We start from the raw sequence: 144,179 nt of genomic DNA on the forward strand, positions 1-144,179 counted from the left end.
CTCGGTTTTTGACAGACTTCCTTTCCATATACTTGCATAATATATTTCGGCCATCATGTACCCCTTCTGACCTCATATATTAGGGGGCATCTGTTATAGCTCCAAATCTCACTCTCATGGTTTGTGATGCTGTATTCATGGCCTAGGGCAACCCCTCCTTCCAGACCTGGTCCTAATTGCGTGTATACGCAGGTATGTGTATAGCCAACCTGAGTGTATGTATTAAAACACTTAAAAAAATATAACACTCCTTATTTTTGGGCGGAGATCGCGGGTTTTACCTGCTGATCACCTGTTAGTGCCCGTGGCCCAACTGTTCCCAACCAACTCCTAACTAAAATACTACTTTGGAGATGGTATAAAAAGACCTCAAAGGGAAGGCCTAAAGGAGGAGAGAAGAGAGAGAAAGGTTATGCTGAGATTTTTCCCTTGACCAGGTCTGAAGTCCCTTGTGCCTTCTGCACTTTCCCCATTTTGTACAGGAAACCTTTGTTTCCTTGTGTGTTGATGTTCATCCACCATTTATGAATCATGGAGAAAGTCATGGAAGGAGTTTGTTAGAGGCTTGAGGCTGGAATGGATCCGGAAGGAAGCTTTGCTTGGAGCCTGCTGAAGGTGACTTAGGTGAAAATATTCCTTTTTATGTACTTTATTTGTCTATAATAAAAGAAACACATGTCTTGGTTCCTGAAATGAATCTTCTTTATGTTAATGATATTCATGTTTAGAATTCATATATAAAAGGTTGTTTGGATTTCATAACTAACTACCTTTCTTTGTAACATGAAGATGGTTTCTTTATAAGTTTTTGTCCATATACTACCGTGTTCTTTGAATTGGTTGTTTTGCAGGACAAAAGAGAAGAAGCGAACTCCAAGAAGGGTTTGGACCCTAAAGGCCTTCTCGAACGTAGGACCAAAGGTACATCCCCTTATCGTAGAATTTGCTTATAATAGCATAATGGCTGTATGAATGCATGTTTCTTTGAATAGATAACTTTCAGTCTGCTAGGGTTTCAACCCAAAAATCCCTAGGGGAGTAATTCCCTCTATCAGTATGCACTAGTATAAGATTGTAAACCAATTTTCTTATTATTAAAAAAAAGGATAGAGATGACAACAGTAGGTGGTTTTCCCCCACATTAGGTTTCCACCTTAAATCTTTGTGTTCATGTGAGTTTCTTATGTGTTATGATTTATTATGCTTTTACTACACTTTCTAATAAGTTACTGATGTACCGGTTTAAGATCAACACATGATAAATTGTCTAAATCAAAAGTTCTTTGGATATATGCTGGTTTCTCTAATCAGAGTTGCGTGTACACTTTAGTTCACTTCATTGAAGTAGCATATATAAATATGTTTGGGAAATAAAATTATTGATCTGATAATACTGATTCACCCCCCTGGTGACACAGGTAAGTTCCCTCTGCGGATAGAGGCCACCCCTCTAGCCCTAGAGTGGGTCTAGTAATTGCAAAGAAAATACCAAAGCAAATTTCCTTATAAAGTAGGGGTTATGAAGGTTTACCTTCAGATCATCATTTGATGAGGTCCTCATCGTGTTGCTCTAGCTCTTGTTCTTCTAGTCACTTATACCTGAAAACAACATGTAGAGAAACACCACAAACGTAATAGAAAACAACCAAACAATCTACTTGAAGAGTAAAGGAACCTCAAGCTATCGACATGCAATTCAACATATGATATAGTAAATAAGTTTGAATTAATATAAATCAAAGTAAAACTTACAACTGAGCCTTGACGTCGTAAGTCTCCTCAAAGGGTCCTGTCGGCATGTCTCCATAAGCATTAATTTGTGAACCATCTCCCAAGGGAACAAATGACTCTCTCTTTCGTCCAAAAGGTTGATGCTAGAAACTTTTCAAGCCAACTCTACTCAAACATCTCTCAAGCCAAATACATGTGAGGCTACTTCTACACACCAATAACACTCTCTACCTCTACTCCTCTTTTAGAAACCTGAAGTTACAAAATTACATCTAGCTATCATCAAGTTACATCCAAGCTAGCTGATCTCATTCATGGAGGAGATATTTATAGGAGGGAGAGGTTCCATAAGGAATGGGAGAAGGAGCTCATCCCTTAGGGAGGTTGCACAAAAGGTGGAACAACTATCCCAAAGGAGAGAGGCAAGCTCAATTGACCCAACAACCAACCCTAGGACCGCCCATGAAGCAGTTTCATCTCGAAGCTTCGACGAGTTGTTAAAAAACTTGCCAAATTTAGCTCGTCGTGGGTGCAACACAAGGACAAAGCAAAGACTTCGCTAGGGCTAGTGCAAATTGGACAATCTTCATGGGTGGGACAACTTCTGACCCGTGATGACCCAGAAACTTAGGTAGAAAAGGGTTTTCTTCAAGGATAAGGATCTGAGACATTCTTCCTAAGATCATAAGGAAGGTATTGACACATAATTGGCAACATGACACAGAATAGATGTCAGTAACATGGACCAATAGTGTCCGGGATCAGGGAATGCAAGGTTGGTGAAAAATTACTGTGCAATAGATGCCCCCTAAAGCATGAAGGCCGAGAGAGTGGGAGGGGTGAAATTCTTTACGAATCCATAACCGAAAAAAAACATCCTCACAGAGAACCTGCCAACGTAAGTACAACTTATATCGCTGATACATGAGTACATAGTGAATGGAAATACATGTGTATAAGGCATGGGTGCAACCATCCAGAAGATAAACAAAAATGGTCTGTGGTATGGACGTAGCCATCCAATCAGAAAGACCATGAAAGAGACTTAGGTATGGTTATAGCCATCCAATCAAAAGAGTCATGTATAAATCAATCCACGCAACCTGGACTTGTGTAATCTGAGCCCAGGGTCTCGATTCCCAACCCGATCATGGTACAAATTATAATATGCGAATAGATGTGCTGAAGTCAAGCATACTAGAAAATCACTTGATTACTGGCCAATGATGTAAACCATTAACAAGCACGAGAGAGACCACCAGTAATGTTAATGGTTCTCAAGGTACTGCTAGTACAATCCACAAAGTGTGAAGAATGATATGAAGTCGAACACTTGTGAAATCATTTGATTGAAGACCAATGATGCAAGCCTGTCATCGAATGGAAGAACTTGGCATTGAGGCATGCAAGCTCTAAGGTACCAGAAAAGAGTCTCTAGATCAACTTCCCGAATAATGAGCTGAAGTCGACAAGAAGCGACCGGTTGAAGGAGGGCCATAATGTTTCCCACATCATCGATGCAAGACAAAGGAAAAATATGCAAGTGGATGAGATGGAGTATTTGAGGAAGGCGTGTAAGGTTACAAACTGTAGAAGGATTAAGCTCTTGGACATATCGGTGACACGACTCCGGAATTTGGCAGCAATTTTGGTACCAAGGGATAAAACGTCATGATGATGCAACAAGGATCAGATGGAATGAGGCAAAATGGATAACCCAAAACCCAGAAGGCTAACGATTGAATGAGGATATCCCAACCCGACACGAAGCAGAAAGAGTGTTGATGTCCAAGAGTGACAAGTTTCGTAATAACTAATACAACCAACAGAATGTTTCCAAATTTTCTCTCACCATTTCTGGCGAGTACCCCAATTATTTTTGAAACACAAGCTTGAAGGGGATACCATATGCTTGTAATGTAAGTTTGTCCTTTGGACAAATCCAACCTAGTCAGTTTTTAACGACCCCTAGAAAGGAGAAGCTCGGTCTTGTCATGGTGATGAGTCCAATGTCGTCAGGGTTTAATGAGTTCGACATAGGTAAAACTTAGAGTTTTTTTCATGTTTAGAGAGTTTGAAAAAGACACGGAAAAGAAAACTCCAAAGGTCCCTTTTCGTAAATTTGTCCCTCGAATCCGAAAATGTAGAAAACAATATCCAAATGAACCTATTGACCACGATAGATCAACGTATACCTTTCTTGTAAGTAATCTATCCTAGCCTGAAAAAGGGGGTAAACTTATACTGTGTAGATGATGCTTCACAACCTTTAATGAGTTCAAAAAGACAAGAGATCGACGATATTTCATGTTTAAAGGGTCAGAAAAAGGCTGAAAGAAGACCTCCCATTTTTATTCTCTTTAACAAGTCAAAAAGAGAAAAATAATCCACAAGCTTTTCATTTTTTACAAGTCAGAAAAGAGCTCAAAGGTGACTTGTCCTGGAGGAACGAGTGGTATAAAGGGTAGCAACTAGTTCTAGCAATGGAGGAACTTCTCAAAACACATGGCGTTCAAGAGGATGGGTAACAAACCACTCATCACTGCAGTCCCTCAGGAAAGGAAACACAACTAAGTGAAAGAATATGATTGGCCAAAGAGATGGTGGCGATGGAATGAAATAACCAAGGCTAATCTACTAGAAATTAGTTGATAAAATGGCAATCACGAGATGTAAATTGGGTATGGGTTCAGTTTTACACAAGATTGAACCATGGAGAACTCTGCTTGGATTTGGTTTCATGTTTACACAAGCTTGAAACGAAAAACTATGCTTGCTATAAGTTCGCATGCCCCCAACATAATGACTCAAATCGCGGTACATGCCCCCCAAGCTTCATTTCATTCAACTAGGTGGACGAAATGAAGGTTCACTTTTGAGATCTTGAAAAGATTCGACTGGGATTTTACAAGATCGTAATTAAAGAATCGATTTGGAAAAGGGAGTTGTTTCATTTTTTAATGAGGTTGAAATAGTAAAAGAATTATCCTCAGAACTCCTTGTTTCATTTTTTAACGAGCTTGACACAAGACAAAGAACTATGATCACACCCTTCGTTTCATTTTTTAATGAGGTTGACACGAGAAAAGAACTATCCTCATCGAAATTGTTCATGGACCATACGAGAACATGGCTCCCAAGAGTCCTTCACTAGGTGGAAGGACCACACTCCAAGAGGAATACATGTCATTGAGTACCAACGATAGATCGGGTTCCAATGCCCCCAGTACATGATGTACGAGACCATCTGCGTGATTATCAGTAGATGTAGAAATGGAACGGGTAGCCACATAATTGACCTATGGCGAGGAAGGTACTGCTTGCAAATAAGAGCCGATAAGGGACGATGGTTGTAAAGGAGGTGCTTGGTGACCAATGAACGACAATTGATCAATAGTCACAATGCTTCCTTCATGAAGAAAAAAACCACATTGAAAAGCGAAGAAACAAGAGCTCCCATGACATAAAATAGTCATGTCCAAGGAGAAGATTTAAATCTAAGGAACCTTGGACGACCATCACGTCTATATAGACGGTCTTCCCTCCCAAAGTAATAGGGAACTTCGGAAGGATCCCTAAGGGTTGACTGGTTCCTCCGTTAAAAGCCAACAAATTTTGAGTGACAGGCACAAGTTCTGGGGAACCCAAAGCTTGCCAAGTAGTGGAAGACATGATGCTAATAGACGCACCTTCATGTAATAGAGTGCCAGGTACTACCATATTATAGGATTGTACTGTAAGCTATAAAGGTACATAAGACGGGAGGTGGAAAGAAGTCAAGTGACTCCAATCGAAAGAAATGACATAACTACTTGGCGGGGGTATCATATGATTGCCCCCATGCTCTTCAAGAATAGAAGAAGGACTTTCCTGAATAGCTGGGATGGGATGGTCACTCTTAGATTCAAGAGAATCTGAGGAGATGAGAAGAACATGAGTAGTATGATCACTAATCTCCTCCGGAATAGAGTGAGCAATTGGTGGCGAAGCTAAGTCGACACTCTTTTCGACCAATGGTTCGTCGGGAACAGACGCAAGAGAGTTAGGCCCAGGAAGAGCAAGATGGGTAAGAGATGAATTCAAGTCCATCTCTTTACCAATCAGGGAAGGGAAAAAAGAAAGCCCCTGATAACCAACAGGAAGTTGTGGTTGAGGATCTGCAAGGTTTTCCAAAACTTTGGAAGCTTTATCCATAAGAGGACAAAGTTGAAGAAGATTCTCTCCTTCACATAACCTACAGGGAAACCTAATCTCCGTTTATTCTTACCATCGCTAGCCAAGGGTGCATCATCGACATGATCCCCAGAGGTCGATGGGGATGGTCGATCCAGATTTTAAGACCATACTTCTAAGACTTTGGGAATGCCAGGGTAGTCTCGGAGGAGATGGTCACCCTTACACAACCTGCAAGGGAATCTGACCTTCTGTGGAGGATCAAAAGGTTTGCTGATAGGAGGTGTCTTCGGATTAACATCCGCATCGTCGGTGCCTCGCTTGGTTGACTTCTTCTTCTTCTTCGTCTTCTTATTCTTCTTCTTAGCCTCTTGGTTACTAGATTTGAAACTTTCACCAGGCGAAGTAGAAGAGGAAGGTGAAGAAACAGGGGAAGAAGGCGAGGGGTCAACCTTAGAATCATCATGCCATGATTCGAATGAAGGAGATGGCGGGGTAGGAGTTGGGACATTCTGGATTACTGAGGTCGAAAATAACCATATAGGTAAACCAATGGTTAACCCAGGGAGGGAGAATGTTGCAATATAAGGAGCACCAACATTTCCAAAGGAAGGAAACGGACCAGGATTCCCTTCTGAGGGGAACCCTTGACTAGTAGATCCTAAAAATGTTGCCATTGGAATCGAATCTAAAGAATTACTAAGGAAGTCAACTTCTACCAGGAATATTTCATGGGAAGTTAATTTTAGGACACTGAAACAAAACTTTGCCTTTTCACGTTTTAAGAGTTAAGAAAAGGACAAAAGGTGACATTATCACTTTCGATTGGAAATGAGCTTGAAAGGATAAGCGCTCGGATGATCCTTTTACTTTTAAAGAGTCGAAAAAAATGAAAGTGACTGCTATGGAATTATAGGAAAAAGGTTTACCAGACAAATCGTAAAACTGCATATACACCTTGGTAATAAAATGAAAGAGAAATGACCAAGGACTTCCCATATGGTAGTCAATCTTCCCAAACACTATGTTCAGTGTGTTACGATTCATAAGGTGGTAGATTCGCCTTCCTATGGATAATGGGATGATAACCTAGTGGGGCCTCCCAACGTATACTTGACGGTACAAGGAGCACAAATTCGTACTAGTATCTATTGAATCACAAAAGGAGGAATCACCCAACCTTAGTGAAAATAATAGCAACTAGGTTTAACTACACTGGAACACGTATCTAGCCTAGACTTATAGATATGTGAGCATTAGGTTCCAATGCTTCCTTAGGTTAATTCAATAAATTTTAACAATTAATCTTGGATTAAGTCTTGTTTTTAAGGCCTTATCGAATGTATCTTTAAAACTCCTATAATGCAACTAAATGAGCAAAAAGACCATTCTCGTTGGATGAACAACTAGCTAAGGAAGAGTGAGAGGTTCAATGCACAACAACTGAATGGAAAGAAAGAAAACCAATCAAGGAAAAAGGAATACTTCTACCATTTACTCAAACTTGCAAGCAATCTAAACAAGAAAATGGAAAACACACTTTTTGCTTTTCAATGTCTTAATCTCAAGAATCTACTAATGCAAAAAATCGTCTTTCAAATCTTAATACAAAATGAATGAATTTTTTTTATTTTTCAAATAAATGATAAGAAACTACATGCAAAATGAATCAAAGACTCAAAACTAAGGATATATTTCTTTTTGCAAATTTGGAAAGCTATCTCATTGACTGGGAAGAAATGTGATCTATGCCGAGTGAAGGAAGGACACCGAACGAACAAGAAATGAAAGTTGGGTAACCAAACGTCACATACCAATCAAGAAGATGACAAACAGTGAATAGGAAGAAGCCTCGAATAAAGTCATAGATTATGCCAAGTAGAGCTTAAAGATCTCAATGAATGAGCGACCCAAGTAAACCAATCATTCAAGAAACCCTAAGGTATTTAGGTCACACAGTTCAAGATGAAAGATTTAAAAAGACTTGAAACCCGAAATCAAAAATCTTAACAACCAACAATTTTGACACAATAAAGAGGAAAAAACAAGCTTAGAGGGTAGAACACACTTGTTGGGCATCGGATCCCCCCACATCATGTTTTGGGGCTCAAAGCCTAGGTTTTGGTCAAATGTATTGTAAAACTCCACGAATTGCGGGTGCAGAGCGTGACGTATAGGTTGAGTCACGGCATAGGAAAATAGAAATCCATGAGTATCTAAGGAACAATGGTTGGAGCACTACTTGTATACGGAAATCCACAAAATTTGCTTTACATCCTTTCCTTCTGAGCTGTATGAGTGGATCGCGAAGCTAGCAGATAGTCAGGGAAGGTGCAGGCTCAACAAACCAATTGTGTGGACTTTGGAATTAGTGCACAGACTAGAAGATTAAAGAGAAAATATCGCGTGAGCTGTGGTCCATTGGCTTGACTAAATTATAAGAGGATTTATCACTAAGTTCGCGGTAGAAACGACCGTTAGCTACAGTGAGGCGGAGCAACGTTTCCTCAAGGGACCACGAGGTAAGTATATTAAATATTTGAACACTTAGATTAAGATGTTAATGTGTGAAAAGTGGGTTATGAGAATAAATTAATGTTTGGGACTATGTGAAGTGGTAAGGTATATAGAAGAGGAAGCATTGAAGAATTGGAAATCAGTCCCTTAATTTCCCCATCGCGGGAAAGTGAGGAAGACCTCACGAATGTTTCTCCGAGAAGTGCAGTTAGTCTGATAAGGCAGTGAATTCTACACTTACCACCTCCACCTACACTGCCACCCATATAATCCTCCTCACCCACATCTCCACCCACCCCACCTCCGCCACTACCACAGTTCAATATGGCGAGTGTGATCAAACTATTGGTATTAAGAGGAGTAGGGAATGAAGTTCTGGACCAATTCTAGTTCGTGGTAAGAGTAGTATGGGAAGCACAAGGAGTCATGGATGACAATATCAAGAAGGCTATGCTGGTGAGCACATTTCAGGATTGCGCATTAACATGGTACATCAAGCATTTGAATGACCATCCAAAAGCAAGAATCGTAGAAATCCAGATTGAGCTGAACAGGGAATTTAGCAGGCCAAAGTCGGAAACACAATCAATCATCAAGGTTTAAGGAGATAGCGATGCTCCCGAGTGAGACCCCCTAGGATTTGGACCAAAGACTGAAGGGTATGATTCACGAAGCCAACATGATGTTGACGGATGGACAACACCACGCATGGTTTGTAGCATCACTAACACCACACTTAAGGATGGCATTGTCACAGCAAAAACTTTCCACCCAGACCGAAGCTTTGGAGATGGCGATGAGATTGCATGAGACCCCTATACAAGACCCTGGTTTGGGAGTCTAACAAATCCACGTGAAAATGTAAAATCTGTGTTTGGAGATGCAGAGTTTGAAATAGGAAAGGACACCTCGGCCAGAGGCATGTGAGGAGGTATGGTGCATAAAATGCAAAGGCCAAGGGCATGACAAGGACCACTGTCTAGTGTTCGCGAATTACTTGGCAGGAGGAGGGCCGATGCCCTTAATACCTGAAGCACAGGCAGGATCAAGAATGACGCCTGCATTATGGTGTGCGATCTGTCAGATAGGAGGAAAACACACTACGAATAACTATCATCTATTGCAGAAGTATACGTAGACGTCCCAACAATTGTTTTGTAATTTCTCCAGGTCAATAGGCCATGATGAACACACCTGCAGAAGCTACGAACTAATGATGGATCATACTCTTGCCTATAGGGTGGAGACCAAAACGTGAGCCCTTGACTCAAATGTAGGAATGGCATGCACTAGATTTCAGGGGCACGGTTGAGGTCAAGGTGGAATGGGACCAGGAAGGGGTCGCAGATAATTAATTTGTTACAATTGCAGAGGGCCAAGACACTATACCCACAATTGTACAAACTCAAAAACGACATCATGTTTATACTACACTTAGTTTGATCACGAGGTAGAAGACTGCCCTATATTGATAGCGAGACTGTGCGAAAAAGGGGTACTTCAGCCCCCTCCAACTTAGAATTTGCAAATGATGAGGTTTGAGCCGTGCGAAGAAGACCCAAATGTAAACATGATGCTCAAAAGCGGTATGGCCACTGGCGATGATAAAGGGAAGTAGTCAAAAGGAAGTGCGTGGGTTCGAAAATCTCCTACAAATTAACCCAAATTTGATTTAGAACGTGTGAAGGAGACATTCATGGAACCTAATAAGTGTTGAGAATGCAACAAGATGATGGAGCTTAGTGGAGAGAAGTCACCTTCACTAAGTGGGCCCGCAGGCTATTTTTGGCACAAAGTCTATTTTTAGACATATGGATCATGGTATATGAGTTTCAAGATGCTATTTGTGGATGATTGGTCATGTTGGTAAAAATAGGTGGACTTCTATTTTTAGACATATGGGCAGTTTCTATTTTTAGACTTCCAGGCTAAAAATAGAACAATCGAATATTATTAGCTCATAATAATATTTGGACTATAAAAATTATCTTATCCTCTTGGAGCACTTCAGTTTGAGCTACAGATGTGGCACATGCCATTGTCAGAAGGAAATATGCTTTTCTTATGATTCAGTTGAGCTATTGCATGGTGGACTTTAGTTAGAACTCAAGTGAATCAGTTTGGTGGAGTTGATTGAGGAGTTGATGGAGTTGTGTTCAGTTTGACTTGGTTGAACTAGTTGTATATTAGTTTAACTGCAAATATACTAGTGATGAGTGATGTGAATTAATTGTTAATTAATTCACTAATTATTAACTCATAAAGCAACTAAAGAATACATCAGTTAACTCAGTGCATGGACAGTTCATTGGAGACAGGTGTTAGAGGTTGAGATTGCTATCAGTTGTGACTATAGTTGTGCATGATATTTGCACATGCATTGATGGAGATTTCCAATGAGGATTGCGCAGTACAAAGCAAGTAAAAACGAACTTGGAAAGTAATCATACTCACTTTGGATTGTGCAGTGGAGGCAGGAAAACAATGGAGGAGATTTGAGGCATCAGATCTGAGCTAGTTTGTGTGTAACAGGTGGAGATAGTGCTGAGTACTTGAGAGGAGTATTGTACTATGTGTTGTTACATGTTCTCTATCATTATAATATACAGATAGTTTGGGGTTTTCAGCTGTATGCTTTCCCCGGGTTACATACTATGTTAATGTGCGCATGCGATTGATGTTTCATTGTTTTTAATACTGAAAAATTGATGATCAATGTAGAGGAGGTTATGTATTATGCATGCATTCCACAACAGTGTATAATCAGGATAATCTCTGTGAATAAGTGTTTATTATTCAAAATTTCTACATGGTATTAGAGCAGAGTTGATCATCAGATCTATTATTCAGAAAGTGATTACATTTTATTTCTTCAGGTAGAATCTGTAATCAGGCCAGGTAGCCTCTGGATTCATCCTTCTTTTGGAAGGTGAGATATCCAGTAAAAGCCCATATAGTCAATCTCTATACGAGAAGTAATTTGTTCTCACGAATTTTAAATCAGAAGCGATGAGTTTTGAGCTGGTGGAATTCGAATTTGCAGCAGTGTTTTCTTGGTGTCAAAGTTGAAATGTCTTTCAACGGATTGCGATTGGAGTATGCTCTTGAGGGCAGCTCAAATTATATTGCATGGAAGGACAGGATGGAGGTGGTGTTAGATGATAATGGGTTGAAGGAGTTCATAGAGGATAAGGTCCCAAAGCCTACTGATACTGGTCAAGTTGAAGCTTGGCAAAAGAAGACAACAAAGTGTCGAAGGATTCCGTTGGAGGGCGTGAAGGATCACATTGTGTCCAACTTGCATGGAAAAGCTTCTCCATACTTGATGTGGAAAGCATTGACAGATCTATTCCAAAGCGAGAGTGACCAGAGGAAGTTGGCACTCAAGGATAAACTCAGAAACATTAAGTGTGAGAAAGGAGACAATATGCCCATGTATCTCACGAAGTTCACTCAATGCAGGGATGAGCTGGGAAGTGTGGGGGTGACTATCGATGATGAGGACTTGGTGAGCTTGGCTCTACTCAGTCTTCCGAAGAGTTGGCATTCCTATCAGGACTTTGTCAATGGTTGAGAGAAATTGGCAGGATGGGAGAGACTTTGGTCAGATCTTGTGCAGGAGGAGATCAGGTGGACTACCAGGGACAGATCTTCATCAAAGGCAACTGATGAAGAAAATTACACTTTGGCTGCCAAAGCAAAGAAGAGGAAGAACAAGAAAGTTTCTCATTCCGGTGTGAAAGGCAAGAAGTAGCACATGTCCAAGGTGAAGTGCTTTCACTGTCACCAGCATGGACATTATGCCCCAAATTGTCCGCAGAAGAAGAAAAATAAGCAAGCTGCTGGATCGGCAGCAGGAGAGGCCTTAGCCTCGCAGTTTGAGCTTGATTTTTCATTGATCGCATGCTTGGTATCAAGTGTGATGGGACCGGTATGGTTCTTGGACAGTGGTGCGTCTTTTCACATGACAAGAGATCAAGATTTGTTTTCTGATCTGGAGGAGAAAGATCTTGGGGTGCACATCGAGATGGGCGATGATGGTAGATACAGTGCAACCGATATCAGTACCATTTCCTTTGAGAGGGAGTCTGGTAAACCCTTCGTATTGAAGGAAGTGATGCATGTTCCAGGATTGAAGAAGAATCTTATCTCTATGGCGATGTTAGAAGACAAGGGATATGATGTTGTTTTCAGCGAGGGAAAGGCTTTCTTGCGCAGTAAGACAACTGGAGAAACTCGGAGGATAGGGGTTTGAGTCAGGAACCTTTATCAGTTGCATGTAGATGGCTACGCAACAATGGCATGCAAGGTGGAAGGATTGGTGAGCCGGGATGATAGCGAGCTGTGGCATAGGAGATTAGGCCACCTTCACCATGGAGCCTTGAAGATACTACATCAGATTACTACTGGGCTTCCTAAAGGCACTCTTGCGTAGTCAGATCAGTGCAAGGGGTGTACTTTGGGAAAATTTGTGAAAGCCACCTTTCACAAGAAGGATAGTCATGCCACGACGATCCTTGAGAGAATTCACACAGACGCTTGTGGACCTTTCTCAGTAGCTTCGACAGCAAAGCATAGATACTATGTGATATTTATTGATGATTTCTCTCGAAAGTGTTGGATCTTCTTCATGCAGAAGAAGAGTGAGACATACTCAAAGTTCTGTGAGTTCAAAGCACTGGACGAGAAGGAATCAAGGAAGAAGGTGAAGGCTCTTAGGAGCGACAATGGTCGTGAATTCATCTCTGGTGAGTTCAAGGACTTCTGCAGTGTAGAAGGGATTCGAAGAGAGCTCATAGCTCCCCATAACCCACAACAGAATGGGGTTGCTGAGAGGAAGAATAGAATGATCGTGGGTGCTGCACGGGCGATGTTGCATGATCAGGGCCTACCCCTTCACTTGTGGGCGGAAGCATGCAATACTGCAGTATATGTGCAGAACCGTTGTCTTCACAGGATACTTGGAATGAGTACACCCGAGGAGGCTTATTCTGGTAAGGGGCCTGATATTTCTCATTTAAGGAATTTTGGTTCTAACGTTTACATGCATGTGACGAAGCATGCCAGAAAGAAGCTGGAGTCGACTGCAGAGGTTGGGATATTTGTGGGGTATATTGATACGCCCCACAACTATCGTGTGTATTTTCCAGACAGTCGCAAGGCTGTTGTGTGATGGGATATAAAATTTCAAGAGGAGAAAGCCATGAAGTGTTCACTTGAGAGGGAGCCACACCTGCATGCAGATGAGGAGCTATTAGTTCCTAAGGATGAGCTTTAGAATGTGGATAAGCCACAGGACGAAGTTCATGGAGTGGAAGAGACCACTCATGCAGCGCCAACCATCAGAGGGCGAAAGTGCATTACAGAGGCTGAGCGACTGGCTCAAGATGTAGAGAAGGTTGTAGGACAACCTACAACTCAATGTAGACAGAGACAGTCACCTGATCGGTACACTAGATACATGGCTCTTGTGAGAAAATGTGTCGTGACTGAGCCATCCTCTTTTGAGGAATCTGTGGAGGACCCCGCATGGGTAGATGCCATGGTGGAAGAGTATGATTCGATTGTCATAAACAATGCATGGGAGATTGTCCCAAGGCCAGAAGGGAAACCAATGGTGGGTTCGAGATGGATCTACAAAGTGAAGTAGGTAGCTAATGGGAGTGTGGAGAAGTACAAGGAAATTTTTTTTGCTCGAGGCTTTTCACAAATAGAGGGGATCGATTATGAGGGGACCTTTGCACCTGTCGCAAGGTATTCTTCCATACGGACGATTCTTTCTCTCTCAGCGCAGATGGGGTGGCACATTCATTAGATGGATGTGAAAACTGCATTCCTCAATGGAGTCATTGAGGAGGAGGTGTACATAGAGTAGCCCGAAGGTTTCGAGATCTTCAGCAGTGAGTCGCATGTGTGCAGGCTCAAGAGAGTGCTGTATGGGTTGAAATAAGCACCACGTGCTTGGTACACATGGATAGACAATTATTTCACTGCACTTGGATTCTCCAAGAGTGAGGCGGATCCTAACCTATACTAGATTGTGGTGGAGGGTAAGTTGCTTATCATTGTACTTTATGTAGATTATTTGATTCTGACAGGTGATGAGTTGTTGATACTTTCATGCAAGGATGATCTTGCTAGGGAGTTTGAGATGAAGGACTTGGGCCTCCTTCATTATTTCCTGGGATTGGAAATTTGGCAGCGCAGTCATGGACTATTTGTTTCTCAGGGTAAGTATGCTCGGGAGATACTGGAGAAGTTCATCATGCATGGCTGCAAGCCTGTTGATACTCCTCTTCCTAGAGGTTGGAGGAAGGAGGATGCTACTTCAACAGAGGTAGTGGATGCCACTTTTTATTGACAGTTGGTGGGGTCGATTATGTATCTGGTCAATACACGACCCGATATATGCTATGTTGTTAACCAGCTTTCACAAGCTATGGTTAAGCCAACCAAGCTCTTTTGGAAGGCAGGCAAGCATGTATTGCATTATCTCAGAGGCACATCGGGATATGGATTGTGTTACAGACAGGCTGATGAGGTGAAGCTATGTGGCTTCATGGATGCAGATTGGGCAGGGAGCCCAACCTACAGAAAGAGAACATCTGGAGGGGTCTTCAGTATCAGATCGACAACAGTTTCTTGGTACACCAGGAAGCAGAGATCCGTGGCACTCAGTTCAGCAGAGGCCGAGTATATGGCAGCAAGATTGGCTGCATGAGAGGCTATATGGATGAGGAAGATCCTGGTCGGGTTGTTCGGTTCTCACTTGGAGCCTACAATGATTTATTGTGATAACCATAGTTGCATTAAACTCTCGTCTAATCTAGTATTTCATGATAGATCTAAGCACATTGACATCAGGTACTATCATATCAGAGATTGTGTGCAGCAGAGAGTCATGTTACTTTCATACATTCCAATGGAGGATCAGGATGCTGATATCTTGACGAAGGTGCTCACAAGGATCAAATTCGAATACCACCAAGGCAGGATAGGGGTTGATGATAATACATATCTTGTTGAGAGGGAGTGTTGAGAATGCAACAAGATGATGGAGCTTAGTGGAAAGAAGTCGCCTTCACTAAGTGGGCCCACAGGCTATTTTTGGCGCAAAGTCTATTTTTTAGACTATGTCTATTTTTAGACATATGGATCATGGTCTATGAGTTGCAGGATGCTATTTGTGGATGATTGGTCATGTTGGTAAAAATAGATGGAATTCTATTTTTAGACATATGGGCGGTTTCTATTTTTAGACTGCTAGGCTGAAAATAGAATAGTCGAACATTATTATCTCATAATAATATTTGGACTATAAACATTATCTTATCCTCTTGGAGCACTTCAGTTTGAGCTACAGATGTGGCACATGCAGCTGTCAGAAGGAAATACGCTTTTCTTATGAGTCAGTTGAGCTTTTGCATGGTGGACTTTAGTTAGAACTCAAGTGATTGAGTTTGGTGGAGTTGATGGAGTTGTGTTCAGTTTGACTTGGTTGAACTAGTTGTATATTAGTTTAACTGCAAATACACTAGTGATGAGTGATGTGAATTAATTTTTAATTAATTCACTAATTATTAACTCATAAAGCAACTAAAGAATACATCAGTTAACTCAGTGCATGGACAGTTCAGTAGAGACAGGTGTTAGAGGTTGAGATTGCTATCAGTTGTGACTATAGTTGTGCATGAGATTTGCACATGCATTGATGGAGATTTCCAATGATGATTGTGCAGTACAAACCAAGTAAAAACAAGCTTGGAAAGTAATCATACTCACTTTGGATTGCACAGTGGAGGCAGGCAAACAGTGGAGGAGATTTGAGGCGTCAGATCTGAGCTAGTTTGTGTGTAACAGGTGGATATAGTTCTGAGTACTTGAGTGGAGTATTGTACTATGTATTGTTACATGTTCTCTATCATTATAATATACAGATAGTGTGGGGTTTTTAGTTGTATGCTTTCCCCGGTTACATACTGTGTTAATGTGCACATGCAATTGATGTTTCATTGTTTTTAATACTTCAAAATTGATGATCAACATAGAGGAGGTTATGTATTATGCATGCATTCCACAATAATGTATAATCAGGATAATCTATGTGAATAAGTGTTTATTATTCAAAATTTCTACAATAAGAGCTTCATGGAGGCCTCCACTTCAGGTAGTAAGGATCAACTAGAACCATGGTTGGATCCTTCAATGCTCACTACCTTTCTGGAGACATGCATGAAACTACTACGCGACAACAAGGCAGTAAAAGGACTATAGGAACTTATAAATAGGTGCGCGGGGTCAGGATAACCGCGTGTGGTCCAGATACTTGGAAAGCATGCATTGAAAACAGGAAGGGAAATGAGGTTGACTGCGCAAATCAGTGAGTATGAAATGGATCAGGTAATCCTGGATATCGGATCGGATGCGAATGTACTGCCAAAACAAACGTGGGAACGCATGGGCAGACCCATGCTACAGTTGTCCCCTATTCAGTTATGAATGGTGAACCAAAAAAATATCTTGCCCATGGGAAGATTGCAAGGGGTAACAATAGATATTGAAGGTGCAAGCGCGCAGGCAGATTTTGAAGTGATAGGGATTATTGATGACAGTAATTGGTGGAAGGGAAAGTACCCCTAGGATCCTTTGGGCTAAGACTCTACCAGACTGAAAATTGCTTATTCAAAGAAACACACACACAGCCATCATTTTTACTTTTAAGCAAATTCTAATGTTTAGGGTACGTACCTAAGGTCCTACGTTCGAGAAGGCCTTTAGGGTCCAAACCCTTCTTGGATTTCCCTTCTTCTTCCTTCGATCTGCAAGTCAAACAAATCAAGGAACACAACAGTACATGTACAGATATTTATGTATAAACCATCTTTATGCTATAAAGTTAGTTATAAAAATCTTTAAGTAACCACTTGCATAAGAATTCAAGACAAGAATCTCATAAGCATAAAGAAAGATTGTTTCGGGAACAAAGACGCGTTTCTTTATATATAAAGGCAAATAAAGTACATATATCGGAAAGATATCACCTGAACACCTAGAGCAGGCTCCAAGCAAAGCTTCCTCCCGGATTCGTTCCAGCCTCAAGCCTCCAACAAGAGCTCCTTCCAAGTCCTACTCCAATGATGATATCAAGGATGAATGATCACCAAGACACATGGAAACAAGGGTTTCCTATGCAAAATGGGGGAAGTGCAGAAAGCACCAAGGACTTCAGACCTGGTCTAAGGGAAAAATCTCAGCATAATAATCTTGCTCTCTTCTCTCTCCCCTTGGCCTTCCCTTTGATGTCTTTTTATACCCTCTCCAAAGTAGTTTTTTAGTTAGGAGTTAGTTGGGAACAGTTGGGCCACGGGCAATAACAGGTGATCCAGCGGGTAAAACCCGCAATCTCCGCCCAAAAAAGAGGAATTTATTATTTTTTAAGTGTTTTAATAGATACACACGGGTTGGGTATAACAGACCCATGTGTACACGTGTTTAACTCAGGGCAATGTCGCGTATAGGGAATAAAACACTGTTTTTTAAATTTTTGGACCAGGTCTGGAAGGAGGGGTTGCCCTAGGCCATGAGTGCAGCATCACAAACCATAAGAGTGAGATTTGGAGCTATAACAGATGCCCCCTAATGTATGAGGTCAGAAGGGGAACATGATGGCCGAAATATATTAAGTAAGTACAAGGAAAGGAACTCTGCCGAAAAACCGAGGAGGACTTCACCAGAATTCAGCCTGCCAAGCCACCAAAAGGAGATCAGAAAGAAACACTGTCTGAGGCGGGCATACCCATGCTCAGGAAAATTAAAGCATGTCCGCATATCAAGTACAAGCGGATCCACTAAGTATAAAAGTATAACTGACTGGAAAATACATAATGGATCATTTGATCATAATGAGAAAGTACATGTCTGAATATCACATATAAGACTGTCAATGATGCTGAAAGATGCAACGGATCACTGAAATCAAAGACTGATCCCATAAGGTACCAACTGAACATGATGGAATAGGATGGTACTACACTGCAAACTCAGGTGCCAGCATATAGAATGTCGCCATGACTGACTGCAACATATAAGGTGGAGTGGTATCAACTAGTAGCAACAGGAGCAACTGTCAAGTGAACCAATGAATGCTGATACAACCTGAGGTCTTCACCGACCGCCGTGGTACATTTCTACATCATGGGAATAAATGATCTGAAGTCGACCATGTGAGAAATCGTTTGATTACCGGTCATTGATGTATACCGTTAACAAATGCGAGACTACTCACCGATAATGATAATGAGCGTCAAGGTACCCAGTACAATCTAACAAGTGTGAATAGATGAGCTGAAGTCGAACACCTGTAAGAATCTATCAATCAGGAGACAATGATGGTTTCCCACTGTCGATAGCGAGGAATCTGCCACTAATGACTGCAAACCCCAAGGTACTGCCAAATGGACTCTAGATCTTTGCCCCAGAGCAATGAGTCGGAGTCGATAGGGAAAGATCCGCTAGAAGGAAGGCATTAAGGCATCCTTCATCAATCTAGCGCGAGTGTAACCCGTAGGCCAATAATGTGGAAGGAATCAGACGAAAAAGATGTAGTAACCCAACCGAAGTACGTTTCCGGCGTACACAAGATGTGGCTAGCGCACGGCAGAAACCCTCTGAACCAACCAATAATGAAAGCCGACATAGAGGCGAGGTATCCACCAATAGGGTCAAATGGAAACCAAGGTACTAGGAATAGACGGGCCACCGATATGAACGGAGTCATAAATCTGAAGAAGCACAAAATTATCTTTGAGAAAAGCCACTACGCATAGTAGTACCACTAGATCCAGCCAAAGGAGCATGATACACTAAACCAGTGCGGGACGGCGATAGTGATGATGATCTCGAATGTATTTACAAGATAATCATGTGAGAAGAGGATTGGTTGAATTCGACTATGGATGGAAGGATTTCATGGGAGTGTGAAAGCTCCTGCACTTCGGATTCAGACGAAGATATAGAGCGATGGCAGAATCGATTGCACGAAGTAACAACGCTTAATTGCAACATGATGGTTAGATCACTACGCCACGTGACAACAGAGGCAAGGGATTTGCCTACATATGATGGGTTGACAGTGGTGGATAAATTCCTGAAAAATTTGAAAGCACAGTGCCAGAATATCAACATTTCAATGCGCTGAAGTGGACACTAAGCGCAACACCCGCACGATGGTGGGGTACACATCAAGGAAGTTTTGAGGATTGGCATAGATGCAGAAGGATGATGCTCCTATGCTTTGGAAAACCCCAGCTCAGAATGAGAGCCAGTTAGCAAGGGTAGAACAAATTACGCACCCACCTTCCCTAATGGGTACGAACATATGTTGTACAACCCGCACAAGAGCACACCACTCCCAGAATAGAGAATCGGAACAAACTATAGCAGCAGGAAAGGCGACGCGCACTACCAACTATCCATGTAGAAGCATCTGATAGGGTGTGTGAAATACTAAAAAGGGTTCACTAGAAAAGACGCACTGATTGGGACCTATGCGTACTAGCGTTCGATGGGCCTATAGGACCATGTGCAAAACCCTGACCACAGAAATGATTCCAAAGGTGCGAAACACAGTAGAGACCATAATTTTTGAAGAGAATGCAAAGAGCAATCCACACGTAATAGCTCTCGTAGATGTTATAGTGCGTGAAGACTAGGATGAAGAAATCACATAGCTACAAGAGGTCGAACACATAAGGATTCAGGAATCCATTCAACAAGGGAACCTTAGACTTCACAAATTCGAAAAAGACTGGGTAATATTAAGGAAGAAAAGCATTTTGATGAACGCCAAGGTCAAGAGGCTGGAAAACGAGATCAAGCAAGCATGTCTCGCCGATAAACCAAGGATGACAAGGAAAGGTGTGGATGATCATACCACTGAATTAGAAAACTATCACCATGATTTTATGACTCTTCTGCCATTGCTAGGACCGCATCTCATCAAATGCGGTAACCATTGAAGTGCACTACATATGATAGAACATTTGGCGCCAGCTGTCGCGAGGGAAATTGGGGATTTTCCGTGGACTATTCTGGAAGGAAAGTTGAAGCCTCGCATAGGTGGTGATACCACCTCAATAGCCATAGGAAGCATAGTCTCAGTGCTCCATGCAGTTGAAAGAGAGCGCGGGACTATAAAGAGTCTATTTGGGAGTCGCACGATAAGGGAGGTGCATGGCGCACGATAAGGGAGGTGCATGGCGAATCAGCATGTCACAAGGTTCACGCACATGAATGGAGGGTGAGAAACTATGTGGGTAGGCTGGGAAGTGACCATTGGTGTCACTGTTCATGAAGGGATGTCCGATTTAAGGACAAATGGAGTGGGCAGCGAGCATTTAAGACGTGAATTAAGGGCAAGATTTTGGACAATCTGCCGCCAAGAAAGCATTGATGGCCAAGAATTGGGGGGAATGATCAAATTTGAATTCATAAGGCACCATGAAACTCCAGGGGGTAGCCACAATACAAAACTTGTTCAATTGAGACTTGAGCAGTTGATTAGAGCACAAAGTGTTGAGCGCCGAGCGATATTTGAGCCCCGAAGTTCGCGAACGACCACAGATAGTTCAAACAAGATGGCAGCTACTAGGAGAGGTTTGGGCTTTGCAAAAGGAACCTCCGATGAGGCCGTGTAGAACCCCACGGTACACAATGTTCCCAAAGGTGCTGAGGTTGCACTGGAAATCCCAAAATTACCTCGGACACCGAGACCGAAAAAATATAGGTAGGCAGCGGGACCAGTTTGCATGTCCACGAGGAATCCACAGTTCAGTAAGCTCTGAATGGAAGAAAAGGGCAAGGTTGTCACCATTGAGTTAGATGACGAGGAGGAGGACCTACAGGCTTTCATTATTGAGGTAGAGGAAGCAGAAGACATGGAAGAGGATATCCAGCCAATGTGCTCTACAGTGAAATTGCTCGAGTACGTCCCTCTGCGAAAAGGGAAAAACAAGATACCAAAGGATCCAGATGCCACAAAGAGTAGACTCCATACCCTGCTCCTCCCTGATGGAATTGTGTTTGAGGGCTCACACCTGGGCCGCATGCCCAAAATGAAGTTCGAAGATTGGGACCTCGTGGACAGCGAGAAGTTCCCACATTTAGAGATGGAGAGCTTCATGAAGCAGAGCACGGAGGGGCCAGTTATAACACTAGAGCCATGAAAATGGCTGCGTGGTGTGGAGAAGGCTAGATTGCTTCATCTATTGTGGATACCACACTTTCACCATGCGCCCATCACTATTTTCGTCATCAGGCAGCTGCTTTTCCTGGTGCATGATGGGTACTTATGGCTGGAGGAGCCTATTCCCATCACGGCGAATCTCATCCACAGAATTTCTTGGCTTCCCTGTAAGGGAAAGGACCCCGCGACGATAGTAGGAAAAAGTGGTGATTTGGCTCTCGCAGAAGCCATGAAGAAGAAATATAAGCTCGAGAAGAAAAGGAGGGGTTACGCCATCAACAGTATCAAGGATAAAGTGGTGCACGTAGCTACCCAACTCCTGGCCGGGAAGGTAATGATAAAATGCCACGACGATGAAGTACCAGTGCCAGTAGTTGCGTTGGCTGAAAAATGTGTAGAGGGGTTCCAATTCAACTGGGTCGAGTTCCTCTGCGAGGAATTCTTGATCAACTGCAAGGAAGCACAAGAGCAGGGTAAGACCTTCCACTGCGCGTGGTTTCTCTTATCCATTTTTCTGGTAGCGGGAGAACTGCCGGAGGACATTCAGTTCCTGAGCATTGAGCATGAATTAACAGAGGCCACAAAGTATGCGTCGCTCTGGGCTACCAAGGATGCAATACGAAGATATTCAGGGTGCTCATGGAGGCGAGCATTTAGATGTGGATTAATAGGAGGCCGCGCCGGTCCCCCAAAGTGCACAACAGTTTGCAGATCTTTGCAGACTTTAAGGTGGACATGCACAATATTTACATCAAGGCATGAAGGATCAAACATAGCAGTGGACCAAGCTCCCATTCATCGCCACTGATGATGCAATTTTTACAGTGTTAGAATCATGGCCTCAAGAGTGGCGTGCCCTGGATTTGGCAGAGTTGGATAGTAGCACAGAAAATAAAGGATGAGGCCAATATATGCATCATGTAGTTGGTCGAGAAGAGGCGTAATGAAAAAGCGGCAGCAGAGGTAAGGGTAGTCTAGGAGGCAGCATAGGCAGCTGCGGAGCAGGCAAAGGGCGTTGAAGTAGTAGCAGCAGCGCAGACAACAGGGGCCAAAACAACGCAGGCAGAGGAGGGCTAGGAATTTTCGACAGGACAGAAGGCAGAGGACACAGATATTGTAGAAGAATACGTGGACCCAGGCACAAATTCCACCCAACTCAAAAGGTCGCGCGCCACAGAGAGATCAAGTCCACAGAAAAAGGTCAAGGCCTCCAAATTGGCCATCAACCTAATCACGTGAACGAAAGGTGACCTCTACGACATCGGTGACACAGTTTGCGAGGTCACCAAGGAAGCACTCGAAGAAGCCATGTCGGAGTAGCAGACTGTGTTGGGGGCCTTAAGGGTGCAGCTGTAGGAACTACAGTTGTGACCCCCACAGGAAGGAACCATAGCCACCTACGCCACAACAGGCACATTAGCAGTAGAGCAGATTCTTCGCGCTAGGATGGCCAATACCATAGTGCTACCGGAAGGGGCGCTAGCAACAGAGAATGAGATTGACTAAGCCATCGTTGGCAGGATCAAGGGACTTGGCCTTAATTTGGCTGCCCTTCCGTGAGACACACTATACCAACTGCAGGATGGAATAACAGTAGAGTTCCCCGCCAGGGAGGGCTGTACGATTCAGGTGATGAGTGAGAAAAAGATCAACATTGAACAACTCAGCCCGTAGCATGATGAACTGGTGTCACAAAACCAATAGTTAGTACAGATAGTTGATGAACCATTCTGGCGTGTCCCAGAGTTTTCCATCGCCATGGACCTTCCAATAGAAGGGTGGATCCACTATTTGGTAAGTGGAGTCTGAAATGCACATGAGGAAACAACGCAAGTGCAGCTGGAGATGAATCTCTAGATTGTCGAGCTGCGGCTAAAGGGGCAGCCTTACACTCCTCTAGAAGTTAGAGAGCAGCACATTAGCGCTATCCAAATAGGGTTGGAAGAAATTGGACGAGCAGTGCAGGATTGTATCGGTATGTTGGACCAACCCTTTGGAGTCCTCACATCCTTGTAGGAGGACCCAAACATACAATGCCTGGAAACAGACCCGCGTGATCTTCAGGAGCAGTATGAAAATGTAAGGGGAACTGCGAAGATAGTCTTCCTCACTCAATGGCTCACAAAGATGCAATAGGCAAGGGTACTGAAAGAGCAGGTGGATGCCACAAGACAGAAAGATGCACTTCTCAAAGCACGTGTCTAGCCATGGATTGACGAGGCCTTCTCCATTACGGCAGATATCGAGGGCAAGCTCACACAGATGCAAGGGCTCTATGCACTAAGGTAGGGAATTGATCCTCACAAAGAAGCATCGGAAGAGCGCATGCTACAGGTCCAGCAAACTGTAGAATAGTGCGTTGCGGACCTCCGAGCAGTGCGGGACCAGTTGGAGGGACTCCGCACCAAGATCGTCGTGCCAATTGAGTGACTTGGGGACGAGTCATGATGATTGTGTTGGGGGCCTGTTGGGCATCGGATCCCCCCATAGCATGTTTTGGGGCTCAAAGCCCAGGTTTTGGTCAAATTTATTGTAAAACTCCGCGAATTGCGGGCGCAGAGCGTGAAGTATAGGTTGAGTCATAGGGTTGTTTTCCCTAAGTATTTTAATGCAATGTAATGTCATGTTAGCCTACCCATGGTCCACAGACTATGGGATTGTATAAATAGAGCGAGGCTCTAAGTTGTAAATACAACTAATTAGCAAAGAGCAGAGATAGAGGAATACAAATGGTTGGAGCATAGAGTAAGAGTTTAAGTGTATTGGGCCATAGTAGTGGAAGAGGCTTTGTAGCTGAGTGTGCAGAGGCCTAATAGAGTACGCACCTGAGTGCGTGGACCCCCGTAGCTAAGTGCACAGGGCGGTGTCGAGTTTGTAACCTTGAACGAAGAATAATAAAGAGAAGTTGATTCCAATTTCTGTGCATCTACTAGTATATTGCATTCTTTACATTTAAACTATTTTGTTTATTGCGCACACTTATATGATTGCTTGGATATACTGTTAATTATCACTAGCCTTACACAGATAAGATAAGTAATTAGGTATAACAAGTTAAATAGTAAGGAACTTGGGTATAATACGGATCGCGCCCCGAGTAGGGATATGTGAAGGCAACGTCACAGGTTGCGAGGGACTAATAGATGCCTGTATCGACGTGCGCGTAGGGACAAAACGCAGACCACCAGAAGCTCATCAGACATCCTCGAGGTGTGGAAACCTAGTTCTAGCACCCTCCCATACTACTTCGGGTGAGTCCTTAGTCTGCGCTCCGCAGACTGTTGCCAAAAGGGCTAGTAGTACCAAGATTTTTATGGCTAAATGACCTTTGAACCTAGGTTAGGCCCATACAAACTAACAACACTAGCCAACCAACCAACAAACTTCAATATTTGAAACTTACAGGAATCGTGATGAGTAAAAAATTAAAAACATGCCCTGATAATAAATTATCGCACCCCTCTAACTAAGCACTTTGCGACGTCGTCTCGAAAGTACACCAGCTAGATGCATCGGGACGATTTCAGGACTGGTCACGACTATTAGGCAATTTAACCATGCCAGACAGTAAAAGGCACAACCCAGGAAACAACGTAGATGCAACTACTTCGCGATTGTTAGAAAATAAATAGCGAGGACCTCAGATCAAAAACAAAAAATGAAAGTTTGGCTGGAGTAAGGCCAGATCTATCACTCATGAGAGTGAGAAGACTACAGGAGTAGTTTAAAAACTTCCAGAATAGAGAATTCTACCAAAACAATAAGGTAGACAACAAATAAACAAAACCAATCAAAACAAAAGACAAAAGAAAAATCCCCAGCGGAGTCGCCAACTAGTTATATAGGCAAGTTCCCTCTGCGGATAGAGGCAACCCCTGTAGCCCTAGAGTGGGTCTAGTCACCGCAAAGACAATACCAAAGAAAAATTCCTTAGAAAGTTGGGGTCTAGTCTGCTCGAAGGGTCCTGTCGGCATGTCTCCATAAGCATTCACTTGTGAACCATCTCCCATGGGAACAAATGTCTCTCTCTTTTGTCCAAAAGGTTGATGCTAGAAAATTCTCAAGCCAAATCTACTCAAATATCTTTCAAGCTAAATAGATGTGAGGCTACTTCCACACTTCAATAACACTTTCTACCTCTAATCCTCTCTTAAAAACCTGAAGCTACCAAATTACATCTAGCTATCATCAAGTTACATCCAAGCTAGCTAATCTCATTCATGGAGGAGATATTGATAGGAGGGAGAGGTTCCATAAGAAATGGGAGGAAGAGCTCATCTCATAGGGAGGTTGTACAAAAGGTGGAACAACTATCCCAAAGGAGAGAGGTGAGCTCAACTGACCCAACAACCAGCCCTAGGACCGCCCATGAAGCAGTTTCATCTCGAAGCTTCGATGAGTTGTTAAAAAAATTTCCAAATCTAGCTCGTCATAGGTGCAACACAAGGACAAAGCGAAGACTTCACTAGGGCTAGTGCAAACTGGACAATCTTCGTGGGACAACTTCTAATCAGCGACGACCCAGAAACTTTGGCAAAAAAGTGTTTTCTTTAGAGATAATGATTGAGACATTCTTCCTGAGATCATAAGGAAGGTATTGACACATAATTGGCAACATGACATAGAATAGATGTCAGTAACATGGACTATCAGTGTTCATGATCAGGGAATGCAGGGTCGGTGACAAATTACTGTGTAAATGATGCCCAGTAAAGCATGAAGGCTGAGAGAGTGGGAGGGGTGAAATTCTTTATGAATCCATAACCGAAACAACACATCCTCATGGAGAACCAGCCAATGTAAGTACAACTGATATCGCTGATACAGGAGTACATAGTGAATGGAAATACATGTGAATAAGGCATGGGTGCATCCATCTAGAAGATAAAAAAAAAATGGTCTGCGGTATGGATGCAACCATCCAATCAAAAAGACCACAAACGAGACTCAGGTATGGTCGCAACCATCCAATCAAAAGAGTCATGTATAAATCAATCCACACAACCTGAACTTGTGTAATATGAGCCTAGGGTCTTGATTCCCAAACCAATCATGGTACAAATTCTAATATGCAAATAGACATGCTGAAGTTGAGCATACTAGAAAATCACTTGATTATCAACCAATGATGTAAACCATTAACAAGCATGAGAGAGACCACCGGTAATGTCAATGGTTCTTAAGCTACTACCAGTGCAATCCACAAAGTGTGAAGAATCATATGAAGTAGAACACTTGTGAAATCACTCGATCGAAGACCAATGATGAAAGCCTGTTGTTGAATGCGAAGAACTTGCCATTGAGGCATGAAAGCTCTAAGGTACCAGAAAAGAGTCTCTAGATCAACTTCCTGGATAATGAGCTGAAGTCGACAGGAAGCGACTGATCGAAGGCGGGCCATAATGTTTCCCACATCATTGACGTGAGACAAAGGAACAATATGAATTTAGATGTCAGGGAGAATCTGAGAAAGGCGTGTAAGGCTACAAACTGCAGAAGGATTAAGCTCTTGAACATATCGATGACACGACTCCGGAATTTGGCAGCATTTTGGTACCAAGGGATCAAAGATCATGATGATGCAGCAAGGATCAGATGGAATGAGGAAAAATGAATAACCCAAAACCCAAAAGGCCAACGATAGAATGAGGATATCCCAACCCGACACGAAGTAGAAAGAGTGTTGATGTCCAAGAGCAACAAGCTGCTAGAATAACTAATACAACCAACACAATGTTTCCAAATTCCCCCCAGCATTTCTGGAGAGTACCCCAGTTATTTTTGAAACACAAGCTTGAAGGGAATAGCGTATGCTTGTAATGTAAGTTCGTCCTTCGGACATTTCCAACCTAGTCAGTTTTTAACAAGCCCTAGGAAGGAGAAGCTCAGTTTCGTCATGGTCATGAGTCCAATGTCATCAGGGTTTAACAAGTCCAACATAGGTAAAACTTCGAATATTTTTCATGTTTAGAGAGTTTGAAAATGACACGGAAAAGAAAACTTCAAAGGTCCCTTTTAGTAAATTTGTCCCTCGAATCTGAAAAGGTAGAAAACAATATCCAAGGGAACCTATTGACCATGATAGATCAACGTATACCTTTCTCGTAAGTAATCTATCCCATCCTGAAAAAGGGGGTAAAATTATATTGGGTAGATGATGCTTTGCAGCCTTTAACGAGTTCAAAGCGACAAGAGCTCGACGATCTTTTCATGTTTAAAGGGTCAGAAAAGTGCTGAAAGCAAACCTCCCATTTTTATTCTCTTTAACGAGTCAAAAAGAGAACAATACTTAGCAAGCTTTTCATTTTTTATGAGTTAGAAAAGAGCTCAAAGGTGACTCGTCCTGAAGGAATGAGTGGTATAAAGGGCAGCAACTGGTTCTAGCAATGGAGGAATTGCTCAAAACACATGACGTTCAAGAGGTTGGCTAACAAAACCACTCATCGTTGCGGTCCCTCAAGCAAGGAAGCACAACCAAGTGAAAGCATATGATCAGCCAAAGAGATGGTGGCGATGGAATGAAACAACCAAGGCTCATCTAGCAGAAATTAGTTGATAAAAACGACAATCAGGAGATGTAAATCGGGTATGGGTTCATTTTTACAAAATATTGAACCATGGGGAACTCTGCTTGGATTTGGTTTCATGTTTACACAAGCTTGAAATGAAAAACTATGCTTGCTATAAGTTCGCATGCCCCCAACATATTGACTCAAATCGAGGTACATGCCCCCCACGCTTCATTTCATTCAACTAGGTGGATGGAATGTAGGTTCACTTTCGAGATCTTGAAAAGACTCGACTGGGATTTTATGAGATTGTAATCAAAGACTCAATTTGGAAAAGCGAGTTGTTTCATTTTTTAATGAGGTTGACATAGTAAAAGAACTATCCTCAGAACTCCTTGTTTCATTTTTTAATGAGCTTGACACAAGACAAAGAACTATGTTCACACCCTTTGTTTCATTTTTTAACGAGGTTTACACAAGAAAATAACTATCCTCATCGAAACTGTTCATGAACCATATGAGAACATGGCTTCCAAGAAGTCTTCACTAGATGAAAGGACCATGCTCTGGGAGGAATACATGTCATTGATTACCAACGACAGATTAGGTTCCAATGCCCCCAGTACATGATGTACGAGACCATCTGTGTGATCATCAGCGTATGCGGAGATGGAACGAGTAGCCACATAATTGACCTATTTCGGGGAAGGTACTTCTTGCAAACAAGAGCTGATAGGGGACGATGGTTGCAAAGGAGGTGCCTGGTGACCAATGAATGACAATTGATCAATAGTCACAATGCTTCCTTCATGCGAAAAATAAACCACATAGAAAAGTGAAGAAGCAAGAGATCCCATGACATAAACATAGTCGTTTCCAAGGAGAATATTGAAATATAACAAACCTTGGACGACCATCATGTCTATATAGATGGTCTTCCCTCCCAAAGTAATAGGGAACTTTAGAAGGATCCCTAAGGGTTGACTGATTCCTCTGTCGAAAGCCAACAGATTCTGCGTCACAAGCACAAGCTGTGGGGACCATAAAACATGCCAAGTAGTGGAAGACATGATGCTAACATACACACCTTCATCTAATAGAGTGCAAGGTACTACCATATTATAGTACTATAATCTGGAAAGGTACATAAGATGGGAGGCGGAAAGCAGTCAAGTGACTCCAATCGAAAGAAACGACAGAACTACCTGGTGGGGGTATCATATTATTGCCCCCATGCTCTTAAGGAATAGAAGAAGGACTCTCCTGAACAACTGAGATGGGAGGCTCACTCTTCAATTCATGAGAATCTGGGGAGACGAGAAGAACAAGAGTAGTATGATCACTACTCTCCTCTGGAATAGAGTGGGAAACTAGTGGCGAAGCCAAGTTGACACTCTTTTCGATCAATGGTTGGTCAGGAATAGACGCGAGAGATTCAGGCCCATGAAGAGCAAGATGGGTAAGAGACGAATCCAAGTCAATCCCTTTACCAATCGAGGGAGGGCCAAAAGAAAGCTTCCGATAACCAACAAGAAGTTGGGGTTGAGGAGCTGCAAGGTTTTCAAAAAATTTGGAAGCTTGATCCATAAGAGGATAAAGGTGAAGAAGATGCTCTCCTTCAGATAACCTATAGGGAAACCTAATCTTCCCTTTCTTCTTACCATCTCTAGCCAAGAGTGCAACATCGACATGATCTCCAAATGTCGATGGGGATGGTCGATCCAGATTTTGAGACCATGCCTCTAAGAATTTGGGAATGCTAGGGCAGTCTCAGAGGAGATTGTCACCCTTACACAACCTGCAAGGGAATCTAACCTTCCGTGGAGGATCAGAAGGTTTGATGATAGGAGGTGTATTTGGAGTAACATCTGCATGGTCGGCCCCTCACTTAGTTGACTTCTTCTTCTTTGTCTTCTTATTCTTTTTTGTAGCCTCCTAGAAAGTAAAAGGTACAACCCAGGAAATAGCGCAGACGCGAGTACTTCGTGACTGTCAGAAAATAAATTGCGACGACCTTAGATCAAAGGCAAAAATTGAAAGTTTGGCTAGAGCAAGGCTAGATCTATCACTCATGAGAGTGGGAAGACTACAGGAGTAGTCTAACAACTTCTAGAATAGAGGATGCTACCCAAACAATAAGGGAGACAACAAACAAACAAAACCAATCAAAACAGAAGACAAAAGACAAATCCCCAGCGGAGTCGCAAACTCATGACACAGGCAAGTTCCCTCTGCGGATAGAGGCAACCCCTCTATCCCTAGAGTGGGTCTAGTCACCACAAATACAATACCAAAGAAAATTTCCTTAGAAAGTTGGGGTTATGAAGGCTTACCTTAAGATAATCATTTGATGAATTCCTCGTCGTGTTGCTCCTGTTACACAGTAATTTCTCACTGTCTCCCTGTCAGTCACCCTACTGTGTCAGGAGTTCACAATAATCAAGTTCATGCCCTCTACACTGGCTAAAAACCCATTTTTCCAAAGTTTTCATCATCAGCGCGACTGTTATTAAAATATCTGCGTTGACTGGCGCTTCATAATAGACCTCATGCGCTGCCAGCGCGGAAGCACACGACTTTTTCGCGCTAGTCGAATTTCATGACCAGCGCAGCCTCTGTTTGTATTAACCCACGCTGACATAGGCCTGTCCGTTATTGCTTTGCGATGTCAGCACACCAGTCCAGTTATGCACCCGCTCTGATCCAGTTTGGGCGAATTTGTTCCAACAGCCAGCCTTCCAGATACCTACAGGCTTGGTTGTTGGCCTTGTGAGTATTGCCTCCCTTATATGGCATGTTTGTTCGACCATTTGGAACCATCTCCCTTGAAGATAAGCTCATCCTTCCACCATTCAAGGAGACTCCTTCTCCTATTTAAACCTCTACCATTGCCATGAGCAGCTAGTTTTTTTGGATAGATCTTAGTTTGGATTGTGTGGAGTTTATAGTGCTCAGATTGCTGCTACTGTAGGTAGTTGGTGTGATAAGTGTGGAATAGCTAGATAGCTTAAGGGAGGTTGTGGAGTTTTGCTTGTGAGAGAGAGAGTTCTTGTCTTGGGAGATCTATCTCTAAGGGTGAATGCTTGAGAGACTTGCTGGCTGGACCCTCTTGAGAAGGATATCGACGTCAGAACATTTGGTTGTACTCTTCTCTGTTATTGATTAATAATAGATGACTACTATTATGGTCCCATTCTCATTTGTCTCTGCAATGGTTAATGTGAATTACATCCTTTCTGACTGATGTATAATTGCTTTTATTAGATTTCACGTTTTTGTTTGTCTTTCTCTTCGTGTTTGCAGGTATCTATTTGCGGAGATCGCGGAGGATCGTGACCGGCTAGAGCGAAGGAGCGAGAGCGGCATCTCTTCATCAAACAATAGCGTTGGAATCCAAGTAGGTGTTCATTGCCTATCTTTAATTGCAATTAGGAACTTGCATAGTAGCATTGACTGATTGTTGCTAGACCCGTTCTGGGCTAGTAGGGATCGCCTCTATCCGTAGAGGGGATTTACCTCTCCAAAAAATTTGGCGACTCTGCTGGGGACCTGGCCTTTGTCTCTTTTTGTTCATTCTTGTTCTTGAGTTTGATTGTTTCTCTCTATTCAACAATTGGGGATTAGTCCTCTACTTTTAGACTTCCTGGTTCAGTCTGGGAGGTGTATTAATTGTTTAAAAGAGTTCTGGCCTTGGTTTGGGAGTTTTTGGCTTGATTCTGCCTGTTTTTTAGCCTCAGCGCGGTTTATATCAAAACAGTCGTGCTGACAGCGCATAGCTGTTTCTTTGACTTCGGGGTCATCGCGTAATTACGCCTAACAGTCGTGACGATCCTGGAAATCGGATCAGCACGGAAAAGACGTGTACAGTCGCGATGTCAGTGCCACTTGGTATGCTTTTTACCCGCGCTGACCTTGGATTGGTAGCTTAATTCCCGCGACGACTCCTGAAATCGGATCAGCGCGGGTGGTCTGTGTAAAAGTTGCGCTGACATCTCGGGTGGTCTGTGTAAAAATTGCGCTGACATTGTGATCACATTGTGATCATCTCGGGTGGTCTATGTAAAAATTGCGCTGATTCCTGAAAAGTTGTTTTTATAACTTTATCTCCTGAATTCATCAATCTTTCTTATCCCCTGTTGTTTCTTGTCTCTCATTAGATTGTTTTGATTGCTTTTGGTTAAGGGACGCTCTCTCTTTGATTTCATTCGAGTGAGTCTTGTGTTTTTTAGACCATGTGACCTAGCCCTTTAGAAGGTTCATCGAGAAACCACTTGCTTGGGTTACTTGTCTATTCAAGGTTCATCCACAACCCTCTTATTGATTTGCTCGAGGCTTTTTCACTACTTGTTGCTGGTTGATTTTTAGTGTCGATTATTGAACCAATTTTTTTATGTTGATTCGATTTCTTCACTACCAAGCATAGATCACAATTGTTTGGATCGATCAGTTCACACTTGCTTGTTTGTCTTCTTGAATTCACAATTTTTTTTTTTTTGCATTCATTTAGCATACGAAAGTGAAAGTGCATTTGCATTACGAATTTTCATGTTTGAGAAATTGAAAAGCAAAATTTAAATCTTTCATTAGTAGTATCGATGCATCGTGAGATTAGTGTATTGGTGCATTGTGCCATTGGAAAAGAAATCAAACTAATATCTTTTGCATTCAATAGTTAATGGGAAAAAGAGCATTTCGTTGATTTCTGTTCTCAAAAGAAAAAGTTTAATTTCTTTGCCATTAGTTGCATTAGATTGTTTGATTGATTGAGTTCATTTTGTTTGGTCGAAAACTCTTAACCCTCTCATAGTTAGAATTCATCGAACAAAATGATATTCTTTGACATGTAGTTTGCATCTAGGTAATTGTGAGAGATCACACGGTAAGGCCTGAAACCGAAACTTAATTCAAGATCAACCATAAAATAAACTGAATAAACCTAAAAACGCATTGGAACTTAATGCAAACATCTAGAGGTCTAGGCTAGAGACGTGTTCCGACGTGTTTAAACATAGTCACTATTGTTTCACATTATGGTTGGGTGATTCCTCCTTCTGTGACTCGATAGTGGTCTAACACGGACTGTGCTCCCACGTACCGTCGCGTATATAGGGAGACCCCACTAGGCTTTTATCCTTGATCCATAGGAATCTGAGTCTGCCGCCTTGTGAGCCGTAACGCACCGAACACAGCATTCGGGAAGATTGACTGCAGTACGGAAAGTCCTTGGTTCTCATGCGATTGCCAAGGTGTATAAGCAGTTTTACGGATTGCTTGGTAAACCCTTTGCCTAGAGTCTCTAGAGTAGTCACTTTTGATCCTTTTCGGACTCCTTAAAAGAAAAGGTGCCAGTGAGCGTCTTGTCACTTCGTGCTCATTAAACATTCGAAGGAGACTAGAGTCATCTTTTCGTCCTTTTCTCGACTCTTGAAACATGAAAAGGTCAAGTTTAGTTCCTGCGTCTTAAAATTTATTTGGCCACGATTAACGTTACCTGGTTAGATCTTGTGTGCGTTAGCTTGAGTAGGTTTCTTTTTGTTTGCCATGGCAACTTTTCCGGGGTTCACCAACCCCAGTTCCCCTCCTGACGGGAATCCTGGTCATTTCCCTCCTCTCGGGAATGTTGGTGCTCCTTATATGGCAACGTTATCCCTTTCAGGGTTAACTGTCGGGTTGCCTGTTTGGTTGTTTTCAACCTCTTTGGTCCCTACCGTGTCGGTTGTTAGTCCATCAGTCCCTCCACCTGAACAACATCATGTTGATCCTAAGGTGGACCTCTCCCCTTCGACGCCTACTTCTACGTCCTCATCTTCTACTTCGCCTAGTGAAGGCCTCGTTTCGAGTAACTAGGTGGCTAAGAAGAAGAAGAAGAAGAAGAAGAAGACCAAGAAGAAGAAGTCTCCTAAGAGGGAGGCTACAAGTATAATTGTTACTCCCTCGAGTACACCTGAGGTTGGGCCCCTTTCTGATCCTCCGCAGAAGGTTAAGTTTCCTTGTCGATTATGCAAGGAGGCCCATCTTCTTCGCGATTGTCCTGGCATTCCCAGGGTATTAGAAATATGGTCTCGCGATCCGACCCACCCCTCATCGTCCTCTGGAGATCATGGCGATGCTACCTTATTAGTTGGGAATGGTAAGGGAAAAGGGAAGATTCGAATCCCTTGTAGACTTTGTGAGGGCAATCATCCCCTTCACCTTTGTCCACTCATGGATAAAGCCTCCAGTGTCTTGGAAAGTCTCCCAGCTCCCTCACCCCAACTTCCCGTTGGATATCAACGTCTTTCTGCAGTTGCAGATCATCCACCTCCCGACAATGAGATTGGTTCACATTCTTCTCTTGTCCAGGCCCCTCTTCCCGAACCCGGCTCTGCCCAGCCTGTTCCAGACCAACCATTGGTCAGAAAGAGTGTCGACTCGAGTCCACCGCTCGCTCACTCTATTTCGGAAGAGAATCATGCTCACGTTCTCCTCGTCTCTTCAGATTCCCCGGAGTCCCGAAATGACTCTCCTAACCCAGCTGCTCCCAAAGGTTCTCCTTCGTTCCCTTTAGCACCTGGGGGCAATCATACGATTCCCCCACCAAGTAGTCTGGTCGCTTCCTTTGTTTGGAATCGCCTGGTCGTCGGTCGCCTTCCATCCCATGTGCCTTTCTAGATTACAGTACTTGCCTGTGATAAGGCAGTACCTGGCACTGTTCTGGATGAAGGTGCGTCGGTCAGTCTTATGCCGTACACTACTTGGCAAGCTTTAGGTTCCCCGCAGCTCGGGCCGGTCACGCAGAATCTGTTGGCCTTCGACGGAGGAGCCTGTCCATCTCTAGGAGTTCTCCCGAAGTTCCCTATTACTTTGGGAGGAAAAACCGTCTATATAGACGTTTTGGTTACCCAAGGTGTTTTAGACTTTAGTCTTCTCCTTGGTCGCGACTATGTTTACGCCATGGGGGCACTTGTTTCTTCGCTTTTTCGTGTGGTCTGCTTTCCACACGATGGAAGAATTGTGACTGTCGATCAATTGTCGTTCGTTAGTCCCCCAATGCCTCCTGCACAGTTGTCGCCCCCTCCTGGTTTTTATCCACCAGTTGTATCTGCCCCACCGCAGATCAACTACGTGGCCACCTACCCTGTGCCTGTATCCAGTGATGACACTGTCGTGCATAGTGTCCTGGGGGCATTGGGCCCGGACTTCCAAGATGTTTCCCTTCCATCGGGAGTGGTAATCTTGGAAGCCCCGACTTCGTATTCGTTATGCTGAAGTTCGGGCGGAGCATAGTTCATTTTCCTATGTCAAGCTCCCTAAAAAATGAAATTGGGTCTGGTTGGAGCATAGTTCCTTTCCGGTGTCAAGCTCCTTAAAAAATGAAACTAGGTTTGGTTGGAGCATAGTTCTTTCCTTGTGTCAAGCTCCTTAAAAAATGAAACTAGATCTGGCTGAGGATAGTTTTGATCTTGTGGCGACCTCGTTAAAAAACGAAACAAGGTGTTGGAGCATAGTTCCTTTCCGGTGTCAAGCTCCTTAAAAAATGAAACTCGGTTTGATCGAGCATAGTTCCTTATCTTGTGTCAAGCTCGTTAAAAAATGAAACAAGGGTTACAAAGCATAGTTCCTGATCTGGTGTCAAGCTCGTTAAAAAAATGAAACAAGGGTTATGAGGATAGTTATTTTACTGTGTCAACCTCATTAAAAAAAATGAAACAACTCTTCCTTTTCCAAATCGAGTCTTTGATTAAGATCTCGTGAAATCCAAGTCGAGTCTTTCCACGATCTCGAAAGTGAACCTTCCTTCCATCCACTGTGTTGAATGCAATGAAGCTTGGGGGGCATGTACCTCGTTTTGCGTCATTATGCTGGGGGCATGCGGACTTATAACAAGCATAGTTTTTCGTTTCAAGCTTGTGTAAACATGAAACAAAATCCAAGCAAATTTCTCCATGGTTCAAGCTTGTGTAAAAATGAACCCATACCCGATTTACATCTCGTGATTGCCATGTTTATCCGCTAAATTCTGCTAGATGAGCCTTGGTTGTTTCATTCCATTGCTACCATCTCTTTGGCCGATCATATGCTCTCACTTGGTTGTTTATCCTTTCCTGAGGAACCACAGCGATGAGTGGTTTTGTTAGCCAGCCTCTTGACCATTACATGTTTTGAGCAGTTCCACCATTGCCGGAACTAGTTGCTACCCTTTATACCACTCGTTCCTCTAGGACGAGTTGCCTTTAAGCTCTTTTCTGACTCGTAAAATATGAAAAGATTGCCGAGTATTTTTTCCTTTTTTGACTTGTTAAAGAGAATAAAAATGGACATCGTCTTTAGGCTCTTTTTCGACGTGAAATAAGAAAAGATCGCCGAGTCCCCCTCTCAGCTCGTTAAAAGGAATGAGAGGTGGTCGCCTTTAAAGCTCTTTTTTCGACCGTTTAAACTAAAAAGATCACCGGGTGTTTGTCGTTTCGCACTCGTTATCGGCCCCAAAACGACGTACTTCTGACCACTTTTTTACTTTTTCGGGTCGAAGTCACTATTCGCGAAAAGTACTCCCCGATCATACTGGTCGGGCGGTTCTTTCGAGCATTGTTTTATACTTTTTTGGGCTCGAGAGACACAACTTTACGAAAAAAACCCCCCTGGAGTTTTCTTTTCCGCTGTCTTTTCAGACTCTCTAAACAAGAAAAGACACCGAGTTTTCCTTTGTCAGGCTCGTTAAAACTTCATGACATCGGGCATAGTCGAAATGACACTCTCCAAGCATATGCTATCCCCATCAAGATTGTCATCCAAAAATAATCGGGGTACCTGCCAGAAATGGTGGGGAAAATGGAACTGTAATAATGGTCGTGTCGGCAGTATGTCGCTCTTGAACATGGCACTCGTCCGTATTCATGTCTGGGTGGGGATTACTCATCTTGTTTCACACTAGCCTCCGTGGGTTTGGGTTATCCTGTTTTGGCCTCTCATCTACTCATTGCCTTGTCACCATGACCTCTGCTCATTTGATGTCAAATACTGCCAAATCCGCTGTCGTGCCGTCGATATGTTCAAGAGAAGTTGACCTCTGCAAGCTTACCACCTCCCTCTGATGTCTCACACAAAATATTTTTATCCTTCTCTGTCTCGTGTCGATGATGTGGGAAACATCATGGCCCACCTTCGATCAAGGTTACTTCCTGTCGACTTCAGCTCATTATCCAGGAAAGTGACCTAGAGACTCCCTTCAGGTGCCTTAGAGCCTGCATGCCTCAATGGCAGGTTCTTCGTGTTCGACGTGAGGTTTTCATCATTGGCCTCCGATCGAATGATTCTGCGGGTGTTCGACACCAGCTCATTGATTCACACGCTGCGGATTGTACCTATGAGTACCTTGAGGACCATTGTCATTATTGGTGGTACCTCTCGTGTCTGATAACAACTTTCATCATTGACTGGTAATCAGACGATGTTCATGCATGTTCGACTTCAGCTCATGTATTCACATGCTTGGACTTGTACTTTGTTTGATCCAGGTGGATATTGGTGGCCACCTGCCAAGTCCACCTGGACCCCCACCATTGTCTTTCTCAGCATTTTCAGTTTCCTTAATTGTAGCACAACTTACTATTTTTAGCAGTTTTTCGGGTCCTGAACTTCCGGAGCCGTTTTGAGGCCCTAAACGACGTTTTTTGGGAAATCTACCCAGCGATTTTTCTGATAAAAATCATCTTTTCCGTCGTAGTCCTCGGAGAGATATTTCCAACGGGCTATCATGCACGTCAAACGGAGATAGTATGACCAATTCGCGACCCCGGGAAGTTGATGTACCAACTTACCCAAAAACGGGGCCCACAATTTGGCGTTTCATCTTCTAGGGTTAGGTTTTGGAATTTGAAGGGTTTTCTATTGTTTCTCAACAATAAATAGGCCTCCGAGCCTCATTGTAAGACAGTTCAGAGGCATGTAGCCATCACATCTCTTCTCAGAGATAAGCTACCATCGCCCTAGCTAGTTTATTTCCATTTCTGTTGTAAGCATATTTGAGTATTTTCCATTAATGAAATGAAGTATTATTTCCGCTGCATCTTTGTGTATATGGTTATATCTGTAATTTGTTGCGTTCCTGTTTAAATCCGGATCAGTGGTATCAGAGCGGTCTGCTTTTTCTCTGTTTTTCTTTGCATGTCCCCAACAAGGTCGGGATATAAGGAGTTAGGGCTTGAACTGGTTGAACCTTTGCAAGACCAGCCTCGCAAATCCCGACGGCCTCCCATGGCGGACGAGAAGAAAGACGAGGGGGCAGGAGATCCCATCAAAATCTTGCTCGAAGAAGCCCTCGAGCGACAACGGAACGCGATGATGGACAGTTTTGCCCAGATCCTTCAGCGGCTACCGAGAAGCAACGCATCGGCTTCCAGCAGCTACTCTGGAAACGCCACACCCTTTAAGGTACAAGTTAATTTTGAAATCCCCATATTCGAAGGTCAGATAGACGCAGATGCCGTAGATAAATGGTTAAATCTGCTAGAGGGTTACTTTTCTGTTCATGAATTTTCGAGTCGGGAAAAGATTGTTTTTGCTCTCCTCAAAGCAGCCCCCCACGTCAAGGACTGGTGGGAAACCTACTGCGAGCAGAAGGATGAAAGTACTGGCTCACTATTTTCAGCCGCACCCACCTGGGATTCGTTCCGGGATGCTATCAAGGAGCAGTACTACCCTGTCGGGAGCTATGAGGATGAATACATAAAATGGACCACGCTGCGGCAGGGAAGGGACCAAGACGTGCCGGAGTTCACCAATCTTTTCCATACCCTTCGCACAAAGTTGGGTATCAAGGACTCAGAGCAACATTTGATACTCAAATACCGTGGCTGCCTACACAAGTACATCCAGGAAGAAATACAATTCCTAAACATCCCCTCGCTCGGCGCAGCATACCGGTATGCCGTCAAGGTCGAGCAGAAGTTTAAACAAAAGAAGCGAGACTTTGGATCTGCGAATCCAAAGCAGGGGAAAGGTGCCCCTAAGCCACAGAACAAAGGACAAATCCAAGGCGGGACAGCCCAAGACAACCAGCCGAAGCTGCAAGCAAAGAACAACGCCGCGAAGCCGAGAAAGGACACTGGAAAATGGTGCGAGTTCCATAAGAGCTCCACTCACAACACAAGTGAGTGTCGGGCCAAGCAGTCACTGGTGGCTGAGCTAAAGGTTTCAGAATCAGATGCATGTTCCGACACAGAGTCAGAACCCGATAAGGGGTATGAAAAAGGGAAGCAGATCATTGATGCGGACCCCAGCGCCACTGTTGCTACCGCAAAGATCCAGAAAAATGAACCCGAAGATCCAGAGGAGGAGGAGCGTCTCTTCCACTCCCAGATGTGGGTAAAGGGCTGCCCGATACAGTTCATTGTTGATAGCGGGAGTCAAAAGAACCTCATTTCGGCAGAGGTCGTGAAGCGGTTGGGCTTACCGACCACATCACATCCACAACCATACACCATTGGGTGGCTTCACCAAGGACGAGATCTTCGCGTGAGCCAGCAGTGTCGCCTTCCATACAACATCAAGCCCTTCACGGATGAGGTATTGTGTGACATTGCTCCCCTTGAAGTTTGTGATGTATTACTAGGACAACCATACTTGTGGAAGCGACATGCTGTGTATGAATCGAGGCCCCGTGCAGTTATTATTACATTGGGAAATAAGTTGTTCAGGATACCAGAGGTAGCACCACCTGCCGCCCTCTCTTTGATTACTGCAAAACAATGCAGTAAGATCATTTCCAAAACCAGGAAATTTGTTTTCCTGATGATACGCCCTCAAGGAAAGAAGAAGACAGTGGCCGCGGCCTCCAAACGGGGCCCCTCTGCACGACAACTACAGATGGACAAGATTGTGGAGGAGTACGAGGACATCTTCACCTCCCCGGCAGGGGTTCCTCTGCACTGTCAAGTCAAGCACTCCATCGATCTGACCCCAGGTGCACCGCTACCCAATGGACCAATTTATCGGCGCTCCGTTCTGGAGAACGATGAAATCAAGAGGCAGATTCAGGAGCTCCTGCAGAAAGGTCACATCCGTCCGAGTTCATCGCCCTGTGGGAGCCCGATCGTGTTGGTACAGAAGAAGGATGGGACGTGGAGACTCTGTATTGACTATCGGGCGCTGAACAAGATCACTGTCCGTAATAGGTACCCGATCCCACGGATTGATGACCTCCTAGACCAACTAAAGGGGGCGAAATATTTCAGCAAGATCGATCTGAAGTCAGGATATCACCAGGTACCAATCGAACCCTCAGATGTGTGGAAGACTGCCTTCAAATCCAAGGAGGGCCTCTTCGAATGGTTGGTCATGCCTTTCGGATTGACGAATGCTCCTGCAACCTTTATGAGGCTAATGGATGACATCTTGCGGCCATTCACCAACTCCTTTGTAGTAGTATACTTGGATGACATTCTGATCTTCAGCCAGAGTTGGGAAGAGCACCTCCACCACATCCGACAGGTTCTCCAAACACTGCGGCAACACAAGCTATGTGCCAATTTGGAGAAATGCACTTTTGGCATGACCGAGGTTCAGTATCTGGGATACATCATTGATGAACAGGGGGTGCATGTCGATCCAGCCAAGGTCCAAGTCATTCGGGATTGGCCCTCTCCAACCACTCTAACAGAGCTACGCAGCTTTCTAGGTCTTGCCAACTTCTACCGCAGGTTTGTGTTGGGGTTTTCTCATATTTCTTGGCCCTTGAGTCAAGTCACCAAGGGCGGTGTGAAAGCAAAATTCTTTTGGTCTGAATCTCAACAGAAGGCATTCAGGGAGTTGAAGGATCGCCTCTGCACGGCACCAGTGCTCGCGTTACCAGATTTACAACAACCATTTGAGGTCGAGACAGATGCCTCTGACTATGCTATTGGGGCAGTCCTTACTCAACATGGACATCCAGTGGCATATCACAGTGAAACACTTTCAGACACAGTCCGGAAGTACCCCACTTATGATAAAGAGATGTATTCCATTGTACAGGCCTGCCGACAATGGAAGCATTACATTTTGGGGAAGGAAACGGTCATCCACACAGACCACCGACCTCTGCAGTTCATACAGACCCAAGGGAAATTGCAAAATGATCGCCATCAGAAGTGGTCTACATACCTGCAACAGTTTCACTTGAATATCAAGTACAAAAAGGGCAGCACCAATAATGTTGCAGATTGCCTCAGTCGACCACCGATCATGGCGCTAACCACCGTGCTCAACTCCTGCGGGCACGAGACTTCTGATTGGCCACTTCTCTACAAAAGCGACCCAGAATTCGGCCACACATACCAGACACTCTTGGAGGGTCGGCAGGTTGCAGATTTTCACCTCCAGGATGCCCTATTATGCCACCTCGGTCACCTTTGTGTTCCTTCAAGTGAGCGTGCCAAGATGATTTGGGAAGCACACTACAGTCGGGCTGCTGGGCATTTCGGGGTCGAGAAAACAGTGGCAGTACTGCAAAATTATTTCTATTGGCCGAATCTTCGACAGGATGTTGGGAAGTACATCCGATCATGTACTGCCTGTGCCATTGCCAAACCGACCATTAAGAAGCAAGGCCTCTACACCCCGTTGCCTACCCCTAGTCGACCTTGGGAATCCATCTCCATGGATTACATGTCAGGCCTTCCTTCCACTAAGCATGGAAATGACTGTGTTTTTGTGGTCGTCGACAGGTTCTCAAAGATGGCCATTATGATGGCCTGCAAGAAGAATATCACAGCAGAAGCCACTGCTAAACTCTTCTTTGAACGAGTGTGGGTGCACTTTGGGATCCCACAGTCTATCATCTCAGATCGGGACAGTCGGTTTCTCAGCACATTTTGGTCCAGTCTCTGGTCAATGATGGACACCAAACTCACGAAGTCCACAGCCTTCCATCCTCAAACTGATGGCCAGACAGAGGTTGTCAATAGGATGATTGTGCACATTCTGCGCATGTATAACTCAAAGCATCCACGCACATGGGACGAGAGCCTCCCCTATGTTCAGCATAGCTACAACCGAGCTCTTCACAGCTCCACTGGCCATAGCCCTTTTCAGGTGGGTTTGGGATTCCAGCCACTATGCCCCATTGATGTGGCCATGCCACTTGCAGCTACTCACATGAATTCAGCTCATGTCCAGTCCGAAACAAATAAGGCCACCAGCTTCATTGAGCGCATCCAACATATTCGCCAGCAGGTCCATGAAATTCTTGAGAAATCAAATGCCAAGTACAAGCAGCGACATGATCAACATCGGGTGCCACACAAGTTTCAGGTGGGCGACAAAGTCTGGTTGCATTTGCAAAAGGAACGCCTTACTGGAGCCTATCGGAAATTGAGACCACTCCGATATGGTCCTTACACCATTACTAAGGCTATGGGAGACAATGCATTTGAGCTCAGCATTCCCCCATTCCTTGGCCTGCACCCAGTGTTCAATGTGGACCGCCTTCGGCCATACTTTCCACCATTGCTAGACACATCCGACATTGCAGAACAGCTCAAACCCACAGAATTAAATCCAGATTGCATGGAACAAGCTGCAACTGATTGGATCATGGACACACAGATCAAGAACACTCGCCAACAGAATATCCACCTGTATCGAGTTGTCAAAGCAGGCCAACTCCTTCAGCAGGGCAAGTGGCTCACCAGGGAACAAGTTCAGCAGAAGTTTCCTCATCTCATGGAGGATCTCAACGCAATGGGGACCATTGCTTCCTAAGGGGGGAGGAATGATCCAGGTGGATATTGGTGGCCACCTGCCAAGTCCACCTGGACCCCCACCATTGTCTTTCTCAGCATTTTCAGTTTCCTTAATTGTAGCACAACTTACTATTTTTAGCAGTTTTTCGGGTCCTGAACTTCCGGAGCCGTTTTGAGGCCCTAAACGACGTTTTTTGGGAAATCTACCGCCGCGATTTTTTTGATAAAAATCGTCTTTTCCGTCGTAGTCCTCGGAGAGATCTTTCCAACGGGCTATCATGCACGTCAAACGGAGATAGTATGACCAATTCGCGACCCCGGGAAGTTGATGTACCAACTTACCCAAAAACGGGGCCCACAATTTGGCGTTTCATCTTCTAGGGTTAGGTTTTGGAATTTGAAGGGTTTTCTATTGTTTCTCAACAATAAATAGGCCTCCGAGCCTCATTGTAAGACAGTTCAGAGGCATGTAGCCATCACATCTCTTCTCAGAGATAAGCTACCATCGCCCTAGCTAGTTTATTTCCATTTCTGTTGTAAGCATATTTGAGTATTTTCCATTAATGAAATGAAGTATTATTTCCGCTGCATCTTTGTGTATATGGTTATATCTGTAATTTGTTGCGTTCCTGTTTAAATCCGGATCATTGTTTGGGTCGGGACGGAGCGCAAAACCCTGGATCCCTGTCTGTTATGGTCCAGGCTACGATTTTGTGGATGATCATTACATGACTCATTGATGGATGGCTGCGCCCATACCTGAGTCTTCATGGATGGCTGCGACCATACCTTATCATTACTATGGTCTCTTTAGCTGGGTGGCTGCGTCCATTCCACAGACCTTTCGCATGTCTTTTGGATGGCTGTGCCCATGCCCAGACTGCATGTACTTGATTATCAGAGATATTCGGTCCTTCCTGGTGGTATTCCAGTTCGGCAAGTTTTGTAAAGCATTTCACCCCTCCCACTCTCTCAGTCTTCATGCTTTAGGGGGCATCTGTTACACAGTAATTTCTCACTGTCTCCCTGTCAGTCACCCTACTGTGTCAGGAGTTCACAATAATCAAGTTCATGCCCTCTGCATTGGCTAAAAACCCATTTTTCCAAAGTTTTCATCATCAGCGCGACTGTTATTAAAATATCTGCGCTGACTGGCGCTTCATAATAGACCTCATGCGCTGCCAGCGCGGAAGCACACGACTTTCCCGCGCTGGTCGAATTTCATGACCAGCGCAGCCTCTGTTTGTATTAACCCGCGCTGACATAGGCCTGTCCGTTATTTCTTTGCGATGTCAGCGCTCCAGTCCAGTTATGCACCCGCGCTGATCCAGTTTGGGCGAATTTGTTCCAACAGCCAGCCTTCCAGATAACTACAGGCTTGGTTGTTGGCCTTGTGAGTATCGCCTCCCTTATATGGCATGTCTGTTCGACCATTTGGAACCATCTCCCTTGAAGATAAGCTCATCCTTCCACCATTCAAGGAGACTCCTTCTCCTATTTAAACCTCTACCATTGCCATGAGCATCTAGTTTTTTGGATAGTTCTTAGTTTGGATTGTGTGGAGTTTATAGTGCTCAGATTGCTGCTACTGTAGGTAGTTGGTGTGATAAGTGTGGAATAGCTAGATAGCTTAAGGGAGGTTGTGGAGTTTTGCTTGTGAGAGAGAGAGTTCTTGTCTTGGGAGATCTATCTCTAAGGGTGAATGCTTGAGAGACTTGCTGGCTGGACCCTCTTGAGAAGGATATCGACGTCAGAACATTTGGTTGTACTCTTCTCTGTTATTGATTAATAATAGATGACTACTATTATGGTCCCATTCTCATTTGTCTCTGCAATGGTTAATGTTAATTACATCCTTTCTGACTGATGTATAATTGCTTTGATTAGATTTCACGTTTGTGTTTGTCTTTCTCTTCGTGTTTGCAGGTATCTATTCGCAGAGATCGCGGAGGATCGTGACCGGCTAGAGCGAAGGAGCGAGAGCGGCATCTCTTCATCAAACAATAGCGTTGGAATCCAAGTAGGTGTTCATTGCCTATCTTTAATTGCAATTAGGAACTTGCATAGTAGCATTGACTGATTGTTGCTAGACCAGTTCTGGGCTAGTAGGGATCGCCTCTATCCGTAGAGGGGATTTACCTCTCCAACAGCTCCAGTTTTTGTTCTTTTAGTCACTTATACCTAAAAACAAATGTAGAGAAACACCACAAATGCAATAGAAAATGACCAAACAATCTGCTTGAAGAGTCAAGAAACCTCAAGCTATCAACATACAATTCAACAAACAATATAGGAAACAAGATATTGATTTGTATTAATGTAAATCAAAGTAAAACTTACAACCGACCCTTGACATTGTAAGTCTACTTGAAGGGTCCTGTCAGCATGTCTCCGTAAGCATTCACTTGTGAACCATCTCCCAACGGAACAAATGACTCTCTCTTTCGTCCAAAACGTTGATGCTAGAAAATTATCAAGCCAACTCTACTCAAAAATCTCTTAAGCCAAATACATGTGAGGCTACTTCCACACTTCAATAACACTCTCTACCTCTACTCCTCTCTTAGAAACCTGAAGCTACCAAATTACATCTAGCTATCATCAAGTTACATCCAAGCTAGCTGATATCATTCATGGAGGAGACATTTATAGGAGGGAGAGCTTCCATAAGAAATGGGAGGAGAAGCTCATCCCTTAGGGAGGTTGCACAAAAGGTGGAACAACTATCCCAAAGGAGAGAGGCGAGCTCAACTTACCCAACATCCAGCCCTAGGAGCACCCATGAAGCAGGTTCATCTCGAAGCTTCGACGAGTTATTAAAAAAATTGCTAAATCTAGCTCGTCGCGGGTGCAACACAAGGACAGAGCAAAGACTTCACTAGGGCTAGTATAAACTAGACAATCTTCGTGCGTGGGACAACTTCTGACCCGCGACGACCCAAAAACTTAGGTAAAAAAGGTTTTTCTTTAGGGATAATGATCTGATGCGTTCTTCCTAAGATCATAAGGAAGGTATTGACACATAATTGGCAACATGACACAGAATAGACGTCAGTAACATGGACCGACAGTGTCTGGGATCAGGGAATGTAGACTCGGTGAAAAATTACTGTGTAACAGATGCCCCCTAAAGCATGAAGGCTGGGAGAGTTGGAGGGGTGAAATGCTTCATGAATCCATAATCAAAACAGAACATCCTCGCTAAGAACTTGCCAACATAAGTACAACTAATATTGCTGATACATGAGTACATAGTGAATGGAAATACATGTGTATAAGGCATGGGCGCAGCCATCCAGAAGATAAACAAAAATGCTCTGTGGTATGGACACAACCATCCAATCAAAAATACCACAAAAGAGACTCAAGTATGGTCGTAGCCATCCAATCAAAAGAGTCATGTATAAATCAATCCACGCAACATGGACTTGTGTAATATGAGCCCAGGGTCTTTATTCCCAACCCAATCATGTTACAAATTCTAATATGCGAATAGATGTGCTGAAGTCGAGCATACTAGAAAATCACTTGATTACCAGCCAATGATGTAGATTGTTAACAAGCACGAGAGAGACCACCAATAATGTCAATGGTTCTCAAGGTACTGCTAGTACAATCCACAAAGTGTGAAGAATGATATGAATTCGAACACTTGTGAAATCACTCGATTGAAGACCAATGATGAAAACCTGTCGTCGAATGTGAAGAACTTGGCATTGAGGCATGCAAGCTCTAAGGTACCAGAAAAGAGTCTGTAGATCAACTTCCCGGATAATGAGTTGAAGTCGACACGGAGCGACCAGTCGAAGGAGGGCCATAATGTTTCCCACATCATCGACGTGAGACAAAGGAACAAGATGAATATGGATGAGATGGATAATTTGAGGAAGGAATGTAAGGCTACAAACTGTAGAAGGATTAAGCTCTTGAACATATCGACGACACGACTCTGGAATTTGGCAACATTTTGGTACCAAGGGATCAAAGGTCATGATGATGCAACAAGGATCAGATGGAATGAGGCAAAATAAATAACCCAAAACCTGGAAGGCCAACGATAGAATGAGGATATCCCAACCCAACACAAAGCAGAAAGAGTGTTAATGTCCAAGAGTGATAAGCTGTCGTAATAACTAATACAACCAATAGAATGTTTCCAAATTTTCCCCCACCATTTCTGGTGAGTACCCCAATTATTTTTGAAACACAAGTTTGAAGGGGATAGCATATGTTTGTAATGTAAGTTCATCGTTCGGACAAATCTGACCTAGTCAGTTTTTAACGAGCCCTAGGAAGGAGAAGCTCGGTCTTGTCATGGTGATGAGTCCAATGTCGTCAGGGTTTAATGAGTCCGACATGTCTAAAACTCGAAGTATTTTTCATGTTTAGAGAGTTTAAAAAAGACACGGAGAAGAAAAATCCAAAGGTCCCTTTTCGTAAATTTGTCCCTTGAATCTGAAAAGGTAGAAAAAAATATCCAAGGGAACCTATTGACCATGATATATCAACGTATACCTTTCTCGTAAGTAATCTATCCCAGCCCGAAAAAGGGGGTAAACTTATACTGGGTAGATGACGCTGCGCAACCTTTAACGAGTTCAAAGTGACAAGAGCTTGGCAATATTTTCATGTTTAAAGGGTTAGAAAAGAGATGAAAGCAGACCTCCCATTTTTATTCTCTTTAACGAGTCAAAAAGTGAAAAATACTCGGCAAGCTTTTCATTTTTTACGAGTCGGAAAAGAGGTCAAAGGTGACTTGTCCTGGAGGAACGAGTGGTATAAAGGGCAAAAACTGGTTTTGGCAATGGAGGAACTACTCAAAACACATGGCGTTCAAGAGGCTGGATAACAAAACCACTCATCACTGTAGTCCCTCGGGAAATGAGATGCAACCAAGTGAAAGCATATGATCAGCCAAAGAGATGGTCGCGATGGAATGAAACAACCAAGGCTCATCTAGCAGAAATTAGTTGATAAAAATGGCAATCACGATATGTAAATTGGGTATGGGTTCATTTTTACACAATATTGAACCATGGGGAACTCTGCTTGGATTTGGTTTCATGTTTACACAATCTTGCAATGAAAAACTATGCTTGCTTTAAGTTCGCATGCCCCCAACATAATGACTAAAATCGAGGTACATGCCCCCCATGCTTCATTTCATTCAACTAGGTGGATGGAATGTAGGTTCACTTTCGAGATCTTGAAAAGACTCGACTGGGATTTTATGAGATCGTGATCAAAGACCCGATTTGGAAAAGCGAGTTGTTTCATTTTTTAATGAGGTTGACACATTAAAAGAACTGTCCTCGAAACTCCTTGTTTCATTTTTTAATGAGCTTGACACAAGACAAAGAACTATGTTCACACCCGTTGTTTCATTTTTTAACGAGGTTTACACAAGAAAATAACTATCCTCATCGAAACTGTTCATGGACCATATGAGAACATGGCTTCCAAGAGGTCTTCACTAGATGGAAGGACCATGCTCCAGGAGGAATACATGTCATTGAGTAACAATGACAGATTAGGTTCCAATGCCCCTAGTACATGATGAATAAGACCATATGCGTGATCATTAGCATATGTAGAGATGGAACGAGTAGCCACATAATTAACCTATGGCGGGGAGGTACTTCTTGCAAACAAGAGCTGATAGGGGACGATGGTTACAAAGGTGGTGCCTGGTGACCAATGAATGACAATTGATCAATAGTCACAATGCTTCCTTCATGCTAAAAAGAAACCACACAGAAAAGTGAATAAGGAAGAGATCCCATGACATAAACATAGTCACGTCCAAGGAGAGGATTGAAATCTAACAAACCTTGGATGACCATCACGTCTATATAGATGGTCTTCCCTCCCAAAGTAATAGGGAACTTCGGAAGGATCCCTAAGGATTGACTAGTTCCTCCGTCGAAAGCCAACAGATTCTGAGTGACAAGCACAAGCTATGGGCAGCCCAAAGCTTGCCAAGTAGTGGAAGACATGATGCTAATAGATGCACCTTCATCTAATAGAGTGCAAGGTACTACCATATTATAGGATTGTACTGTAATCTTGAAAGGTGCATAAGATGGGAGGCAGAAAGCAGTCAAGTGACTCCAATCGAATGAAACGACAGAACTACTTGGTGGGGGTATCATATGATTTCCCCCATGCTCTTCAAGAATAGAAGGACTCTCCTGAATAGCCAGGATGGGAGGGTAACTCTTTGATTTATGATAATATGAGAAGATGAGAAGAACATGAGCAGTATGATCACTACTCTCCTCCAAAATAGAGTGAGCAACTGGTGGCGAAGCCAAGTCGACACTCTTTTCAAACAATGGTTGGTCGGGAACAAACGCAAGAGAGTTAGACCCAGGAAGAGTAGGATGGGTAAGAGATGAATCTAAGTCAATCTCTTTACCAATCGGGGGAGGGCCAGAAGAAAGCCTCTGATAACCAACAAGAAGTTGGGGTTGAGGAGCTGCAAGGTTTTCCAAAAATTTGGAAGCTTTATCCATAAGACGACAAAGGTGAAGAAGATGTTCTCCTTCACATAACCTACAGGGAAACCTAATATTCCCTTTCTTCTTACCATCGCTATCCAAGAGTGCAACATCGACATGATCTCCAGAGGTCGATGGGGATGGTCGATCCAGATTTTGAGACCATACCTCTAAGACTTTGGGAATGCCAGGGTAGTCATGGAGGAGACGGTCACCCTTACACAACTTGCGAGGGAATATGACCTTTCGTGGAGGATCAGAAGTTTTTCTGGATAGGAGGTGTATTTGGAGTAACATCCGCATGGTCAGCCCCTCGCTTAGTTGACTTCTTCTTCTTCTTATTCTTAGCCTCCTGGTTACTAGATTTGAAACTTTCAAGAATCTACTAATGCAAAAAATTGTCTTTCAAATCTTAATATAAGATGTATGCAATTTTTTATTTTTTCAAATAAATGATAAGAAACTACATGCAAAATGAATCAAAGACTCAAAACTAAGGAGATATTTCTTTTTGCAAAGCTGTCTCATTGACTGGGAAGCAATGTGATCTATGCCGAGTGAAGGAAGGAGACCAAACGAACAAGACATGAAAGTTGGGTAACCAAACGTCACATACCAATCAAGAAGATGACAAATAATGAATAGGAAGAAGCCCAAACAAAGTCAGATATTATGCCAATTAGAGCCTAAAGATCTCAATGAATGAGAGACCCAAGCAAACCAATCATTCAAGAAACACTAGGTGATCCAGGTGGATGTTGGGGGCCACCCACCTATCCCATTTGGACCCCCACAACTGTCTCTTTCAGTTTTTCAGCTTCCATAATTGTAGCACAATTTACTATTTTGAGCAGTTCTTCGGGTCCTGAACTTCCGAATCCATTTTGAGGCCCTAAACGACATTTTTTGGGAAAGCTGGGAGCAACATGGGTCCATGGACCGATATTGCTCTTCCCAAAGTTGTAGTGCTCAGATAGATATTTCTAACAAGTTATTGTATGCGTCAAATGAAGATTGGGTGCCAAAGTTACTATCCCGAGAAGTTGATGTACCAACTTACCCAAAACGGGGCCCACAATTTGGAATTTCATCTTCTATGGTTAGGTTTTGGGATGTTAAGGGTTTTCCATTGTTTCTCAACAATAAATAGGCCTTTGAGCCTCATTGTAACACAGTTAAGAGGCATGTAGCCGCCACATCTCTTCTTAGAGATAAGCTACCATTGCCCTAGCTGGTCTATTTCCATTTCTATTTGTAAGCATATTTCAGTATTTTACATTAATGAAATGAAGTATTATTTCCGCTGCATCACTGTGTTTATGGCTATCTCTGTAATTTGTTGCGTTCCTGTCTAAATATGGATCACTAGTGTATTTAGGTCACACGGCTCAAGAGGAAGGATTTCAAAAGACTTGAAACCCGGAATTGAAAATCTTAAGAACCAACACTTTTGACGCAATAAAGAGGCAAAAAACAAGCTCAGAGGGTAGAACACACTGGCTAACCATCCAACAAAATTCAATATTTGAAACTTACAAGAATCTTTGCGAGTACAAAATCAACAACATGCGCCGAAAATAAATCGTCGCACACCTCTGACTAAGCACTTTGCGACGTTGTCGTGAAAGTAAACTAGTTAGATGCACCGAGTTGATTTCAGGACTTGTCGCGACTGTTAGGAAATTTAACTGCGCTAGACAGTAAAAGGCGCAACCTAGAAAACAACACAGATGCGACTACTTTGCGACTGTCAGAAAATAAACAACGACGACCTCAAATCAAAGACAAAAAATGAAAGTTTGGCTAGAGCAAGGCCTAAATCTATCACTCATGAGAGTGGGAAGAATACAGGAGTAGTCTAGCAACTTACAGAATAGAGGATTCTACCCAAACAATAAAGGAGACAACAAACCAAAAAAACCAATCAAAACAAAAGACAAAAGACAAATCCCCAGCGGAGTCGCCAACACGTGACATAGGTAAGTTCCCTCCACGGACATAGGCAACCCCTCTAGCCCTAGAGTGGGTTTAGTCACCACAAATACAATACCAAAGCAAATTTCCTTAGAAAGTTGGGGTTATGAAGGCTTACCTTCAGATCATCATTCGATGAAGTCCTCGTCATGTTTCTTCAGCTCTTGTTCTTCTAGTCACTTATACCTGAAAACAACATAGAGACAAACACCACAAACGCAACAAAAAATGATGAAACAATCTAGTTGAAGAGTCAAGGAACCTCAAGCCATCGACATACAATTCAACATACGATATAGGAAACAAGTTATTGATTTTATTAATATAAATCAAAGTAAAGCTTACAACCGAGCCTTGATGTCGTAAGTCTCCTCGAAGGGTCCCATCGTCATGTTTCCATAAGTATTCATTTTTGAACCATCTCTCAAGGGAACAAATGACTCTCTCTTTCATCCAAAAGGTTGATGCTATAAAATTCTCAAGCCAACTCTACTCAAACATCTCTCAAGACAAATACATGTGAGGCTACTTCCACACTTCAATAACACTCTCTACCTCTACTCCTCTCTTAGAAACCTGAAGTTACCAAATTACATCTAGCTATCATAAAGTTACATCCAAGCTAGCTTATCTCATTCATGGAGGAGACATTTATAGGAGGGAGAGGTGCCATAAGAAATGGGGGGAGGATCTCATCCCTTAGGTAGGTTGCACAAAATGTGGAACAACTACCCCAAAGGAGAGAGGTGAGCTCAACTGACCCAACAACTAGCCCTAGGACCGCCCATGAAGAAGTTTCATCTCAAAGCTTCGATGAGTTGTTAAAAAACTTTCCAAATTTAGATTGTCGTGGGTGCAATAGAAGGACAACGAGAAGACTTTGCTAGGGCTATTGCAAACTGGACAATCTTCATGGGTGGGACAACTTTTGACCCGTGACGATCCAAAAACTTAGGGAAAAAGGGGTTTTCTTAAGGGATAATGATCTGAGACATTCTTCTTGAGATCATAAGGAAGGTATTGACACATAATTGGAAACATGACATAGAATAGATGTCAGTAACATGGACCGACAGTGTCTGAGATCAGGGAATGCAGGGTCGGTGACAAATTACTGTGTAACACCCCCTCTCAGTATTATTTCCAACAATTGGTATCAGAGCAGGTCCTTCAGAAGAAGCTTGATCGCTTGAAGGAAGATCTTTCAAGATGAATAATCAAGAAGGCACGGGATCCCTCAGACCACCAATCTTCAATGGGAGCAACTTATTATATTTGAAAATAAGAACTAGAGCCTATCTACAACCGCTTGGAACTGATGTTTGGGAAATTGTGGAAGGACGATATCAGTTTCTAGCAGAAATTCCTACTGACTCTGCAGGTAAGAATTTATACGAAACTAATGCCAAAGCTGTCAATACATTACTGGTAAGTCTGTCAGAATTAGAATTTTTGAAGGTCATGAAACTCAAGAGAACCAAAGAAATATGGGACAAAATCATTCAGAGCTATGAAGGAGACTCTCAGGTAAAACATGCTAAGCTTCAAACTCTCAGAATTCAATATGAAACTCTTAAGATGCATAATGATGAGAGTGTAGCCAGTTACTTTTTATGTATAGATGATATTGATAATTGTATGAAGAATCTGAGTGAAGAAATAAAGGAAGTTACTTTAGTTGAGAAAATTTTGAGATCTTTGTCTTCTAAATTTGAGTCAAAAGTGTCTGCCATAGAAGAAAAACAGGATCTTCAAACTATCACTGTAACTCAACTTCATGGAATCCTAACTGCCTTTGAAATGAGAAAAGAAGGTCCATCATATATGAGAGAAGCCGCATTTAAAGCATCAGGAAAGGGAAAAGAAAAGGAAGAGAAAATTGAATCAGGACACATTTCTGAGAAGAAGATGAGGTAAATTTTTTCAAGAAGCTTCAACAGGGTTCTAGAAGGTTTAGAGGTAAGCTACCTTTCAAATGCATTTCTTATGGTAGAGTCGGTCATTATGCTACCAAATGTCCTCATAAAGATAAATATGAAAAAGTAAGGAATATGGAAAATGCAATAAGAAACATGTTGTGAATAGAAGGAGTTACTATAAGCATGAAGATAGTGATGGTTTATCTAATAGTGATGAAGATGAAACTGAACAAGATTATAGACTTCTCATGGCCTATGACAATGATGATTTTTTGGATGCATTAGAAGAGGAAGACTTTCATGAAGAAATCACTAAACTCAAAATCTATTTAGAAGAAAAGAATATGATCATATATACATTAACACACCAACTTGTTGAAAGAGAAAAACACAATGAAAATGTAGAATGTGAAATTGTGGGTCTAAGAAAAGATCCTGAGGAGACAAAATCTCTCAATATTAGATTTGCTAAAGGATCAGAAAATTTAAATGAAATTATCACAATTCAACGTTCTCCTTTGATAAAGACAGGTCTTGGATATACTGAAGAATCATCTCAATCACAGAAGCCGTCAACCTCCACCAGAAGCTATCTTGATGCAACAAAGACCAGTGAATAGTATGTCAATCATCAGCAAAGGCCTAAACCCCATTATCAGGTAAATCATACTCAATTTACTCCAAGTATGAATATCAATAGAAGCCGCAATAAAAATGTAAGCAATGTCAAAAGATTCGATGGTCACAAAAACTTCTTTAATGGGCAATGTTTTTCATTTCATAACATTGGGAACAAGGCTGCTCAATGCGTTGCTTATGTTAGGTTCCTATACCAATAGGAGTCATAATTTTTGAATGATTGTTATTAAAAATTGTAATATGTACATACCTTTTCTTTCGGAAAATGTTTTCCATATTGATAAATTAAAAAATGTAAAGAGGGTATGTCCTAAAAAGAATAATCAAAGGAAAAAAAGAATAAAAAGGTCAAAAAAGATGAAAAATATGAACCCTAAGAAAGGAAAAATACCATGAAAGTGAGCAAGCCAAAATTCCACTACTATTTACTTTTTGTGTAGAATAAATGATTATGTTTAGCTTGTAATCCTTTCCACAATCCATGATGGCCAAAATGTTTAAACATGACTATTTCATGTTTTCAATCTCATGTCTATAGATAGAGAATACAAATCTGGCCAAACAATGTAACCTTGGCAGATCAGTAGATAGGTAGAGTAAATAAAAGGAGCTCAACTATTTAATATGAGCCCTTGGATGTAAGAAGGTTAGATTTAGTTAGTTTACTATTGTAAAGAGAAAATAAAAATGTTTGATAAGGGTTTGATAGCTCAAATGCACCCTAATAAAGAGAAGAAAAAATGGTAGGATGAGTAGATGGGTAAGTAGAAGAAAGGTTGCATAAGTATGATGATTGGTTAGACAAAAAGCATATTTATCATTCTCATCATAAAAGTTCCATATATGAATGAACAATCAACCATGCAAATGATTTACAAGTCAATTAGTTAACTTCCCCCATTCATTTCACCCCTTTACTTTACTAATTTCCCATAAATAAAGTTCAAAGTACTCAAAAACCCTTAAGTCAAAGAGGGTCAGAGCATTTCTATGACTTTTAGGGGGACCGAACACTCAGCTCAATGACTTATGGATGTTAAGTACTAAATTCCTATCACAAAAGTTCATCACCCCTCTAGTTCATTAATTTTCCTAAATAATGTTCCTTTCACAAGGATAAAACACTTGTGCCTAGGAAAAACATTCCCCCCCCCACACATAAAGCATTTTCATATCAAAAACCCACCAAAACATATTACCCTAAGTAGTAATGTTAAATATGTGAAAACATCAAATTCACAAAAAGAGAATTTAATGATTGATTTTTCCCTTTTCGCTCATCTTTCATATTAATTATTAATTTTATTATATTAATTCCCAATGAAAAACCCATTTCCCTATCTATATATATATATATATATATATATATATATATATATATATATATATATATATATATATATATATATATATATATATATATAGCTCCTACATATTAATTAACCCTACCCCTTAGTTTAAATACAAACTATAACATATAGTCACCCTATCCAAAACCTCTAATTGATCGATCTGTGATCGAAATAAATAAAGAACCATTTTAAAATCCTTCGTTAATCACCTCAACGACATAATCCCGCATTAATCTGTCTTTAACCCGATACCACTGCACTTAGGTGCCTGCCAGGCCCCCCACTAGCCTCTATGCAGTTTCCCCACCCAATCACCATGCGATCGCTTCCCTCCACATCTGATGACAATTATTCATATAAGGCCAACCCAGTTGCCAAACAATACTTGCCCGATAAAGTGGTTTAGCCATTAGCCCCAAACGCTACATGTCAGCCGATGAGTGGCATCAGGCGACCACTCCCAAATACCACCAAGCACCCAAAAGCGGTGTGATAGAAACCGTTTACCATCCACCCGCTACACGAAAAATGGACCATTGTTCACCCCATACCCACCAAAATTGGCTTTTGTGCATAAAGCCAAAAAAAGCCCCATATCATTTTCTTTCATTAGAATTTAAACTGTAAACCTCTGAAACACATGCACGCACCTGCGAATGTCGAAGCCACCAACCCATGTCCAATTTGACTCCAAAGACGCCACAGAGCACCCAGTTAGGTTTCCAGTCTACACAGAGCCCTTTCGACCATTTGCAGTTTCCAACCGCCCTGTTTAGAGTCATTTTTCCTCAACTCCAGGTATTTAAGCCACAATTCACCGAAAAACCCTATCAATTTCAAAACTAGTTATTGAGTATTCTTAGTTAAGATAAAAATTAATTGAAGAAAATCAAAGAAATCAAACCTACTCGGTGCTAAACCACCATTTCCCTAAAAAAATTGAAAATTACCTCCCCCATTCTCAAATCGACAAAAAATGAGAATGGCTGCCCCAATTGCCATGAATGTAAGACCTGTCACCACTCCCCATCTAGACCTAGCCCAACTTCCCTTAACTGATAAGGATTTCCAGATAAAGGACACTTCTTTCCTAGAATCCCTGCTCAAAGTACACTGTCGAAGTAGGGATAGATACTTGAACCATGCTGATGAAATTGGTCTTTAGGAGTCCAATTTGCCCAAGTACCAGTTCCCAGAAATCCACATTTTCCCAGAAATTGTCCACTACTGTCATGCCAATTATATTCCTAGTCAAAGAGCAGTCATGTCCCCAAGCCAAACCATACTATTCACCATTACTGATGAGTCTATAAATGAAATGTTACACTCCAACCATGGCAATACCTGACTCCTCTTTCAATTGGAAGCTTATTAGACAAGTTCCCCAAACTTACCACTGCAAAATTGGCTGAGATGTTCCAAACCTTCATCAGAGAAGAAAGACATATCCCAAAGGATCCTCCTCCATATGTAACTGCCATTTTCCCCCATTTGGTCAGGACATTGTAGCCATGATATCTAGTGTCCTAGTTTATACCACTAGTGAATATATTGATGAAATTATCCTAGATTTCATGTCCATCTACACTCCAGGGTAGCCTCCTGTTGTTATCTATGAATATGCCAAATTTATAGCTGATAGGATGCATGACTAGTTTCTCAGGAAGAGCAATGAGAGAGTCTTCAAATAATCCTCTATTTTGTACCACCTTTTTCCATATTTTCAGTCAGACAAGTTTCCCTTCACCCTGCAGAAGCTTGATACAAAAGGTCAACCCAGATCAATCATTTTCTGGACTCCATTGGTCCACAAATATCACTCCCCAAATTCACATGCTAACTTTATTGACCTATTTGTGCATAGAATTGTGACAATATTGATAGGAAGCCCTCCTCCAAGAATCCGTTCAGACATAAAAAGTGTCCTGCAATTGTCAAAACAGTCAAAGGTGGGTGATTGGTACTTGTACCAAAACCATACCGACATTAGAATCTATGGTTGCATGCTGGCACCATACAAACTCCCCAAATACCTCCCAATGAGGTTATTTTCTTTAGAGTAATATAGGAAGATTATCAATGCAGATGAAACAAACTTTGTCAATGCCAAGAATAAGGCTAACTTCAAAATAAAGGACCAACTAGGCCCCTTCATATGTAACTCTAGGGAAGTAGGTCGAGAAGCAGATTTAATATTGCATAGCATGAAATTCCAAAGAAGTTTTGTTTGGAGATATGACATTTGGAATTCATTTCCAAGAAGAGACAAAGGGTCAAGCTAGGGCCTCATCCACCATCCCATACCTATGAAAGAAGCTTATGCCAACCAATCAGAGTGGGTGGAAGGGACATTAGTTGATCAGGACAACACTAGGGTAGATATAGAGAATGCTCTAATAGATCTGGAAAAACAACTTGATGAAGGTTCTTTCCTGCAGGTGCCAGGGGAATCAAGCAGGCCAGACCAATCAGACATACTAGGGGAATCAAGCAGGCTAGACCAATCAGACATACCAGGGGAATCAAGCAGGCCAGACAAATTAGACAGACCAGAGACAACCATGAGTACCCCTCCAGTTATACAGACTCCTCTAAATGAGGAGAAAGGCCTAAAGAGAAATAGGGAAGGGGCCACCACTTCAGCAAGGGAAACTTCACAAACTTATGTAGAAACAAGCCAAACCAAAAGACAGAGAGTGAATCCTGTCTCTGAACAAGAATACACAGAGGAGACAGCAGAGGTCACTAGTACAGAAGGAAATAGGAGCAGGCCTGCTACTCCATCTGGAGGCATGCCAGAGCCTTCCACATCACAAACTCAGATGTTGGAAAGGCAAAAAAGTATTGAGGTATCTTCCTTTAGGATACTTGCAGATAAGGACCAAGACATTAAGGAAAGATACAAAGAAATCAAGGCTAGGAATGAAAGGCTTAAGGCCCAAACATATGCACAGTATCTGAAGATGACCCCTACCAATCAAACAAGGCTAATGTTAGCCTTTGATGTTAAAGAGGGGAAAATGCAGATGACTTTCATCAAGCCAACCACTCAGCAACCAAGAACAACATCAGATTTTAAGAAAGTGGACTTTGAAGTACTGGCAAGGGATATTCATCCCATTGACCAGATTGAACTACACAAGCAAATAGGGAAGATGATTTACTCCACATAAATATGGAAGGCCATTGCTGCCCACCAATTACAAAACTCGCTGAATAATATATCAACCCAATTTCAGTTGGAGAAGGCTTCCTCACAGGCTAAAGATAATAGAATCAAGTCCTTAGAGGACTTAGTGATTGAGTTGGGACACAATCCCAAAGATGTAAAAGATGCAGAACAACTGATTAAGAAGAAAAATGATGACATTGATGCAATCAAGAAGTAGCGAAAGATACCCCAACTGCATCACCCACAAACACATGAATTCCTAGAGGCACAACAAGGACACAAAGAGTTCATGGACTTGGTCCTGAAGCTAAATGATAAACTCAAGGAGACATAGAAGGAGTTGGACACTTTAATTCAGTAGAAGCAAGGTGACTTGGCCAAAACTTCTAGAACTGTCATCTCCACAATATCTACAACATTCCTTCCACACTAGCAGCATCATTGGCACCCACAGCTCCACCTGTCACAACATTTCCAGTAACTGTAGAAACTACTACAACAACAAGTACATCAACAGATAAAGCAGTAGAACTTGTGAAAGCTATGGACGATATGTCTATCCAAGCTATAGAGATAAAGAGGTTAAAGGAAAAAGTGGTAGGTCCTAAAATTGACTGCAAACTTGCCCAAATCCGGCAAAAAGAAGAAACACAGAAGGCCCAAAGAATGGGTGAAAGAATCAAAATCCTAGAGAAGGATTTAACATTACAAAAACCTTTAGGACAAACCAAATAAATGCTTTGTGCCAATATCATTAACTTTTTCAATGATATTTGGCCATCAATTCAGGTTATATTTGAGCAGACAGAATTAGTGAAAATAGCCACTAAAGCTATCGAAAAAGTGAAGGAAGAATTGGGAGATAAACCAAAGGATGCAAATCGACTCATCCACTTCCTAAAAAACAAGAACAAACATGAGCTCTAAGAGCTTAACATAGAAGATAGGATTGAAGCCATTCTAGAGATTAGAAAGGTTCGTTCCAAAAGAAACCTCATGCATAACTTAGAAGAGAAGTGCCATAACATGCAGGTAGCCATTGACAGGTTCATGGCTAAGTTTGAGATTTTAAGGGACAAAGGTCTTCCCAGTCCTATGCTCATCAATGACAAACTCATGAACCAATTGGACTTAGTGATATACTCAAGAGATTGGCCAAGGAACAAGCCATTTCTTCGGCTATTAAAGCTTTCCCAACAGGCAAAGTATTATATGATACTTTTGAGAACTTGTTTTTCATAGAGAATGAGGTGAAACATTTGTTTCTCACCAAACCAAATTTTGAAAAATACACAGAGGCAGATGAAATCTATAGAAGGATGGTAAAAATAAAGTTACCTGATGCAGAATGGTGGGAAAAAATTACAGATTTACTATGATAAATATACATCAGATAGTCATTGCATAGTAAATCTGAAGACACCCAGTGAAACAGGTAAAAGCATAACAGCGGGGTCAAAGAGTATTAGTTGAAAGATAAAAGTAAAGAAGATTCCAGCATAGAAATGCTACAAATATCAGCCAGCTTAAAGGGCTACAATTCAATAGAAATAGCCAGCAACACCATAATAAAAAGGACAACATGAAGCAGTTTAACATCTGCCTCTATCTTCATGCAAGAATATATTCTTATTCCCTAGATTAAGTCTCAAGTTGTTTTGAGATATTTTGTAAATATTTTTGTATAAATACTTCACATTTCGAAGTATGTAGGGTGGATCCCAAGACATTTATATAGAATTTTTCTCCCAAATCAAAATTCTATTGTATCAATGACTAGATTGGATTGCTGGATCAAGGAATAAAGATCAGATATTTTACAGGATTCTTGTGTAAAGTGAGATACAAATAAGTATTCTCCCATGTTCAATTTTGTTTTTCCTTATGTTTTTTCCATAATCTTTTGTGTAGATTTCTAAAATCTAAATGTATAACAAGGAATGATATTTTAGAAATTGCTTGAAGGCACTTTGCCTTGACTATTTTACATTTTGAATGTTTTCTTCTAAACTGTCTTAGCTAGGGAATTCTTAACTGCTCCTGAGCTTCCGTAGTTTCTTCTCTGGTCTATAGCAAAGAATTCTTAATTTCCCTTTTTTCATGATCATTTTTTGTTCTTCATTTTGATCCCGGTCCAAGGATTCTTAAGTGCCCTTTCACCCTGGTTATAATTACTTCACCCATCAGGCCTAAACACTTGCAGTTTTCTTTGCTAGCCTGCCATGTGAACATTCCCTTTAATGATCTGATCCAGTTATGCTATCCATTTGTTGACTCCATCCAATGGCTTGAAGACCTATCTCTATCCATCTGCTCCAATAATTCCACCACCCAAACTTCAATTCAAAATCAAAACCCCAAGGAACATTAAGAACTAGCTTGAAATCCCATAAAAACAAAGTTAAATCATAAAGAGAGAGCCCTCTCTGGACTTAGGTTGGCTAGAGCCTAAGCCTAAAATATTGGTTTGTGGTTACCTCAGTTGCTTCCTTCTTCTGATAACTTCTAAGGAAAATACTAAGTGATAACAACTTACAAAACCATCATGACGAGAGAAGCACGAAATCCAAGGAGTGTAACACGAATCAAGAAAAGTTCCTATAATAACTTTTCTCCTCTTGAAAATGAAATATAATGCTCGATTTGTAACAACTTTGGTCATGAAGAATCTAAATGTAGGAGAAAATTTTAGCAAACACTTCAAAAGGAGAAAAAACCATTAAATCCCAAGATATGGAGAAGGAAGGAATCTCAATCAGAAATATGTGGTATAGTCTTGTATGCAGAAGGACAAGAAAATTAGTGATACATCGATAGTGGATGCTCCAAACACATGACAGGTGATAAAGAGAAACTTCACTCATATAATGCTTTATAAAAAGAAAAGAATGTCTCATTTGGAAATGACACTCCAACTGTCATTAAAGGTAAGGGTTATGTTTTCTTGAAGGAAAAGGTTAAAGTTGGAAATGTTATGTATGTAGATGATTTAAAGCATAATATGTTGAGTGTGAGTCAAAAGTGTGATCAAGGAAATGAAGTGGTGTTTCGATTAAATGGATGTGTTGTTCCTGAGCTTGATACCGGAAAGACCGTGATTAAAGGTACAAGAACTCCAAACAACTTATACATACTCAAAGGAGGACAATAACAATGATATCTAAGCAAAACAGGTGAAAACTGGCTGTGGCATAGAAGATTGGGACATCTAAGCTTTTCTCAAATAAGAAAAGCATGCAGGCTCAAGGCAGTTCGTGATTTTCCAGATATAAGCATTCTAGAAAATACCATATGAAAACCATGTCAAATCAGTAAGGAAACTAGAGTTCACTTCATTGAAAAGGAAGGTTCAACAAGTAAGCCTCTTGAACTTATCCATACTGATTTATGTGGACCAACAAGGAAAAAGTCACCTCGTGGAGAAGAATACTTTATTTTGTTTATTGATGATTTTTCCAAAATGTGTTGGATAGGTCATCTAAAGCATAAAGATGAAGCATTTGAAAAGTTTAAATCCTTCAAAGCTTTGGTTGAAAATGAATTAGATCGAAAAATCAAATTTCTTAGATTTGATCGAGGGGGAGAATTCATATCAAATGAATTTTTTGAATTTTGTGAGCAACATGGAATAAAAAGGCAATTCTCCATTGCGAGAACTCCTCCGCAAAATGGCGTGGTAGAAAGGATGAACAGAATAATTCAACAAATGGCTCGAGCTATGCTAGATAATCTCGAACTCCTGCAACCTTTTGGGGTGAAGTTGCATTTGTTGCCGTGGCTATTCTCAACAAAGAAAATCTTCGAGTAAATAGCACTCAAACTCCACATGAACTTCGGTATGGTAAGCCTCCTACTGTAAAATACTTTAAAGTTTTTGGAAGAAAATGTTTTATCAAAATGATTGATGAAAAACTTGGCAAGTTTGAACCCAGAGCAAACAAAGGTATTCTTCTTCGTTATTCTTCCAGAAGTAAAGGATACAAATGTTATAATAAAAGAATTCAGAAAATTGTTGAAAGCATTGATTTTGTAGTTGATGAGGCATGCAAAAATCCAGAAAAGATGAAATCAACAAAGGAATATGACAGTGAGGAAGATGGGGATTTCTTTCCCTCATGAAATCAAAATGATATTGAAGAAGAAACTAATGGAGCACCAGAAGAAGATACAATAGATAGGGAAAAGACTCCATCTAGGTATGTTCAGAAGAATCATCCAGAATCTCAAATTGTAGGAGAAAATGGGTCTGGAGTACAGACAAGAAGAAATCTTACAGTAATATCAAGTTATCTAGCATAACTATCCTCCACAGAACCTTAGAATGTAAATGAAGCTTGCAAAGATGAATGTTGGGTCAGGTCCATGGATGAATAATTAGATCAAATTGAAAAGAATGATACTTGGGAGTTAGTTCCTAGACCTCTTGATAAAAATATTATAGGAACAAAATGGATATTTAAGAATAAACTGAATGAAAATGGAGAAGTTATTAGAAACAAGGCAAGACCTGTTTGCAAAGGGTATGCCCAACAAGAAGGTATAGATTTTGAAGAAACCTTTGCACCTATTGCTAGACTTGAAGCCATAAGGATGTTTCTTTCTCTTTCTAGTTTTCGAAAATTCAAAGTATATCAAATGGATGTAAAATAATCCTTTCTTAATGGAGATTTAGAAGAAGAAGTTTATATTGAACAGCCAGAAGGATTCATTCTTGGAAATGATGCAAATCTTGTATGAAGACTCAAAAAGGCTCTCTATGGTCTGAAATAGGTTCCAAGGGCTTGGTATTACCACCTTGACAAATATCTACAACAACAAGGCTTTACAAAAGGTTCTGCAGATAGCAATTTATACACAAAGATTGAAAATGATAAATTGCTAATTATTGTTGTTTATGTTGATGATATCATTTTTGGTAGCAATGAAGAATCCATGAGTCAGAATTTTTCTTCAGTAATGCAACAAGAATTTGAAATGTCATTACTTGGTGAACTTACTTATTTTCTTGGTCTACAAGTTTAGCAAACAAAAGATGGTATCTTTATCTCACAAACCAAATATCTCAAGAAGATCTTGAAAAAGTACGGAATGGAAGATTCTAAACCAGTATGTACTCCAATGGTAACAGGATGCAGTCTGAGCTCTAATGATGAATCACCAGTAGTAAACCAACCAACTTACAGATCTATGATTGGAAGTATCCTTTATCTAATAGGTAACAAGGTTCCAAGCAAATCCAAAGGAATCACATCTCTAGGCAGTCAAAAGAGTTTTCAAATATCTTCAAGGAACTTAGGACTTTGGACTATGGTATCCTAAAGATATAGACCTTACTCTTCATGCATATATAGATTCTGATTGGGCATGAAGTGTTGATGATCGAAAGAGCACTAGTAGTGGTGCATTCTATATGGGTTCCCGGTTAGTATCTTGGTTCATCAAGAAAAAAAGTTCAATTGCTTTATCTACAACTAAAGTAGAATATGTGGCTGCTGCATCATCTTTCTGCACACAACTGCTTTGGATGATGCAAACTTCACAAGACATTCAGATCACATATACTCCACCCATCTCCATTCTATGTGATAATACAAGTGCCATCAGTGCTTCAAAAAATCTAGTCATGCACTCCAAGACCAAGCACATACCCATCAAGTATCATTTTCTACAAGAACAAGTGCTTGAACAAAAGGTCAAATTGGAGCATGTTCCCTCCAAAGAATAGGTTGCTGATATATTCACTAAACCACTGCCTAGAGAAACATTTGTATATCTCAGACAAAAGCTGGGAGTAGTTGTTGCATCATCCTGATGTTAAATCCAGTTTTTCAGAGGAAGGTTATTATATGGGGGTTTCATGAAGTATAGTCCCGTATACCCGTGACTTTTTGTGGCTGAAGAAGAGTATATGTTTTTCTGACAGGAAAAATAGTGGGTCAGACTCTGATATGGGTGCTCTATCTGATGTTGATGATTAAATTCTAATGATATGCTTTGTTCATTATTATCTAATTGACAAAGATGCCTTGATTAATGACTTGTTAACAATGCACAGGTAGCATAGGTTCAGGGGGAGCATTAGCCTTCACACGCATTCTACATTGTTGGCATTATGGTTGTTGATTCTAGCTATGGCTTCAGATATTTATACCATTTGTTGCTTAAGTCATGTAAAAGTCTAGGGTGTGATATGACTTCTCATACATTTGAATGAGTCCTATTGGACTAATGATGTAATTTGTATCCCCACTTTGCATGGGATGGATGATGTAATATTTACTGTATTTCTATCATGTATAAACAATTGGTATATCCCCACTTGATTGGGAGATTGATGTATGTATGAGTCATTGGTGATAGGAAGTTTTGTTGACATGGCTAATGTGCGCTATGCCAAAAAGGGGAAATAACCTGATCACAAGCCCCAATTAGACCTACTTTTGTTTGGAATGGCTAGCTCCGACAGGTTTTAAGGGACCCCGTAAACTATTTGAACATGTCGAGAGATTGCTTCCGGGAGGAAGACTTCAATTAAATCAACAAAAAAAAACTACTAACCTCTATGTATTAAATCCTATCTATACTACTTTTAACTACTCTAATCTAGTCTTAGCTATCCTATTCTATCCTGCAGAAGCATAATACAGAGGTTTAAACATCATATATATGTTCAACAGGAGCGTGATAAAGAAGATTAAACATCTGTATAGATTCAAGTCCAAATGAATCAATCACTGAATTCACAGCTGGAAAAGACTGTATTAAAGCTAAATTGCAATCCAATCACTCATATAGGAATCCACATTCTTCTATGGAATTAAAACTTGCAATTGATGTTTAACTTAGTTTCAAATCAGATACCATTCACAAGTTAACAATGAAACTAAATCACATTCAATTTAACAAGACTAATAGTGAAATGTAAGTCATCAATATGCATAAATAAAAATGACATTTACATTCATGCCAGTAACAACACTCTAATCCAAAACAATACAATGAGTCTGAAACTGTGGCTCCTTGAACCAAACAGTCCCCTTTATTCACAATAAATCAAAACTGTTCTTCTCCAAGCCAAAAAGCCCTTCTCCTTTCTTCGGAGGTAATACTTATGCGACCTTGAATGACCCTCGGACTTACATGACCTTTTAGTTCCCTCTTATCGTTAGTTCCCTCTTATCGTTACACAGATCAGTATGTACAGATGCGAGAGGTTGGTGAAACTGCCAACAAGCTGAGGTCACCCTTAGTGGAGCGTTCTCCTTCCTGGGGAAATAGATGGATCTCCTCGGAAAAAGGGAGGAATGTGTATCATTTCTTAACACCTGTGAGGAGAGGCTATCATTCTCTATCTTTTCTTTGAATGAAACTGAAGATGCTCCCATCATCCCCACATATGGCATGCTTTGTAATGTATTTCGTGATGATGACATCTTGGTGGATTAGTGTTGTCCTGAATGCTTCCATTGAATTGCAGGAGCTCCTTCATTATGCACTATGGCGGTCCGCCTCCCCTTTATCAGAGTGTGTTTTTCAATACCGACATTGGTGGCATAGAGGTGTCATCCTGACATACAGTGCCTTCATCTGCAGATGGATCCTCTCAACTTGCCTGCAGATATAATTCGTGTTAGCTTTGATTATAAAATATGATAGAAACACTCAAGAACAGCTCTCGCCATTATTGAAACTTGAAAAAAGATAAGGTGCTGTGAAATCAAAAGGATCTATCGTGAAAGAAAATGGCTGCTGGTTTAGCCAAAAATCGTATCGCGAACGAGTTGCAATGGCACACCTCGATGGCACATTATATGCAACGTCACCCCTATCGGATTTCCTTTGAAAAAGCCCCACCCTTAATATCTTTAAAAAACAAAGAAATACACAGAAAAAATCGAGTTCGGCCGTCAAGGCGGACTTGAAACATTATATGCCCAGATTCACGATTGTCGGTGGGTTTGGTAGACAGAGGCACGCTATATATATAAGTTTTGGGACAAGGTCGATAGCGATGAGCGATATAGCCTCGGATCCAAACATATATGAAATATAATTGATAATACCGTCAGGTCTGGAAGATCGCGATGCATATGTGCATAAGACCCGGGCTCTCGCCGATATGTGATATGCAATGGGGATGCAGACCTGAAACACATCTATGTTAAGGTTCATAAATCACTTCGGGTCCACAATGTTACCCTTCCCTTTGGAAAACCCTGACTTCAATGTTTTTTCGGAAACACAAGGATTTAAGTGAAAAACCTGAGTGTACAGCCATAAGGCTGGACTTGAAAATTAATGCACCTGGTTTTATAATCATTAGGTGGTTATGGTGCGCCATATACATGGATTTCTGACCCCAACGATAATGATGAGAAATGGGTCCCTGAACCGAAACATAATATACCTTTGTTAATATGGTCGTTGAGTCTAGAATATTTATGCACCCTTTATATATAGCTTTGGGGCTTGGCCGATTAGTGATTTGCGATGTGGTGGAGGACTTATCTGCATCGCTCTTATTCATTCATTATAAACCAACCTTCACCCTTTGATCAAGGTGAAGTGCGATGAACGAAAATGGATGATTCATGTATGCTTTGTGAAGCACTTCATCCATAAAGAGTTATGAAGGCAAATGAGGTGTGATAAAGTTTTTTGTGCGTTAAGTGCATGAATGGCCATGGTAAGGGTAGAAGCAATTATATATGCGGTCCTATTTTTCCAGAGACACTTATGAGGATTGAGAAAGGTCCGATGAGGGAACAAGAGTGCAGGTTATAAATGAATCATGCTGCAGGGATATTTTCAAGGGGAGGTATTGACAATTAAGAATTGAAGGGTTAACCCGACATGGAGTTAGAGTTGTTGAGATGAAAGCAGATCATTCGAGGAAGTGAAAAATCCAGCTTCAAGGGAACCCATTTAAAATTTGCTATAAGATCATGTTTTAATGGGGTGATAGTTGTGGCCACAACAAATGGCGATCCGCTGGGCGAACCAGTTATCTCTATTTCCAAATAACCTTTAGATCAATAAAACATTAGGATGTTAAGATAAACTTGAAATGAAAACTATATAGATGGTCACACATGGGTTCCACTTAAACATTAACTGCTTTAGGAGGGATAGAGACAAATAGCTTCTACTTACTGATATGATTTTGATAGGCATTCTCCAATGGCAGCATTATGGGGTTTATTGACCTTCCTTTACCTATTTCCCACTTTCAAAATCCATTTGGGGCCATCACTGGTTTGTCCATACCTGTTTAGGTGGGTACCTCATCTTTTTATTGCTCATCAAGCCTGATGTAGACATGTTTATCTTGCATTTTATATAATAATTTTAGTGCTATATTTTCATTGATTGAATGGGGCGCAGTCATGGATCATGCCATATTTTTAAACTGCTTAAGCAAGGTTGGGCTTGCTGTGTCAACCGGTACTTTGAGCCCAGCAACAATCCTTACTCTAACTTGCTTCCCAAACAACTTGTCCTTCCATATTGGCACAAGGACTTGACATTTTATTTCTTTTTAGATAAGTCCTTCTAGTTTCAGGCACAAGGACTAGAGCACAATTAGACTTGCCACAAGGTATGAGACAATGAGCTTAGCCCATGAAAGGAGGTTTACTTGTGAGTAACATGTATTGGACCATTTAGTGGGGTGGATGGGACCAATGGAGAATGAACATAAACCTTACAAGCAAGTATAGGCTAGGTCTGAGTGGTATTTATTCAAAATGCAACTTTCCTCCACGCCAGTCCAGCTATAGTTACACATTTTTAGTTTTATAGAGATTCCCCTACATGCTCTAGATATCCAAGTTATCAACAGATCTCGCATAGTTCCCAACAGATGCCAATGAAAGGTTTCAGTTTGCATTCCTCTGTTGATTCTCAAGTGCTCATGGGCTGATAGAAAGTTTGTTTGATTCGCGAGGAAATGATGGCTTCAGGAACAATAGAATCATCAACAAGTTAATGAGGAAGGGAAAGACTGAGAGTAGTGAATGAGGGAAAATATGAAAGGTAGAACGAGATTGGAGGACTACAATCAGCTGGCTGAAAAGGAATGTAATTCAAAACAGCAGGAAAATAGACTTGGCGGAAAACAAAATAAAGGAAAGAGATACAACTAAAATAACAACAAAATGAAATGAACTCTAACCTACTCAGGAGGTAAGCACCATGTGGTGGCTACTGGAAGTATCTCTTGAGATGTTGTCCATTAACAGGGAGTTTTTCAGTTTCTCCCTGTAAGGTTTTCAATTTGTAAATTCCATGACCACTTTTCTCCACAACTTGGAATGGGCTCAGCGATGAGTGTTGTAATTTTGTGTGCTTACATGTTGGCTCACTCATGAGAGATGAAAAGTAAATAAATTTCTCAATGAAGGATATCACCTCTTCTTCACTTCCGTTTATAAGTTTCTCATGCTCCTTTTTGTTAATGGTTGTGTTTCTGAGTGTTCTTTTGCAATGCAGGAACTCAAGGATTTGATTATCACCTTCGAACACCTACCAATTTGAGATGTTATCAGTTACGGATGATCTAAAAATCAATTCAACATAAAATTTATTCTTTTTTAATCTAAGATTAGGCAAAACTTTCACAGCGATAGTAGCCATCAGATTGGCATTGTGGTTATACTTTCGAGGTATGTATGTGACATTGAAAGAATCAAAATTGTCAATTAAACTCCATACCTTATGTTGGTACCTGTTGATTTACGAAATGGGTATGTATTTACTATTAATTTCATTATCGCTTTCCTTAATTCTTATCTTTTTCCTATCTTAATGCGCTGATATATTGAGGAATTATGGTAAGAAACATATGAATTATTTGCAGTTACGATTTAGCTAACTTTTACCCTTCTTTATGCAGGAAAGTGATAAAAGGAACAATTGTTGTTCCCTAACGATAGAACAGCAAAATTCGACAAAGAAAGGAAGGAATGTGTCGGTTGTGGACAAGGCTGAGGGAAAATTAGAGGGATTAGTGTGAAATAGGAAAGGTGTCTGAAGTTAGAAATCGGTTACGAATCCCTCAGGATCGGGAGATCCTGAGGGATCACATTTACCATTTACCCTTTACCCCTTTCTGATTATAAAAGAAAGCGATTGTAGGAAGAAAGGGGAGGAATCTCTGTTATTTTTCAAATTGTAATTTTAATTACAGACTTGCGCTGTTGGAGAACACGACGATATTGTAACGATACTTAAGTTAGATGATTAATATATAATTGAAGTTGTTGTTTCCTCGCATTATCTGAAGTAGCTCAACAGTGTTCGCTGACAGCTAAGGGCTCAGCCTCTGGCCGATCTAACTGCTTTCTTGTGTTATATTTATGATTATCATAAAGTTTGGTTGGTTTGATAATTTTCCTATTTCTGTGAGTTTACTTTATTCAATTTTTATCACTTCCCTATATTGAAGTAGTGTTTGTTCTTTATACACTTTACAACGTTGTCATTTGATTCAAATTATGTTTATTACAGAGTAAATTATTTAGACAGTGAATCACATTGATTTAATCAGATGTAAGAGTTTGATTATTGCTATTGGACTCTCAGAATTGATATCATTTCTACTTTGATTGCTTTATAGAGATTGAGTATAGTTTAGATTGAATCAGCTAAGAAGAGGTGAGTTATTGTTACTATGCTCTCGGCTGATGCTGTTTTTACTTGAATTGCTGTAAGATTTGATTTCAGTAGAGGATTGAGTTTTGATATTTCCTTTAATAATTGAAATTGGAGTTTATTAGATGCATCCATTTATTCTCATGTCAAAGATTTATACTACAATTTAGGAAACATTACTCTATGAATTTATAACATTCACATATTGTGTATACTCTTGAAATAAGAGGACTTGCTTGGGCTGATAATTAATGTGGGGTGATTAGGAGTTTTAAAAGACACCTTTTATCAGCCAACATTTTGGTGTCGTTGCCGGGGAGAGTGTAGCCATTTTACAAAGAGTGATGTATATCTGATAATTGTTGTGGAGGAAGAATTGGGTATTGAAAATGGAAGGTAAGAACCTACGTAACGAGCAAGTAAAGTGCTTGCTCCTTCACCCGCTTTTCAAAAAAATTACAGAAAAGTGAAGTAGGTGTTTGATGCTTGTCTGTTGAGATAGAAATGGGTATTAAAAACGAAAGGTAAGAACCTGTGTATGGAGCAACTAAAATGCCTACTCCCCGCCCGCTTTCCAACAGAATTGCTAGGAAATTAAGGTAGAAATAAACATTTGAATTTTTTTGCATGAATGACTAAGAAGAAAATACCAGAAAACAATCCAATTCCACATCCCAAACCTGAAAAATCTAAAGGACCGGTGACCCTTGGACAATCAAATTTCATCAATGAAATCTTAAGAAAAGCTGAATCTCAGCCATTAGTAGGTCCCCAAACCATTGTTTCCAGACAACCTACTATCTCCCTTCGGGCCACAGGCTCACCATCTGTAGCCTACGCTGAGGTCCATAGTAAAATGGAAGGGACTGAGTAGAGTTTTCAAGATACTGAAAATTCGCGCCCTATTCCCTTACAAGAAGGGAACTCTTGCAATATTCGTGAAGGAGGAGGAGAAACAGGGGAAATAGAGGAACCAAGATCCCCTCAGGTAGTAATTGAGCAAAGGACACTCAGTGTTCCAGACCAAGGGAGTGATGTTAAGATCATTCCCACCCCTTCTAGACATCCTAGGGATAACCCTCTAGCTCTAGAGATCTCGTAAGGGTACTGGCACATATTTGATCAAATGGCCAATAATCCACAAGCACCCCAGACCTCTACATTATAGTATCCTATCGTTGACACAACTGTCAATGAACCCATGAAAGCTATCCTTGTACAAAATATTCCCACCCTTCATGGGCTCACATCAGAAGATCCAGATGCATTTGTATTTGAATTTGATGTATTATGTCGGGGTTATGATTACACCACCGATCCCCAGAAACTGAAGCTGTTTCCATCTACGTTAAAGGGAGAAGCCCTGAGTTGGTTTATGGGACTAGGTGGGAGCACCATAGATGATTGGGATCAAATGAAAAATGCTTTCCTTAAAAAATATCAGGATTATTGCAGATCTAGGGGACAAAAGGACAAAATATTCCAAATGGTATCAAGACCTAGTGAAACGTTGGAAGAATACGTGGAGCGTTTTCAATATAACCTCCAAAGGTCTCCCTACGCAACTCTGCCTTTGCCTGATAATGTGCTAAAAACTAAGCTGATTAATGGGATGGAAGAATAATGGATAGAGATATTAAATATTATGGTTAAAGGTGATATATATCAAGAGGACCATGCTAACATCATTAATTTGTGTATTAGGTGCTCAAGAGGCAGTACAAGATTGGAACTAGAAAAACGCGATATGACCACTAGGGACAACAAAATCTCTAGTGGAAGCATTACTCGTGCAGAAATCGGCAACCTCCTGGAGGATTTCAAAATAGATCTCATGGGAACTTTGACAACACAATTAGACATCATGCAAGCCAAGCAGAAGTAGGCTGAAGCAGAACAAAACTTGGTGATCTTTTTCCCTCAATGCAAGAAGAAGCATAGTCATAAAGAATGCGCATTGGATATGGTACAGACCTGTGCCATATGCACTAAAGATCATGCCACAAATTGCCCATTGCTCCTAGGGTTAAAAGCAGTCTTCAAAGAGGCAGAGGAAGAAACGGAACCAGTTTACCTGTTAAATCAATGTCACCAATGGAAAACACGACAAACATGTATGACTAATGACCCATCTTCATTTTTTCAACCCTCACAATATAATTCTCAACAATGCACAAAAGATACATGGCAGAACCAACCAGCTTTTCCTAATTGGTCACAATAACCATTCTCTATGCCACCTTGGTCCAATCAATCAAATCAGAACAATATTTGGCCAAAGTCCTCTTGCTTTCCACCATTCTGGTAGAACAATACATATCCATCCCAATGGCCGCCCTCCACTTCACAAAACCAGAACTAGTAGTCAAGCTGGCAAAGACCTACAAACGATCCAGTAGGAACAATCCAACAACCTCAACCTACACTACCAGAACCTTACACATTGCAACGGAACCCTCAACCCAATCTACGACCACATCTCCCAGCCCAACCCAACCGGAATCCCAATAATAGACCAGTCCAATTGGTACAAATTATTGAAGGTCCTGAGCCGGAAATTGAGTTGAGAGAGTGTAATGAACTCAAATTGAGGTCTGGACAGATAATTCAGTCAGAGGGGGATAATATAAAATTAGAAGAACCATTACCTGTAGAACAAACACCTCAAACGGAGAGTACGGTTAAATAGAAAAGCCATGATCAAACTATTACCTCTTGCCCACCATTCACATAAAGGTTTATTATACCTCACCCAATAGAATATCCTGATTTCGATCTTCTGGGAGAATTAAAAAATCTTTGTGTAAAAATACCCCTCCTCCAGGCTATTCAGGACATTCCAATTTATGCAGAAACTATTAAGGAATTGTGTACTAAAATCCTAAGAGGAAAATAAAAACAACACTAATTGTCGACGTAGTCGGAACTTTGTCTAATTTATTATTAGGTAGAGAAACACCGGTGAAATATGAGGACATAGGAAACCCTATAGTCATAGTGCAAATAAATGGATGTTCCTTTCCCAATGCATTAATTGATCTAGGAGCAACCATTAATATTCTCACAACAACAACCTGCCAAAAACTTGGCATTACAGCCTTAGATCCAACTACGACCTTGCTGGAACTTGATGACTGATCGGTTGTCAAACCAGAAGGGACATTATAGGATGTAATGGTGTCTTTATATTCTTGGGAATACCCAGCAGATTTCTTGATTATTAATCCTAGAAACTGGCTAGATGGACATCCCTTAATTCTAGGAAGAACTTGGCTAGCAACCTCAGATGCTTATATAAGTTGTCAAATAGGTAGTATGACTATAGCAAGAGGAAGTAATGTGAAGAATCTAGCTTTATATCCTCCAGCTCAACCAAGCCTAACAATAATAAAAACTAGAAAACAACCTGTAACATATTTAACTGAAAACATTCGATCACCGCTAACTGTAGCAAATTCTCTTGAATTTAAGAATCAAATAGAATATCACATTATTAACACTTACATTAACCACCTAGATGTCGTATTTAATCTAAAATGTCACATGATTGAAGCAACCCTGGATAACGAAATTGAAGAAGATCCCTTAAAAGATATCAATGACCAAACAATACCAACAACAACTGTTTATAATAGCAAACCCATTGAAATTGAGCCAGGGAAATTCCTAAACATTAAAAAAAACCTGACTGATGACCAACAACAGAGGCTTGTTCAAATTCTTAGAAAATATAAAGAGGCTTTCACTTGGAATTACCCAGATATGAAAGGGATTGATCCCAAATTATGCATGCACCACATCTATACCGAGAAAGATGCGAGACCCATTCGATAACCTCAAGGGAGGTTAAACCCTCACCTTAAAGATGTTGTTAAATATGAACTACAAAAACTGTTAGATGTAAATTTCATCTATCCTATATCTGATAGCAAATAGGTTTCTCCATTAGTTGTGGTCGCTAAAAAGAATAGAAAGTGGCGTATATGTGTCGATTATAGAGAGCTTAATAAAGCAACCCAAAAAGATCATTTTCCCCTCTCGTTCATCGGCCAAGTTTTGGACACATTGGCAGGTGAAAAAATCTTCTCTTTCCTAGATGGCTTCAGTGGCTACAACCAAATCCAAATTGCCCCTGAAGTCCAGGATAAGACTACCTTCACCTACCCCTGGGGGATGTTTCCGTACAGGGTATTACCTTTTGGATTGTGCAGTGCACCTGCCACATTCCAGAGAGCCATACTCAGCATTTTTTCAGACTTGATAAATGAGGGACTCAAGGTGTACATGGATGATTTTACACCCTATGGAGATGACTTCAAGCCGGCATTATAGAAACTAGAGAAATTCCTACAAAGATGCATTGCTACTAGGCTCTGCTTAAGCCACGAGAAATGCCACATGATGATGACCGAGGGCCTCATCCTGGGTCACTACATCTCAATAGATGGAATTCAGGTAGATCCAACAAAAATTCACATAATCCTCTTAATACCTACCCCCTGCACAAAACTGAGGTACGTAATTTTTTGGGATTTTATGGATATTATAGAAGATTTATAAAGAATTTCTCCCAATTTGCTGCACCATTATATGCTTTGACTAGAAATATCAATTTCATATGGACTGAAAAATGTGACATTGCCTTCGATATTTAAAATGGCTAGTATCAACAGCCCCAGTATTACAGGGCCCGAACTGGGATTTACTGTTTCAGATTTCATCTGATGCATCAGATACGACCATTGGAGCAATTATCGGCCAAGAGGAAGATAAGAAACCTTATGCAATATACTACATCAGCAAAAAAGCTGAGTTCAATTACACTGTGATTGAGAAAGAGTTTCTAGCTGTAATCTATGCTATTAACAAATTCAGACACTACATAACAGGATACTCCCCATATCAGCTATTGTTTGGCAAAGAACCTATCTTCCCAATAGAATTTGAAATTCTGACATTGAGAATAGCTCTAGAAGTAGGCATGAATCTGAATGAAGCACAAATTAACAAACTACATCAAATCAATGAATTGGATGAAATCCAGCTATCAGCTCTTTAGCATATTGCACTGATCCAACAACAAAGAGAAAAATGGCATGATGCCCTCATCAAGAAAAATATCTTCCATGAAGGTGATTGGGCACTTCCGTATTATTCTAGGTTCCAGGATTTCCCGGGCAAACTCCAGACCAGATGGTTAGGCTCCTACAATATACAAGAGGTGCACAACAATGGAGCGCTTACAATAGCCACCATTGATGGGCTTGGCTACTCTTTTAAAGCAAATGGGCATTGAGTATGCCTCTATCACAAACTGCTTACAAGGGAATCCTTTTGCCAACAGTTACAGGAAGATTCCACAATAAAAATTCTTGCGGAAGAAGGCAACCCTTCAACAGCACCAGTCTAGTGAAGAATTTATTTTTTGAAACCTATATATAAATTTTCCTTTCTGTTTTCTTCCTATTTGATTGGATTTTCTTGGATAGTAGATCGTATATTAGTTTTTTTTTTCTCTATTTTTCCTACAGGGAATAGTTGTTGTTCCCTACAGGGAACAGCTACTGTTCCCTCTAGGGAACAACACTCTTTCATATGTATTTTCATTTTCTATTCTTTATAGGGAACAACTGTTGTTCCCTCTAAGGAACAACACTTTTCGTGTGCATTTTCCCATGCTGTTCCGTATGGGGAGAAACTACTGTTACCTACAGGGAACATCAATTTTCGTGTGAATTTTCCTTGTTGTTCCCTATACGGAACAACTGTTGTTCCTTATAGGGAACAACAATTTTTGCGTGCATTTTTCTTCGCTGCTGTTAAGGGAATAAGTCCCCTAGGGATTTGGGTTAGAACCCTAACAGAGAAGGAGTAATCTACAACAAGAAACACACACACACGCAACTCAGGCAACATGCTTAAACAAACTAACTATGTGAGTATGAACATACCTGGATGTCCTTCGTTTGGGTAGTTTTTGCCAGGGTTCAAACCCTGTGCAACTCCTGACGATCTTCGAATCTGCAAATCAACCAATTCGACTGCACATAGCAGCATATAAATAAAGCATTTTAGTGAAATAAACTTTATATCATATAAGTAAATGGTTAGTTATACATCAAAATAGTCATTCATACATAAACCATAACAATAACATCTGATACATAAACAAAGTCGATCTCAGGAACAAGAAAACGTTTCTTTTTACTGTAGAAAACTATAATAAGCATGGAAAGAGTTCACCCAAGTCTTCCTCTTCCGGCTCCACCTCTAGGTCCATCTTGTCCTAGTCTTCAATAGCCTCCTTCCATAACCTATACCATGATATCTCAAGCAAGTGAGAGAATATCAACACTCAAGGAAACAAGGGTTTCCTGAACTTTGGGAAGTGATTGAAGCACAGGGATAGTTCAGACTTGATCAGGGGATAATCTCGGTATAGTAATTCTATCATTTCTCTCCTCCTTAAGGCCTTCCCATTGAAGTCTTTTTATACTTCTCCCAAATCAATTTTTTAGTTGGGAAATAGTTGGGAACAGTTGGGCCACGGGCACTAGGAGGTAATCAACAGGTAAAACCTGTGATCTCCGCCCATAATTAAGGAAATTTAATTTTTTTAAGTGTTTTAACCAATTTATGTTGGTTGGGTATAGATTAACCCGCGTGTACACGCTTTTATCACAGGGAAAAGTAGCGTATAGGAAGTAAAACACAGTTTTTAAAATATAGGGACTTAGTTTGGAAGGAGGGGTTGCCCTAGGCCATAAACTAAGCATCACAAATACCAAGGGTGATATTTGGAGCTATAATAGTTGTTCCCTACAAGGAACAACAATTTTTGTGAGTATTTTGCTTTGTTGTTCCCTACAGGGAACAACAATTTTCGTGTGTATTTTGCTTTGCTGTTCCCTACAGGGAACAACTGTTGTTCCCTATAAGGAACAACAATTTTTGCGTGTGTTTTCTCTTGTTGTTCCCTACAAGGAATAGCTGTTGTTCCCTATAGGGAACATCAATTTTCGTATGTGTTCCGCTTGATATTCTCTATAGGGAACAACATTGTTTTTCATCTGTCTTCTTTGCTATTACCTATAAGAAACAACACTTTTTTTGAAATTTTTCTTTGTTGTTCCTTACAGGGAACAACTGTTGTTCCCTATAAGGAAAAACAATTTTGTGTGGATTTTTCTTTTGTTGTTCCCTTCAAGGAACAACACTTTTTGAATATTTTTGAGAACATCCTCCTTCTCTTCCTTGCATAATCATCCCTAGACCATCCTAGTTCACTCTTTATGATCCTCTTAATGGCATGGAAAGTGCAATACATATTTAAGGACAACAAGTATGAAGTCTAGTGGAACAGCAAAATATCTTGAATACTATCATCTTTAAGAAGATTTCTTTGTGATGATCGAAAAAGAAAATGACACAGTTATCTATATCACTTCATTATGCTCATTTCCACTATAAACCAAACTGATTGATTATCTGTATCATGCTGGTTCCCCCTTTCCTATATAACTTTCTCTGTGTATTATCAATAAGATTATGGGTATATTTTTTTATATATTGATATGTTCAAACTTCTTCTGCCATACCTACTCTTAAGGAGTGATGAGCTACCCTCTATGTATAAAATGGGGACTGTAAAAAAAAAAAAAAATATATAATAATAATAAAAATATATATATATGTTCACTAACAGTTTTATGATTGTTTTTCCACAGATGGAGGATAGGGGGTCTCATCACGAGCCAGCCTACCATGATCATAAGGAAGGAGTGAAGTGGAATTCCTACTATGGCCACCACACCAGGGATATGATCTAATGGATGCATAAAGAAACAAAGTCCTTGGAAACAAGAGGTCTCATCACGAGATGGCCTGACCACTTTCACTACTTCCTAGTGAATGGTAATGTGATCACCTAGTTAGCATGCCAGCACATTGGTCTCTACTATGGACATCATAAGGCACTTCCCCAATTATACATAGAGGACCATGGTTCCCAATTGTTAGAAAGAAACTCTGTCGATACTATGAATGCTTGCAGGCAATAGAAGCTCTGCTAATGGTATTGAAGCTTTATTTTACATCAATAATCATTTTAATACCCTATTCTTATGTTTTTATCTTTTCTACAGAGAGATGATGTCCCTAAAGTACCTTGAACCTTTATGCATGAGTAATATCTTTTTTTAAATCAATCACAACAGTTTTAAGTGGAATAATGATAGTAAAGTATTATTTCTTGCATATGCTGTCCCTTTTTCCTTATCATATCACATCACAACAACCTATCACTTATTGATAGTTCTCGGTACAAGCCTTGATTTCACCACTCCAATATCCTTTATGATCCTTTCATTAATATGCGTACCTTGCCAATCCATCACCCCTGTACTTCGTCGCCAGCGCGTTACCCTTTCATTCATTCGGTCGTAGGCGACCTATTATTTCGAAGGGGGGCGGGGACCTCCAGTGTACTTATGCATGCACTGTCATCTTTTCATTGGATTTTGTAGAATGATATGACATTCCATGATCACAGAGCATGTGGTATGATAACAACCCTCAAAAATGGTATTTACGTTTATAAGGTATCACCTGATAGAGCTATTACAACCATTTGTTGTTCCATCACTTAGCTTTGTTCGTCGCTATGCTTTCCCTGCTACACTTATTGTTTGCAGAATTCAAACATTATGGGAGGAAGAACAGTACACCGAGAACCTCTAATACTGGCTATCTTCGATGAAGCCAGGGAAATTTTAGCTCGAGCAGGATGGATAACATACTTTATGAGATTTCAACCACCCAACGAAGAAATTGCCATCAAATTCTTACAGAATCTACAGAATGGACAATCCATGGTAAGAGGCAGGCAAATCACTGTATCAGACACTGTGATAGTAGAAGTATCTGGGTTACCGATAGAAGGACCAGTATGGGATGGTAAGTGGTTGAAGCTGCATGATGCTATCGAGGCTTTTAGGGATGAAGGACAGGAGCTAATCAAGAAAGGCAAAGGTGTTTGTTAGAAAATTATATATTACGGAGCAATGGAACACATAAAATATTGCAGAAATATAAACACAGAAAATGCACAAAACAAGAGAGACACAGATATACATGGTTCACCCAGTTTGGGCTACGTCCACCCAGAACAACCAGTCCTTCCTTTCTATTATCCAGCAAAATGAAGAGACACAACCTACAACAAATCCGCTGTAGTATCCTCTGTTTTCTCTCACAGTCTCACCTCTCTGTTTCTCGCTCACAAAATACACATCTATATCTCAGACTCAAATACAATACCCTCATACAAAGAGAGGGGTTGCCTTCTAGGGCAAAAAACCCTAAACTAAACATAAGTTCTACCTTCAGATCATCTGCCTAATGAACAACCCAGATTGACTAGAAATTACTATACTTTTACAAGGCAATTTTACATTTGTTTTTAGCTTCGGAGGCGCTGCCCCCGAGCCCCCGCCGGAGGACCACTGGCCCCTAGACCCCCTAGCCGGGGGGGATCGGCCCCCCCGGACCCCTGCAGGGGGGACAAGTCCCCTCCGCACCCCCTTGCGTGGAGGGGTGTACAAAGTTCCTGGGGTATACATCCGGCTGAAACAAAGACCTCTGAACAATCATGCTCCACACACAACAGCGTTTGGGCATCTTCTCTTGGAGAACCATGGGGAAAATTAGCATGAATCGTCCATAACTACATTACCTACAATGGGCGCAAAGACGTGGTAAGGCCGCGTCAACGCAAACTTTTAGTAGTTCTAAAACGAAAGTGCTCTGTTAATTTACCTGCATTGTTGAATTATTTACTGCATGACACTACCGAGAGGCTAAGATGGTCCCAACACATATAAACTATAGTAAGCCACCACTGTCTGATCAGGCTAATAGTTAGTGATAACCTCTTCTAGCAAAAATCAAGCTGGGATGATCTAATATTAGCTTTAGAAGGAGGTATATCCCTGCCAGCACCTAACCCTGTGCCAAAACGAAAGAGGATTACCCTTTCAGTGAGCATACCTCACAAGTGCAGATGATCCACAAGGTTGAGGTCAAAAATGGGAGCGTCTACAAATCCTCAAGGTAGCGCTAGTCAACCTATAGAATTATCTAGCCCAGTAAGTGAACAATACATGTAGCTACAGTTAGAAGGACAAGATAACCCTGCAGCTAAAGTTAGAAGGACAAGATAACCCTGAATCAGAACCTGAGGAAGGAACAAGGCATTCTGGAGATGAGCAGAGAAATGAATTGGGACTTCCCTCAACACCAAATATGAGCCCCCAAGGCAATTTTTTGCGCGATTTCGAGATGGCCCAAGTCCTGATAAACATGAGCGTTTACATGCAGCTTGAAGAACTGCTTAATCTCAACTTAGGAGAAAACCAATCTCCTAGGAATTCTGGCCATACCGGAATTCTATCTGTTGCAAACGATGTGAGCCACAAAGCGGAAACAGATGTAGAGGCCATTCAAGAAGAAGAGAACCAATCTGGTGACACACCTCCAGTAGAAACTAGCAAGGTAGTCCTAAGCACAGAAAACATAGGCCAAGAAGAAGAAGTCAAGACATAAATAATTCGGGAAACCAATAACCAATCTGTAGACAAGGTATTATTAGAACAGAGCCAGGATGAGCAACGAGGCTCTTTAGAAGCATAAGCCATTAACGAGACTGTCAGCAGAACAGTCCCTCCTCCAAAAAAGTATAGATCCAAATTGAAAAAGCTAAGAAATAACAGTAGAAACTTAGCAAAACGGTTAAAAGGCTCAGAAGAAAAATAAGAGAAATTACAACAGGAAAGGTTCCGAACAATACTCCAGAGACAGTAAATGCAGCTGTACAAACAGAGTTATATGAAGGAAGGGTTACAGGGACCCAAACCGAGCCCATACCTACTCAACCAGTTATCACTCAAAAGGAACAACATGCAATTCTAGTAGACGTAGCTATTCAGACAAAGGATGTACCCTCTTGTAGCATGGCTACTCAGATGGAGGTTTGGACCTCCCATAATAAGGAAATTCAGACAGAAAAAATCCTTTCTCATAGCATAAGCACTCAGACAAGCTTACAAGCTAAAGATGTCATGACACACAATGACCCTATTATACTAAATCTTCAGGAAGAATTAGCACAAGATCGACTCGCGTTAGAACAGCTTGAACAAGAAACCATTTCCCAACAGAGATATCAAGGGCTGCAGGGACAACTTTGGGAAATGAATGCAATAGAGAGCGAGACTTTCAATAGATACATAAAAGCAGAAGAGAAAATAGATAGAATCAAGCTCAAACTAGATAGGGTCGTCGGTCAAACATATACCATCTGCTCATTATATACAGAAGTCTTGGCATGCAGGTCTCCTGCTACTAATTATGCCCTGTTTTTGTTAGAAAGATACTTGTTGTTGAAAATTAAAGCCGTGAGAGTTGGAAAACCATTTGAATTAAAAACAGTTGAAGATTTTATAAATTGCTATAAACAGCATGGTGTAAAGGTTAAAAGGCTTCTTTGCGAATTCTACCGGCATAATTTTGTATTAGAGAACGAGGTGGAAAAGAACCCTAACCCTTTTGTGGGAGATGTTCAATTCCAGGCCTTTATCTCATTTGCAGTTAACCAACTTAAATGGTTTAAAGATCATAATGCATTCCAACGACAAGAGCATGGAATGCATCTCTGGGTAAGAAGTGAACTCAAGCACCCTTTGCAAATGCTTGCCAACCATAAGAGTCTGATGACAAGGGAAGGGGTGATTAAAATTTTGGGGCCTATTCATAAGGAGATCGTACAGATTGGAGTCTCATATTTTCAATTCATTCAAGAAAGCTCTCTGGCTACATCCAAGCTCAGGTGGATGGTCTCTATTAGTAGTGTGCAGGATAGGGAGCCATTTAATTACAGAAATTTTAAAGCAGCTACCGCCTGCTTTGTCAACTATAGCAACCTTATTTTGAGAGAGGGATCTTATTGGTTAGGATGTCGGTTTTGTAGCCCCATCATTTGGTATCCTCCTGAAGGTTACTGGGCCATCTACGAATTACCTGAAGGAAAGGAAGGGCTCACCTTTGTGCTCCTAGCTCAGCATCATTATTTTAGACCAATTTTTGATGCTCCTTCTCCAGCCTACTCTTTAACTGCACTCCATCAGAATTACTTACTTTTCATGAGGACATGAAACAGGGTAAGAAGGGGAGTATGTTGAGTTACGAAATGGGTATGTATTTACTATTAATTTCATTATCATTTTCCTTGATTCTTATCTTTCTCATATCTTAATGCACTGATATATTGAGGAATTATGGTAAGAAATAGATGAATTATTTGTAGTTATGATTTAGCTAACTTTTACCCTTCTTTATGTAGGAAAGCGACAAAAGGAACAATTGTTGTTCCCTAACGATGGAACAACAAAATTCGACAAACAAAGGAAGGAATGTGTTAGTTGTGGACAAGGCTAAGGGTGAATCAGAGGGATCAGTGCGAAATAGGAAAGGTGTTTGAAGTTAGCAATCGGTTGTGAATCCCTCAGGATCGGGAGATCCTGAGGGATCACATTTACCATTTACCCTTTACCCCTTTCTAATTATAAAAGAAAGCGATTGTAGGAATAAAGGGGAGGAATCTCTGTTATTTTTCAAATTGTAATTTTAATTACAGACTCACGCTGTTGGAGAACGCGATGATATTGTAACGATACTTAAGTTCGATGATTAATATATAATTGAAGTTGTTGTTCCCTCGCATTATTTGAAGTAGCTCAGCAGTGTTCGCTGGCAGCTAAGGGCCCGGCCTCTGGTGGATCTAACTGCTTTCTTGTGTTATATTTCTGATTCTCATAAAGTTTGGTTGGTTTGATAATTTTCCTATTTCTGTGAGTTTACTTTATTCGCTATTTATCACTTCCCTGTATAAAAATAGTGTATGTTCTTTATACACTTTACATCGTTATCATTTGATTCGAATTATGTTTATTACAGAGTAAATTATTTAGACAGTGAATCACATTGATTTAATCAACTGTAAGAGTTTGATTATCGCTATTGGACTCTCAGAATTGATATCATTTCTATTTTGATTGCTTTATAGAGATTGAGTATAGTTTAGATTGAATAAGCTAAGAAGAGGTGAGTTATTGTTACTGTGCTCTTGGCTAATGTTGTTGTTACTTGAATTGCTATAAGATTTGATTTCAGTAAAGGATTGAGTTTTGATATTTCCTTTAATAATTGCAATTGGAGTTTATTAGATGCATCCATTTATTCTTGTGTCAAAGATCTATACTAAAATTTAAGAAAAATTACTCTCCAAATTTATAGCATCCACATATTGTGTACACTCTTGAAATAAGAGGACTTGCCTGAGTTGATAATTAATGTGGGGTAATTAGGAGTTTTAAAAGACACCTTTTATCATCCAACAATACCTCACTAGGTGTGGCAGACTGTAGTGTATCTTTTTCCTTACCTGGTTAACCATTATCTGTGGGTCATCAAAAACTCTAAGATTTTTTACATTCCTTTCAATGGCTCTTCTCAGGCCTTTCAGCAAGCCTTCATGTTCTCCTATGTTACTGGTGCACATGCATTCCAATTGGCTGGCCATCAGACGTTGGTTCCCTAGTGGAACCATGAAAATTCTCCCAACGCCTGCACTTTCAAGACAATTAGAGTCATCAAATTGGAGTGTCCCGAAAATAAACTCTAATGTTACACTAAAAGAACTACTTCCTATGAAATTAGTCCTATCATCTACTATAATACAAGGTAATTCATTAGTTGGATTGTGGGGGTGTTTAATTCTTTCTTCCAACTATGTGTTTGTCAAAGCCTCCTTGACTGTTTCTGCATGGCACTCTCCAAAACAGGTTTCCATGGCATAAAGATCAGAACTATAATTCCCAAGTGTCGCATGGAATGTGTTGATCTTGCGGACAAGATAGACCTTCCTATAATCTAAAGAAGACCTAACGACAAGCAAACCAACCAGACACTATCTTTCTCTAAATATGCTTCAATACGCAATAACAAATAAGGGTTTTTAGGGCCTACCTTTGGTCCAACGCAAGCTTGTGGATGCCCTCGCTCTTTTGATCCAAATGAGCTCTTCTTCGCAAATCTGCAAACACAAACAAGGCAAACAAATTAAATAGCACCTAAAAAACCAATTGCATAAAACATATTTAGCATGAAATTCAAGGAGTCCATGAAACAAATAACATAAGATACTTGTTGAGAAAAATGAGTTTGATTGTATTAATTCAAAAGAAGAAGAACTTTACAACCTTTTCCTTGACGTTGTACAAGCTCCTCCCAGGGTCCAACAAGATGTCTCCTCTACTTTGACAAGTTTCACTCACTCTCCAATGGAACCAAGAGGTATGTGATCTCTCCTCTCAAGCTCAACCAAAGAGTCTTAATTTCACCAGCATTTACCCTCAAAATGTTCAGCTTCTAACCCCCCTAGTCCTCACCCCAATTCCTGTATTTATAGTGCAATGGAGGGAAGTTACTAGGTCCTCCTTCAAAGGGATAAAGCCCTCCTTCAAAGGGATAGCTCCTTTAGTCAAGGGATTAGCTCCTTCTCTTTTAGGATGCATGAACCACCTCAGAGCGAACAATCCACGTCAAAATTCCTTCTAGAAAACTCTAGAATTAATCCAAAGTGAGTTTTTTAAGATAAAACTTGCACCTTTTGACTTTCACAGGGGTCCGCACCTACACTGTTAGAGACAGAGCGGGTAGATACGCAGCTTTTGTACACAGAAAGTGTGGGACCGCAGGTGACCATGAGAGAAAGTTGTAGGAATTTACAGGGTAAGTTCCTCAGAAAGAATACCAAAAGGACACCGCTCACAACCAGATCTCAAATCAATACACCAGTATTTTTGACGTGGTTAAAACCCTCAAAGTGCAAGGAGGGAAACAGTCCACGACCTGTCCCAACGTGGGTACTACAGGCAATTTATTAATCAAAGAATGAAAATTTACATAAGCTTCTCTCATGCACGGATTACCCGAACAATGACCCTCCATGCGCTTTAAATAGAACTCATGGACCAATCGGGTGTCAAGCCACGGATCAAGTGTCGGTAATACCGAGGTGAGAGTGAACCGTCGGATCACTACATATCGTGACCGTCGGATTGTAAGTTACAAAATGTACAACGGTAAAGAAACACACTTTACCTAACTCTAACCTAACTCTATACTAGACCAAGTTGAACTTAACTATATCCTATGTGTCGGAATATCCTAACATCCCCCCTTAAGAACAACTTGGGATAGGATTGAAGGATTTACAAATATGACACAATAGGAGAAGGAAGGAGGCACTAGAGCCTATCCCCCCTTAGTGACAACTTCCTGAACTCCAAGCATATATCGAAGTTTAGTGAACTTCGCCTCTGTGAGAGCCTTTGTGAAGATGTTTGCAACCTGATCATCTGTTGGACAATATTGCACTTCAAGAACATGGTCATGAATGAGCTTTCTGATGAAGTGCATGTGTAGTTCAATGTGTTTGCTGCGCTGATGCTGGACTGGATCTTTGCATAGCTGAATGGCACTTTGATTATCACACCAAAGTGTGGTTGGATGTTGCTGCTCAAAGCCAAACTCTGATAGGATCTGACGAAGCCACAAGGCTTCCTTACTAGCTTCCACGGCAGCACGATACTCTGCTTCTGCTGACGAAAGAGAAATGGCAGCCTGTTTCTTACAAGCCCATGTAATAGGTCCTGAACCAAGAGTGAAGACATAACCGGCAGTAGACTTCCGATCATCAGGGTCACCAGCCCAATCAGAATCAGTGAAACCAACTAACAGAGGAGCTGCTTTGGCACTGTAATGAATCCCAAACTGTACTGTACCTCGAACATAACGAAGTATTCTTTTAGCTGTTTTCCAATGACTTTCACGGGGGTTTTGCATAAAACGAGCAACAAGGCCAACAGCAAAGGAAAGATCAGGACGAGTATGGGTTAAATACAAGAGTTTTCCGACAAGTTGACGGTATAAGGTAGCATCAACTTCAGGAGAAGTACAAGAGACTGAAAGTTTGACTCCAGACTGAAAGGGAGAAGGGGTTGGCTTACAGTCTTCCATGTGAAAATGACAAAGAATATCACAAGCATACTTGGACTGGGAAAGGAAAATACCCTCCTGGGATTGCAAGACTTGAAGACCGAGAAAATAGTGTAAGTGTCCTAAGTCTGTCATTTCAAATTTCTTTTTAAGGCTGGTCTTCACATGGTTTATAAGGTTGGGATCACTACCAGTAAGAATAAGATCATCAACATAAAGAACAAGGATGATAAGAGAGTTGCCCACTTTCTTGGTGTAGACAGTATTGTCAGAATGACACCTAGAAAAGCCAGATTCTAAAAGAAAGCTATCCATTTTGGCATACCAAGCCCGAGGAGCTTGCTTGAGGCCATAAAGGGATTTCTTAAGTCGACAAACAAGGCTGGAGTCTGTTTGTATGAAGCCAATGGGTTGTTCCATATAGATTTCTTCCTGCAAGTCCCCATGCAAGAAGGCAGATTTAACATCCATCTGATGGACTTCCCGTTTTAAAGAGGCAGCAAGGGAAAGAACAAGGCGGATAGAGTTCATTTTGGCAACAGGGGAGAAGGTTTCAGTGTAGTCAATGCCTTCAACCTGTGAAAAGCCCTTAGCAACGAGACGAGCTTTATGTTTATCAACTTTCCCATCTGGTCCATACTTGGTTCTGTAAACCCATTTACATCTAACAAGTTTGCGTCCCTTTGGTAGAGGAACAAGATCCCATGTATCATTTGTCATCAATGAATGATATTCTTCATTCATAGCTGCTTCCCAATGTGGATGGCCTGAAGCTTCTGCAAAAGTGTCAGGATCATGATTTACTGGAGCTTGAGCCAGTAAAGAAGAGGCTCTTTCAAACTGAGAACGTGTACGTCGCTGATCTGTAGGATCTCCGGCAAGATCACCTGCTGCATCCCGAGTAGCACGGACCCATCGTGGAAGTTGAGGATCCTGAGAAGGTGGGGGAGGATTATCATCCTCGCTTTCATCATCTGAAGAAGAAATGTTTTCAAAAGTAGAAGAGATAGGAAGAGGTGGCACATCCGCCGGACTAGGCTCGCAGGCCGATTTATTTTCATCAAACTTTACATCTCTTCTAATGATAACATTTTTGGACTTAAATGGAATAATTCTATAACCTTTTACATCTTCAGAATATCCAACAAAAGTACATTTCTCACTCTTAGGTTCTAAAGCTTTATGCTTTTCATCTGGAATATGGGTCCATGCTTCACTTCCAAACACACGAAAGTGACTTACATCTGGTTTAATGGAACTCCAAGCTTCTTCTGGAGTGATATTCTCTAGAACCTTAGTAGGAGTGCGATTGATTATATAATTTGCACAATTAATTGCTTCGGCCCAAAAACTAAGACTGAGTCCTTTAGATTGCAGCATACAATTAGCCATTTCCTTTAAGGTGCGATTTTTCCTTTCAGCTACACCATTTTGTTGTGGAGTGTATGGAACAGTATGTTGCATTTGAATTCCATTTTCGGTGCAAAAGTTGATGAATGTGTTTTTAACATATTCTCCACCATTATCAGTTCTTAGCTTAAGAATTTGATGTCCAGATTGTTTTTCAACAAAGGCTTTGAAGGCCAAAAAAGTGTTAAATACTTCGCTCTTGAGTTTTAAGAAGTATACCCAAGTGCGTCTGGAGAAATCATCAATGAAAGTTAAGAAGTACTTGCAGCCAGAGAATGAAGCAACAGGAAGAGGACCACATAAATCACTGTGCACAAGCTGTAAAGGGGCTGAGGCGTGCCAAGAGGCACGTTTGTCAAAACTGTCCCGATGATGTTTTCCGAGTACACATCCGGAACAAACACCATCTCTGCAAGATACCATAGGAAGACCTGTCACCATATTTTCTTTACATAGATGCTGAAGGGAGCGATAGTTTAAGTGACCAAATCGCTCATGCCAAAGTTTGCTCACTTCATCATTATGAGCAACAAATACTGAGGGAAGATTTGATGACCCAAAGTTGTGAAACTTATACAACCTTTTGGAATCATCAGCAAGACCAGTAGCTAGAATCTGTTTAGGATCTTTTAGATCCTTGATTACAACATCATGAGGTGAAAATTCAACAATTTTACCTTCACCTGAATGAGTTATCTGATAGACAGATAGAAGGTTGCAGGATAAGGTTGGAACACATAATACATCATTAAACTGACCATTGTCTAGATGAAAAGTTCCAGTCCCTACAACATTAAGAGATCTATCATCACCAATATATATATTTTTGGTGTTACAATCATTTAAAGAAGAAAACATGGCTTGGTTTTTGGCCATGTGACAAGTGGCTCCAGAATCAATGAGCCACTCATGAGAATAAGAAGAAGAAGAAGATACATTTAATGCATAACCAGACTGAGATGATTGATAATGACATGCAGAAAGTGCCATTCCGGAAGTTGAAGTTGAAGTAGGCTCCACATGGATGTTATGTTTCTTCATTGCAGCTTCCAAGGCTTCCATCTTATTAAAGCATTTAGATTCTAAGTGGCCATCTCGATTACAAAAGTTACAATGCCTATCAGTCTTCTTCCATTTGTTTCTATTGGTCTTATCATTTTGCTGAAATGATCTTTCATTTTGAGGCTGAGATGGTTTAGGACCATTCTTTTGAGGATATGACTTCTTAGGATTCTTTGAATTTGGTTGGTGCTGGGCGGCTAACGCTTTCGTGGAAGAGTTTCCAAGATTAAGAAGACCAAGGTGTAAGAGTTTTTCTTGTTCTCTTATTAAGGAATCACAAAAGGAGTCAAAGGAAGGGCCTTGTAGTCTTGTCCTTGACAAATGAAAGCTTCTCTTGTAGAATGGAAAGTGGAAACAAATACAGAGTAGGCTGGTCCCAACTTAGTAAGGATGGAATAAATAAGGTTAACATCGTCTTTCTTAACTTTAACACCTTCCAGGAGATATCTAAGGTTCTTGAATTTGGACAAGAAATCTTCAATGCCAGAAAAATTATTAGGATCCGAAGTAAGCAGCTCATTTTCAAGTTGATGGGCTCTAATTTCATTTTTAATCCCAAAAACTTTAGCAAGTTTTTCTAATGCTTCATGAGGAGTCTCAAGTTCTGCAATGTGGAATCTAAGATCAGGAGAAATAGACATCCCTATCAAACCACGTGCTTGATCTTGTCTATTTTCCCATTTTGCCGCCTTGTCTTCATCTTTTGGTTTCTTCTCTTGGTCTGTGGCTATTCTGAAGAGACCTTTACTTCTAAGTAAATCTTCGATGTAGGCTACCCATTGGAAGTAGTTAGTGCTGTCAAGAATGACTTGGCATGGGATTTCCATTTTTAAAAAAACTGAAGCTGAAGATGCTGAAAGTAGGTGTTCCAATGGATAGATCTCGAAAACATAGGCGGTTTTAAAAAAAACGGCTCTGAAAAAGGCTTCCGGAGGAAGAAGTTATGGCTTTTTGAAAAATAATTGTTGAAGTTGCCGGAAAAGTGCGCGAATGTGCGGGAATGAATAAAATCCGCCCCCACAAAATGGAGACTTGAACCCAAGACCTCTACTCTCTTAAAATAGCTTTGAACCAATTGATCTATACAAAAAATTTGAGAGAGAGAGAGAGAGAGAGAGAGAGAGAGAGAGAGTGGTTTGCGTGCTTGCCTTGAGAAACCTCTTTTTCCCTACAAAACACAAAACCCAACACGAATATGCAAAGAAAAACGAACCTTGCGGCTCGAAGTTAGCTTTAGCCAAAAAACTAGAAATTTTATCAAAAAAAATCTCAAAGTTAGCTTTAGCCGAAAAACTAAATATTTTTCTCAATGTTTCTGATTTTCCGAGATCACACTAAGGTGCAGGGAAAAGAGCATACGCATGAGAAAAATCCTTCCTTTCTGTTTCTGATTTGCCCAGATCACACAGAGTCGCAGGGCAAAGAGCATACGCAGAAATGAAAGGTATAGATCCGGTTAAAAAAAAAGGCTAAATAAACCGAAACCGAAATAAGCAGAGAGAAAATAACAGTAAACTGCAAAAAAAAAAACACTGTATACCTCCCGATCTGAAAAATGACGCAGCTAGGGCTACCGGAAACCTTTTCGCGTGAAACGAAAGGGGTTCCTCACTGGAACAGATGCTCCGAATGCAACAGAGCAGTCCTCTCGGCCCGAAAGCAGTCAGAAACAGCAGATCTAGGAAACGACAGCCGCATGCAGTTCTACCGGCTTCAGATTTGGATCACCAACGGATGCGGCCCTCAAATAGCTCTGATACCATGTAGGAATTTACAGGGTAAGTTCCTCAGAAAGAATACCAAAAGGACACCGCTCACAACCAGATCTCAAATCAATACACCAGTATTTTTGACGTGGTTAAAACCCTCAAAGTGCAAGGAGGGAAACAATCCACGGCCTGTCCCAACGTGGGTACTACAGGCAATTTATTAATCAAAGAATGAAAATTTACATAAGCTTCTCTCATGCACGGATTACCCGAACAATGACCCTCCATGCGCTTTAAATAGAACTCATGGACCAATCGGGTGTCAAGCCACGGATCAAGTGTCGGTAATACCGAGGTGAGAGTGAACCGTCGGATCACTACATATCGTGACCGTCGGATTGTAAGTTACAAAATGTACAACGGTAAAGAAACACACTTTACCTAACTCTAACCTAACTCTATACTAGACCAAGTTGAACTTAACTATATCCTATGTGTCGAAATATCCTAACAAAAGTGTGGAACCAAAGTTACATTGATTTTTAATATCTTTCTCCCACTTCCAAAGCTTGATTTGAAGAGCTGAGGTCTTAGACTTGCTTAGGAGGACAGTACAAGTGATGATAGACCCATACTGACTGCAAATAATCATGGTGATGATATTTTCGTGTAACAAATTGCCCCCTAAAATGCGAAGTCTGTAGTAGATGAGGATTTCATTTATCATATAGGAAGAGTGAAGTACTTTATCATTTCGAGGATCATCTTGTGGAGAGCCTGGTCGGAACCTGTTAAAAAATTCAATGCAAGATATATATATGAGATCATATCATCGCTGAGGTAGGCATTCCCATACTCAGATCAAAACTAACTAGAAAACTATCTACTGCTCTGATATAGGAATGATCTTGTAAAACATCAAAAGTATGGACTCATGTGAACACAGTATGGACGCAGCCATCTGTTTATAAATAGTCCACAATACAATGAATACAAAATTCCCCGCAGCCTGGATGGTAGGAACTAGATCCAGGGTCTTCATTTCTACTTCCCGAAAAAGTAAGATTCTATCCATGCGAATAAATGTGTTGAGGTCGAACATGGTAGAAACCACTTGATTACCAGTCAATGATGTAAACTGTTAACAAGTGTGAGAGAAACCACTAGTGATGTCAATGGCTCTCAAAGTACCCAGTACAATCCATGAGATGTGAGTAAATGTGTTGATGTTGAACATATCACGGAATCCTTCGATCGAAAGTCAATGATGTAAACTATCGTCGAAGGCGAGAAACCTGCCATTGAGGCATGCATATCTCAAGGTACTGACGATTTCTAGATCATCTTTCTAGATAATGAGTTAATGTCGATAGAAAGCGATCCGTCGTAGGCAAGCCCACCACACGAAATCATAGATCAAGTTTGAAGAAATTTAGTTGCAAGGACTGACTCAGGGATGGTCAAGATGGATGACAGATATTTTTACATATGAATGGCTTACTGGCAGTGACCTCTTGAACACATAACGACACGACAGATGGCTTGGTGATAATTGACCCAAAGTTAATACCCAGAAACCGGCTGAAGACTTTCGATGTGGTTTGATCAACTGTTAGGCAAAGGATTTCCCAACCCAGGTGAATAAAAGTGTCGTGTTCAAGAGTGGTTGCAAATTATGACAAACAGACTCATTTTCCTCTCTTTTCCCCCACCATTTCTGGCAAGTACCTCTTTATTTTTGACAAGCTTTAGGAGGATAACATTTGCTTGATTATAAGCTCATCCTTTGGATGAGTCCAACTTAGTTTAAATTCGAACCCTAAGAAGGAGTGGTTCATTCCTGTTTGTAATTGAACAAGTCCTTTACTGTGGAATTTTAACGAGTCCAGTATATGAGAAACTCGGCGTTTTTCAATTTTAGAGAGTCTGAAAAACTTAAGAAGACTCCAGGGTTGACCTTTTTCGTAAATTTGTGTCTCCCAAGCCCGAAAAAGTATAAAATAATACTTGAGAGAACCGCTTGATATTTTACGACCAAGGAGTACTTTTCGTTATTAGTGTCACTGATCCGAAAAAGTAAAAAGCGATCAATGACACGTCGTTTTATAACCAATATCGAATTTGAAACGACAAAAATCCGGCAATCTTTTCATGTTTTTACAGTCGGAAAAGAGTTGTAAGTGGACCGTCTTTTAATTTCATTTTAACGAGTGTAAAAGAAATGCTTGGCAATCTTTTCATGTTTTAGGAGTCAGAAAAGGGCTTAAAGATGACTCTACTTGTTTTTTCGTTGAAAATGATAGATTTCGCCTAAATAATCCTTTATTCTGCACAAAAACAAAAACATTACTCATACCTGTTTGAAATGGATAAAAGCGTTGCAAAATACCTTTTCAAAGTGAAACATAAACAAATTTGTGATTTATTTACTCAAAAAACTTATAAAAAGGGCCTTTGTCAATTCATTTTTACCGTTCAAGTTTGGGTGAGAAAATAGTGCTTTTTGCTTAGAAAACTTCCCGTGAAGATTGTGGAAAATCCAACCGTCGGAATCGAGCGCCGTCTTCTCCAGGTAATCCACATCATCCTACTCTTCATTTTCAACTGTTTAGTTTTTTTATTTAGTCCATCATTTCATTTATTGGGAGGGTTTTCATGCGGAAAACCCGCGCACGGGGGTCCGCAGGTTTACCATTGCGGACCCGCGGACCCCGACTTTTTCTCCATTGGGAAAAATCTCGGGGTCCGCACTTTCCGTGTAGACAAAGTGCGGACCCACGCACTGTGTCTAACGTGGAGGGTGAATACCCCACAACAAGGGTTTTGAACCCAAAATTTCTCAAAAATGGACAAATCAAAATGTTTTCTAGCAATCTATTTAATCTTTATACTTGATGCAGAGAATATATCATGCTAGATTGGCGTGAACAGGAGCATGAGGATGTGGATACTGCCACATGGAATCATTAGCCTTCACTTGATGCTTTGAGGGCATGCGGACTATACAAATTCTGGACCATTCCTGGCATGAGGGCTCAGGTAGATTTCTTGCAGTGGCTGGTTGACAGATGGAGCATACAGGACTAGTGCTTTTTCATTGGCGGGCACCGGCTCGAAATTGAGCCGGAGGACATTTATTTCTTAACTGGTTTGCCTAAGAGAGGTGAGGACTTGACTCTATTCGGGACTAGGCCAGGTGGCCAGTCTGTCGATAGCCTCCGGCTAGAGTACTGCAATAGCCAGGCTAAAGACAAAGGGATAGACATAAAGACCATATCCCGTCCTGAGCTCATGGTGATTGCGTTTATTGTAACCAGACTTTACGGAGTTTCCGCATTACATATTACCACTGGATCCCAGATGCGTATGGCAGTTGATTGCTTTCGAGGCACCATCTTCAACTGGTGCAATGCTGTGCTGGCCAATGTGAAAGGCCAACTGACCAGGGCCAAGAGCGGACGACTAAAGACCTTTGGTTATGGGGCTTTGGTCGTGAGTTTTGGCCTGGAGAGGGTTCCGATGCTGATCCCACAACACCTTACTGTTGGAGCTAGGCTTCCTCGAGAGCCCAAACTGATGTGATGGGTCGCAGTCATGGCTCGTCACCGGACGAGAGGACAAAAGTTGCTCGGTTCAAACCTGAGTATTTCCAATGGTTGGAAAGTCAGGTTTTTTCCATTCATGACTTCCCTTATGCTGGGATGGATTTCCGTGGTGACCCAGACATGGCTCTTCCACCAGGAGAGCAGTGGGACGAGTCAGGTAAAATCCTTTTCAACTTTTCCTATTTAAATTTTATTTTTTATTTTTCCCATTGTCTCAAAATTGATAGTAAAAATTTCAAATGCAGATGCGGGTCCACAGCGACCAGGCGCTCTCCGGCCTTTCGAGAGGAGGCAACCAATTGCACCCGCGCTAGCCCCACAGGACGAATTAGCAGAGGTTTTGGCCGAGTTGGAGAGTCATCTTGAGCGCTTGACAGGGGATATTCTTGAGACCACTATAGGCGACATTCCTCGTCAACTTCAGCGCTATGTGATTGGAGTCCCGGGACCTTTTAGGAGGTTCCTTTGCAAGGTGGCCCGAGCAGTGGTTTCTTATAGAGATCATCACCAGTGATAGGATGGTCGCCTTTTGTGGGCACATGCGACATTTTTGTTTTTGTACTTATCATTTTTGCCGATCATAAGGTGTTTTTCAACCTATGATCGAAGACGTATTTTTTGACACACTCCTATATATATATATCACTATTACCGGCTTATCTTGTAAATCATGTTATGGAATGGTTTTAAATTTACATGTATGATTGTTGCAAATGTCTATTTAACATTCGAGAAGCAATTGCATCTGCTAATGTATTTAAAGACCTTGGAATATGATGATATTCAATATAATTAAACTCACGTTCCAAGAGATGCACTCTCAAAAATAATATTAATAACACTGGATTTCTAATGGCATACACTCTATTAAGCTGTAACACAACGAGTTCAGAATCTAACCTCACTATCAAACTCCGAATCCCAAATGAAATAGATTCAGACAATAACTCAATCACTGCACTGTACTCTGCAATGTTGTTTGTTGTTTGAGTGAGGCTTACCCCATGCATAGAAACTAACTCGTCAGAGGGCGAATAGATAACCCAAGCTGCGGAAGAGATGTTCTGTGTATTACGACAAGCACCATCAGCAAACCCAATGTATGTTTGGAGAGGCATCGACATCTGCAATATCAAGAGTAAAACCAAGATAAGCAGGAAAAATGACGGAAAAACACTCTCTACGCTAAGCACACTTTTGTTTTTAAACTAAAACACACCAGCTAGAAAGAAAAAACTATCCTAACTAAAAATCTCCATACCCCATTCTTTCAAGCATAGTACCTCTTCAAGTAAAGGCCATTTCTGGGTTTACCCAAAGAGTCCCCATCAAAGTCCACCAATTCATAGGCCCCTTTTGCTTTCGCTTATCAATATAGGGACCATGCCACATAGGAACGAATTTCCCAGCACCTAATTTATCATTAGCTTGATCATACAATAACACTAGGTCTCCTTCCGAAAAATTTCGAGGGGTCACATTCCGATCATACTGAGCTTTCATATGTTTTGCGTGAGTCTCGATCGCTAATGCAACATCACGTCGACTCTCATCTAATTGAGCTAAGTATAAAAAACGCTTTTCCTCTTCGAAAGTAGCTGGAAGTAACTCGATAGACATCTGCAGTGACGGGATTTCGCACTCAATGGGTAACACATCTTCCAAACCATAGACTAGTTGGAAAGGAGTGAACCTTGTTGATGTTTTTACTGAAGTTCGGTATGCCCAAAGCGCTGAAAATAGCATGTTGTGCAAATTTGACCGATGAATCCCAATGATTCTTCAGATCATGATAACTAAAACTTTGTTGATGGATTCAACCAGACCATTTGCTTATGGATAATAAGGAGTTGAACTATCGTGACGTAAACCAAGCTGACCTGTAAGTTCGGTCATCATAACGTTTCGAAAATGACGCCCATGATCAGTGATTATCACTTGTGGGACACCAAACCTAGCAATTATATGATTGAACACGAAAATTGCAGCTGTCTTGCCGTGTGTCTCAAATATAGGCATCGCCTCGGCCCACTTAGTAAAATAATCTACCGCAAGGATGATATACACATGCCCCTCGGCCGAGTGAGGGTTACATGTAATAAAATCGATACCCCATTTGGCAAAAGGACCAACGAAAATTATAGGGTGGAGAGGAGCAGGTGGAGCGCGCATCTTACGATCAAAAATCTGGCGGTTGTGGCATTTTCGGACCGCCGTAATACAATCTTTAAACAAGGACGACCAGAAATAGCCAGCACGCAATATCTTTTGGGCTGTGGCATACCCAGACATATGACCGCCACATGCTACAGAGTGACAGTAATTTAGAACCCTCTCAGCCTCTTCGTGAGTTAAGCAACGTCGAAAAATAGAGTCTATCTCCAATAATTTTGAATTGTTGGGACTGGAATCGAATTTTTCGACGTTCCGACCTTGAAATTTCTGGCCGAAAGGATTGGGTCTGGAGATAGGTGATGATATCCCCATACCATGGATCTAAAGTGCTGATTAGAAACAAAGATTTGTCTGCAATGGTCTCCTCTGCCACAGTTTCTGTGTCAGCATGCGGGAAGTCACACATTAACTCTGCAAAAACTAAAGATTTCTTAGACTTAGATTTCTCAAACTCCAAGTCGAACTCTTGCAGGATAACAATCCATTTAGAGTACTTGCCCCCTAGCAATTGTTTAGTCAAAATGTAGATCATAGGGTTGCATTCTGAAATTACCGTAGTTTCACGTAGTAAAATGTAGTGACGAAAACGTTGGACAGCTTGAACGGCTGCCAATTCCAATCTCTCCACATGTGAGTATTTTAGCTCAGTTGGATTTAACGTCCGACTAAGGTAATATATCACATGTTCCGTTCCGAATTCGTCTTCCTGAACTAAGACCATTCCAATGGTGGAATGGGAGGCGGCGAGATACAAGAAGTAATCCTGGTTGTAGTTGGGAGGATGAAACAACGGTGCATGGGTCAACGCGTGTTTGAGTGCATCAAAATATTTCTGAGCTATCTCATCCCAAGAAAATTGAGTGTTCTGTTTCAACGACCATGTAAAACCCTTTGTAACCTCAACGTAGTTAGGAATGAATCATCGTAAAAAGTTTGCTTTCCCCTGCAAACTTTGGAGTTGGCGAAGACTCGAAGGAGGAGGCAAATTGATGATATCTTCGACCTTCGAGGGATCAACGCGAATGCCGGCTTTCGAAACTACAAATCCCAGCAATCGACCCGTTTCTATACAGAAGACACATTTGTGTGGGTTCAACCGAATACGATAATGCCTACACCTCATAAAGATTGCTCGTAAATGGACGAGGTGATCAGCTCGATGTAGTGAATGAGTAGGCAAGTCATCGAGATAGGGTTGCACAATGTGCTTGATGTCATGAAACGCATAAGACATCACCCTCTGAAAAGTTGCTCCGGCATTCTTAAGCCCAAAAGGTAATTTGCAATAAGCAAATGTCCCCCATGGAAAAATGAAAGCCGTTTTTGGTTGATCGGCAGGTAGAATGTTGATTCGATTGTATCCGAAAAATCCGCCCATAAAGGAAAATATTTTGCTGTCGGCACAATCATCAATGATTTGATCGATATAGGGAGTTGGGTAGTTGTCCTTTGGATAGGATCGATTAATTTCCCTATAGTTGATGCATATTCTTATTGTTCCTTGTTTTTTGTTAACCAGAACAATATTCAATACCCAATCCGTTAGTGGGATCGGATAAATGAAACCTGCTTTCAACAGTTTTTCAACTTCTGCTTTAATTGCAGCAGCTTTTCGTGGATGAATCTAACGCAAATGTTGCCGGAAGGGTTTAGCGTCTCGGTAAGTCTTGATCTCATGAACAACAATCGCGGGGTCAATTCCTGGCATTTCCTCATAGGACCAGGCAAACACTTCGCGGAATTCTTGAAATAGGGCCTTATATAATTGAATTTCGTCATCTATACACGAGGCACCTATATGAATGTTCTCAACAATTCCGGGCTTAACCGAAATGTCAATGGGAATAGTTCGAGAGATGTTTCCCAAATTTAACTCTAAATCAGGATGTTTCATTGGATTCTGAGGTTCCTTGACATATTCAGTCGTAAAGATTGATGAGAAATCATTTTCAAAATGATCATCCTCAGGTAAAAACGAAGATCTGTGATGGAGATCTTCCCATGGTAAATCATCTACACATAGGATTTCACGAATTTTCTCATCAGAGTGAAAAAGTTCAGAAAACGCAGTTAAATCCAAGGTTGATGTGAAAAGTGATTCCTCACAGACCACATTCATTAAGTCATTTACGGTTGAACACGGGTCGGCAAAAGACTGCACGGCTTTATAGGCAATTTCATATGGACTCAAAGGCATGGAATTACTAAATGAGTCTATTTCAGATTCAGAAGGAACGATCCAAGGATCGTCATAAAAAATAGTGTTTGATGTAATCATATGAATAGTTGCAAATGAAGACGATGCGTTGATTGGAGGAAAAGGAAAAGTTCCCAGTAAATCGAAATCTTTAACTAATCCTACTCCAACATCCTTATATGGGATAGTCATTTTACCGACATGCTGAATACTCTCCGAAGAGGCTGGGTCGGATGAAAAGTAAGCCAGCTAGTCTATTCTTACGATCTTTCCATTATGTGGAAACTTTATGACTCTAAAGACCGATGAAACGACCGCTGTCATAGCGTAAGAACAACTGCGACCCAAGAGAAGGTTGTAGTCTAGAGGGGCATCAACCACCTCCACATCTAGACTAACGGTTTTTCCTTCAACCCCTATAGGAAAATCCTGTAGAATGCCAAAAGGATGAAACCCACGGCCATCAAAGGCCTTAAGAATTGTCGGGGATTGATTTAGTGAAGGAGAATCAAGTGATCTCCAACACTGTATCGACATAATACACGTTGAAGCTCCTTCATCAATTACAGTCCGATGAATAGGCCTGTTTTTGACTATCACTGGAATTTGGAAAGCCATTTGATGAGGCAAATGCGGTGTACTATTTTCTAGATCAAATATTATTAGGTTCGGGTCCTGAATATCAACAGCTCCTATAGCTGACAAAAGTAATTTACGCTGTGCTGGGCATGATTGCAGCACTTCCAAAGTCGACATTGCTGAGGGTGAAAAAGCTAAATCCTCAACAATGTTATAATTCTGAGCCGCTCTCGCATGTGGATTGAAAGCTGACTTTCGAAGTATACCCTTGGCAGGCGGTTTGATTACTAAGTCTGGATTAGGTTTCTCGATTTGTAGTGGATCGGAACCGGGAGCTGAGGTTGATGGATTAGAATGAGAAGATTCTGCTTCTTTACCATCAACAGGACTTTTACTGCCATAATCTTGTGATCGAGTCGCAATCCTTACATGGGACATCATCAATATGGGTTCTTCATTGGCACTCGAGGAAGAACCTATCATCTTGCTATCTTGACTTGGAAATGGATCCTTCAAAACAACAGGATTTTGGGAACCTTTGACGATCTTTGCAACCTCTGCTCGATGAGGGCAGTCTCTTGTGAAATGTTCTTCATCACAAATGAGACATGGATAACGAGGTTTGCGCTTTTCATCATTGGATTCCGCCTTTTCAGATTTCTCTTTTGAACTTTTGTCCGTTTTATTATTCTTCTTTCCTTTCTTCTTACCACCGGATTTTGATTTAGCCGTAGATGACTCTACAACGTGGATATCGGTGGAAACCTCTGCAGAAGAATCTCCTGTCGGGGAATCAGGCAAGGTTATGATAGGAGAAGAATTCTTGGAAGACTTCTTCTTGCTTTTAGTGTTAACCGTACCAATCATACCGTCAATGGCATGAGATCCCGAAGGAACTGCAGTGATTTGATTTGACTTGGGAAGATCAGGGATGTTTTCGTGTAATGCACCTGACTGAGTATAGACCAAGTCAAGGTACTGTGCTTGAGCAATCACTTGCTCCTCAGTAACAACTCTGGCTTTAGAAACATCTTCAGTGATCCTTGGCAACAAATATTTTACAAACCACTCAGCCAAGATTTGATCCGGAATAAATACCTTCACTAAACGTCGTCGACGTCTCCACTCATGAATATGATCTGAAATGTACGTGGATGTCGATTGTTTTAGCGAAGTTAACAATTCCGTGCCATTGTCATATCTGACTGGCAACTGAAAATGAGTTAAAAACGAGGTAGCTAACTGACTAAAATTATAAAAAGTTCCTCACAGTAACTCAATGTACCACTTGGCCGCGAGACCAATTAGAGTGCGCTGGAAAAGTCTAAGACGAATCGAATCATCTGTGATGGAGTTAGACGCACACCAAAGGTGGTAAGTCATCACATGGTTCAACGGGTCCTCTCCAGATTTACCTTCGAACTTGGGAATGTCACTGGGAAACTTATTCGGCATTGGTGGCCAAAACGGAAGATAATTAATCAGATCATTCGTTAAGCGTGACAAATCAGGTAAGTCCAAAGTTGCGATAAATGGTAACTGCCGATTAGGATCCCTAAAACTCTAGGTCATGAGACCAGCCCCAGGAGGAGGATATCCGGGATAACTGGGAATAGGAATCGCGTTTGGGATATTGTATCCTCCTGGAAAACCAGGATTAACTGGACCGTACTGGGGTTGTTGATAAGTGTACCCAGGATACATTTGATACTGATAAACTGGCTGCTGGACAGCAGGACCGAATTGGTACTGTCCCTGGTACGGTTGATAGGTGAATCGAGGTTGACTTGTGACAACCGTACTTAAACCAGGTTGTCCTACAGGCATCTGAACTGTAGTTTGAATCGTGGATCCAGATGGTGGTAAAGATGTCTGAGGAGTAGATATAGGAACAGTAGAAACCGGAGTTGTCGATACTCCAGAAGTAGGTGGGGTAGATTGAACAGACGTTGCGGCAGTTGCAACAGTCGTTTGAGATGGAGTACGAGGCGCAGTAGGCCCAGACTGTGAAACTACCGAAGGTACAAAAGTTTGAATTTTAGACTGGACTGGTTGCTGGAGTGAACTAGAAACTAAGGGTTGTCCAGTTTGAGATGACAATTGTACACTTGGCTGCAACACCTGTTGAGTTTGCGATGGATCCCACACTATTTTCATTTCGGGGTACTGACCCATAACAGGTTGAGAATATTGAGGACTATAACCGGGTTGAGGGTAGGATTGGGGTGGTTGGAAACCTTGGTTCGAGTACTGACCTTGGGGTAGATACCCCTGAGGCACGTACTGATACTGGGGTTGACCTTGAGGTATAAATTGATACTAGGGTTGACCTTGGGGTACATATTGAGTCTGGGGTTGACCTTGAGGAACGTATTATACCGTAGGCACGTACTGTCCTTGAGGTTGCCCCCCAGATGCAAATTGTGCACCTTGAGGTTGCCCCCCAGACGTTAATTGAGGCTGCCCCCCAGGCGGTAACTCGCCACCTTGAGGTTGAGAAATGGGAATAGAACCTGACATCATAAGAATTTCTTCTACGCTCAACGGCTTTGCACCATTGCTTCCAGTGAATAACCCTTGTTCAATAGGTTGAGGAGATGCTCCCAAAAAAGTACCAGAAAGTGACTGATACCTAGAGGGAACAGAAGGACCGTTGTACAAAAAAGATTCAGGCGATTGAGTAAACATGGACGACTGACCTGACATATTTACGGGAGTATAAAAACCTCTAAGGTGATAAGGAGCACGAGGTGGTGAAAAACTTAACACTGGGTTTTTTAAATAATTAGTCAAAGAAAGATACCAAGTAGTACTTCTAGGTGGACTGTAAAAAATTGATTCACGCTCCCTTAGATCAATAACAGGTTGATTTTCAAGGATAGGGATGCCTACTTCTTCTTCCGGAGCAAGTTATTCAATAGCTATCAAACCAGAAGGAAGATTTTCGGTGATTACTCTTTCTACCCTAGGTGAATTAGAACCACTAAAAGTTGGAGAGACAAAACCCAATATTGGAGTAACAGGTTCAGATAGCTCAAGTTCTTCACCTATATCACTAGTAGATGAAAAGCTACCAGCAAGTTCGGAAACCGAAATAGATTCAAGATTATAACCTGTTACTAGAGTTTGGTAATCAGGATGTACAACCAACGAAGACTCTCCTTCTTCAGGTGACCCAACTTTACTGCCACTAGGAGTTACGAGGACTTTCAAGCCTTCAAGATGGCTCGGGACTTCTTCAGGAGGTTGGCCCCGAAGTCTACGGGACTTCCTCAATAAATCAGCCACGGTTACAAACTCAGGAGACTGGCCCCGAAGTCTACGGGACTGTCTTGGTAATTCAGCCACAGTTAAAAACTTTTAACTACTTCACACGCAAACAAAGTAAAATCTCAATGAAAAACACCTAAAGCCTCTAAAGAACCAAACAAATTTGAATCACACGCCTAACGAATCTAGAGATCAAACACACACAAACAGTAACTTTCCGGACCGAAAACACTAGTTGGTGATGAAATCCAATGTTGCAAAATTCAGTACAGAAATGGCGGTTGGAACAGTTACCCCAGCAACCTACTTAATGAATAGACTGAAGCAAGTTCCTCCACTTAACCGTCTCGAGTGAAGTGAACCCCCCAGAAAATCCAAGTGAGTCTAGCCGACGTCTGCTCCAGGTACAGTGGGATCTTCCCACCACTGTCACCATTGGAAGAATCCTAAAGAATATGGCCACTAAGGTTACCAACTGAGACAAATACACCTGGGGGAACAGTGTACGATCCGATATGCATGCAAGGGTATAGTAGCAAGCTCAATCCCGTTGAAGGCTCCTTGACATAATCCAAGGTTTACCAACAAGTGACCCCAGGCTCCTCGACAATGGTTAATTCGAGGTTTACCGTTTTTAATACATGAATATCTAGCGTCGTTCCCAATGAGGAAGGAATGATTCCCACACTGGTTGAGACACGATCTCATGCTTCTCCTTTAAGAGGAGCTTTCCCAGAGCATAAATGCAACAATTGTATTTCTTCCTACCACAAGATACAGCTACTTGTTTGTTTTTACTGTCTTGGAGAGTTAATTACTTTCCTACTCTAAGACACTAGCCTAAGCTAAGTTGGTGTATCAGAGCCCTAGAAATAAAATGTTACTAGGTGAATTTTACTTTAAGCATTAATTTTAGTGGTTGTTGTTTAAGTCAAGAGGTGGTGGAGATGAAACTCGTGGTGTAAAGACTCGACTCGAAATCACTAAAAGATGCACCTAAGATGATTTAAACAATCTTTTCTCTTCGATGAACTTCTAAACTAAGAAAGAGTTTGAGAATGCAAATACTTTGTAAACACAAATATTTCTCAATTAAACAAATTAAAAGAAGAGATTTTCCTTTCCAAAGCACTCAATGACGAGACAACTAGCTATTTCACACAATTTTCCCTTTTCTTTTCAAAGCGCTCAATCACTACAAAAGACAAACTTTTCCAAAAGAGATTTTGTTTTTTATATTTTGTAAATAAAACACTCAAAACTAATGAAAATGACTAACTTTGAGAGCTACAAACTGTAAAAAACTACTTGAAGTCAAAGCCTACTAAAAGTCTTTTTGAGGATGTTTTACTTAGCTAAACGTGAGCTAAGGACTAATTTATGCATAATCACAATTAGTCAAAAAACAACCAATCTTTCGTTTTCTTTAAAAAAAATGAAAATTCCAAACTTTCAACTACAAGCTTTTCAAAATTTTGAAATGAGAAAACTCAAAGCGAATTCCTCAACAAGGGGAGATTTCATCAATGGTCAGACTCATAATAAGACTGGTAGACACCAAGGTAATCTGAGGTCCCTACGGCTTCTAAGCTCAGAGCCACTACACAACCAAAAACGAAAAACAAACCCAACAAGCAAAATTCCTAGGAATTCCACCTAAAACCCTAATGCTAATGAAATTAAACCAAGGAAAGTTTTTGATAGGGAACAAGCAGGTCTGGGCAATGGCTAAAACCTATAAACAAATTCTAAACTGATAAAAAAAAGAAAAATTTAAAAAATTTCAAATTTTTGACAGGGTACGCAGGCAACCTGTTTACACAGGTGCGTCCACGCTCTGTGCACAAAGAAAAAGTGCGTACAAGTACACAATGTGCTTAACTCAGAGGGTGCGTACCTCTCCCAAAACTATGAAAAATGAAAACTAACTCAAAATTAACTAAATTCACCCAATACCACAATCATCAAGTCAAAAACAGAAACATAAAATACAGTTTCTCAGGTCAAAGTATAGACAAAGAAAACAATCAAGTCCCCAGTATGGTCGCCATTTTGTCGCACGGAATGTGTCGATCTTGCAGAGAAGATAGACCTTCCTAGAATCTAAAGAAGACCTAACGACAAGCAAACCATCCAGACACTATCTTTCTCTAAATATGCTTCAATAAGCAATAGCAAACAAGGGTTTTTAGGGCCTACCTTTGGTCCAACGCAAGCTTGTGGATGCCCTCGCTCTTTTGATCCAAATGAGCTCCTCTTCGCGAATCTGCAAACACAAACAAGGAAAACAAATTAAATATCACTTGAAAAACCAATTGCATTGATCTGAAAATGGAATGTACTTGTTTAAGGGTGCAAGGTATCCATTTCCAATAATTTCAACTGTGAGCTAGACACTCCAAATGACCTCTAAAAATGTATAAACTTCTTATTTCTTATACAGAGGTAGACTGTAGGGGCATTCACCGGACATGTCACCTCTAAAAATAGGATGAGTTCCAGAGGCTACCTGGCCCTCTACAGGCTCTGCCTAAAGAAATAACAAAGTAAACACTTAGAAGTCTTTGACATACACATACTTGAAGTTTAAGGTCTTGCGGAATAAGACAAATAACTTTCTGCAGCTGAATAGGTGATTATGTGTGTATGCAAGTTATGTATATTTTGTTGTTTAAAACTTTATATCAGTTTTGTTTACCATATCATCTTCAGCAAATAAAAGACATCAAAATGATAAAGCAGTTCACCTCCTTTGGGCTACATCTGCTGGACCAAGCCTCTCCAACTAGGCTTGTCCTCTTGTATTAAAAATGCTACAAAGGCTAATACAAGAATATGAATGTCTCAAAGGACAGATCTGACTGTAAATACAGAATTAGAAGATAGGAATTAGCCAAACATGCTCTTTCCCAAACACTAAACAGTGAATTTTGTACCTTACACAGTACTTTCCCCAATTGGCCCTGGTGGCTCTTTAAACTTGCATGGAGAATTTCGAGGTGAAGCTGACCTCAATTAGTTCTGAAACCTCTGCCATTAGACTCAGAAGGTCGAAAATAGCAGACATAGGCTTTTGAATCACCAAAAACGGATGAACATAGCCCCCAACAGCTCCAACACTGAAATGGCCCTAGTGGCCCTTAAAGCTTCCCTGAAGCTAAAAAGTGAGAAGAATGTCTCAGAAGGAAAAACGAGCTGTAGAAATGGATTCAGAAAGCTGGAAAACTTCAGGAATGACCTCCGTTCCACTTCCAATGGCTGCACAATTCCCAATGCAGCTCCCAAACTGATTTGGCCCTGGTGGCTCCTGGAACTTCCACGAAGCAAAAACACCTGCAAATGACCTCAGATGGCTGTGAAACCTGTTCCAATGGCTTCCAAAGGTCGAAGAGACCAAAAATAAAATAAAAAAATTCGTCCAAAACGGACTTCCCTAGCCAAAGTTATGACCATTTACTCCTGACTGCTAGTTTGGCCTAACAAAACCCCAGTTACATTTAGTGACGGCCAGTTAAGCCCGCCAAATATGGCGGGACCACCAAATTTGGCGCTCCGCCAAAAAATCTGCCAGTCTAACTGCTGCTTAACTGCCCACCAATTTCGCATGTGACCACGTTGCAGTTATCCTTGGATTGCGCGTTGTGGTTAGGGTTTAGCCCACGGTTCTAGGCACCCAGTCATATGGTGTGTGGGGGCTGGCGCTTAGGGGCTGGCCCCCTTTGTTTCCCGCCCAGCAACAGTTTAGAATTTATATTAAGTTTGCTCGCTCAACCTTTCAAGTCCCGCTCCTATGGCCTAACGGTGAGGCGTGAGATTTGTCGCAAGCAGGTCATGGGTTCAAACCTTGCCCATGCTACCTGAAAGTTTTACATGCGCTCATGAGCCTGCTTATGTCATCTGGGGGCCACGTGGCACCCTCCAGGCCTACCACGTGGCAGCCTTTGATTGGTGGCTGAAAAGAGAATATTCCCAGGAATATTCTGCGGAATATTCCTTTTTTAATTTAAAAAAAAAAAATAAATTTTCTAATGTTATGGACCAATTATTCTTTTTGCCATATCTTCCTCATACGGCGACCGTTTTTCGAACCGTTTGTGGCACCGGAATCGGGAAGACGAGCACTTTCCAGTTGTTCAGGTTTCAATCAGTTCTGAGAATTTTCATTTTTGACCATTTTACGACACTTGGTCATGCATAAAACATATTTAACATGAAAGTCAAGGAGTCCATGAAACAAATAACATAAGATACTTGTTGAGAAAAATGAGTTTGATTGTATTAATTCAAAAGAAGAAGAAATTTACAACCTTTTCCTTGACGCTGTATAAGCTCCTCCCAGGGTTCAACAAGATGTCTCCTCTACTTTGACAAGTTTCACTCACTCTCCAATGGAACCAAGAGATATGTGATCTCTCCTCTCAAGCTCAACCAAAGAGTCTTAATTTCACCAGCATTTACCCTCAAAATGTTTAGCTTCTAACCCCCCTAGTCCTCACCCCAATGCCACTATTTATAGTGCAATGGAGGGAAGTTACTAGGTCCTCCTTCAAAGGGATAAAGCCCTCCTTCAAAGGGATAGCTCCTTTAGTCAAGGGATTAGCTCCTTCTCTTTTGGGATGCATGAACCACCTCAGAGCGAACAATCCACATCAAAATTCCTTCTAGAAAACTCTAGAATTAATCCAAAGTGAGTTTTTTAAGATAAAACTTGCGCCTTTTGACTTTCACAGGGGTCCGCACTTACACCGTTAGAGACAGAGCGGGTAGGTACGCAGCTTTTGTACACAGAAGGTGCGGGACCACAGGTGACCATGAGAGAAAGTGCGGAACCAGAGTTACATTGATTTTTAGTATCTTTCTCCCACTTCCAAAGCTTGATTTGAAGAGCTGAGGTCTTAGACTTGCTTAGGAGTACAGTACAAGTGATGATAGACCCATACTGACTGCAAATAATCATGGTGACGATATTTTAGTTTAACACCAAGGATAGAGTTATAGAACATTACAAGTTCATTGGGGCTACTCGGTTCTGTTACCACGTACTTCATGTATCTTTCTCGATCCACTCTCAACATATCACTTTTTCCCCTCGGAGGAAAAAAAATATGGGACCAATTAGCTGAAAAATATCCATTTAGATTTGATGACCAATCCCTACTAAGTAGCATTCCATAAGCCTCAGGTATATCCACAATCACTATATCAATGACTTGAGTGTATTGAGGTTTGGCAGCCATCCGAATCAACACATGTTTCAGCTCCCCAATAACTCTCACATTTGTTCTGTCCAATTGCATAATTCAAGTTTTAGTTTTATCGGGTATTGCCTGAAGTCTCTTAGCAACAGTGTAAGGCATAACAGTGGATGAGGCACCAGAGTCTACCAAGAGATTATGCACATTCAGGTTGAACATTTCGAATGTGATAAGGAAGGGTGGAGTCATAGATTTTGATTTTCTCCCTATCATGGTAGCACTTACATCTTGGGGCTTTCGATTCATTTTAGATAATGTGGCCTCCATACTGATGGTATTTGGGCTGCACTAGTCGTACTAATACGTTTGGACATTGGCTTCTTGGTTTGGATGCTTGAGGTGGTGGGGGTTTTACAGTTCCACTCATTCATAGCTTTCAGTAGCAAATCTCTTTGCTGTGTTAATTTTAACAAGTAAAAATATGTGATATTAGCCCTAGACTTCTTGAGATCATCCATAATATTGTAATCAATGTTACAAATAGGATATGGCAGAGTAAACATACCTATTTTTCCATTCTTAGATGGGAGTTTACCATCTTGAGTAGCCTTTGTTGCAGTGGGAGATGCATTTTCTTTCTCTGGGTGACTTGCAACAGGGGCATTCTTGGATTGACCGCCAGGTCTACTATTCTCGACAGGAACTCTGGGAGCGGATGCTTTCAAAAGGCAAACATCTTGCTCTATTTGGTCTAAGGGCTTTGTCGCATCTAGGATCGACCCTTTACTTTGGGTGTGGATTTCATTAGCGTTGATTTCTGCAGTTTTATCTCCTTCATCATCATTCTCATCACTATGGAAATCCCACAGCACATTAATCTTGGTTTCCGCATCCGAGGGTTCTTCTACTTGGTATTCCTCCTCGTCTCCTTGTTCTGGTTTGAGCTCCAGTACAAGTTCTTCTTTGTTAAGGATTGCCCCAATAAGAGCCAACTCTTCTATGTTTAAAGCCCCTTTATTAGGTGGAGGAGGAAATGCAAGTTGGCCATGACCACCTTCTATTTTCTTATGATAGAAAGGCTTGAAGGGATTTATGTTGTTATAGTCTCCTCCATTACCACTAGTAATCTCTCCATGATTCCTTTTCATATCAATGACTGTGTTCGTTAGTTTCTTGATGATTTGATGCAACCCTTCCACATCCCTGGTGTCTTTTTCTTTAGTTTCAGCCCCTTTGTTATCATTTCCATTATTCTTCTTGGATGTCTGAGAGGCTTTCTTTTCTCCAGTTGTAGGGTGGCATGTTGTAAGATTGATCATTTCATTCTTGACCTTCACTGCTTCATTGATAGCACCTTGTAAGGTTTGCACATTACTCCTTTTAACCCACATCACTGTAGGGACAGGGAGAGCAGAGACATAGAATTCCATGAGCACTTCCTTGTTAGGTCTAGCGGTGGTTGGTATTCTGTTGAACAAGGTGTTGAAACGGATGTTGAAATCCTTAACCTTCTCCTCGGTTTCCATTTTCAGACAGGATAATTCTAAAACTAAGGCTGCAGGTGTTTTGTCATCACCAAACTTGTCTAAAATGGCCTGCTGAAAAGAATCCCAAGAGGTGATTGACCCTATTCTCAAGCTGAAATACCATGTGGAGGCTACACTAGTCAAAGTAAAAGAGAATAGTTGGCACACCACATCTTCATCGGCGACCCCCAACCTGCACAAGGCTAGGAAGAAAGAGTGAATATGGTTATTAGCAGTATCTCCCCGCTCAGGATCAAAATTAGGTAACACTTTTTCTATATTTTTGGGTAAGGGATTCTGCTACCCAGGTATTGCTACAGCATCTTGTGCAAGCTAGGGAGGGACTGCTCCTGGAGGAAGCGGGGTTGATTCCCAGCCGGAGGAGAAGGTGCAGGTTGATTCCCACCTAGAGGAGGAGGTCAAGGCTGATTCCCACCTGGAGGAGGAACGTTGGCCATATTATGGACAGGGAAGTTTTGGTTGGAGGCTTCTCTATTAGGATTCTCAAATCAAGTGAGGAGTTTCCTTTAGAAGGGGAATCCTCAGGAATTTCTTACCAAGGGGCGTCGATACTTTGCAAGGATTTTAGCACAATATCTTCAAGAGAAGTGGTTGCAGATGTATCTTCACTTAGGGTAAAGATCCTTGGTTGTTTCTTAGTTGTCAGAGGTAAAGAGTGAAATATGGGAAGCTGAGAGAGGGAACCCGCTTAAGCTTGAGTAAGCATTCTGACTGGTTGTTCTTGAGTGATAGGGTACTCCCATAGTCTCTCTTCCTTGGGTGACCCGGAAATAGGACTTATAGGGGTCTCTATTTCTTCAAAATGAGGCTATTTCAAATGTTTGGAAGGATCTCTCCAACCTTTATGATCCATACATTAATCCTTTCGAATCCATGTGTGGAACATATAGATGAAATCTTGAAAAGCTGGGGATGGCAGTTCAGGCCCTCCTTCTAGCACCAATTTGTTGACATGGCTAATGTGTGATATGCCAACAAGGGGAACTAACCCGATCGCAAGCACCAATTAGACCTGCTTTCTTTTGGAATGGCTAGCTCCGACGGGTTTTAAGGGACCCTTTAAACTGTTTGAACATGTCGAAATATTTCTTCCGGGAGGAAGACTTAAATTAAATCAACAAAATAAAATAGCTAACTTCTATGTATTAAATCCTATCTATACTACTTCTAAATACTCTAGTCTAGTCTTAACTATCCTAGTCTATCCTACAGAAGCATAATACAGAGGTTTAAACATCATATATATGTTCGGCAGGAGTGTTATAAAGAAGATTAAACATCATGTATAGATTCAAGTCCAAATGAATCAATCACTAAATTCACAACTGGACAAGACTGTATTAAAGCTAAATTGCAATCCAATCTCATATAGGAATCCACATTCTTCTATGGAATTAAAACTTGTAACTGATGTTTAACTTAGTTTCAAATCAGAGACCATTCACAAGTTAACCATGAAACTAAATCACATTCAATTTAACAAGACTAATAGTGAAATGTAATTCATCAATATGCATAAATACAAATGACATTACATTCATGCCAGTAACAACACTCTGATCCAAAAGAATACAATGAGTCTGAAACTATGGCTCCTCCTTGAACCAAACAATCCCCTTTGTTCACAATAAATAAAAACTGTTCTTCTCCAAGCCAAAAAGCCCTTCTCCTTTCTTCAGAGGTAATACTTATGTGGCCTTGAATGACCCTTGGCCTTCCATGACCTTTCATTTCCCTCTTGTTGTTACACAGATTAGTATGTACAGATGCGAGAGGTTGGTGAAGCTGCTGACAAGTTGAGGTCACCCTTGGTGGAGCGTTCTCCTTCCTGGGGAAATGGATGGATCTCCTCGGAACAAGGGAGGAATGTGTATAATTTCTTAACACCTGTGAGGAGTGGCTATCATTCTCTGTCTTTTCTTTGAAAGAAACTGAAGATGCTCCCATCATCCCCACATTTGGCATGCTTTGTAATGTATTTTGTGATGATGACAACTTGGTGGATTAGCGCAGTCCTGAACACTTCCACTGAACTATAGGAGTGCCTTCATTATGCACTATGGTGGTACGTCTCCCCTTTAGCAGAGTGTGTTTTGCAATACTGACACTGATGGTGCAGAAGTGTCATCCTGAGATACAATTCCTTCATCTTCGGTCGGATCCACTCAACTCACCTGCAGAGATAATTCGTATTAGTTGTGATTATAAAATATGATAGAAATGGTCAAGAACAGCTCTCGCCACCATCGAAACTTCAAAAATGATAAGGCACTGCGAAATCAAAAGGAGTTATTGTGAAAGAAAATGGCCCTTGGTTTAGCCAAAAATCGTTCCGTGAACGAGTCGCAATGGCATGCCCCGATGGCCCATTATATGCAACATCACCCCTATCAGATTTCCTTTGAAAAAGCCCCACCCTCAATATCTTTCGAAAACAAAGAAATACATAGGAAAACCCCAAGTCCAGTTGTTAGGCCAGACTTGAAACATTATATGCCCAAATTCATGATTGTCGACGGGTCTGGTAGACACAGGCGCATTATATACACAAGTTTTGGGACAAGGCTAATAGCGATGTGCGATATAGCCCAGGATCCAAACATATATGAAATATAATTGATAATATCGTCGGGTTCGGCAGATTACGATGCATATGTGCATAACACTTAGTCTCCCGCTGATATGCGATATGCGATGGGGCTGTGGACCCGAAACACATATATGTTAAGGTTCATAAATCCCTTCAGGGCCACAATGTTACCCTTCCCTTTGGAAAACCCTGACTTCAATGTTTTTTGGAAACACAAGGATATAAGCGAAAAACCTGAGTATACAACCATAAGGCCAGACTTGAAATTAATGCGCCTAGTTTTATAATCATCTACGGGTCTCAATGTTTATGGTGCACCATATACATGGATTCTGGACCCCGCCGACAGGGATGAGCGATGGGTCCTGGACCTGAAACGTAATATACCTCTGTTAATATGGCCGTTGGGTCTGAAATATTTATGCACCCTTTATATATAGCTTTGGGGCTAGGCCAATTAGCGATTTGGGATGTGGTGGAGGACTTACTCACATCACTCTTATTCATTCACGATAAACCAGCCTTCGCCCTTTGATCAAGGCGAAGTGCAATGAGCGAAAAGGGATGATTCATGTATGCTTTGTGAAGCACTTCATCCATAAAGAGTTATGAAGGAAAATGAGGTGCAATAAAGGGTTTTGTGCATTAAGTGCACAAACGACCATAGTAAGGGTAGGGGTGATTATATATGCGGGTCCATTTTCCCAGAGACACTTATGAGGAATGAAAAAGGTCCAATGAGGGAACGAGAGTGCAAGTTATAAATGAATCATGTTGCAGGGATATTTTCAGGGGGAGGTCTTGAACATTAAGAATTGATGGGTTAACTCGACATGGAGTTAGAGTTTCTGAGATGAAAGCAGATCATTTGGGGAAGTGAAAAATCCAACTTCAAGGGGACCCATTTAAAATTTTCTATCAGATCATGTTTTAATGGGGTGATAATTTTGGCCACAACAAGTTCAAACTCACATAGTTGAGTTATAGAGTCATGTTATTCTTTTGGAAAATATTTTTGCAGACTCTGCATGTGCTCAGGGGGAGCATGGATGGTTAGTGCATCACAACATGTACAATGATATCAGAACATGCACAAAGAGGGAGTTTAATCAGAGAATTCAGCATGTGCCTAGGGGGAGCATGATCATATTCAGCTGTTCAGATATGAAGAGTATCCTGGTTTTCCCTTTGCCCTTGAAGTCAAAGGGGGAGAGACTTTTGGTGTTGCTTGTTATCTCTAAAAATTTCTATAGCTTGCAGAAATCAACACCACCATGGTTGCCATCCAGTCCAAAGGGGGAGATATTTGGCATTATGATACAAGTGTTGTCCTTGATGGCAACTCACTCACAAGTCAATTCAGTTTTGGTAAAAGGCAATTCACAGTACAACATGTATATTCAGATGTTACAGGGAAATGGTACAAAAGAACAGGAAGATGGAACTAAGGTTTACTGATCAGAATAAAGAACTAAATGAAAAAGATAATATAGATACTAACATAACATTAGATCCTGATTTTAAAAATGAAATAGAAATTAATGAGATAGAAGATGAAAGGATAGATAGATTTCACCCCACTAAATTTGAAAAATCGGATGTAGAAAACCTAAATCAAGTTGAGGTTGATGAAACAATTGATGAGGACTCTAAAGTCATTAATCTCAAAGAAAACTTTTTACCCAAAGGATTAACCCCTTTTGTTGGCTTATTAGGTCCCGACCCAGGTTCGGAAGAGTTGTTAGCCAAACAAATCTCGCAGCTACCGACCCTTTCTGCAACAGTCCGCAGAGCGCGGACTAAGGTCTCACCCGAGGTAGCAAGGGAGGGTGCTGGAACAAGGTTTCCACAGCCTTGGGATGTCTTGATGTGGTCTAGAGGGTTCATGAACCTTCCTATGCCTTCGCGTTACTCTGTACTGCTGTCGGGCTTCTGCGTAGATCCGCACAGGTGCGTTTTCTTATTAATGAATTTATTATGGATTTGATCTACTTATTAGGGTCTTTAAGCAAAAATTTAACAATATTACCTAGTGTGCATCATTATCATTCATAAATACAGGCTTATACTCATATAACAGATGCATAAACCAAAATATAACCAGATCCATAATAACTCAGAATCAACACAAGGTTTTAGAACCAACTTATCTTTATTAATATCTTCATTTCAGTACAATCTTCTTTCTGAGGGGCCCATGCACATACCTGCGGACTCTATTAGGCCTCCATGCACATCGCTGCAGACTCTATCAGGCCTTCGTGCACATAGCTACGGAGCCTCTATCTCACCACTAGCACCCTTGACTCGAACTTACAGACACAGAACAACTATTACTTTCACCAACCCATAACACATCAGACCTAATTTTCCAAAAAGCTACCCCTACCTTTAGAGCCTCGCTCTATTTATACATTCCAATGGTCTGCGGACCATGGGTAGGCTGGCTCACTTCCTCTTATTTTATATTATTTTTGGGTGGACAATCCTTTGACTCGATCTATTATGTTTTGCGTCTTGCGCACTTCACGAAACTTTTACAATATTATTACCCTAAATTATGGGTTCTAAGCCACAAAACCATTACGCAGGGCCTCCGTTGCCCAACAGGCCCCCAACACAATCATCGTGACTCATCCCGAGTCACTTAGAACTATGGTGATACGTGATGCCAAGGCTTTGCGGTCCAACATCCCTGTGAGTGACACACTTTGGTTTGTTGCTCCCTCTTTGTCTCCTGCAAAGCTTCTTCAAGCTCCGTCTTCATTGCCTCTACTAATTCATGCAACCGATGATGCTCATTCTTCTCTGATCAGTTAACATAGAACACCCCTTCATATGATTTTAGGTCAAGCTGGGGTGCCACATACGGGAACTCTTCGTGCCAACGCAACAAATTTCCAATTTCTGGTCTACTATACGCACTATTTGCTACAGCTTGTGTTGCAATCTTGCAACAAAATTATTTCTATCCACGAGACCCCAATATTCAAGGTGCATCGGAGATGATTTTTTAATTGTAATTCCATCATTTGTCTCCATATTCAGAGTGCTTCCTCTATCTTTTATGGGTTGTCGGAAAACCCATGGGTTAGGCAGCGACATCCGAACCAGTTTTGCTTCCTGTCTAAGAATTTTCGGTACATCTCCCACTGTCAGTGTTGAACTCTGCACAGCGACCGAGGCCGTTGACACCACAGTATCCAGAAAATCCTACAACTCCATTGGCCAGATTACAACCCTCGGGTTGACACCTTTAGTGTCAATGATGAACAGTTCCATACCGATGTGTTATAGACATTTTTTTTCCTTACAAATCCAAGCATGAAATGTCCATAAACCAAGGGCTCCTAAGTCCCTAAAAAGTGTTGCTCTAACCCCTAAAGGAACAAGGTCAACAAATTACAGCTTCTCCCAGAAGTTCTCCACCAGAAACTACTCAGAATAAGTCAAAACAGGATCATTTCATCTGCTCCACTGGCTAAGTGCATTGCATAGCACCTAAATCCACTGGCTAGGTGCGTTGCAATGCACCTAAATGCACTATGAGGGTGCGTTGGGTGAGAAATGACAAATGGCAATGTCATTCCGCAAGGTGGAGAGATAATGGAAGCTTCCAGAATCTTCTCTTATGACACTTGCCTCACTGAATTCGACCAAGGATGAGTAAGAGGCCTTCAGTCTCCAAGTGGAAGCAAGAACTGACAGAGAGAAGACACTAATCAAATCACAAGCTGAATCATCCTCCTTACACACATCTATATATGGATCCCTCATCCCAGAGATCCGGAGGCTAGAATTTTGCACATTGTAAGGAATTGTTGTTGGTTTTGAAATAAACATCAGAGTATTGGGTGATCTATGCTTTGTTGGAGGTGAAGAGGGGCTTCTTTGCTGGGAGGTTGATGCTGGGTCAGGAACCATCAGTTGTAACTCCTCCTGGATCTTCTTGTTTATCAATAAAAACTATTTGAGTTTCTCCTCCATGCTTTTGTATCATTGATGCTTGTTACATTTGTATGGTTAACTTAAATCTGATCCTAAGTTGTTTATGAATATAGATCCATGTCTTTGTATAGTTTTCTTCTTCTGTGATCTTACAGGTACTTGGTGAAGCTGGGCAAGTAAGGGAGCAGGTAGCTGGAAGCTGTCAAAGAAGAGAGGGATTGGATCAAAGGATTAGCGCAAGGCACAGGTTGGTTCTTTCTACTCCTCTCTATTTATAGTTCATAAAGGAAATACAAAAGTAGTTTTCTCTGTTTGTTTCTAAGGCAGCTGTCACACCTTAGTGGGATAGAGCAGTTCTAAATAGACACTTTTCCCGGTAACAAAATGGCGACTCCGCTGGGGACTGTATAATTAGTTTGTTTGTGTATCTCTTGTTGTTTGTTTCATAAACTTATAAGTAGCATTCGAACTGCATTTGCTATACCAAATGCAAAGTAGACATCTGCTACTTCAATCCATTCACTGGATCTGTTTATGATTTGAACAGTTGATTCACAGACTATCTGATTGCCCTTGTGATAGCTCTTAGACCCTCCTTAGATCTACCCATGATTGCGCATTACTGATTGCTCTTACTCGGCCAAAACCAAAGACTAAACTGCAAACTGTGACCCAGAACCCAGACAGATTCTCGTTCCTGGCCCAGCGCAGGTACTGTGAAGAGGTCCTGCATTTCAACGCACTTCCCGAAAGGGCAACCTGCAATGCAATGCAGTTTCTCTGTGTTACAGGTGCACTGATCAGACTAGCCCTGTGCAGCTGAGGTTCTTGTGCTTCATTCTTTCCAGTTTTGTCTCTGAATTTTGCAGCCTGTGATGAGTATATGTCTGTTTAAAACCCCTTTTCCTTACTGTTATTCCGCCTCCTTTGTACAAAATAACTGTAGATGTTTTTGTGTGTTTGTTGAGTCGTTTACAGTTTTCCATTGCAAAAGTAGAATAATCGTACTGTCGTCCTTTGATTTAGATCTGTCGCAAGTGTCGATTTCGATCATAGGAGAAAGTTTGATTGTTGTTGATGGTAGATTATACTTTTACTATTGCCTTTGGTCTGAATTTTTTATTTTCTAGTGTCAAAACGAGTATTCATTTCAAAATCGTAAAGTGTCGTAATCATCTCTATCTTTTGATTTCGAAAAGAAGCTTGTTTGTGTTTGTCGCTTGAAAGCAAATTCAGATTTGTACATCAACTTTCTTTTTAGCATCAATACTAAGAAAGTGGAAAACGAATACATGCATGTGCATTTGCATATAGACAGTCTGTTTGGCTTGATTTAGGAAAGTGCATTTACAGTGTGCTCTTTGCTCTTTGTGAAAAGGTTGTGTCTTTCTTCTAGTAGCTAGGATTTTCATTGCAGAAAAGAGATAAAAGTTTGTTTATCATCTTTAGATTGCATTTTAGGAATTACATCTACATCTCGTGGTGAACCCAAAACGCAAACTTCATAATCAAGATCAACTTAAAATAAATTCAATGAATCTAACAACGCTTTGGAACTTAACGCACAACATTTAGAGGTCTAGGCTAGAGATGTATTCCGGCGTCGTAAAGCCTGGTAACTGTTGTCCTCACTGATGGTTGGGTGATTCCTCCACTTTGAGACGATAAGTGCCAGTACGGACTTGTACTCCCACGTACTGTCGAGTATATTCTGGGAGACCCCTATAGGCTTAAATCCTTTATCCATAGGAAGCCGTGTCTGCCGCCCTACTGATTGCAATGCACTAAACACAGCATTCAGGAAGATTGACTGTCGTACCGTAAAAATTATTCTGCAGTTTTACGATTGGTTTGGTACTCCCTCTACCTAGACCTCCAGAGCAGTCACTTTCATTCCTTTTCAGACTCCTTAACGGAAAAGGTCCATCTGAGCATTTCTCACTTCAGGCTCATTAAAAATCGAAGGAGACTAGAGTCATCTTTTGTTTTTTCTCGACTCTTAAAAACTGAAAAAACAAGTTGTGTCAAAGCGTCTAAAATTCATTTAATTCGGAAACATACCTTCCCTTTATTTTAGTTGATCGAGTAATCTGCAATCGTGGAAGAAAGTCAATTGAAACCCCGTCGTTCACGGAGGCTTACGAGTCAATCGTCTTTGTCTCTGGAATCGAAACCAGTACGGACAAAGCGAACTCGTTTAACGGGTTCCAAATTTCCTATCAAAGTTAGAACAAGTGTTCCAACGACATCAGAGACTCCGGTTACTCCAAACATTTCTGGAATCCCTGCCTCTACAGAAGAAGTTCAACGGCCACAGAAGGACAATGATACTGATCCTAGTTTGAGAATAAACACTTGTGTTACCGAACCAGTTCCATCTACAACCGGTTCGGAGAGTCTTACTCTTCAAACATCTATCGCTGCCGATTTCACACCTTCTTCAGCACTAGAAATATTTTACGGACCTGACGGTCTTCCCCTTCCACCTGGTCTGATTACAATAGAAGAAATTGTAGAAGATCCTCAAACAAGTACTCCAACGCACTTTGGAGTCGGGATCACTCTATATCCTTCTTCATCAGAAGTTAGTCTACCACCAGCGGAAGCTCCTGTAGAATCGCTAGGTAATATTTTGGATAGACTACAAATGTCTGAACAACCGTCAACATCTAGGACTGTGTCATCTGACACAACGACGACAGAACTCCCTGCTATCACTTCGACAATGTTCACCGGAATACCATCTGTCCCGACTAGCTCTCAACCGCTAGAAGGAGCTCACTCAGGGGCTACTTCGACAGTATGGTCCGTTCCTGTTTGTTCATCCGGAATAATATCCAGAAACTCTTATGTTGAGTCTCAACAAATTGATCCATTTGGAGGTCAATTTGGGCAGTCCGGTCCCCAAGGGCAAACAATTCCCTTGAGTTCTGGATTACCACCGTATGGGGGGCAGTATACCCTTTCATTATCCCCTCCAGGAGGATGTCCATACAGGAGTTCACAACAACATTCAGGTTATACTATAATTACCTCAAGTGGTTGGGTACCTATACTACCTCAACAACCAAGAGTTGTGTATTCGATGCAACAATGCGTACCTATGTCGAACATCCCGACTACGCCAGCTATTGTGACGGTGTCGCAAGTTCAAACGCTGCCTGTTGTATTCCAACCTCAGGTTTCTCAGGTTGTAATGCAATAGCCCATTGACCCTACGACTCAACCACAATCACCGACTAGTGGAGCGACACAGGTCCAGACGGGTACAATTACCCCTCACCTTGGTCAAACGGTTAGTATCGCGCAACAACACATGGCTTCACAACCATGGCTGGTGCAATACCAACAACTGCAATTCCAACAAGTATACCAAGGTTCTGAGCAGCAAATCTTTACAAACAGTGGACAACTGTACATTCAAAACGGTCAAAATCAACCATTTTACAATGGTCATGTCCACCAACCTTACCAAACATACCAGCATCAAATGCATTATGCCGATATGGAAAGACCAACTGCTCAGGCGATTCCATCTTATCCTGGGTATGCTTCACCTAACCTGAATCAACAGTTACCCTTCGTGGCAACCTTAGAGTTACCTGATTTGAATCGGTTAACAAATGATCCAATTGCTTATGCCCCTTGGTGGCCAGCGATTCCGCATAAACTTCCATCAGATATTCCTAAATTTAATAGAAATCCGGGTGAAGATCCATCGAATCACGTGATGACCTTTAATCTATGGTGTTCATCAAACACCCTAAATGATGATTCGATAAGACTTCGCCTCTTTCAGAGGACGTTAACGGGTCCGACGACAAAATGGTACATTGAATTGCCTAGAGCTTCGTTCGACAACTTCAGTACCTTAGCCACAACCTTTTAAACCCATTTTCAATTACCAATAAGGTATGAAACGGGAACAAAACTTCTTACCAACTTCAAACAGACAACGGACACTCACATATCTGATCATATACATGAGTGGCAACGTCGTCATAGGATGGTAAAAATGTACGTCCCCGATCAGCTCTTAGCTGAATGGTTTATCAAGTCATTACTACCTTCCATCACGGAAGATGTGGCAAAAGGGGGAGTCGTGACAGAAGAGCAAGTTATCGCTCGTGCACAATATCTGGACTTGATTTACACTCAGTCCGGCACGCTCTACGAAAAAATACCTGACGCCCCTAAACTGGAATTCTCAATTCCTCCTCCTCCTAAATCAAACAATGACTCTCCTGCCGGCGATGTCGTGATTGGCACGACAGACACGAAATCGACAAAGGCTACATCCAAAAAGGCCCGTAAGATTTCAGGTCAAAATGAAAAAAACAAGCTTCTTGCTTCGGAAGTAAATGCCGTATCGACAGACAAAGGCAAAGAAACCAAACAACCAGGAAGCAAGAAGAAAGGCAAAGGGAAGAAGAAGAAACAGGAGGAATCATCACCTGAAAAATATTCTTCGAACCCTTCTGGAAATAGGAAACCAAAAACTCCATGCTTTATATGCGATGAGGATCATTGGACCTCAGATTCTCCACACAGAGTTGAGCTTAAGAAATTCTTCAAGAATTCAAAAACCTCCGCAGTGTTAACTGATCCGTTTCCAAATCCAGGAACAAATCTGGTTGAAAGTGAAAATGCTTCCCCGTCTCAAGTGCTAATGTTTTCGGTTTCAAACCAGCAAAATGATGCTTTGATATCGACAAGGAACAAGGATTATGGGAATCCGCAACTGTCGAACAACAAGGATAAATATCAACCAAGTAGTTCGACAACAACTTCGACAGAAGTTGTGCCACCCACCATCCCTGAATTGACGATAAAACCGCCAAAGGGAGTAGTACACAAGTCAACATTTAATCCCCGCGCTAGAGCGGCACAACATTATAACATAGTGGAATATTTGGCCCAATCGCCACCCGCTATGTCGACTCTTAAAGTACTACAAAATTGCCCATCCCAAAGGCAGGCTTTATTATCGGCCAGTGGTGGGATTGACCCAAAGGATTCCAATCTTGTATCCTTCGATCATAAAGGATACGATCCTCAGTTACCAGCTCAACTAGCTTTCCTTGTTCAAGTGAAAGCCCTCAACAAAACTGTTCATCGAACAATTATTGATGAGGGGGCATCTACATGCATTATGTCGATGAGTTGCTGGAAAACTTTAGGATCTCCAACCTTGTCGCGATCTTCGACGACATTAAAAGCATTCGACGGAAGGACATATACCCCATATGGTATCCTAAATAACTTGAAAGTTGAACTAGGAGGGAAAACGGTAGAAATAGATGTTGAAGTCATCGATGGGAATCTTGATTACAACATCCTACTAGGACGACCATGGATATATGCCATGGCAGCTGTTGTGTCGACCTATTTTAGGAAGATTTCATTTCCCTTTCAAGGAGGGATTACAATCGTCGATCAACAAAACTTCCTCCCCAATGGTTCTCAAGTTACGGGAAGCATTCCCATGATCCATGGAAGCCCCCATTCACTTTAGAATATCGGAGTAGGCCTACTAAAAGATCCTATACTAATGGGAACTTTCGCTCTTCCACCTCCAATCAATCTGGCGGAAGTAGCGTCGATAGGAACCTGCAACATGATATCTTCTATAAAGATCTCAGAAAACGATATCGACATGGGTCATGTAGTGGTTTTGCCCCCAAGCCCAACGGAAACATTATAGCAATCAATGTTCCTAGCATGGGAGGCAAACCCAAATCAATGCTCATAAAGCGTTTGGATAGATAGGTCTAGAGAATATGGTACTCCTTTGGATCCTTGGTCGCGAGTGCATGTCACCGACGAAGGAATTCTCCAATCTATGGTAATTGAAGGAGCACCACGGAATGATTCCCACCATCGTTGTCTTCTTCTGGATTGTGAAGAAGATACTCAAAATGACCTTTATCATCCTTCAGTCTTTGATTTTCTGTCAAATACTGTAAATACGGTGGATTCCGAGCGAAACTTGTCCAACATTGAAGAGACTATAGCCATAAATATCTCGACCGAAACAGATGTTGTAGAGAATATTTATGTTGGCAAATGTTGTTCTCCATCAGAATTGGAAATATATAATGCTCTTTTTCGTGAATTTAGAGATGTCTTTGCTTGGTCATACAGTGAAATGCCAGGCATCGACTCGAGTATCGTTGAACACGAAATTAAGATGTATCCAGATGTCAAACCAGTACGACAACGGCTAAGGCAGGTGCACCCCAAGAAAGTCGCTGCCATTAAGGCAGAAGTTGAAAAACTTCTCCATGCTGGTTTCATCTACCCGGTTCCTCTAACCGATTGGGTATCGAATATTGTCCCTGTTATGAAAAAACAGGGGACAATTAGAGTGTGCGTCGATTATAGGGATGTAAATCAAGCTTGTCCAAAAGACAACTACCCTACACCCTTCATTGACCAGATAATTGATGAATGCGTCGGATGGGAAATATTTTCATTCATGGATGGATTCTCCAGGTATAATCAAATAAATATCCGCCCACAGGACCAGTCAAATACTGCGTTTATTTATCCGTGGGGAACATTCGCATATCGAAAATTACCCTTTGGTTTAAAGAACACAGGGGCGATGTTTCAGAGGGAAATGAATTATGCCTTCCATGACATCAAAAACATCGTTCAACCATACCTCGAGGACCTTCCGGCTCATTCGTGAAAGCGGACTGATCATCCGCATCATTTAAGAGCGATATTTCTACGTTGCTGACACTACAAGATACGACTCAATCCGGACAAATGTGTATTTTGCGTCAGTTCTGGTCGTTTACTTGGCTTTGTAGTCTCCAATGATGGGATTCGTCTCGACCTGTGTAAGGTCCAGGCAATGATAAATTTGCCTCCACCTTCGAATTTTTTCAAATTCAGAAACTCCAAGGGAAAGCAAACTTTCTGAGGAGGTTCATTCCAAATTACGTCGAACTTGCTAAAGGTTATACACGTCTCTTAAAAAAGGAGGTACCCTTTGTCTGGGATCAGGTTGCGCAAGCTTCCTTTGATGCTTTAAAAGATTCCCTAATGAAAGCATCATTAATGTACGCCCCTGATTAGCAAAGAGATTTTAGCTTGTATCTGGCTGCAGCAGATACGACCATCGCAATGGTTTTAGCTCAAGAAGTCGATGGAATTGAGCATCCTATATATAATTTAAGTAAAAAATTAAATGATACAGAAATAAAATATTCTTACGTTGAAAAACTAGCGCTTGCAGCTGTTCAAGCGATACAAAGATTTCGACACTATGTCCTCTTTCGGAAAAATACCATTCTGTCAGATTGCAACCCCATGACTTATATATTGTCGCGGCAGTTACTGGGGGGAAAATACTCAAAATGGATAGCAATCCTACAAGAGTTTGATCTGGAATTTGTAAAATCCAAGTCAAAGAAAGCTCTAGTTTTCACAGAATTATTATGCGATCTCCCATCGTCGTCCAACGATGAAACATCCGAAGAATCAATCGTGGATGAAAGTTTGTTTTTGATATCTACAAGCAATGAGTGGTATGGAGATATAATCATTTATCTCCAAACCCAAAAATTTAGGCCGAACACCTCCCACTCTGAACAAAAACGTATTCGATACCAAGCAAAAGACTACATGATCGTCGGTGATACACTTTACTGTCGTGGTATCGATACAGTTCTGAGAAGGTGCCTCACCCATGAGGAGGCCGAAAAAGTCCTGAATGAGTGTCATTCATGCGAGTGTGGGGGGCATCAATCTGGATATGCTACAACACAAAAAAATTTACGAGTAGGATACTTTTGGCCAACAATGTTCAAAGATTGCATAACCGCAGTCAGAAGTTGCCATGCTTGTCAAATTTTTGATAGCAAAACCAGAAGACCACCCGCACCTCTACATCCAATAGTTGCTGTTGGGCCATTCACCAAATGGGGCATCGATTTCATGACATGTAACCCCACCTCAGCCGGGGGGCATGGGTATATCATAGTCACAGTTGACTATTTTACCAAATGGGCCGAGGCGATGCCTACATTAGATAATACTGGTGAAACAACTGCCCTCTTTTTTTTCAATCATGTAGTCATCAGATTCGGCGTACCACAGGCTATAGTCACAGATCATGGATCGCATTTTCACAATCACATGATGGTTGAATTAGCTGCCAAACTAGGGTTGTCTCACGACAGCTCTACTCCATATTATCCGCAAGCCAACGGACAAGTTGAAGCGATCAACAAGGTCCTGAAATGCATGCTGCAAAGGATGATCGGAGTTCACAAAAGAAGATGGCACCTAATCCTGTACTCAGCTTTGTGGGCTTACCGAACATCGGTAAGGAATGTAACCAGGTTCACACCCTTCCAACTGGTATATGGCCTGGAAGCAGTCTTACCGGTCCAGTGTGAAATCTTGTCTCTCAAACTCGCAATTGATCTCCTCCCCAGAACTTCAGAAGAAGAGGCTCGTTTCTTGGAATTAATCCAATTGGATGAAACCTGTCGTGACGCCGCTTTGGTTAATGAAGCCCATAAGAAACGAGTCAAGGCACAGTTCGACAAAAATGTCAAACCCCGTGTCTTCTCAGAAGGTGACTTGGTATTGCTTTACGACCAAGAATCCGATAAATTGGGAGCAGGTAAATTTAAGTCTTTATGGATAGGCCCCTATATTGTTAAACGAGTGTTAGCCAAGGGAGCCTACGAGTTAATGGATTATGACGGAATTCCACTGGCACAACCTCGTAATGGGTTGTACCTCAAGCGTTACTATGCGTAATGGTAACCAGTATGCTTTTGTTATATTTTTGTTTTCGCTAAAGTGTTTGTTTTGGTCGAGTAATCCACTTTTTACATTTATTGCAGATGTCAAACTTATTGGAGCCATGTGTTGGATATGCCGACAGAGTGAGTCGTAGTTCGCGGAACCTGTCCTCCGCAGCCTGGGCCATTTTTGATCCAAGCGGCGAGTTAGTAAGTTTCAGAGGTGTATGTATTGGTCGAGCAATGAATAACATCGCTGAGTATAGCACGTTGATAGAGCTTCTCTCTGATGCCATCACTCATGGTATACGCCAACTAATTGTCAGGCTAGACTCACAACTCGTAATACTACAACTGAATGGTATATATTCCGTCCAAAACCCAGCTATTTATCGCATGTTCCTAAGGGTTAAGATTTTGGAAAGACAATTTGATCTTATTCAATATCAACATATTTCCAGAAACTTAAAAACATTAACTGACTCATTAGCAAACTATGTGTTAGATAGACATTTGCAACATTTATAAAAAGAAACACATCATCAATGTTTTGCATGTGGATCATGTAGCTCAGCCAAAATAAAACTCCGAAAATAAAAAATATATATAACTGTTTATGGTTTACACATAATGTTCTGCAACCAAGACAAAATCGGTCAAACGACCCAAAAACTCAAAATGCTAGGGGGCACCCTAGTTTAATGATGCTCGTGATAGCAAGTCACAGCCTGTGCGATCATGCGTAGGAGACGAGTCCATCGTCTGGGCACACCTGTAGTATGCCGCTGTAACCACAAAGGTAGCTCGTCGGTCTTCACATCTAGAATACCGAGAGTGAGGCCCTCAACCTGCTCCTGCAAAGCTATGAGAGTCTCAGCCACATCGAGGTCACGAAGAATAGCCCTTCTGATGGCCTCTCCTGCTGGGGCAACAGCTGGTACTCTCAGGCAAACTACTGGACGAATGGGACCAACATCTGCATGTACACATGAGTTTGATTAAAGTCTTTATAGAATAAAGCACAAGGACATTATAAACAAAAAACGATAAATAGCAATATGGTCAAAGATTTTACCAATGGCGCCCCACTGCTCGCCATCCGACAGTACTAAATTTGGATCACCCCAGAAGTCCATGCCAGTGTATGGATACTCAGAATAAACCATCTTCTGACGATCAAACCACCTGAAGAAGGTATCAGAAAATGAAATCTGAGACTGGCCAGCATGCCTAGACATATGGTCAACCCATCTCTGCATACGTGGTTCAGTAGGAGAAGGTAAATCGAGTGCAATGTACTGCGGCTACATCAGTGGTATCTTCTCCAAGGCAAAGGCGGTCAAAATAGAACCATACCCAAAGTTCTTCAACCTCCCATTCTTTATCTTGGTCAACTGTTCTTTCATCACAAGAAGTACTGCGTCGCACCAGTTGAACACCTTCGGTTGGAGGCATTCCAAGGCATGCTGCATATAAGATCGACTGGCTACATGAAGAGACGCACTACCGGCCATCCTACCAAAAGTAAACATAATAGTCCTAAGGGACCTATCAGTGACATCACAGATGATGATCTTGCCGTCTTTACTCGGCTTAGATCCTTCTCTGCAGTACCGGCAGACATAATCTCTCACAAAATCGCCTCCTCGGGCCGAACCTGACAAAGAGATAGGGCCACCCCGCCTCGACAAGCCAGTCAAGAAATAGATGTCTACTGCAGTCAAGGGGATAGATTTTCCCCTGATCTGGAAAACCTGATTGGTATGATCCCAAGCATCAAGCAAGTACTGCAATAAGTTGATCTGTTGTCTCATGCTAGAAATGTGGAAGAACTTCAGCAAGCCACAATTCCACAGCGCGTTCACTGTAACTGGATCATGTAGGGCAAGCATGTCCTCTTCTTCATGCTCACGTTCTCGCCATGTAATGGTCATCTTACTCCAAAGATCTCTGAAAAACAAACAAGAGAGGAGTTAGGTCCTGATTTTGGTGAGAAATGGGCAAAAATTCCATCAAAAATTGTGCATCAAATTCCCTTTTTGTGCCCAACGCACCTACAACAGTGCTCTAGGTGCATTGAATGTTAGATAGCCTTTAGACAGGCCAACATTCAACGCAGGTTTCGATACACTGAGGGTGCGTTGATGGCAGAACGAGTTCCTTAAACCCCAGGGGCTCAGAAAAGCTAGGAATCAAGCTCAAAATGCAAAATGGAAACCATGAAATGAAAGAGCTTTGGTTTAGCTCCTACTTGGTCCAGATGGCACCGAGAATCGTCCATAGAATCTCCCGAAATCAACTGATGAAAATCGAGGGGGAAAAGCACCTCCAAAAGCTCCAACAAACCAAGTTCAAATGAAATGGTAAAATGAGAGGTAAAAAACACTTTTTAATTACTTTTACGTAGTTCAAAGTAAAATATTAGCGTTTTAAACTCATTTTCAAGCAAATATTGTTCATTTCTGACTAGTTTTATGAAGCAGTTGAAAATACAGTACGATCTTTTGAAGGACAAAGCTATTTATGGTAAAATCAAAACAAGACCATCTAATCGAGCAGTGTTACCGCAAGGTTCAAGATCGTTAAAAAATAAACCCGCACCGAGCAAATGTTTCCACCTGCGTTTAAGCTCGTTAAAAAATGAACTATTCCCTGGTAAATAACCACCGTGAATGTAGTACTTCAGCCATTAAAGCCTTGGTCGTGTTTGCACCGTCACCTCCACTTTTTCATTGGCCGATCATTCACCTCCATTTGATTGTTTACCCATTTTGAGGAACAGCTGTGAAGAGTGATTTCACTAGCCATCCTTGTGACACTGCCGTGATTGGAAAATTCCAAACCTTACCTGGAATTAGCTGCTACCCATTTTATCACTCGTTCCTCAAAAGACAAGTCTTCTTTAAGCTCTTTTCAACTGACTCGTAAAATATGAAAAGATTGCCGAGTTCTTGGCCTTCCAGCTCGTTAAAGGGACAGGAAGTGCTATCCCTCATCTAGATTTTAATCTTTTCGAACATGAGGGATTATTGCACAAAAAGATCGAGCGCTTGTTTTGTTCGGCTCGTTAAAACTATCGAAAATTCATCCCTTCTGTATTATTTTATACTTTTTCAGACTTAAGGGATTAGATGACGAAAAAGGAATTTTGGAGTTACCTTTATGTACCTTTTCAGACTCTCTAAAAATGAAAAGGACCGAGTTATCTTTGTCGTTAAACTCGTTAAAAATATTAATAGCGACAAAGTTGTCTTTAGACGAGAGAGAGTTTCACTATCGCTAGGCTCGTTAAAACATAGCGATGGGTTTGCTCGAAGGGCAAATTATAGCATATGTTATCCTCCTCAAGCTTGACAAAAATAAAGAGGTACTGGTCAGCAATGACTGGGGAAAAATTGGGAAGAAAACTCAAAGAATCTTTGTTGGTAGCAAGTCGCTCTTGAACATGACACTTCCACTCCGTGTCCGAGTCGGGTTGGGTTGTTTCATTCACCGGTCACATCGCCATGGTCACACCATACCATCCACATTTGGGGTTAATGCTACCAATCCATCACATCAGTGTCGCTGACATGTTCAAGAGAAGTCATCTAGAGAGGCCACCTGTGTCCCACCCACTACCATACATTATACTCCATTATTTCATGACCGCCACCCTGAACCATATATCATCAGATCGTTTTCACCTCCATCAAAATCATTTGATCTGTTCCGTGTCATTGATGTGAGATTCATTAAGGCCCTCCTATGACGGATCACTTCTTGTCGACATCAGCTCATTATCTAAGAAGTTGGTCTAGGAACACCCGTTCAGTACTTTGAAGCTTGCATGCCTCAATGGCAAGTTTCTCACTTCCGGCGACAGGTTTACATCAATGAACTTCGACCAAAAGATTTTGCGTGGTGTTCGACGCCAAGTCCTTTATTCACACCACGTGAATTGTACTACAATACCTTGAGGATCATTATCATTATCGGTGATTCCTCTCGCGCTTGTTAACAGTTTACATCATTGACTGGTAATCAAGCGATGTCTTTCCATGTTCGACTTCAAAACATTTCTCACATGGATCGACTTGTACTTCGAGTGAAGATCGGACGAGATTGAAGACCCCGGATCTAGTTTCATCCATCCGAGCTGCGATATATATTCAGGGAAATAAAGACATTAAAATGTACAGCATTGCAGCACAGATAATCATCCTACCAAAAGGATGATGGCTCTATCAGAATCATCAGTCTACAATCAGAAAATTGTCTGTCCTATGTGCATGAAAATGAATTTATAAAGCTGAGCATGGGAATGCCCGCCTCAGCTAGATCGTGAAAACAGTATGAAGATAATGTATTGTATTGTATCTTATTACAGGTCTCCTCCCAGCATTGAAAGAACTTCAGATCCTCATAATAAAGCATTTCACCCGATTAACGGCCTCATACTTTAGGGGGCAGCTGTTATAGACATTTTTGTGCCTTACAACTCCAAGCATGAAATTTCCATAAACCAAGGGCTCCTAAGTCCCTAAAAAGTGTTGTTCTAACCCCTAAAGGAACAAGGTCAACAAATTACAGCTTCTCCCAGAAGTTCTCCACCAGAAACTGCTCAAAATAAGTCAACACAGGATCATTTCAGCTGCTCCACTGGCTAAGTGCGTTGCATAGCACCTAAATCCACTGGCTAGGTGCATTGCAACGCACCTAAATGCACTATGAGGGTGCGTTGGGTGAGAAATAACAAATGGTAGTGTCATTCCGCGAGGTGGAGAGACAATGGAAGCTTCCAGAATCTTCTCCTATGACACTTGCCTCACTGAATTCGACCAAGGATGAGTAAGAGGCCTTCAGTCTCCAAGTGGAAGCAAGAACTGACAGAGAGAAGACGCTAATCAAATCACAAGCTGACCCATCCTCCTTACACACATCTATATATGGATCCCTCATCCCAGAGATTCGGACGCTGGAATTTTGCACATTGTAAGGAATTGTTGTTGGTTTTGAAATAAACATCAGAGTATTGGGTGATCTATGCTTTGTTGGAGGTGAAGAGGGGCTTCTTTGCTGGGAGGTTGATGCTGGGTCCAGAACCATCAGTTGTAACTCCTCCTGGATCTTCTTGTTTATCAATAAAAACTATTTGAGTTTCTCCTCCATGCTTTTGTATCATTGATGCTTGTTACATTTGTATGGTTAACTTAAATCTGATCCTAAGTTTTTTATGAATATAGATCCATGTCTTTGTATAGTTTTCTTCTTTTGTGATCTTACAGGTACTTGGTGAAGCTAGGCAAGTAAGGGAGCAGGTAGCTGGAAGCTATCAAAGAAGAGAGAGATTGGATCAAAGGATTAGCGCAAGGCACAGGTTGGTTCTTTCTACTCCTCTCTATTTGTAGTTCATAAAGGAAATACAAAAGTAGTTTTCTCTGTTTTTTTCTAAGGCAGCTGTCACACCTTAGTGGGATAAATTAGTTCTGAATAGACACTTTTCCCGGTAACACGATGCACAATAGTTTACTTCTCTAGAAACCACAGATTGTTTGGCTGATGCCCCTCTATGAGTTATAAGCATTTTGAAATTCAAATTCAATGGTTCCCTCCTTTTTTTGCATCGTAACATTAAGCTTGTGACTGATCGTTCTAGACTGGCTCGTACCTCGTCTCGTAATTGCCCGCTTCTTGCTCCTTTTCGCCATAACTCAGACATCTTATCATGAATAGTGACAACACCGGTCACGTTTCGGATTGTCCACGTAGTGACGTAGCTCCTTCCGCGCAACCACGATCCTTGTGACATATCACTTCTACGCGCACCCTTGTTTTCACACAGCTCCTCCCCACATTGCTTTATCGTCCCGCGCTATTTTTCAACTGGTTGGAGCGGTGAGAATGTCCTTTGGTCGGTTAGTCAAGTCGTCAGCCCACCCGTGTAGAGCTTCAGGCAACTGCCATTTACTCTACCTGGGAAAGGCTCTCCATTCAGCTTGGCAAGCTGGACCACGCCTCCATCAGTGACTTCTTTGACTACATAGGGTCCCAACCAATACATTCATAACTTTCCCATGAATTTCTCGAACTTGCTATCGTATAGTAAGACTAGTTCATTTTCTTTGAACGTGCGCATCTTGATATGGAGATCACGCCAAGCTTTTTCCTGCTACTTTTGTACCTGCTGGTGGAATCCTACCAGAAATCGTTCCTCCTCAAGTTCTTCTAGATGCACGATCCTTTCTTCCAAAGCCTCAAGGTCTACCATGGCTTTCGTCGCTGCTATTCACAAACTAAGTATAACGTATTCCATTGGCATGAAGGCTTCCTTGCCATAGACTAACCGAAAAGGTTTCTGACCTATCAACTTCTTGCACGTTGTTCAATATGCCCATAACACAACAGGTATGTGAAAATCCCAATCGTTTCGCTGTGCATTATATACCTTTGTCAACACAGTCTCCAAAAGCTTGTTAAAAGCTTCAACGGTCCCATTTTCTTGTGGGTGGTACAGTGTACTCTGTTGATGATATATCTGGAACTCCTCAATGAGCGCACTGATAGTCTCATTTAGGAAGTGTGTTCCGTGGTCTCTCATCAGAATTTTTGGACATCCAAACCATGTTAACACATTTTCATTTTTTTTTTTTTTGCAGCTGTAGCGGCCGTGCAATCCTTAACCAGCTGTGCTTCTGCCCATCGGGTCAAGTATTTTTTCGTTGTGATGATATAGCGTGCACCCATGTTTCCTGGAGGTGTAATAGGCCCCACAAAGTCAATCGCCCATTTTTCGAACGATTACAGTGTCATCTGTGCCTTGAGCAGCATTTCATCCCTTCACGATGGTTTCCCAATCCGTTGACATATGTCGTAGGCCCGACAGTATGCTTTTTAGTCTTGATGTAGAGTTGGCCACCATAGTCTTGTGTGAAGAATCTTTTGTGCTGTGGCACGTCTCGCATAATTTCATCCTGAAACCCTCCCATGTGCTTCGACAAGGATCTGTCCTCACTCAAATTTCAGTACATATATGTGTAATATTTCCTCATTGCCCATTTTGTAGAGGTGCCCTACAATAATAGTAAAGTCGGTTGCGCGTATCACCAGTTATTTCTTCTGTTGAATCGAATATCCCTGCGGCATGGTTCCTGTGGTTAAGAAACAGATTATATCCTCAAAGTGGCCATCTGTGACGTGCACTTCATAGAGTTGTGCATCAGGTAGTCCCTCATCTAGGTTTGTGGGTTCTTCACCATTCTCAATTCGGGATAGGTGATCTTAGCCTGCGTTTAAACGTCTCGGCTTTATGATGACTTCAAAATGATATTCCTAAAACAATAACAACCATCTACAAATGTGCCCCCCAAAAACAGGCTTATTCACTAAGTATTTTAATGCTGAATGATCAGTATACATGTTAAAGTGTCCTCTGAGTAGATAGTGGTAGTATTTTTGGAGCGCGTATACCATTGCAAACCCATCACGCTTAGTAGTGGAGTAGTTATTTTCCGCTTTGGACAATCGTCGACTTGCGAACGCGATCGGGTGATCAATTCCTTCCACTTCTTCCTGTGTGAGCACCGTGCCCAGTGTGATACATGACGCGTCAACATGCATGTGAAATTCGATGTCCGATTTTGGAAAGATCAAAATGGGAGCTGATTCCATATTTTCCTTGAGAGTTTCTAGGCTTTTGCTACATTCCTCATTCCAACAATAAGTAGTTTCCTTTTTCAAAAACTATTCCATTGGCACTATGATCTGCACATAGGTCTTGATGAAATTTTGATAGTAACCAGTGTGTCCCAGCGTGGCACGCAACTGTTTGACACTTCACAACGCTTTCAGATTGAGTATGACAGAAATCTTCGCTGGGTCTACCATCAAGCCTTGCTTGCAGACCACATGGCTGAGCAAGTTCCCGAAGGGGATGAGTAGAGTACACTTCTTTAGATGTAGCACAATCTGGTGCCATCGACAAGTATCTAGCATTAACTGTAAGCTCGCGGTATGTTCCTTAACTAGCCCAAATATTGTCCAATCATCAAGATATACCTCCAAAAAATTATGTATAAATTCTTTGAATGCAGCTACCACAACACGCGAAAATATCTCCGGCACGTTCTTTAGTCCAAAGGGCATTACCGTGTACTGAAAACAACCCCACTCAGTACCGAAAGTTGTTTTACTCCTATCCTCTGGCGCAATCTTGATCTGGTGGTACCCTGAGAAATTGCCCGTAAAGGAGTAGTGCTATAGACATTTTTGTGCCTTACAGCATTGAGCATGAAATGTCCATAATCTAAGGGATCCAAAGTCCCTAAACATGTTGTTCCTACCCCTAGAGGAACAAGGCTAACAAACCACAACAATTCACAGAATTTCTCCACCAGAAACTGCTCAAAAACAAGTCAATTCAGGATCATGTCAATGGCTCCACTGGCTGTCTGCGCTGAATGTCAATGGCTCCACTGGCTACCTGCGCTGAATGTCAAAGCCAACACTGGCTACCTGCGCTAAGCGAGAGTGGACATGTTGCAAGCTCATTTATCAAGTTGTCAAAACCCAGGAAGCTTCCAAAATGACACTTGCCTCAGGGAATTCGACTGGTGATGAGTAAGAGGTTCCAAATCTCCAAGTGGAAACAAGAACCTCCAAGTGGAATCAAGAACTGACAGAGGGAGAGGACACTAGTCAGATCTCAAGCTGACTCATCCTCTCTCCAAAACATCTATAAATGGATCTCTCCTCCATGAGATCTAGAGGCTGGAATTTTGTTATTGCAAAGAATTGCTGTTGGTTTGAGACTGGAATCATTGGGTGCTTAATGCTTTGAAGGGAGGTGAAGATAGGAATTCCATTTTACTGGGAAGGAGATGCTGGATTGGAGCCCTCTGGGTTGTATCTCTTCCTGAACCTTGTTATTCATCAATAAAGCTATCTTGGTTTCTCCTATATACTGATGTATCTTTGATGTATGATTGCATTAGTATGTTTAGTTTACTTCTAATCCTGAAATAGTTATGTTTATGAATCTATGTCTTTGTGTAGTGTTCTTCTCTTGTAATCTTGTAGAGACCTGTTGAAGCTGGGCAAGCGAGAAGGCAAGTAGCTGTGAACATCCAAAGAGAAGAGGAATCAGATCGAGGGACAAACGGAAGACACCGGTTAGTCCATCCATCTCTCTTCATTCTTAATTCATAAAGGAAGAATACTAGAATAGTTGTCTCTGTTTGTTGCTAAGGCACTGTCACACCTTAGGTGGATAGGATCGTCCTGCATAGGAATTTTTCCCCACAACAAATTGGCGACTTCGCTGGGGAAATTTGTTAGTCATTTTATTTGTGTCTCTATCATTGTTTGTTTCATAGACTCAACAACAACAATCGAACTGCTTCTGCTATTCTCAGTTGCAAAGTAGACAGTTGTTGCCTTGATCCAATCACTGGATTTGTCTATGATCTGAACAATGGACTCATAAATGATTTGATGATCCTTTGTGATAGATCTTAGTACCCCCTCAAAGCATCCCTTTGATTGTACCTTGCTTGTTGCTTTTATTTGGCCTGAAACCAGTGATTAATTAGCAATCTGTGACCCAGAACCCAGTGAGAAACGAGAGTTTCTCCTTCAGCGCGACCACTGTGAAGGCATTCTGCATTTCAACGCAGGTCCTGTGAAGGCTACCTGCGCTGAATGTCAAAACCACAGTGTTGAGGTTGCGCTGAACCAGTTTTGCCTTGTGCAGCTGGGGTTCTCTGCTCTCTATTGCCTTGTTTTGATCTCTGTTTCTTGCAGCCTATAACCAGCATAGGTACCAGTCTGATAACTCCTTTTCTCTGCTTAAATTCCGCCTCCTTTTGTACAAAAAGACTGTGAGTGTTTTTGTGTGTTTGTGGCGTCATTTACAATTTTCCTTTGCATGAGTGAAATAATCATCCTGTAGCCCTTGATTCAGATCTGTTGACTGTGATCTTAGGAGAGAGTTCATTGGCTGTTTACAGTTGATTATACATTTGCTTTTGCTTATTGGTTTGAGTTTGTCTCTTTTAAGTGTTGAAACAAGTGTTCATTTCGAAAGCCGCAAAGTGTTGTAATCTCTTCTACCCTTGTTGATTTCGAAAAAGTAAACTTGTTTGTACTTGTCATTTAAAAGCAAATTCAAAGTTGTACAAAAAGCTTTCTTTGTAGGCATCAATACTAAGAAAGCGGAAAACAAACACCTGCATTGTGCATTTGCATTTTGATAGTTTGCATGCTTGATTTAGGAAAAGTGCATTAGATTGTGCTGATTTCTCTTTGAGAAAAGATGGTGTCTTTCTTTTCCCTTAGTAGCTAGGATTTTCAAAGTTGAAAAGATATAAAGCTTGCTTATCATCTTAGACTGCATTTAGGAATTGTCCCATACATCTCGTGGTGATCCAGAAAGGCAAACTTCTAAAAAGATCAACTTAAAATAAATTGAATGAAGTTAACAATGCTTTGCAACATAACGCACAACATAGAGGTCTAGGCTAGAGACGTGTTCCGGCGTCGTTAAGCCTGGTGACTGTCGATCTCGTGGAAGGTGGGTGATTCCTCCTGAGGGACGATAGCGGCAGTACGGATTGTGCTCCCACGTACCGTCGCGTATATATTGGGAGACCCCTATAGAAATATAACCTTTATCCTTAGGAAGTCGTGCCGACCGCCCTACTGATCGCAATGCACTGAACACATCATTCAGGAAGATCGACCGCCCGTACCTTAAAAAGTATTCTGCGGTTTTGCGAAAAGTTTGGCACACCCTCTGCCTAGAACTCCAGAGCAGTTCCTTTTGGCCTTTTTCAGACTCTATAACAGAAAAAGTCCATCCGAGCATTTGTCACTTCGGGCTCGTTAAAACATCGAAGGAGACTAGAGTCATCTTTAGCTTTTTCTCGACTCTTTAAAAGTGAAAAATCAAGTTGTGTCTAAAGATTCTAAAAAATTCATTCAATTCGGAAACACATTTTCCCCTTTTGTATTTTAGTTGATCGAGTAATCCGTAATCGTGGAAGAAAGTCAATTGAAACCCCGTCGCTTGCGGAGGCTTACGAGTCAACCGTCTTTGTCTCTGGAATCGAAAACAGTACGGACAAAGTGAACTCGTTTAACCGGTTCGAAATCTCCTATCAAAGTTAGAACAAGTGTTCCGACAACATCTGAGATTCTGGTTACTCCAAACATTTCTGGAAACCCTGCCTCTATTGAAGAAGTTCAACAGCCACAGAGGGACAGTAACACTGATCCTAGTCTGAGAACAAATACTTGCGTTACTGAACCAGTTCCATCTGTAACCGGTCCAGAGAGTCTTGTTCCTCAAACAACTGTCGCTGTCGAATCAACCCCTTCTTCGGCACCAGAAATATTTTACGGACCTAACGGTCTTCCTCTTCCACCTGGTTTGATTGCGATAGAGGAAATTGTAGAGGATCCGCAAGCAAGTACTCCAACCCATTTTGGAGTAGGGGTCACTCTATTTCCTTCTACATCAGAAGTTAGTCTATCACCAGTGGAAGTTCCTATAGATTCGCTAGGCAATCTATTGGATAGACTCAAAATGTCTGAGCAACCTTCAACATCTAGGACTGTGTCGAACGACACAGCGATAGCAGAACCACCTGCCGTCACTCCGACAATGTTTGCCGGCGTACCATCTGTCCCAACTAGCTCGCAACCGCTAGAAGGAGTCCACCCAGGGACTATTTCGACAGTGTGGTCTGTTACAGTTTGTTCCTCTGGAGTAATATCCGGCAACTCTTATGTTGAGACTCAACAAATTGATCCCTATGGAGGTCAATTTGGGCCATCCAGTCCCCAAGGGAAACCAATCCCCTTGAGTTCCGGATTGCTACTATATGGGGGGCAGTATGCCCTTTCATTACCCCCTCCGGGAGGATATCCATACGGGAGTTCTCAATAGTATTCAGGTTATACTGGAGTTACGACAAGTGGTTGGGTACCTATGCTACCCCAACAGCCAAGAGTTGTGTATTCTATGCAACAATGTGTACCTATGTCGAACATCCCGACAACACCAGCTATTGTAACAGTGTCACAAGTTCAAACGATGCCTGTTGTATGTCAACCTCAGATTTCTCAGGTTGTAATGCAACAGCCCCTTGACCCTGTGACACAACCACAATCGCCAACTGGTGGGGCGACACAGGTCCAAACGGGTACAATTACCCCACATCTTGGTCCGCCGGTTAGTATAGCGCAGCAGAACATGGCTTCACAACCGTGGCTGGTGCAATACCAACAACCACAATTCCAGCAAGTGTACCAAGGTTCTGAGCAGCAGATCTTTGCGAACAGTGGACAACCGTACATTCAAAACGGTCAAAACCAACCGCTTTACAGTGGTCAAGTCCACCAACCATATCAATCATACCAACATCAATTACATTATGCTGGTATGCAAAGGCTCACTGCTCAGGCGATTCCATCGTGTCCTGGGTATGCTTCACCTAACCTGAATCAACAGTTACCATTCGTGGCAACTCTAGAGTTACCTGATTTACACTGATTAACAAACGATCCAATTGCTTACGCCCCTTGGTGGCCAGCGATTCCTCACAAACTTCCATCGGACATTCCTAAATTCAATGGAAATCCAGGCGAAGACCCGTCGAATCACATGATGAATTTTCATCTGTGGTGTTCATCAAACACCCTGAACGATGATTCGATAAGGCTTCGCCTTTTTCAGAGGACGTTAACGGGTCCAGCGGCTAAATGGTATATTGAATTACCTAGAGCCTCTTTCGACAATTTTAGCTCCCTAGCCACGACTTTCTTAACCCATTTTCAATGACCGATAAGGTATGAAACTGGAACCGAAATCCTAACCAACTTCAAGCAGACGACGGCCACCCATATATTCGATCATATACATGAGTGGCGTCATCATCGCAGGATGGTAAAGACTTACGTTCCCGATCAGCTATTAGTTGAATGGTTTATAAAGTCGTTACTTCCTGCCATAACGGAAGATGTGGCCAATGGGGGAGTCGTAACGGAGGAGAAAGTTATTGCTCGTGCACAATATCTAGACTTAGTATACACTCAGTCTGGCACGCTTTACGACAAAATACCTGACGCCCCTAGACCGGAATTCTCAATTCCTCCTCCTCCTAAATCAAATAGTGACTCTCATGCCGGCGATGGTGTGATTGGCACGGCAAACGCGAAATCGACAAAGGCTTCATCTTAGAAAGCCCGTAAGACTTCAGATCAAAATGCAAAAGAAGAAATTCTTGCTTCGGAAGTAAATTCCGTATCAGCAGATAAAGGCAAAGAAACCAATCAACCAGGAAGCAAGAAGAAGCAAAACAAAGGGAAGAAGAAGAAACAGGGTGAGTCATCCACTGAAAAAACTTCTTCAAACCCTCCTAGGAAAGGGAAACCAAAAACTCCATGTATGATATGTGACGAGGATCATTGGACAGCCGATTGTCCATACAAAGCTGAGCTTAAAAGGTTCTTCAAAAGTTCGCAAACCTCAGCTGTGTTAACTGATCCGTTTCCCAATCCAGGTCAAAATCTAGTTGATAGTGGAAATGCTTCCCCGTCGCAAGTGCTAATGTTGTCGATCTCCAAGCAACAAAATGATGCTTTGATTTCGACAAGGAACAAAGATTACGGGAATCCGCAACTGTCGAACGACAAAGGTAAAGATCAACCAAGTAGTTCGACAACAACTTCGACAGAAGTTGTACCACCCATCATTCCTGAATTAACAATAAAACCGCCAAAGGGAGTAGTACACAAGTTGACATTTAATCCTCGCGCCAGAGCGGCGCAGCATTATAACATAGTGGAAGATTTGGCCCAATCACCATCCGCTATGTCGACTCTTGAATTACTACAAAATTTCCCATCCCAAAGGCAGGCGTTGTTATCGGCTATTGGTGGGATTGATCCTAAGGATTCCAATCTTGTATCCTTTGAGCACAAAGGATACAATCCTCAGTTACCAGCTCAACTAGCTTTCCTTATTCAAGTGAAAGCCCTCAACAAAACTGTTCACCGAACAATTATTGATGTGGGGGCATCTACATGTATCATGTCGATGAGTTGCTAGAAAACTTTAGGGTCTCCAACCTTGTCGCGATCTTCGACGACACTAAAAGCATTCGACGGAAGGACGTACACCCCGTACGGTATCCTAAATAACTTGAAGGTTGAACTAGGGGGAAAAACAGTGGAAATAGATGTTGAAGTCATCGATGGGAATCTTGACTATAACATCCTACTGGGAAGACCATGGATATATGCCATGGCAGCTGTAGTGTCGACTTATTTTAGGAAGATCGCATTCCCTTTTCAAGGAGGGATTACGGTTGTCGACCAACAGAACTTCCTCCCTAATGGTTCACAAGTTACAGGAAGCATTCCCATGATCCATGGAAGCAACCATTCACTTCAAGATATCGGAGTAGGCCTACTGAAAGACCCCACATTGATGGGAACTTTCGCACTTCCACCTCCCATCTATATAGGAGAAATACCATTGGTAGCAGCCTGCAACATGATATCTTCCACGAAGGTCGCAGAAGATGATATCGACATGGATCATGCAATGGTTTTTCCCCTAAGCCCAATAGAACTATTGTAGCAATCAATGTTTCTGGCATGGGAGGTGAACCCAAATCAACGCTCATCAAGCGTTTGGGTAGATAGGTCTAGAGAATATGGTACCTCATTAGATCCTTGGTCGAAAGTGAATGGAACTGACGAAGGAATCCTACAATCAATGTTGATTGAGGGGACACCATGGAATGATTCCCACCATCGTTCCCTTCTTCCAAATTATGAAGAAGATACTCAACATGACCTTTATCACCCTTCAGTCTTTGAATTCCTATCAAATACTGTAAATACGGTGGATTCCGAGTGAAACTTATCCAATATTGAAGAGACTATAGCCATAAATATCTCGACTAAAACAAATGTTGTAGAGAATATTTATGTCGGCAAAGGATGTTCTCCTTCAGAACTGGAAATATATAACGCTCTTTTTCGCGAGTTCAGAGATGTCTTTGCTTGGTCATATGATGAAATGCCAGGCATTGAATCGAGTATCGTTGAACATGAAATTAAGATGTATCCTGATGTCAAACCAGTAAGACAACGGCTTCGGTAGGTGCACCCCAAGAAAGCCGCTGCCATTAAAGCAGAAGTTGAAAAGCTTCTCCATGCTGGTTTCATCTACTCGGTTCCTCTAACCGATTGGGTATCGAATATTGTCCCTGTTATGAAGAAACAAGGGACGATTAGAGTGTGTGTCGACTATAGGGATGTAAACCAAGCTTTTCTGAAAGACAACTACCCTACAACCTTCATCGACCAGATAATTGATGAATGCGCTGGATGTGAAATCTTTTCATTTATGGATGGATTTTCCGGGTATAATCAAATAAATATCCGCCCATAGGACCAGTCAAAGACTGCATTTATTTGTCCGTGGGGCACATTTGCTTATCGAAAATTACCCTTTGGTTTAAAGAATGCAGGGGCGACGTTTCAGAGGGCAATGAATTATGCCTTCCATGACATCAAGAACATCGTTCAACCATATCTCGACGACCTTCCGGCTCATTCGCGAAAGTCGACCGATCATCCTTAGCATTTAAGAGCGATATTTCTACGTTGTCGACACTACAAGATAAGACTCAATCCACACAAATGTGTGTTTTGCGTCGGTTCTGGTCGTTTACTTGGCTTCATAGTCTCTAAGGATGGGATTCGTCTCGACCCTTGCAAGGTTTAGGCAATCATTAATTTGCCTCCACCTTCGAATTTTCTTTAGATTCAGAAACTCCAAGGGAAAGCAAACTTTCTGAGGAGGTTCATTCCAAATTACACAGAACTTGCTAAAGGTTATACTCGTCTTTTGAAAAAGGGTGTACCTTTTGTCTTGGATCAGGTGGCGCAAGCTTCCTTTGATGCTCTGAAAGATTCTCTAGTAAAAGCATCATTAATGTATGCCCAGACTATCAAAGAGATTTTAACCTGTATCTGGCTGCAGTGGATACGACCATTGCGATGGTTTTAGTTCAAGAAGTTGATGGAATTGAACATCCTATATATTATTTAAGTAAAAATTTGAATGATACAGAAAGCAAGTATTCTTATGTTGAAAAACTAGCGCTTGCAGCTGTTCAAGCGATTCAAAGCTTTCGACATAATGTCCTCTTTCGGAAAACTACCATTTTATCAGATTGAAACCCCATGAGTTATATACTGTCGCGACAGTTGCTGGGGGGCAAATATTTGAAATGGATAGAGATCCTTCAAGAGTTTGATCTGGAATTTGTAAAATTCAAATAAAAGAAAGCTCTAGTTTTCGCAGAATTATTGTGCGATCTCCCATCGTCGTCCAACGATGAAACATCCGAAGAATCAATCGTGGACGAGAATTTGTTTCTGATATCTACAAGCAATTAGTGGTATGGAGATATCATAATTTATCTCCAAACCCAAAAGTTCAGGCCTAACACCTCTCACACTGAACAGAAACGTATACGATACCAAGCTAAAGACTACATGATCGTCGGTGATACGCTTTACCGTCGTGGTATCGATACAGTTCTGAGGAGGTGCCTCACCCATGAGGAGGCCGAAAAAGCCCTGAATGAGTGTCATTTAGGCGCGTGTGGGGGGCATCAATCTGGATATGCAACAACACAAAAAATCTTACGAACAGGATACTTCTGGCCAACCATGTTCAAAGATTGCATAACCGCAGTCAGAAGTTGCCATGCTTGTCAAATTTTTGATAGCAAAACCGGAATACTACCCACACCTTTACAACCAATAGTTGCTGTTGGGCCTTTCGCCAAATGGGGCATCAATTTCATGCAATGTAACCCCACCTCGACCGGGGGGCATGGGTATATTATAGTCGCCATTGACTATTTTACCAAATGGGCCGAGGCGATGCCTACATTAGATAACACTAGTGAAACAGCTGCCCTTTTCTTTTTCAGTCATGTAGTCGCCAGGTTCGGCGTACCACAGGCTATAGTTACAGATCATGGATCGCATTTTCGCAATCACATGATGGTTGAATTAGCTGCCAAGCTAGGGCTGTCTCACGACAGCTCTACCCCGTATTATCCGCAAGCCAACGGACAAGTTGAAGCGATCAACAAGGTCCTGAAGCGTATGTTGCAAAGGATGATCAGAGTTCACAAAAGAAGGTGGCACCTAATCCTGTACTCAACCTTGTGGGCTTACCGAACATCGGTAAAGAATGCGACTGGGTTCACACCTTTCCAACTGGTGTATGGCCTGGAGGCAGTCTTACCAGTCCAGTGTGAAATTTCGTCTCTTAAACTCGCAATTGATCTCCTCCCCGGAACTTCAGAAGAAGAGGCACGTTTCTTGGAATTAATCCAATTGGATGAAACCCGTCGTGACGCCGCTTTGGCTAACGAAGCCCATAAGAAATGAGTCAAGGCGCAGTTCGACAAAAATGTCAAACCCCGTGTCTTCTCAGAAGGTGACTCGGTCTTGCTTTACGACCAAGAATTCGACAAATTGGGAGCAGGTAAATTTAATTCTTTATGGATGGGCCCCTATATTGTTAAACGCGTGTTAGCAAAAGGAGCCTACGAGTTAATGGATTATGACGGAATTCCACTGGCGCAACCCCGCAATGGGTTGTACCTCAAGCATTACTATGCTTAAATAGTAACCTGTGTGCTTTTGTTGTATTTTGTTTTCGCTAAAGTGTTTGTTTTGGTCGAGTAATCCACCTTTTTACATTTATTGCAGATGTCGAACCTTTCTGAGACATGTTTGGGATATGCTGACAGAGCGAGTCGTAGTTCGCGGAACCTGTCCTCCGCGGCCTGGGCCATTTTTGATCCAAGCGACGAGTTAGTGAGTTTCAGAGGTGTGTGTATTGGGCAATCAACGAATAATATCGTTGAGTATAGCGCGTTGATAGAACTACTCTCTGATGCCATCACCCATGGTATACGCCAACTAATCGTCAGGCTAGACTCACAACTCGTGATACTACAACTCAATGGTATATATTCTGTCCGCAATCCAGCTATTTATCATATGTTTCTAAGGGTTAAGATTTTGGAAAGACAGTTTGATTTAATTCAGTACCAACATATTTCCAGGAACTTAAACACATTAACCGACTCATTAGCAAACTATGTGTTAGATAGACATTTGCGACATTTATAAAAAGAAATGCATCATCAATGATGTACAAGTGGATCATATAACTCAACTGGAATAAACCCCGAAAATCAAAAAAAAAAAAAATATATATATATATATATCTATATATATCTATATATATCTATATATATATATATATATATATATATATATATATATATATATATATATATATATATATATAAGCTGTTTATCGTTTACACATAATGTTCTGTAACCGAGACAAAATTGGTCGCACGACCCAAGAACTCAAAAATGCTAGGGGGCACCCTAGCCTAGTGATGCTCATGATAGCACGCCATGGCCTGTGCAATCATGCGCAAGAGACGAGTCCATCGTCAAGGCACACCAGTAGTATGCCGCTGCAACTGTAAAGGTAACTCGTCGATCCGTACATCCGGAATACCGAGAGTAAGGCTCTCAACCTGCTCCTACATAGCTGTAAGGATCTCGGCCATGTCAAGGTCACGAAGAATAACCCTCCCAGCAGGCTCCCTTGCTGGGGCAGCAACTGGCGCTCTCAGGCGAACTGCTGGACGAACAGGACCAACATCTGCATGCACACAAGAGTTTGATTAAAGTCTTGACAGAATAATGCACAGAAACATTATGAATAAAAACAGTAAACAGTGATATGGTCGAAGATTTTTACCAATAGCGCCCCACTGTTCGCCATCCGGTAGCACCAGATTTGGATCGCCTCGGAAATCCATGCCAACATATGGATACTCGGAATAGACCATCTCCTGACGCTCGAACCACCTAAAGAAGATATTAGTGAAAGAAATCTGAGATTGACCAGCATGCCTAGACATGTGATCAACCCATCTCTGCATGTGTGGCTCGGTGGGAGAAGGCAAGTCGAGTGCAATATACTGAGGCTGCATCAGTGGTATTTTCTCCAAGGCAAAGGCAGTCAAAATAGAACCAAATTCAAAGTTCTTCAGCTTCCCGTCCTTTACCTTGGTCAACTAACTTTTCATCTGAAGAAGTACTGCATCACACCAGTTGAATACTTTCGGTTGGAGAGACTCCAAGGCGTGCTGCACATAAGATCTGTTGGCAACATGAAGAGATGCACTACCAGCCATCCTACCAATAGTATACAGAATGGACCTGAGAGACCTGTCAGTAATCTCACTGTTGTTGGGAAAAGTATCCAATACGGAATGACCCTATCCCACTCTAAGGGTGATAGTACCTCAGCAACAATCAAAGCAAAGCTATTTGAGATTACTTCTTTATGAGATGTAAAAGAGGGGAGAAAGAGATCCACTAACCGATGTCTTCCACTAATGATTGATCCAATCTTCTCTCCTTGCTGCTTGCCCCAGTTCCTTGCTCTTTCACTGGCCCAGCTACACCAAGATCCTGCAAAATGGCAAGAGAGGGAAACTACAAGAAGCATACATTCATAATTGATTCAAGGATTAGAATAAATCAAATACACAAGTATAACAATACACCATTGAGACACATGCATATAGAAGAACCTCAAATGCTTTATTAATGGAAGAAGTAAAGTTCAGGAAGTGATACAACCATAAGAGGCCCAATCCAGCATCACCTCCCAGCAAAAAGAAATCTCCTCTTCACCTCCTTCAAAGCAAATCACCCAATAGTTCTAAACTCAAACCAACAGCAATTCTTTACATTCACCAAATTCTAGCCTCCTTAGACCTCATGAGAGAGATCTATATATAGGATTTTTGGAGAAAGGA

Source organism: Pinus tabuliformis, chromosome 2_2 (genome assembly GCF_031772625.1).
Source record: "Pinus tabuliformis cultivar Carrire ecotype Pingquan chromosome 2_2, CPIR1, whole genome shotgun sequence".
Classification (NCBI taxonomy): Eukaryota; Viridiplantae; Streptophyta; class Pinopsida; order Pinales; family Pinaceae; genus Pinus; species Pinus tabuliformis.